Source organism: Melospiza melodia, chromosome 27 (genome assembly GCF_035770615.1).
Source record: "Melospiza melodia melodia isolate bMelMel2 chromosome 27, bMelMel2.pri, whole genome shotgun sequence".
Taxonomy (NCBI): Eukaryota; Metazoa; Chordata; class Aves; order Passeriformes; family Passerellidae; genus Melospiza; species Melospiza melodia.
The window spans coordinates 10680406-10818412 of NC_086220.1; the positions used below are offsets into that span (position 1 = coordinate 10680406).

Below are 138007 nucleotides of genomic sequence, written 5' to 3' on the forward strand. Positions count from 1 at the left end.
AACACAGAGGGTTTAGCACCCAAGTCTGGGTACAAATGCCACGGCCTGTGAAAAAATTCACACCTCAGGCCAAGATTTAAAAATTAATGATCGGTTAATTAACAGCTTCACTGTCCTTCTCTGCTCTCACACTCTGGCTCACACAAGCATGGGAGCAGCACCCTCCACGACCCTGAGGCTCAAGCTGGAGAGCTATAAACTCGAGACAGACATTCCAAACCAATATTAAGAAACAGTCAATGCTGCAGAGATAGTTCACACCTTTATTACTCTGGCTGGAAGGGTTCTTCCTTGCTCCTCTCCCTGCCATCCTTCCTTCTTTCCTGGGCCATGGTGCCTTCAAGCCAGGATGGATGGTCCATTTGTCAAAGAGCAGAGGGGCACAGTGGCATCCCAACAGCATCTGGACATGCTGCACCCACCCTGTCCCCTCCATGTCTCTCCCCTCCCTCTGTGTGCACTTAGGTGAGGAAGAAGGTGTTTGGGTTATGACCTGGCCCTCTGCCACCCTCAGCTCCCAGGCACAGCCCCATGTCCACGGAACAATGTCTCTCCTGCCCCCAAACCAGGAATGAGTCTGTTTCCAGTGGGATCCCAGCACACGCCAATCAAAGGGCAGGAATTTGCAGGGAAGAACCATTGAATTCACAGGGACCTTCTTGAGTGAACTTGACATTGCCGGAGGCCAGGTTCCCCAGGATGTTTGAAGGAGCCCAGTGCAAGGGTACAAAGAGCTGGTGCTTAGGGACTGGGGTCACCCTGATCCCTCCTCCCTAACCCAGCTGCCCAATGTGGTGTCACAGCATCTTGTCTTGCACCATGTTCCCTCCAGCCCAATCGCCAGCCACATCAGCAGAACTGCAGGAGAAGCAGAGCCCAGGACAGGTGATAAGCCCTCAGCCAGCACCCAAAGCACCCCTTCAGGGGGCTCTGCTACCCCTGAAGGCTAGGAAAGGGGTGGGTTACCCAGAGCCTCTCCCCAGATGGTCACAGACCTTCCAGCGGTTCCCACACTCGTTGCACAGCACAAACGTTGTCATGGGCTCATCGGCGCTGCGCGTCTGTACCTGGGGTGGAGCAGCACTGCCTCAGTGAGACCCTTACAGCCCCCCCGAGGCAAGCTCCCCTGCAGACCAGGCCTGACCTGGTTGTACGTGCAGTTCTTCTTCTTGCATTTGCCACACTGGAAGAGGTCGGTGACGGTGCCGCCTGTCTTGGCCATCTGGTGCTCCCGGATGGCCTCCTGGGTCATGGCACTCCGCAGCTTCTTCAGCTCATCACTGGCCATCTCCTGCCACCAGCATTGGCCCACATGGGTCAGTGTGGCCATGGCTCTGCTCACATCCAAGTACCACAGTCCAACACCTTCCCCATCCTCTCCCAAAACAGGATTAATCCTGCTGTCTGTGCATGCTGGAGGGCTTAAACCCATACTGATGAAAAAATCATCCCATCTTCAAACTAAAACTGCTGTCTGCAGGGATCTGTCTCCCCACAGGGGAAACTGGGCATCCGAGGAGCCTGATTTGTGGACTGTGGCTGAAGAGGACAAATGGGGACACTCCAGCCTGATTCCTGCCAGTGAGACATCCCACAGCCAGATCTGTGTTAGGCTGGAGGTCTGCAGGGCTTTAAGGGGACCTAGCAGTGCCAGCTTTCTCCTAATGCTCCCCATGTCTCATTCAGCACTGGAGTGGGACAGGGATGTGCTGGGACATCCCCACTGTGGACAGCAGCAAGCCAAGACCCAGCACTTGGGCACCACAGAGGAAGAGATCCAGGGGCATCAGCCCCATGCACCCCAGTGCCCACCTCAGCAGTCATGCGGGCGATGAGGCTGGGCTCGATGGCCCCGCACAGCACATTCCTGCGCAGCCCAGGGTTCTTGGGGTCCTTCAGGTTGCTGATCCTGCTCCGCACCCGGTTGCGATACTTCATGTCTGTGCTCTTCAGCTCCTGGAAGATATGTGGGGTCCGTCAAAGAATCAACACAGGGAGATGGGGAATGCCAGCTTGGTGCTGCTGTCACCAGGGCCAATGGTCACGTGGAGGTGGCTGATCTCAGTGGGGCTTTCCTCCCTGCGGGAAGTGTCCCATCCTTGGCTTTAAGAGGACGAAGCACAGCTTCAGATGTGGGGAGGAAAATGACTTTCCACTACCTTGGAATGTCTAACATCCAGGCAAGGCTATGGGGTACAGGGACTATCACCAAGCCCTGTGCTGGGACAAAAGCTCATGGTGCAGAGGACTCTGTCTACTCCCTCCTCCCAAAGAATATGAGTATGGACGGGTTGGTGTAGCAGCTTTGGGCACAGAGTCTGGGAGGCACCAAAAAGGGCACCCAGGAGGTGAACCACCCTGGAGTTGGTCCTGGTCTCAGTGGGCTGCCAAGAGAACCCCAAGCCTTGAGTTGGCAGTGGGCAGAGGTGGCTCCATCCCTTCCAGCATGGCACAGCCTGGACACTGTGACAGACTGGTTCTAGCAGGAGACACAGGCACCTACAGCAGGCTCATGGGAAAAGCTTTGGCTGGGTTTGGATTTATTTCCCCAGGGATGAAGGCAGGCCCCTGACCAGAGGGGACTGGGGAGGACACACAGACCCCTGGACAAAGGCATGTGCTCAGAAGCTTTGCTCAGCATCAGCTTCAGCCTTAGCCTCAGCGTCCTCTCACTGAGGTCTGGGCTCCCTCTGCAGGCAACGAGCAAGGCAGAGTCTGTCACCCTCTGTCCTTGTCCCTGTCACCCTCTGTCCTGTCTCCAGCAGCACTCTTGAGCCCACGTACACCCCCCCCCCCAGCAGGTGAAGCCTGGGGACCCCTAGGCTCCCAAAGGATATGGTCTTCAATCTCCGATGCCATCTTCTCGCAGTTAACACCGAACTCCTTGTAGTCGTCTAAAGGGTAGAGAGGTTAAGGGGTGACTTTCAGGTGTGAAACCAGCCACAGGTCTCACTGTACCTCCCCCAGAAAATCTCACCTCTCCCCCAGTACTTGCCCCAGACCCTCTATCTCTAAAATACCTAGTTTTACCCATCTTGAACCTTACCAAGATGCATCCTCACATCCAACCCCCTTATCAGAGACCCTACCAACCTTTTCTTTCCTTTGGGGCTGAATGCTCCTATTTGGACTGTCCCATAGGAGAAATAGCCCAGTGTAGGGTCCAGCACCCCCAGAACTTCTCACCGTCCATGTGCAGTGCAGCCGTCAACATCTCAATGCACTTGTCCCGCACCGAGTCCCCTGTGAGGTAGCAGGGGGCCAGGAAGCAGGGGCTGGCAGAGAAGGAGGGGCTGCTGGGCATTCGCGGCACCTCAGGCTTGGCCTTGCTGCTGTTGGCTCTGCAGGGGCACATGGAGGGGCACGGGCAGGTGGCAGGGTCCTGGTACAGCTGCAGGGACCTGCCAGGGTCCTTGGAAGTGGAGTGGGTCTCTCTTACCTTTCCTCCTTGCTGTCACTGGAGTTTCTCTGGGAGCTGGTGGGAGCTGGAGAGAGGCTGGTGCCCACAGAGGCTCTCCTGGGAGTGGCATGAAACAGGACAGTGGGGATGACACCAGAGATGGGGCAGGCAGGACAGGGGCAGGGACTGGTGGCAGGACCTCAGGCATCAGTACATCGATGAGAGCGCTCGCTCGGAAGCCAACAGGAATCTCCATTTGCTCCTCCCAGGAAATGTCTCAGTGCTGTGGCAGGATCAGGGCTCCCAGCCACTTCTCACCCCCTCCATGTTCTCCATGTTCATGGAGACCCTAAAAGCATCCCCAGGCTGCCCAGGGACACCCTCTCCTTACCTCTCCCCTGACAGTCTCTTCTGTGTGGAGGAAGAGGAGGAGACAGTTGAGGACCTGGAGTCAGCAGAGGCTCTCCTGGCAGGACAAGCCCCATGTCAGAGGGCAGTAGCTGGGACAAGTGATGGGTCCACACCCCAAGCACAACCCAGTGAGGGGCCAGGGTCTTGCCTCTCCCATCCTCATGCAGCCCCAGGACCCACCTCTCTTTCTTGCCATCCAGAGGTGATTTCTTGGAGGATGCAGTGGGGCTCCTGCCATCACTGGACTCTCTTCACCACGGCCCAAAGGAAGGGAGAGAAGCTCTCAGCAAACCCAGCATACTCTGGCAACCTGTGAGCTGGATCCTGTCCATCTGCATCCCCCATCCCTGAACCCCCCCCGCCCCCCCCCCAGGCTGCCAGCAAAGCCTCCTCTGGGTTGGCAGTGCCTGGCAGAGCCTGGCGTGAGGGTCGGGGCATCCTTCAGCAGGTACCTCTCTGGGCTGGAATCAGCAGAGTGGCCCTGGGTGGTGGCGGCAAGGGAGTCACACTTGCTGGGCTTCCTAGAGATAAGAGAGAGCACGGGTCAGATAAGCACTGTCCAAAATGACCTAGTTATAGAGAAGGGAAAATAGAAAATATCCACTTCTCCCTCCTCCAAAATCACCCCTGGTGCTGTCTCAGAGGCAGTTTGGTCTCCAGAGGTGCTGCCAGCATCCATGGGTAGGCAGAGATGGATAAACTCCTAAAGACCAAGCAGAGGGTGGTCTTATATTGGCCCTGGTGTCCCCCAACAGCAGGCAGGAGTCCTAACCTCTCCTTGTACTTCTCCCTGTGCTTCTCAGCTGTATTCTTGCTGTGCTTCACCCCTTCACTGGGGCAGCTGGAAACATCCAGCTCCTTCTTCTTCTCCTTGTCTCCATCTGTGTCCTTCTCCTTCTTCTTATCTGCATACTTCTCTTTTTTTGTGGTGGTGGACTCTGTGGGAAGGATTTGGGCGTCACAGTCACAGCCCAAACCAGCATAGGGCACCTGCAGAGTTGCATCCTGAGGTGGGGAATGATTGTGGAGATGCTCAGCCCTTGGTGGGGCACGCATTGATTTACACCACTCTATCCCAGAGTGAAAACAAGCCTTTGGAAAATCTGAGTTACAGGTTATAGGAGCCTGCATGTCCTGGCTCTGGACTGATTCCACTCCATCCCCCCAGAAAGCATTGGGGCTTGAGGTGCAGGGATGGCTCAGGGAGGATTGAGATTTGGGGGGTTCTCGTCTCCCTCCAGCATCGCTCACCCAGAAGCCGCTTCCAGTTTTTGATGAGGATTTTGGCTGAGGCCACCACCTCTTCATCTGAGCAGTGTTTCCGCACTGAGTTCACAGCCACTCCAATCCGTGTGGTCTGGGGACACACACCGGGAACACATCCTTAGGGATGCGGTGGCTGGCACAAGGCACAGGACAAGCTACCCCATGGGGTGTCCCCCCACCCAAACCCCCTCACCTGGAGTAGTTGGATGGTCATGGTGTAGCCAGTAAGAGACTTGAGCAGATCCAGTGCCCCTTCCTACAGCAGGGAGAAGCCACAGGAGCCCTTGAGGAGGCACCAGGCAGCACCAGAAAGGGCATGACAGGACAACCCAAAGCAGCCCTGGGCAGCTCCCTGGGATTGCCTGACCTCTCACACCGATAGAAAAGTCCCACACCCAAATCCTCCTGGATCATCCCAGCCCCAGGTCACATCTCCAGCTGGATAGCATGAGCTTTTCTTAAAACTTGGGAAAACCCCCATCTGCAAGAAAAATCTGGGCTGGTGGGACTTAGGGACAGCTGGGGGATTTCCCAATGTCCCCTGCTCAGGGGTGTGAAGGTCCATGGGACACATCCTGGTACCCTGCAGTGGCAGCTGAGATAACGATAGTCCAGAACAGAGCCTTCCTCCTCCTCACTGTCTTTCTCCTCCTCCTCATCCTTGGTATTTTTGGAGCCCCAGCAGCAGACACCAGCTCCCAGGTATCCCCCTCCAGGGACACTGTTCCCTGGAGTCCCACCAGGAGGGGCTGGATCAGATCCCCCCAGTTTGAGGGGTGCAGGGACATTCCTGTGTTGTAGGTGGACCCTGGCTCTGTCCCATCCCAAAGTGTAGCAAGAGAAGTATGGAACACCCCTGTCCCTTGACCCCTGGGTAATTCCTGGCACCAAGCAGAGCCACGGGATGTGGTTTGATACCAAGCGTTGGCATCCCAAAAAGCCACCAGATCCATGGAGACGGCAGTGCTGCCCCCCCAGCCAGGAGCCTGCACCTTGTCAGGGCAAAGGCCAGTGGAAACAGTCAAATATTAACTCTGAGAGCTGGGCTTGGCACATGTAACAGGCTCACCAGGATCCTCACTTGGCACAAGGGTGGCAGGGCTGGATCGTGGCTTCCCCAGAGCACAACCACCCAGGAAACAGCGTCTGACCCCTTCCCCTCTCTTTGCATACTTGTGCAACAGGCAGGGCTGTACCCGAGGGTGTTATATCCCCCAGCCCAGAGCTTTTCCTTGCCTGTACACGAGCCTCTGGCCCTGGCACTGATCAGGTGTTGGTGCACAGGCTGGGGGCCAAACACCTGTCGCCCACAGTCCGGCACTGCCAAGCAGTGTCAAGAGCTGCCACCCATGGGACAAACACCCCTTTCCCCCAAATCCCAGTGTCTGGGAGCAATGGGGCACAGGAGAGCGCCAAATTAGAGGCAAAATTAAATCCCATGGGTGTTGACTATGATGTCCTGAGGCTGGGCTTGGGTGACACAGGCAGCACCCCTTAAACTCACTCAGCACCTCCAGGGAAAATGTGAGGGCTGTAAAAAGCAACGCCCCCCCTCCCTGTCCTTTCCCAAGCCACACAACATTTAAACATGCATGTAAACAAGCACGTGTGTAAATAAGCATGTGTGTAAATATGTACACGTGTAAATTTGTATGTTTAAATATGCGCACATGCCCCGAGGAGCTCAGCCACCTTACCGTGCTTTTCCTGGCCACCATCTTATCCAATTTTTTGGCAATCCGGACCAGCTCCTCAGCGGGCCCCATGGCGGGGGCTCCAGCGGAGCAGGACACTGGCTGTGGACACAGCTGGGCACTGCTGACATGGGGTCCTGGGCAGCGGGGTGGGAGGGAGCAGAGAGGAGGGGAAAAGGGGGAAAGGGACAGGAAGGGAAGAGAAGGGAAGGGAGAGAAAGCAGAAAGGAGGTGGGGCTGTCCCGGCCAGTTATAAACTCCTGCCAGGAAAGCAAAATAGCACGGGGGAGGGCTAAATATAGTCGAGAGCCACGGCTGCAGGAGCGGAGGAGGCGCGCCCTGGGGCGCTCGCGGCCGTGGGGAGCCCGGGCAGGCACAGGGCCCGGGATGGGGCTTGGCCATCGGCATGGCTGAGGTAGGGAATCCTCAGGGGCACGGGTACAGTGTGCCGCAGGCGCTGTTTTTCCCAAAGCTGATCCAGCAGCAAGAGCCCTGGGGGAATAATCTTTATACTCCATGCATTGGAATGTTCCAATATATGTGGAATTCCACTATACAGGAATAGTTCTTATACTGGAGTACTCCACATATTGGAGTATTTTGGTACTGAGAATACCCCATCCCTGGAAATGTCCAAGGTCAGGATGGACAGGCTTGGAGCAACCTGCCTGGTCTAGAGGAAGGTGTCCCCCCTACACTGGGGTGGACGGAACGATCTTTAAGGCCCCTTCCAACATTCCGTGATTGTGCGACGACAAATGACATGCTGCAGTCTTTGAAGCACAGCATAGGTGGTGCGCCAGCAGAGCCAGTTGATAGTGTTCCAGCCTGGGGCAGGAGCAGGAGCCCCTCAGGCCTGGCTGGACAGGCAGCAATACGGGGCACAAGCCACTGGGATTTGTAGGTGGCAACAACCTTGCCATCCTTGCTTGTCCCTGCTCCAGCACGCACATGGGGGGCTGTAGTATGAGCATCCTGCTCTGGATCCATGTCCCAGCTAGCCCCACATGGCTGCCCCCAAGGGTGATCACACATGCCAGGGACTGGGAGCCCTGGGAACACATCAGCAGCATCACCATGCTGGGGATGGCAGGGCAGGGGTTGTACCCCCCAACACACTCCCAGGTGCTTAAAAAATGATGGTTTATTAGAAATCAGACAGAAAAGACTTTAAAAAAGACTTTTTTTTGAGATGAAGCATCTGACACAGAAATGAGAAGGGTAAAGCGAGGGGGTATGGAGGCAGGTGGCTCCCAGGGGACACTGCTACAGGGGTTTGCAGGTCCTAGAAAAAGTTGCAAAACCCCCTCTGAGACCCCCCCCCCCCCCCCCCCAGGGAAGGGGCAGTGATTGAGGGACATGGGGCAGGGGCTCTGTGGTAGCACCTGAAACATCCCCTGCCCTCCAAATCAAGGAATGGCATTTTGCTACCAGTTTTGGAGAAGCTTTGCAGCATCCCTGAACTCCACCAGTCCAGGCAGCTCCCAGAACCTGGGGTGGGGGATGGACACAAAAAAAAAACCCCTCTCCTATTTCTTGCCCATCCCAAAGGCTTCACAGTTGGGGTACAGGAGGAGGCTGGTGGTCCATGGCTGCCCCAGGATGAGGAGGAGGCTTCATGACTACCTGGCAGAGGGTAGGGGATACCAAATACAGCTCCCCCATCCCAAATTCCTTGCAGACAAGGAAGAAGAAAACCCAAGTGATGGGCAGAGACCACAGGAATGACAGAAGAGCAGCGGGAGCAGGGGCTGGCACAGAAACTTCAGCCCACCAGTGCAGCAAGCATGCCCATTCTCTGCTCCTCAGCCCCCCACTGCTGCCATCCATGGTCGGTTTTCCCAGTGCAGGGGATCTCAGGGCCCCCTTGGAGGGCAGTGGTCTCATGCCAGGATCCTGGGCACATGTCCCTTTGGCCTGGCTCTACCAAGCCCCTAGCAGGGAGCTGGCTCTACTCCCAGTCAATGGGACAGTGACAAATGGGCCACCCCCAAACGGTCAGTCTTGCAAGAGGTGGACGAAGCTGGCAGGGAAGACTCCAGTACGGGAGCCATCACCCTCGATGAAGCCAACCTGGGGGTGCAGAAAGAGGGTTCAGGGGAGTGCAAGTCTTATCTTGAGATATCAGCCCCAGAACTTCTTCCCTGCTCAATTCCAACAGGCATTTAGAGAGGCAAAGCTGTGGTGACACATCAGCGGAGCCCTCCTAGCCCTCCTTCATGCATACATGGGGCAGAAATTTCCCATCTGTGCCCCCCCAGAAAAACCCAGCCTCCTTCAGAAAAGAACTGGAGGGGGGAAAGGACCAGGACCAGCAGCTGCCCATGCCATGCTGACTCACCCAGATCTGCTCGTCCTCCTCCCGTGTCACCACGATGACCTCCCCCTTGGAGAAGGTCAGCTCTCGTGCCTTGTCTCCCTTGCAGTCAGCCACTGCCTTTACTCGCTTCTGCCTCCTCTTGGCCTGAAATGGGATCAAAAGGGGGTGAGATACCCCCCGAAGCCATCCAAAAGGTGGCAACAGGGATAGGACCCCCTGATCACTCCATCTGCCACCCCAGGATAAGAGGAGCCAGGACACTTGGGGATGCAGAGGAGGATTTGCACCTACCGGAGCAAATCTTCTGGGCATGGGCACAGGGGGCAGCTTGCTGACAGCAGGGTCCTCAGGGCCACCAGGGCTCTGGGGGGACCCAGCTGATCCCATTTTGCCCACCATGCCACCAATGCGCCGGTACGAGCGGGTGCTCTCTGAGCTGTGGGTGACAGTGGGAACAGTGTCATCCCCCTGTCTGCTGTTGCTTTCCCCCACCCTGTTCTCCATCCTGTGAGGTCTCAGGGAGGTTAGGGCTTCCCCCATGGGACCTGGATCTCACCCACAGCCCCCTTGCTGCTGATGAAAAGGGTCCCCAGCACCCAAACTCCCTCAAATGAGCCCATCCCACCACATTTTCCCAAAGGAGAGAAAAAATACGTATGATAACTGGCAGAGGATCTTGGTGTCCTCCCAGATAATCTGCATCATTGTCTCCAAGGACAACCCAGCATCCCCATAGCTGCCCTTGTCTCCTCCTGCATCCCAGGGTCACCATCAGCTTCTTTGGAGATCCCAGAGGGTGGGGACCCTTTTGCTTCACAGCGATTCTCCATGCCCATGGGGGTGGCAGAGGTTGAAGTTCACCCACCAGCACCATACAATGATCTCCCAAAACCAAGTGCAACCCCAGTCTGGAGCAGGGTCCCTACCCAAACTTGACAGGGGGGATGTCAGGGACTGCGCTGCCTGGCAGGGGCTGTGTGGGTGGGGGACTCAGCTCTGGCCCCCGCCGACTGCTGCTCGTGTCCGTCTCGGAGCGGGTTTCCCAGTAGGCTGCCCACTGGCTCTCGGTGGGGCTGCGGGTGCTGGGAGTGCCATCCAGGGCACCTGTGCTGCTGGCACAGGGCAGGCTGTGTGGTGCTGCTGCCTCCGCTGGCCCAGAGCAGTGGGGATCCGATGCCTGCCGGGGCAGTTCAGGGCGCTCTGGGGGGACACACGCAATGGGGAGAACAAACTTGGTCTCTGGGGGAAGGCACAGCCCCACCGTGATGACCTCCTCCTCCAACTCACCGGTGGGGCTGTGGCTGGGTTTGGGGCGAGAGCTGCCCCGCGTAGGGTTTTTGAGGGGCAGTGGCGGGGGGATCTCCTCGCTGTGAGCCCGGCGGGGCGCCGTGCGCGAGGGCACCAGGATGCTCTCGTAGGTCTTGTTGGTGATGTCCATTCCCATGCAGCTCCAGCGGGTCTGGGGGCAGGCAGGCAGCGAGCTGGCGGCCAGTGGTGATGTGCCCTTGAAGGAGCGCTGGAGGGGGCTCACCTGGGGGTACACACACAGCTCCAGGGATGTCCCGCGGCCACCAGCCCCCCAAAAGGGTGTGCACTCCCACAGCTCCCTTACTGGGGATGTGGAGGCCCCACCGTCCCACAGTACCTTCTCCTCCAGCTCATCCTCACTGTCATAGGGCAACTCTGATAGGGGCTCCCAGTCATAGTCCACATGGATCTGCAGAGATAGCTTCCCTGCCTGCGCCTGCTCCAGCTGTCAGAGGGATAGGCCAGGTCAGGAGGATCTCAGCATGGGGCAGCCCACAGGGGTCTTGGCACTGGAGGGACACGTTCCAAAAGCCCCCCACCTTCATGCCAGTCCTCCTCAGGCACTTGATCCCTTCTCCCCACTCTGAGCTTCTCCCCCATTCCTCCATCCCACCTACCAGCTCCTCACACTCGCTGTACTTCAGCCTCCTCGCCACATCCAGAGCTGTCTCGCCTGCCGCATTCACTGCCCAAGGGACAAAAGGGGGACAAATCCAATTTGCAGCCTTACCACTCCCACCAAAGAACCCCAAAACCTCTGTCCCAAGCTTATACCTGTGGTGAAGGTGGCTTTCCCTTTCAGAAGCAGCTTGAGGCAGTTGGGCTGGTTATAGAGTGCACCGTAGTGCAAGGCCGTGTTCCCATTCTGTGTCACTCGGTCCAGCGTTCCCCTGTGCAGGGCCAACAGCAGGAAAGTCAAGGCTTTGATGCAAGCACTCTGTACATTCCTCCCATGAGAGAGAGGGGCAGGGAACACTGGGAGCCCTTGGGGACACACCCATTCTGAATGATGAAGTCCACCAAGGGAAGGGATGATCTGTCGGCATGGCGTACGGCCACGTGCAGCGGCAGCTCGCCTGCATCCTGCCAAGAGATGGGAGGGAGAGATGACCCTGAGAGTGCTCATCTTTCCTCAGGAAAAAGTGAAAAGAAGTACTGGATCCAAGAATGCTCATCTTCCCCCCTGAATGAAGGGAAAAGGAGTGCTGGATACATGTATGCTCATCTCCCAAGATATGGAAGGGAGAGGAGAGCTAGCCTCAACAATACTTCATCTCCTGTGTGTAGGAGAAAAGAAAGCTGGACCTAAGGATGCTCACCTTCCAACCAGCATATCCCTTCCCAAAGCCCAAGGCACCCCAGAGAACAGCCACCCAGAGAGGGAAAATCCATTCCCTGTTGGGTGCAGGCCTCACCTGACCCTCAGGGCTGGCCAGGGGCTTGGTCAGGTCATGCCCCTCGGCAAAGGCCTTGAGCAGGGCCAGGAGGTCACGGGCTTGAATGGCTTCCCACAGGCCGTGGGGGTTGTCCTGGCTGCTTTTCTGCACGTAGCGTCGCTCCATGTACTTGGCCATGATGTATTCCTTGCGCGCAGCCCTGCCAGAAGGGGGGCTTAGATGGGCATGGAGACGGGCTGTGGAGCCCTGTGCTCCTGCCTCCTCCTGAAGCCTCAGGATCAAGGGTAAGTCTCCAAAGAGGTGCAGATCCCCAACCACAATCCAGCAATGACACCAGGATGCCTCATCCCAGGGCTGTCTTAGATGGGCAAAGGCAGCAAGGGGACAAGAACAGGGCACACACCAAGCACTCCTTTTCCTTCTCCTCCTCTTCTTCCCAGCACACCCAAGTCCCTGACTCACATATCACTGCTGGCTGAAGGCTTGGGACAGTCCTGTGTGGGTAGTGCAGCCTCCATGATCTCATTGAAACGAGTGTTCCCAATGCTAACAGCCAGCTAGGGAGAGAGGAGAAAAGAGGGACATAAACCCTCCTGGTCACACTCACCCTGTTCCAGCCAGATCCCATCCCAGAAGGAAGGAATCCATTGGATCCATCCAGGGCTTTCCCAGAGCAGCATCTTTGCCAGGATGATGCTCTTTTACGGCAGTGGAAATCTATTTTAGGAGGGAGAAAATCCTGGGGAGCTGCCAGCAGCCCCCTGCTTAGCAAACAGCTTTGCAGAGCCCCCCTTGCCCACACCACTGCACTGGGGAAACTGAGGCAAGTTTGCAAGCCCTGGAGCAAACTGGGGACAGATGGGATGGAGAAGAAGAAATTAACCCTGTGTCACAGGAGGTTTGGGACACACAGAGGGTGGTTCCCAGGGTGCCAGGAGATCTCTGGGGTCAGAAAGCAGCTTACCAGCAGCTCAGAGGTGCTGAGAACATCCAGAGTGAGGGACTGGATGCGGGAATAATGCACACCCAGCTCCCGATGGATGCCAGAGCACTCGATGCACGTCAGGATGCCAAGGTTGGTAGAGAGCCACGTGGGATCTGCAGTGGGAGCGGCGCGGGGCTCAGCGGCATGCCCAGCCCCCAAAGACGCTGCGACCCCCATGAACCCTGACTCACACCCAGGGCGGGGGGACACTCCAGGCCCTGACATACCTGGGGCACCGCAGTCACAACACTGCTTGTTTCCTGGCATGTTCTTCACCTCACTGATAACCAGCCTGGTGAGCTCCTGCATGCCGCCGTCCACCCCAGTGCCTGCTGCCACCCCGCCACTGCCCCCATCCCCCTTGAAGGCATTGCTCAGGGCTTCATCCTTGCTGTTCTGCAGCACTGAGACCCACCTGGGCAGGAGGGAGGAAGAAGAGGAGGATGAGGAAGGCAGAGCAGGATCTGGCATGTCAAGGAGGAGGGATGGGCTGTGGCACTTACACAACACACTCTTGCTCATCCTCTGCTTGGAAGTGATATGTCCTGTTGTCTGTAGGGATGGGGAGAGAAGAGAGAAGGTGAAAGGAGAGAAGCTGTGTCTGCCACATCCCTTGAATTGTTTAAGCTTGGACAGGGCTTGGAGCAATCTGGTCTAGTGGAAGATATCCCTGCCCACAGTGCAGGGATGGAACAAAACAGTCTTTAAGGCTACTTCCAACCTAAACTATTCTAGGATTCTGTGGTCTAGGGATGCTGAGGAATAAACTGAAATCTCTTCAAAGGAGCTGCTTAATTACAAATTAAATCACTGCACATCACTCTCCCATCACCTGAGCCCTGATCACAATCTCTTTTTGTCTCAGCTTTCTAGCACTCACTGGATTGGTCCTTCATCTGTAAAGACAGCCAGGAAGACACCCAGAGCCAGATTAAAGAGGGTGACACTGTGTTTCAGAGGGAAAACCCACTCCAAAAAGGGAAAGGTCCCACCAAAGCCTCCACCTCCAGGTCAAACACCTCACACCCCAGTCACTGCACCTCATCCCAGGTACTCACGTGTCACCAGGTCAAAGCATTTTTTCTCCTCGGCATGGGGCCGCACCTGGCAGGTGAGGAGGTTCACCTTCACAGGGGGACGGTTTATCTGCAGGGTGAGAGAACCGAGGTGGGTTAAAGGACCCACCTGGGCATCACCATCTCCAGGGGCAACTGTGGTGGTACAACCACCACCACAGACGGTTTCTCTCGGGATAACCATGCCAATTAGACCCTGTCTGACTCATTTCAGAAGAACAGGAACCCTTTGCAGAAGAACACGGCACCAAGAGGGGCCTCTGCCCCTCCTGCAGTTTCCAGCCTCCACCGCCAGGGGGCAGCCCTTCCCTCCCAACCAGCCCGTCCCCTTTGGGTTCGTCTGGACCCGCATTGTCCGCCTGTCTGTCCCCACCAGGATCACCTCCTCTCCCATGGACAGACACGGGGCACCACCCTGGGACCCCTGTCAGATACAGGGGACTTTCTTTGAACAGTCCAGTCTCATCCTGCATTGATTTTTAAGCCAGGCAGATTTGTGATCAGTTTTGGCAAAATTAAACCTGAAATCCAATGGACATTAAGCCCCAAAGGGTGCACAAAAAAGGGTCAGGTCTGCAGCCCCCACGCTCCCCACCGTGCTGTGGGAGATGGTCAGGCAGCCATACTTCACACCACACTTCCTCTTCTGCCACACTTTGCGGATCCTGAGAAGAAGGAAGAGGAGGAGTGAGGATTGCACAGCTGCAATCACCCACATCCACATCCCAAACCAGCCATGCAGAGGCCTGATGGGAGTTCTGGACATGGGGTTATGCTTTCTCTAACTCATAGAATACTAAATGTCCTGTGAGCTGGATTTCAGCTCTAGACCTCCCACGAGCACTGACAATATCAGGACGAAGGCAAGAGCTCTCCGGGATAACACTCATCCTCACCCATCACTCTTCTTGTACAGGAATCCTGACTTCTCTGTCCCATACTGCTTGTTGCCTTGGTGCTGATGGATACTGTAGCCGCTGCCAGAGTTCTTCCTGTTCAAGTTTTCCTGAAAAAAAGACAATAAAAAAGCAAAGTGAGAGGCACAGAGGCGGCTGCTGCCCCAGGTGACCTTGTCCTTACAGGGGTGCAGTGTGTCCAGAAGATGCCAGACAGCCCCATGCCCTCCTAGCATCCAAATGTCTCCAGGTCCCTGGAGAAGTTAACCCAGCTCCCCTCTCCCAAACTAACCCCAGCGTACCCAGCACCTCCCAATGCTCCTTCCCAGCTCTTCCCTGCCCATCCTGCAGTCTCACCTCCTTGTTCTCCAGCTGCAGGATGTTGCGGAGGGAATCACGGGTCTGCGTGAGCTGCTTCACCTCCTCCTCCTGTGCTTGGCGCAGCTGCGGAGGGAGCAGCTGCCCTCAGGGCTGCCCTCAGCACAGGTGCTGGCCGGGGCTGGCACGGGGATGGGGGCATCCCGGGGGACAGGCTGAGGGCACTGCACGGCAGCGTGAAGGCCTTACCGCATGCAGGGACACGGCGAGCTTCTCAATGAAGGGGTAGAGATTCTGGGCAGCCTTCCAGCCATCTTGGAAGAAACTGGGTGTTTGTTGAGGGTGATTAAGATGCAGATGGGGAAGATGGAGGAAAAAAGAGGGTTTTTAGAGAAATTGTGGCAGGAGATCATGGCGATCCCCTCCCTGGTACTTGCTTTGTGGCTCCCTGGCTACGGGGATCTGGAGAGAGCCCAGCAAAGGCCAAGCCTAGCCCATGGGGTTTGGATACCCCAAATATCTGGGAGGTCTGGCATGCAGGATTGGCCTCTTGCTTAATCCCAGCTCAACTCACTGGGGAGCAGTGCTGCCAAAAGCCACATTCTGGGGGGTCCCTGGGTCACAGTCCCGGTCAAAGACATGCTTTTGACCACCACGACAGTCTCAAACTGCCTCAGTTTCCCCACTTGAGAGCTGGAGGAGATGATGACTCCCACACACTGCTATTCCAGCCCCACGGAGCAACGGGAAAGGCAAGGGGATGTGGATCCTCACTCCAAACACTCTTGTTACAAGCCCCATGGCTAAAGCCAGAGCTGCTCAGCTGAGCTCATCCCTGGAAATCTATCCAGAAACCAAATAATCAGATACATCTCAAGCCAATGCCCCTCCCACTGCCCCATGGACACGTTTACAGCTTCTCAAGACAACAAAGCACATTTCAACTCCCCAGAGAAAACTGAGAAGTGATGGGCTCTGCCCAGTATCTCCACTAACAGTTTTATGGCTCTGGGATGAGAGCAGAAGACCCCAGACCCTCAGGGGACCACCCAAGGGTGACAATCAGCCCCATCTTGACCCAGGTGGCACCTACTTGTGCTGAGCATGGAAAAACTTGATGAGGCTCTGCAGGAAATCTGGTCCCTGCTTCATCTGAGACTCTCTGGCTTTTAGCAGGTACTGGAGGGGGAGAAAACACCTGGTTAGGTGACAGAGACAAGGACCAGCTGAGAATAACCCAGAGGAAAGAGCAAGAGCCTGCCTAGCCCTTGATTCCCTTCCCAGCACAGGGAGGAAGGTTAAAACACTGGCTGGGTTTCAAGAAGTCAAGTCATGATGTTGGATTTGAAGGCAGCTCGCTGGGGACCACCCTCAAAAACCTGGCTCTGGAAGTCCTCCAAGACATGGAAAGTTCAAGGACTGAGGCAGGCCTCCAGGCTTTCCAGCCAAGCATGCTTCTCCCACTGCTCATTACTTCTGGAGTTAATAAATAACCAAAACTCAAGGCTGCTTGTGAAGGAAAGAAAAAACACAACAAAAAAGGCCAAATGTTTTTGAAGGTATGGCCCTTTTATTCCCAAAAAATCAGATTCCAAGAAGTGAGCACCTGCAGCACACCAGCACTGGAGGTCTGCTGGAGTGCCTCGTGGGATGGGGAATTTCAGCTTTATGCATCAAACCCATCCATCAGCTGCAAGCAGGGAAGGAAACACACTGACTCTAGCTCACTCTAAGTAAAAGAAGGAGGGGAAGAGATTTTCCCCCTGCAAGCTCCTCTCCAGCTGCTGGAATGGTTTTGAATGGGGAGTGAGGGGAGGGGGAGGCAGCCCTGAGCTGTGGGGGTTTTCCAGGGTGAGACAGAGCTCCTGGAATGGAGCCTCCCCATGCCCCAGGCACTACAGACACCCTGAGGGGTTGAAGTGCTCCATGACAGCTGGAGAGGCCAAGTCAACGTCAGGGAGCACGTCCCACACAGAAAAGGCCACGTGTGCCCAGCTCCTGTGGGATGTCCCTGCCCTGCCACCCACATCCCACGGTGACAGTGGCAGCAGAGCATCCCAGGCAGCAGTGGCTGGGACCTGTGAACAAAGGGATGCTCCCAGCAGCCCTGGGCCCATGTCCAACTGCTCCCACAGCCCTGAGGGTGTGAAATGGCCCACAATGAGGAGACACCACCACTCCATGGAGTGAAACAGCACCCTGGAAGTAGCAAAACCAACTTTCCAATAAACCTGTGTGCATCATATGGGCCCCCAGCCCCCCAGAAGAACTGCCCTCCCATTTCCAGGGCCAATGCTGGCAGCTCTCATGCATGCAGAAACACGGATGCACATGCCCTGCTCCAGCTCCCACCTCTCCATGTGCTGTTATTTATCCCACAGTGGAGCTATTCAAGGGAGTGACTCATCTGGCCGCGTCCCAGCTCCGAGGCAGGCACAGCCTCCTACCCACAACCCCTGTTCTTTGCTGGGCAGGCATGGGGCGGCACCTCAGGAACATGGGAGACCTCTGGGACAACCCATGGCAGACTTGTTTCCTGCTCTGCCACCCTGCGAGTCTATGGGGCTGCTGAGTGTCTGGAGCCAGGACACTTGGGTTCCTCATTGCTGCAGGGCTTTGAAATTGAGTCTTCTTCATTTATTCCAATCTGACCTCTTGAGCATGGACTGCAAGGACCCAGAATTGACAAGGATCTGGGGTGACTTGTGACCTCCTTCATCAAAGCCAGGAGCAGTTTTGAGAATAGGCAAAAACCACAAAGGCAACCTCACGGACGTTAGCCAAAAAGCTTACTTTTTACCCAAATGCCACCCAAGGAAGGGTAGGAGTGGAGCTGGGGGGACATGGAAGGAACCCCGAGGCCACCCTTGTGGGGCACCATGGGTGCCATTTGGAGCTGCATCCCACAGGGACCTCAGTAGGGGGATGGGATGGCATGGCATGGCATGGCATGGAGATTCCCGAGCTGGGACTATGCTGGGGCACAGGGAGCAGGGGACAGACAAGGGTCCCCCACAGCACACAGGTGGGGCTGCTTTGGTGTCAGATACTGGGAGAGGCTCTGATGTCCCTGCACAGCTTCTAGCAGAGAGGTCCCCTGTGCCCCCTGGGACTCTGTTCCTGGTGGGACAAGTCCCCAGTCCCCTTGGCACAGCCCCCACCTCAGACATGTGGAGCTGCAAGAGCCGCCGCTCCTTCTGCATGTCCTCGGCCACCTCCGCTGCTGCTGGCTCGGCCTGGATGACCCCGGCCACGCGGGCTCGTTCCTTCTCCTTCTCCATCTTTCCCCTGTGGAATGGGATGAAGGTGGGCTGGGGACATCCCTGCTCTGAGGGGTGTCCCATGCAGGAGGCTACAGTGGGGATGGGAGAAGGAGAAACATCTCCAGGCCCTCTCCAGCCCCTCTCCCTTTCCCCTTTGGGAAAAGCTGGACCAGAACCCTCTCCATGACAGACTGGCACCATTGGTGCCTGGCTCCAGTCCAGGGACAAAACACCTTTGTGCAGAGTGGGATTAGGTAGATTTTGCCAGAGGCAGCATGCTACTTACACTTTGGTCTCATAATCCTTCCAGGCCTTTTCAATCTGCTTCTTGGAATCCTGTGGCAAAGGAAAAAGGGGGTGGCAGCAGTCATGGAAAGCAAAAGAGCCAGTGGCACTAAATGGGCCAAGAGGTCTCACTGCAGAATGTCACCAAATGAGTGACCCTGGGGACAGGACTTACCAGGCGGCCATCCTTCAGCTGCCCCTTCAACAGGCTGTCCAGGGGGAAGGACACGATGTTATTCAGGTTCTGCACCTGCAGAAGGTAGACATAGGGCCATCCCACGGTGAGGGAAGTCAGGGAGCTGGAGCCCCAGGTCTTCCCCAGTGCCAGGGACCTCCCCCCCAACTCTGTCACTGCCCCAGGAAGGGTTAAAGAGGCTGGAAGGGTGGCTGAATCCAGGATCCTGGCAGAGGGCACGCCGGGGCTTGTTGGAACTGGCTGCAAGATGTCTGACGAATGTGGCCCTTCCCACAAACCACACCAGCAGCACAGCTGCCGAAAACAAAGCTGTCTTCCCCCACTGACACCTCATCCCTGTCCCGCTCCTGTCTCCAGCAACCAGCAGCACGACCAGCCCCTCCACGGTCCTGTGATACAAAGAGCTCACCCATGTCAAAGGGTCTTCCCAAAATGCCTACATTTTTTGGGATCTGGGGGTAGCAGTGCAGCCACTACTACCCCTACCAGTGCTGTGCAGGGGTCTGTGGTGGGGACATGGGAGCCCTCCGCTGTCCTGGCCTCCCTCCATGCAGCCCATGGAGCAGCACCCCATTTGAGAGCTGTGAGAGAAGCTCCAGCACCCACATGGGACTTCCCCAGTGTACCCAGATTTCTTGTAAAGGGTTTTGGTCCTCTGCAGCACCTGAGGAGAAAGCCAGCCCCAGGGCACAGGACCACCCCCAAACCAGGGGTAATGGGGTACTCCAGGGAGACTCTAGGAGGGGAAACAGCTTTTTAGATCTGGTTTTGGCACAGAACTCACTCAGCATCATTTGGGGCAGGAGGTGGAGACCCTCAGAACTGGTCCAACTCCTCCATCAGGACAGTTCTGCAGAGCTCTACTGGAGCATGGGAGTCCAGCAGGCTATGACAGCCGGGATGGGGAAGGGGAGGAGGAGGGAGGCCCAGATTGGGGTAACTGGGAGAGGAACACACGAAAAATCTGAAATTCTTGCTGGGGGAAGGGCAGCAGAAATCAATTTCCTCTTTAAGCAGAGCCAGGGGCCAAAAACACCCTTTGGAGAGGGGGATTTGAAAGTGAACAGAGAGGGGGTGACATGGGACCCCCCCAGGGATTTGCTGCTGGGCATACACGAAGCCAGCTCCATTCAGGACCTGAGTTTTCCATCAGAGCCATTCCTGGCCCGGCTCACAGCCGCCTCTGCCTGCTCCCCATGGCCCCACTGTGCAGCCCAGCGTGGCTTTGATTTACTCTTGGCAAGCAAGATCAGAGATGCAATTGATGTGAGAAAAAAACAGAAAGCAAGAAAAAAGGGAAAAATGAAAATAGCAGCCCCAGCTTCCCATTAGATCCCAGTGTCAATGGCCCCAGGGGGCTGGGAGTGAGCTATAAATCCAGTAATGAGGGTATCAGATGGTCTGAGAGCACTGGGAATATGTCCCTGAGCCCAAGGTAGGAGGTAGGGATTGCTGCATGTGGTGGAGGGCAGCTAAATTGGAAGGAGGGGAGCTGCACTGGTTGGTGGGGGATTCCAAATCCAAGTGGATGTGGGACAGCTCACCAGGTTCTTGAAGAGTGCAGTGACCTCACGGGTGAAGACCGCCAGGTTTAGGAAGCCGGTAGAGAGCTCATGGTTGTTCTGGGAGAGGTGGTTGTTGCCAAAGTTCTCCAGGGCCTCACTGTACTGTTCTTCATTCTCCACGTGGGCTGTATGGAGAGACATCAAAAAGGGACATGCAGTGACCCTGCAGCACCCAACACATTAGGGGCACACCATCTCTCCAACCCCTTCTAACAGAGCTGGCCCAATCCTAATGCAGGACAGCAGCAGTGCCACAAAAAACCTCCTTAAGGTTCTCAATTTTTCCTTTTCATATATATTTCAGACAGTTTTTTGCATCTAAGCAAATTATCAGGTCATATCGTGTGGTTCCACCAGCAGCTAGCATCCACCTCCTTACTTTTTTTGGGTTTGCCCGGTTGTGACCATTGCTGGTGGAGGATGGGGCTATCACACAACCACAGCCCCATGCTCTGGGAATGCCCATCATCTCCCTAAGCCCAACTCACTGAGCCCGGAGATGTGAATAGCTTTCACATATTTCCTGATCCTCTGGAGCACAGCTTGGTCCCCATCCAGGCTCTGCAATAGCAAAGAGAGAAAACAAATGGAGCTCATTAGCCAAGCATGGCTGCCACTCCCCCAGCCCAGCTGGCCTTTGGAAAGGCTGCAACTCTACTGTGCAGATGTGTGGGGTGCAATCCAAGCTCCCAGGGCTGGGAAAGGAGCTGGAGGCATCCTGGGATGCTGGAACCACAGCGTCCAGCCGGTCTCCTGCCAGGGCTGTAATCCCAATAGCTTTGCTGCCAAGCAGGGCTTTGGCTGGCTACAGAGAGGAGGGTTTGAGCAAGACAGTAGGAGGAGGTAAGAGGCTCTTTGGATCCCAGCAGCTTCTATTAAGCATAGAAAGCTTAATAGAAAGCCAGCCTTGCTGGCTCTTGCAGGGACTGTTTCAACCAAGGAGGAGTTGAAGCATCATGTATCACATAAGCCCATCCCCATGGCTCAGAACCAGGCGAGATGTGTGAGGGTGCTCAGCTCTCACAGGACTCACATCCTGCTGATGGGGACCTAAGTCCCATAAACCCTTGCGCTGATTGTGTGCTAAACCACAACAATCCCACAACGAGCAATGTGTCTTTCCAAACCCCCCCAGCTCATGCATGATCTTGCCCCATAGTCCCCAGCACCATGAGTCTCCCTGCAGCGCCATCACTCAGATCCTGCTCTAGTTTGCAGCTCTCCCCATCCTCCCATCTCTTCCTATCTGTATAGCTCTGATTTGCCCCCTAAGCACCACAACAAATTCAACCCCACCAAGCCCTGTGACAAACTCACCCCACGCAACCCAAGGGCAAAGGGCTGTGGTGCTGCCAGCACAAGCATCTGAGCACACGCTGGCCCCAGCATCAGGAAAGGGTTAAGGGTGGTTTGGCTGCAGGTACCAGAGCCATGATAACAGGCTGGAAATATTTAGAGGGCGTGAACAGCAGAAAGGGCAGGGATGAAACCTCGGAGGAATTACAATAAAGAGGCTCTCTCTCTGCTTGAGCTCTGTTGAAGGTTTTCGGGCTGATGTCAAGGCTGATTTCCTGACAGCAGGGTCAGCCCAACTTCAGCACTGCTCTGTCAGATGGGATGCTGCCAGGATGAACTGGCTTGGAGCAGACTGGGGTTGAGGTGGGAGCCAAAGCCCCTGCTCAGGAGTCTTGCAATGCATCTACAGAGGGGAGAATGTTGGGGTGCACCAAAGCCCCTCATGGCCCATCTCTGTGTCACATCCAGATGCACCAAACTCTCCAGAGCAGAGATATTCCCTGCCTCTGGGGGAACTTGGGGCTGGATGCCTGGATGCTCCAGGCTTGCAAACCTGGCAGAGTCTTAGGAAGGGGAAACGGAGGTAGCAGTAGCATGAGATGCTTTGGAAGCATCACTGGGAAAATGCGGGAAGACACTCCTTTCAAGTGTCCAGGATGGAGCAGCTCATCCTGGTGCCAGCTCACAGGTACTGGATGCAGAATGCAGAGCTGGTGCAGAGCAGGGATTATCCAGGGAAGGACACAAGAGCTTTCAGGAAGGGATCTGTGCATCTACCAATGGGCACAGGGCAAGCAGAGACAAGTATTTGGGTGGTTAACACAGAGGGAATCACTGTACAGTGCTGCTGGCACCTGCAGGCAGCACTGGCATCCCCAATGTACCAGACTGGCTGCTGGGAACACAGTCCTTGGCTGCTCAGGAGTGGAGGAGCAGAGATGTCTGGAGCCCCCGATGGCATCCATCATCCCCCAGGCCCAGCTCGAGTGCTTCTGGTCAGGGGGCAGCTGAGGACATCGGCATAACAGGGATGTCAGCAGGAGGAATTCCCCATGGGATGGAGGAAGGGATGAATGCACACCTGCACCACAGCTAGCTGGGCTCGCAGCTGAGGGACCTCAGGCAGGATGCTCAATGGAGGCCATTCTTCTCCCTCCTCCGCTGCTGCCGGCTCGTGCTACCCAGCGAAGGAGCCGCCGCGGGTGCCAGAGCCAGGGTGCCAAGCTGTCAGGCCAGGAGCAGTATGTGGCACTGCCCTGGGGGACAGGGCGAGCTGGGAGCTCATCTGCCAGCAATCTCTGCCATGTCACCCTGCCCTAGCCCAGAGGTACCCAGTCCCCTCTGATGTGCACACAGCACCAACCACCAAGGGCTGGATTCAGCCTTCCAAGCCCACACCAGAGACCTCAGGCTCTGTCTCTGCAGCAGCCCCAGGGATCCTGAAGTCCCACAAACCCCAGGGAGAGGACCCTCTTTAATCCCAGCAGGTAAACTGAGGCACAAAGTAGCTCTGGGCAATATCAGGATGTCTCCTTAGTGTTGAGCAGCAATCTCCAGTCCTCTCCCTGCTCACTCCTGCCCCTGATTTGAGAACAGTTCCTATCTTGGGTGCAGGTGGCCATGCTTTGTCCCAGGGTCCTGGTGGGATGTAGCCATCCCCTCCCATTCAGCAGTCACTGGAGTTCGACCAGCATCCTTCACTCCCTCCTGCTCACCAAGCCTCCTGCCAGTATTTGGGGTGGTGACAGGGTGGGTTATGGCTCGGTTTGGTCACAGAGCGTCTCTCCCCTCCTGCAGTGATCCCCAAATCCGCCACTGATTATCCCCCTTGCCTCATGCTATCACCATGTTGCAGCTCCAAAGATAGCAGGAAGCTGGTTTGCTCAGATTTCCCTTCTCCCCTCGTGCTAGGACCAGGGGCATGCCAAAGGTCTAGCAGGAGGTTGGCCTCCTCTCCAGACCCTCCAGTGGCATGGAGGGTTCAGCCCTGTGCCCTCCATGGCACATATGACACAGCAGTCACAATTCCCAACTATCTCTCATGCTTGCTGGAGCTTTACTAAGCCAATCCCAGAGATTCCCTGTCATTCCCGAGGGACGCATCTCTCCCCATCCCTGCATCCTTAACCACAGCCTCTCCAAGCAGCCAAACAAAAATCCTGCTGCTCCCTCCTCCTTCCCCACTGGGAAGAGGATCCATGACAGTGACCAGCATGTGCTGATGGAGACCAAGGTGCTACATGGTGTGTTCCCAGATCGCCAGGCATGGGACACCCATCCCATTGCCCCCAGGTATTCCAGCAGCCCTGACACTGGGGGCCCCCCACTCCCTGCCAGCTCTGGCTCTCCTTCAAAGTCATTCCTTAGCTAAGAGGAGTTGGCAAAAGCCACAGGACCAGCTGGAAAGTGCCTTTATTCCAGGCGGGAGGAGGATGAAGGCAACCCACTACCTTCACCCTTCCCAAAAAGGCTGCCGATGACTTTGGGGGAGGTTGAAAATACTCCCCAAGGAAGAGACCCCCCAGCGACACCACATCCCATCGGGGCTGGTTCCAGTACAAGAGCTCGATAGTGGATAGAAATGTGGGGCTGATTCTCTGAGGGCATGTCCTGGTCCCCGGGAGGGGCAGGTGGGGATGCTCTGGCCCTACAAATAAGGAAATAGGCCGCCCTGGCCTCGGGGTGATGGGGGATATGTCCTGGCCTCGTGGGGGGGGGGGGGGGGGGGGCACTTGAAGCTTTGAAGAAGCCTTTGCTCATTTCGACAGGCTTAGCTCCCCATAAAAGTACGACGGGTCTGCTCGGGAGATACAAACGGCCCCCCATCTGAGGGTCCCAAACCACGCATTCAGGATGACCAGCGTAGTCTCGGGATGAAAGGGTGGGCTCTAAAAAACAGAAGACCGAGGGAGGCGCAAGCATCAAGGGACTAGCACCTATTGGTGCGGAGGTGTTCCCAGGCGGGATGCGCAGTCTGACCCCCCGATCACACCCCCCGGCCTCGCTCACCTCCTCCAGAGCCCCCACGGCCCCCCGGCACTTCTGCATCTTGGAGGCAAAGGCGGCGGCCGGGGAACCGAGGTCCTCGCTGGCAACGGCCAAGAAGTCGGCCACGCTGAGCTGCTCGGGCATGGTGCGGAGGGCACCGGGGGCTCCGCTCCTCCCCTGCGGAGCGCCCCAGGGTGCCGGCTCAGCCCGGCTCCGCGCACCGCGCCGCGCCGGCAGCCCCGCGCCGCGAGCCCCGCACCGCGCCTCCCTCCGCCCGCTCCCGCCCTCCGCCGTCACGCGGCGGCCCCGCCCGTCCGCACGTTAAAGGCGAAGAGCAGCGGTGCTCCCCAGGAACTGCTCCAGTGACCCCCGTTCTGGGACGCAGGGAGTGCGGGGTTCCCCCGTGCTCTGGTGGCACGAAGAGAAAACCCTGCGGTTTTTCTTCTGGATCTGCACCGCCAGCCTTGCCTCGGCACCCGCCTTTCCCAGGCACCAGCGTCCCCCTAACGCCAACACCCCCCCTTTCCGAAGCACTCAGCAGCCACCTAACCCAAGCACCCATTTCCGCCCGGAACCCACCTCACCCCAGCACTCACCTCTCCCAGGCACCCCAGCAACCACCTCTGCCCATCTTGGTAGGAGATGGAGACCACACACAGTGATGGTTTAGGATTATGCCCAGTCCGCTCCAAATACCGGTTTAACTGGAGGTCACTCCCACCCTGCCCTTCCTAGGACCGTGAGGGTACAAACCTTGGACAGGGGATAACCACTGGAGCCTTTGGCTTTTTGTCCCGCTGGAGGCAACTTCTTTGTTCCCTCTCCCGTCCCCTCATTTGTCCCACCTCTCAATTGAAGTTGGTGTCCCATTCCTATTTATTTGCTCTTCATGGAGGATGGGGAAGCCAGGGCACCTCAGGTGCAGGCAATTAGGTGGAACAGACACTGAGCAAATCCCACTGCAGGACTGGGGTTGTGGACAAACTGGAACAGAAAGGGGCAAAAAGCCTCACTGTGACTGGTTTGCCATTAGAGAGGCCAGCATGAGTGCAATGGGGCTTTGCAGACCCCTCCCCATGCCCCTTGCACTGCTCTCCCATGGTGAATCAGACCCTCGACCCTTTTACTGAGCTAGGAGTGGGGCTCAGTAAAATAGGTATGTGCCTACCCAGGACCAGCCCAAGTCCTCCTCTAACACACTGTTACTGAGGTGCTGAGAGGGACTGGGGTACAGGAATAGCCATCACAAGCCTTGGGTGAACAGCTACGCTTGAAAGATTCCAGCTCTCTGGCACCGGCAGGTAGGCGAGCCCACAGTTTGGGGTATCCTCCCCCCGTTTGGGAGCAGCCAACATCTGCCGAGCTCCCAGGACAGCCCTCGGCAGGGCTCTGGCAGGCAGAGGGTTAAAAGGCTGCAGCCCAGGCAGGACTGGAGCAGCAGGGATTTGGGGTAAGAGCCTCGGAGCAGACAGGCAGCCCCCGATCCCCCCGATCCCCCGGGGTACCTGCGGTCCCTTGGCCGGTGTGGCCCTGCCACCTCCTGGCTGGCCTGGGGACTGCGCGGGCGGGGACAAACCGTCCAGGGGGATCCCCTTTGGCGCGGTGGGACACTCATCCCCACGGGGGATGTGGCCTCTGTGCCCCTCGGCCTGCTCACCTGGCCCGGGGCTCTCCTCCTCCACACCACCAGACTATGCAACGCCAACACGTGCCACGATCCCGGGTACGAGACATCACCAGGTACCATCAGCCATCACTGGGTACCGCCAGAAATCACCCGGGTACTGTTGTTGTATTGTTGTTATTATATTCTTAAAGAGTCCATAGCTTCTGTTCTCTGTAGTGCAATTCCTCGTAGCTTCCAAAGGGGCTCATCCGGGACTCTCGACCCTACCCCTTTTATCCCAGCTATCTTTACAAGCCACAGTTGCTGCCCAACTAAGGACTTCGCAGCTGTGACTCATTTAGAATAGCTGGGACCCACTTATCCAATAATCCAATACATAGGACTCTCACTACATTTCCCCCTTTTTCTATTAGTAACAGATATATATTCAAATACAATATAGATATTCATTAGGACAATATATACTTTTCCCCATGACTCAAAGATCCTCGCAGGGTACCACCACATGCCACAGGACATCATCTGCTACCACTGACCATCACTTTGCCACCAGCACTGGTGGCATCCCCAGGTCACAGGAGACACATGGGGAAGGACCTTACATGGACACAGCTCCCCCAGGATCTTGCTTTGCAGACCTCAAATTGGGGTGCACAAGCCCACCCAGCCCCAAGATCCATAGGGAGCTGAACCCCAGCCTTGGTGGGACTTTTCCTACACTCCTGGTTGGAGGGGCTCTAGCTCAGGCAAAAGCTCAATCCAGCCAGATTTGAGCTGGAAATCACCAATCTGAGCAGGTCAGACTCATTCTCCTCACTCCAGTCAAAGCTTCATCTCCAACCCCTTCTCCACAAGTGCCTACAGAGCAGACTGGCCAGCTAAAAAGCCCCAAACACGGCCATTGAAACAGGAGCAAAACCAGCTCAGCTCCCCTCTCCAGCCAAACCATTCCAACATTTTGCTGCTTAGAGGAAAACAGCCCTTTATAAAACCAAAATTTTATTTTATTTCAACCCCTCCTGGGCAGAAAACATCAAGTGCCACAAGTTTATCCAGGCCAAAACATTCTCACCCACACCATCTCTTGAGCCAACCTAGAGGAGCACCAGCAACCCAAGGAAGGACAACTTAAATAGACCCACTGGCAAATCCAACCCCTCCCAGCCCTGCCAGCCCCACACCAAAGGGGGAACCCGGATAAATACAGTGCAATAATTACAGATATTTAGCAAAGAATGCTACAGTTAAAAGCCCTATCCTACCCCATGTCCCAGGGCTTGTCCCAAGCTGTTTCCCAAGCCCCTCTCTGCCTCCCCCAGGCATACCTGTTCCCAGTACATTCCAGTTTTGATACTGCCAGCACCAGCAACTCCAAGAGGCTGGAGGGAGCTGGTGTGCACTGGGGCAGAGGGGCTGCAGCCCCTCAGGGAATATGGCTCCAAATGAGGCTAGAGATTTGCCAGAGCTTCATCCTTCCCTCATCCAAAGATGACTTCAGCTTTGCTGCCTCAATGGTTTTTTAAGGCTATTCCAGCCGTGGTGGGGAAAATGCCACTGGAAATGACCTGTTGTGACTGTGAAGAAGCAGTTTAACTGAGGAGCAACTGGAATGACCCCAAACCATGACACAGCCCATTCTGGGACGAAGTTTCTCTGCCACCCAAGGGCACCCCTAACCCATGTGGGGCACCCAAAGGCACTCCCAGTCTACCAGCATGCCCAGGGTGGTGGGAGCTTATGGTGGGAATCGGTGCCCCATGGATTTATTGGGGGATGCTGGAATGGGTCCTGGATGGATCACAAGGCACTCTCAGAGCCCAGTGAGGTGACAACCAACCCAGGAAAGTGCAGAGAAGCCACACTGGGTGAGCAACACAAGGCCCCTCTCCCCCCAATCCTCAGAAAACCCAGTACTCCCCAACATACCCCAATCTCTCCAGTCACCCCACAGATTCCACATGCTCAGGACACAAGTGGCCGGAGGGAACAAAGGCAATGGGGACTGGAGGACACTCAGTGCTTCAGCAGGTCTCCCAGGTCATATGTCTCAAAGAGGTCTGTTACACCCTCGCCCTCAAGCCCCCAGAGATAGTCATCCTCTTCCAGGGGGGGCGAGAAAGCAATGAAGGGTCCCAGCTCCAGGTGGGAGGGGGTGTACGGCAGCTGATCCTCTGTCTGCTGCAGAAGGTGGGCAGGGGAGCCCAGGAGCCCAGGCTCCATCTCCAGCAGTGAGCTGGGTCCCCCCTGGATTGGGAGAGGCAGAGATGGGGGTGAGAGAGGAGTTCCTGTGCTGCCCCAGCTCTGGGAGATGGGGTGGAGTGGCTGTGTGGCTGATGGGGAGCTGTTTGTCAGGCAAAGGGGTACAGAGTGGTCCTGTGGGGAAGTGACAGCAGAGGGTACAGGGTGGTCCTTGTTGGGGCTTTCCTCCATGATCTCCTCTGGGCAGAGGTACACCTCGATGGGGCCGTTGGTGCTCTTCAAGTAGAGCTGAAAGTTCTCCTGGGAGGGCAGAATAAGGTTCAGGGGGGACACCCAGAAGGTCACCCATATCCAACTCCACTAGCCCCAACCCATGAGGGATCCAACTGGGGCATTGCAACCCTTGAAGGACCAGCTCAGAGTCAAACAGTCCCATGGAGACACCCCAAAACCACCCAGGGTCATGCTAGGCTGTGTCCTTGGGATACCCTAGAGGGACCCATCAAGCGTGTCACGGATCCAGCAGCACCCACACACACCTTGCTGAAGTCTGGCACCTCCAGCTGCGTCTCAGGGGGAGCCTTCACGGCAATCACCGTCTGCTCCTGGAAGCTGCTGATGGCACGGAGATCCTGGTAGGTGACATATGCCAGCGTGAACAGGGACTAGGTATAGGAAAAGGAGGGGCTGCAAGCAGGACATAACCATTGCATCCCTCCAAGCACCCCCCAAGCCCAGGGGAATACAGCTGGAGGAGAAGGGGCTCAGAGAGATGCCCAAGACACTGCCCTCCCTCCCATCTCCCTCAGCAAGGATATCTCTGGTTGGACTCATTGTCAGCCAGCTGCTGGATCTGCAGGGCACAGTCCTGCACGAGCTGGTCCAGCATCCTCTCTGTCCTAGTCAGTTCGGCCAGTTCCTCATGCAGCACTTGTTGCTTCGCCACCATTGCTGCATCCTCAAAGATCCCTGTCCCCCTGCCAACGGAGATGGCATCTGAGTGATGGCACAGCACACCCTACATGTGTCCCCAAGCTACGTGTCCCCCACCCTGCCCCATCCCTGTGTCCCATCACTTACATCCACTGGATGTGGTTCTTGGATTTCTTGCGGATGAGCTGGATGCCCTCCAGTACATTGGTGATGTCGTAGATGCGACGCTTCTGGACCTCCAGCACCTCGGCAGCTCGGTTCAGATCCACAACACCGTCGGGAGACTCGTTCAGCAAATGGATGAATTTTTTGGTGAGCAGCCCCAGTGAGGTGTCGTAGCGAGTCTTCTCCCCAGGAGACTTGGGGGCTGTGGGGAAAAAAGAGACCGCCCATCCTCTCCTTAATTTGGATGTGGGATGGAGGTAACATGGGGCTAGACATCAGAGGCCACGTTTTCCTTTCTTTAGTGTCAGATTTGGGACAGAGATTATATAGGGTTGGAGAGAAGAGATCTCCCCATCCTCTCCTTAGCCAGGCCCGTGGGATGGAGGTATCACTGGGCTGGACTTGAGAGACCCCCCCCATCCTCTCCTTCATGTGGGATATGGGCAGGAGGTGACATGAGGTAGCGCTAGAGGGGACATGGTTCTAAGAGGGAAGAGAAGTGGGGTCTGCTCCCCCCAGCTTCCCCTGCCCCATCTCACCCCACATCACTTACTCCTGGGGCTGGGGACCTGTGCCAGTGTCCAGCCCTTCCCCTTGGGCGTCCGAAATTCAGGGCCCTCCAGGTCCAGCTTCCTCTTGGCCTGGAGCATGAGAGAAAACCCTGCATTGTGGCCAAGCCAGACACCCATCTCATTTCCCCACACTGCCCCAGGGCCATCAGCCAAGCCCCAGGTGCCATATCCTGGGTGAGGGAATCCTGCAAGAGGCTCATCCAGTTGCAATACTCCTTTTGGGAAGGGGCACAGCAGCACCCAGCAGTGAGGTGAGAGGCCACTGGGAGAACTGGACAGAGAGGAGATAAGGGGTCCTGTCACCTTCCATGACTTCCTGCACACCCTGGCAAGTCACAGGGAACCCACCGGGATTCCCCCTCACCCCCAGCTCCTGGCAGGGCTCCATGTGCTGACCCCTGGGAATGCAGCAGCTCCAAAGCCAGATTCTCACCCTCCCACCCTGCCCACTGGGGGGCAGGATTTCACTTCCCCCCTCCCACCAGGTCATGGTTGAGGCAGCCGAGGGCACCCAGCTGCCACCAGCACACCTGGGACCAGCTGGGTTCAGCCCCCCCGGGACCCCTGGACACGTGTACGCAGCTGGAGGGAAACTGGGGTGAGGGAAATATGCTGGGTTCTGGGAGGGGAGACAAACATCCCTACACCTGCTGTCCCCTCACCATGGCAAGCAGCTCCTTGAAACCCCTCAAGGAACCCTGAGCAGCACTTGGGCAAAGGGCCCCAGGGAAAAATACAGCAGAGTAAATCCACAGGAGAACTGGAAGCTGTCACCAATCCCCCCGCCCCCCCCACCAATACAAACAAATCCCCCAAGACCCCTTCACACGCACAAACACGCGCAGGGTGATTTGTGGAGGAATGCTTTGGCTCAGCAGCAAAAAGAAGCCCCCCAGCCCCATCCCAAGCCCCCAGCAGTACCTGCTCCCAGGCCGGGCTGTCCCACAGGGTCCCTCCCAGTACGTCCCGCATGGCACCCAGGTCCCTGTGCCGGCTCCGACGGCGGCTCCCTTGGGAGCACAATGCACTGTGCAGGGAAGGGTTGGGCACCTCGGCCTCGTTCCCACCCGAGGGGGCTGGTGGGAGAGGCGCCAGGGGCTGTTTTCCTCCCCCCAGGGAGCCAGGTTGGTCCCGAGCTCCTGTGGGAATCTGTTCCCTCCCACCCTTCCCCTAGCAGGTTTTTCCCAGTGAACTTGCCTCCAACCCCAGCCTCGTGGCCCCAGATCTGCCCCGCAGCTGCCGGCACTACAACAGTTAATGCTGAGCGCATGGGAAACACCTGCCTCAGATAAGACCCCATCCATCTGCCAGCACCCTGCCCCCCGCCGGTATCCCTTGCTTCTCCAGCATGGATGGCCATGGCCAATGTATGTTGCCATCACTGTTGGAGAGATCAGCTGCACCCCACCTATCCCAAGTCATGGGGAAACTGAGGCACAGAGCAACCCACAGCAGGTCCTGGTGTTTCCAGAGACCTCCAAAGCCCCCGAATCCCCCATCCCCATGGGTAGGAGGGGATAAAGGGGACTCCTCCTTCCCCAGGTGCAGTTTTGGGGGTTTAGTGGGCTCAGACAGCGGCAGGACCCTGAGTTCTGAGGCCCACCAGCAAGGGACAATGGACAAGGGGCTCCCTCTTGTGACCCAGCTGCCATCCCCTGAGCTGGGCAGGACTAGGCACACAACAGCTGAGTGGGGCACAGCGAGAGGCTCCCAGCACCCTACCGGCACTGGGGGAAGGGTTGGGGGGGGAAGATGAACCAGAGTAGGTAGGGGAACAGGGACCACACCCAAAGACCCCTTCCAAGACGTGGCAGGACCACCCCACACCACTTGCCAGCCCCCATCCATGGCTCTCCAGGATGTGGGAATATACCATCTACACGCAATATGGTGGTGGGAAATCAGGCTTGACCCCAAAATTTCGGGTGTATATAAGGCAGTGAGGGGGCAGGCTGGGCCCCCTGCCAGCTCTGCCTGCCAAGCAGCCCTGAGCCCAGCCCTGGCGCCAGGGGCTACACCCTGAGCCCAGCCCAAGCATCAGAGCATCCCTCAGCCCGCCCGCGGAGGGCTTCTCCTGCCAACCTTCCTTTCAGCAGCATCCGCTGCCTTCTCCGGGCTTGCCCGGGCTCTGCCCGGCCCTTCACAGGGCTCCCCCTGTTCCCTCTTTCACCGGGGGCGTGGGAACGCAGCGCTTGGGGCTGGGTGCCAAGGGCCACTCCAGGATCCTGCTGCTTGTGCTGAGGGGCTGCTGGGTCACACCCCCACAGGTGGGTCCCCCACTGCCTTGAGGTGGCTGAGGGCTAGTAGTGCACGAGAGGCAGACAGGGGAATGGAGGCTGATCCCAGATCTGGGAGACAGTGAGACCACCGTGCACTGGGGAAGCAGACAGTACCCTCAGCCCAGGCGCTGCTCCCTTACTCTAGGGTGCAGCCAACATCTGCATCCCCTCCAACAGCCCCATCCTGGGAGATGTTTCCCGGTAGTGAGGAGTTTTAAAAGCCATAGCCAAAGAAGCCTCTCCAAGGGCAGCAGCACAATCACCACTTGCCCACCCATCCCTCCCCCAAAAATCCCCCCTTTTGCCTATGCAGAAAACCCTTTGATGGGATCAAGGCGGGATGGGACTATGTCACCCCTGTAGAATCTGAGGTGCTGCTGAGCAGGTTCTCCCACAACCCACAGGTGCTGCCCATCTTGGGTGCTCTTTGCACAGATGGCTCAGGCCTGCCAGTTTGTTCAGAACCACAGAGGACTCTTGTCCCTGTTCAGGGTGAGGAGCTGGGATCCCATGGCAGAAACACCCCTCTCTCCAGTGCTCTCGCATAGCCCTAAGCCCCTGTAGAGACCAAACATGGGCAAACACTGATGATGGGATTGGCATGGGCTAAAACCACTCCAAAATACACATTTTTCCCTGAAGGAAAACACATTTAATTACTCCAGAACCCTCAAATTGGAGACTATGGTAAACATAAGGCTTTTTTGGACGGTGAGAGACAACCCATCCTGCTTTCCCGTGGGGTGATAGGCTCCTCCATGTGATCCCAGATCACTCATGTGGCACATAGCCGTTAGGAGCGGCTGCAATTGCCCTGCTTGGGAACTGGGAGGAAAGGCTGGTATCTGATTGCCTGCACACAAAGGCTGTGCCATAAACAGGGTGTGTGCGGCAGGAACCCCAGCTGTCAGGGCTTTGAGCGCCATACTGGGGCTGGAAACAGTATCTTCAGCACCACAAACGGGATAATGGCAGCAGGAAGTGGGGAGAGGGGGGAATGCCTCTCCAAAGCCACCAAGGGGGAGAGAGGAGCGTGTCGTGTCCCCAGTTGTCACATGAGCCCCCAGACCCTGCTCAAGGGATGGTTGTGGGCAACAGCACACGGAACATCTCCTTGTGTGGGTGATGATGGTGGTGATGACAAAGAGGCAGGTAGCCCAAAACGTCTTCATCCCAGATGTCACTTAAGGACAAGCACCTCATGTCCCAAGTGTAACACAAGACCCCCAGGCCACTCCCCAGCCACATTTAGGGGACGGTGGCAGGAAGGAGTACCCTGAGCACTGGAGTGGGTGATGATGATGATGACAAAGGGGCCACTAGCCCAAAACCAGCTCTGCACACCCACAGAAATGGTACTGGGAGTCTGTGGGGTGTTTTTAAGGGAGGGGGCAGAAATGATGGTGTCTTCTTAAACAACAGACCTTGGCAATGCAGGATGTCTCACACAGTTTGGAGACAAAGAGGCCGGAGAGGAGACAGGTGGTCCCAAAGTCCCCCGGGATGGAACTCGAAACAGCCGCATCCAGCCCCCCAGCCATGGTACAAACGGGACGCAAAGACACTCCCTCTCCCTCCGCTGCAGCAATGTCCCCAGCTGGCACCAAGCATCAGGGATTGGGAAAAGGGGAGGGGGCGGGAGAGGAATAAATAAATAAATCAAGCTTTGGGAACACTAAATCAGTGTTAGTGGGGTCTGGGATCTCTCCCAGGACTGAGGAAAACAGAGGCTCACAGTGAGGGCTGGATGTGTGCCCAGGCTGGAGCAGGCAGGAATTAAATGCCAGCTGCTGGCGGGGCCGACGACTCGGAGGGGGCCCTCCGGGAGCAGGGACAGGCTGGGCAGAGCCTCCTATGTGCCCTGACAATGGGCACGGGGCCAGCCTCACTTGTGCCTCACTTTCTCTGTTTAGGGGTAGCTTTGTAGCTTACTGTTGAGCTTTATAAACACAACCGTGACCCCGTGGCTTGGCGGCAGGGATATGGGACAGCAACCCCCTACCCAACTCCCAGCACCAGGGTCTGAGCTATAAAGCCTTGGGGTGATCCATGGAGGATGAGACCCCTCCCAAAAATCTGACATTGCCAGCCCCACTGTAGCCACAGAAAGAAACCAAGCTTAGAAAGCAACCCCTGTTCTGTGTCCCCCCACCTGCCCGGGTCACCTCTGGGGGTCACAGCTCCAAAGTGGGGAGAGCCAGTGGGCACGGCTGGTGCCCCCTGCCCACAGCAGGCAGGGTCTCTGCCTGTACCCATTCCTCATTTCCCCACCATAAAAAGGGCTTCTCAAAGCGCCTGGGATTGCTGACCGGGTGTTGAGGCACAACCCGGACTTTTTGCAAGCTGGAGAAGGGCAATGAGGCCGAAAAAGGCCAAGAAGCGGAAGCTGGAGCCCCGGGCACGCAGGGGCGAGGGGAAGTTGAGAAACATCTGAGCCATTTCTCTGCGACTTCTGATTTCAGACCTCACCCTCCCCCACCCCCAGAAAGACACATTAGAGGGTGCAAACTCCAATATAAGCTGCAAAATTTGAGAGGGGGGCTGTACATGCTGAGGCCACCTACCCCTTGCTCCCCACCCAGCACCATCCCTAGCCTCCCGTGTCCCTGAAGCAGCACCCGAGAAAGAGACGGGATGCAGACATCTTACCGGCAGCCGTCCCGCCGAGGCCGAACAGAGGGTCCTGAGCTCGAGACCTTGGGGGGTGTCACAGAGGCACCCGCCCCGCAAAGCGGGGGCGCTGACAGCCGCTGGCGTGTAGACCTGGGTGAAACAGCCTGCGGATAACGGGGGGCTGCCCAGGCTGGGAGCCCCCGGATCACAGGAGACCATCACTGACATGACCTTCTTCGGGTGGCGGTGGGGAGGCGGGAGGGCGGTACCCCCCCTCCCCGGGGAGGGGGACACTCCCCTGGGGACCCGCAGCATTGCAAAGTCCTTTCTGAGAAGCCCGGCCCGGGGAAGGGGGCAGGAGCACCCCGCGATTCTGTAGCCGGGAGCGGGGGGTCACAATCTCAGCCGGGGCATTTTGGGGGAGCGAGAAGGCGTTCCGGCGGGCGATGTCACCGGCCGGTCCCCAAATTGCCCCCAAAAAAACCCGCAGAGACGAATGCGGCGGCGATGCCGCCGAAACCGGCGGAAAATTCGCTTTTGGCCCCAAAAATCCGTCGCACTGGGGCCATATGGGGCCGGGGTGGCCGGAGAGCGGCCCCGCCTGGGCCGGGACCCCCGTGCCCGGCTCCACTCCCGCCCGATCGCGCCCGGCCCCGAGCGCTTCTTTTCTTTTTCTTTTTTTTTTTTTTTTTCCGTTTTTTTTTTTTTTAAGCGCCAAAACCCGTGCCGCGAAATTCGGAATTCCCGCGGAAAACGCCGCGTGCTGATTGGCTGTCGCCGCCGTGGCCCCGCCTCTCTGCTGCGGCCGGGAGGGACCTTAAAGTGGCCGCGCGGCGGGTGGGGTCATCGATGCAAATAAGGGGATGGACCTTCTTGAGACCACCTGCTGGGGATAGGGGCGCCTGTTTTGGGGGCGGAGGGCTTTTGCGTTGGGCATCAGGACTAGGATACATTTTCTGTTACTTATTTTTTCGAAGATACTCCCCCCCATCAATCTGGTGGGGTCCACCCCGGGGGCTGCGACCCTCCAACCCCATCATCCCGCATTGCTCACTATCTCTTATCTCCATCAAGCCCCAGTCCTCATCTTCTCATCCTTATCCCACCCTTGCCATCGCTCCCCCATCCCTATCCCCAGTTACAGCAACCCAGGGTAGGGGAGAGGGAGCCACCTCTATTTAAAACAAAAATTTTGGCCTCCACCAGCCAGAGGCTGTCAGGTACCTCCCCACCCTGCAGACAGGTGACAGTGCTGTTGGTGGAGGGCAGGGATCTCAGAGGGGCTCAGCATGAGGAGATTTGGCCCCTGGTTCACTCATAGTTCATTCAACCTGCCATCCATTGCTCCACATGCACCCCACCCATGTCCTTAGAATGAATGCACCAGGTCTTCCTGGATAAGTGGAGAGAGAAAAAGGGGATGAAGGGCACCCAAGCCGGCCTACAGGGTATTTCAGAGTGCAGCAGTAACAGGAATCACCGAGGCAATGGCAAACTCCCGAGCAAGGGCAACTCTGACCCTTACTGGCACCAGTAAAAGGCCACCGCAGCTACTGAGAACAGGCCGGGGTTTAATTCTGCTGAAGCAACCAAGCCACAGCAGTTGGTTTCCCTTCGTCCCTCTCTATCACCTTGTTTGTCTCTGTCCCCTGGTTCCTTTCCATTCCCTGATTTGTCTCCATTACCTGGTTGGTAATGGAGACAAATGCCTCCACCCATTCATTCCTCTCCATTTTTCTTCTCTCCATCATTCTCCTCTCCAGGAAGAGCCAACTTCATGCTCAGGTTGGGATAAGGATAATAATGTGCAGAGATGGACTTTTGTGTGAAGAAGCCTCCTGGAATACAGACAGATGGATACACATGCTGGGCATGGCCTCTGCTATGGACAAGGAAGGACACTCAGCTGGGAGAGGCACCTAAAAATGTGCCAGGAGCCTTGGATCAAGGATAGTCATTTGCCTCCCACCGTGCGAGACTTTGAGGCAGAACAAAAGGCCTGGCAGCAGCGACGCTACCCCAGCTGGGCAGTGCAACCCCTGTGCCAGGAGTGTGGCTGAGCTTGGCAAATCAATCCACCCAGACCTTCTTCTCCCTCTCTGTGGGAAGAAGGCAAACCTGTCCTGATCCCAGTGCACAAAGACAAGGCCATGACCAGCAGCGTGGATAAATTTGTGTCAATTGCCTGCCTTGGGCTCGCTCCAGTGGATGACTCTTGGGATAAGGACATTGGGGTATGGGGTGGGCCTGGCAGCTTGTGTCCTCAAATCCTCCAGTTTGGGCAAAGCAGAGGTGACATCCACACATGTTGATAGTGTGACCTCACTGGGGCAAGGGCTGACCCAGAAGGTGCGAAAACTTGTTGGCCCTCATCCCCTCAGCTGTGCTGTGCTGTGAGTCAAGGGCATGTTTCCCACTACCCAATATTTGCTCAATAAGCCTTTTACAGCCATGGCTTTCCATCAGCAAAGTCCTCTCCCATACTGGAAGACACAGATTTGTATCTTCCTGTGACACCAAGGTGTCCAGAAGGGCAGGCCCTGCACCAGCTTCTGGAAAGGACCTTGGAGACTATTTATTTCACTCTGTCATGTTACAGAGGTCTGGAATGACCTCGTGGATGGCCTGAAGCACCCCTAATCAGCCCCTTGAACAGCCTCCTCACCCTGGAGCAAGGTGAAAGATCCCATCACTGTTCTGGCCATAGTGAGAGGAGGAGCCAGGAGACCTCTCCTAGCTTCTCCCCTGAGGGTCTTGGGAGGGTCTGAACTGCACCCCAAAAGCAGGGTGAAGAGCCGATGGCGAAGAACAAGTAATTATGTTGCTTTTTCCAGTGCAGATTCAGCACATGCAATAGTGGCGCTACACCTGGGCTGCTGCATCTCTGCACAGACCAAGAGAGCACCACCAGAGGCTTAGGGATACAGCCCCCACACCATCGCTCACCTCAGGATCTGGAATTTCTTTTGCATATTCAGCTTGGAGGTGAGGGACCTCATCAGGATGCAGAGCACAAGGAGGAGGTTGACTATATCCCAAAAGCAGGGGGCTGAAGCTGGGCTGTGGACCCCAAATGAGATCCCATTCCCTAATTTTCCTCCCCAAGGAACATTCCCAGGAGAGAGAGGGTATAAGGGGTGATGCTGCCCTATGGCTCTGCCCAGACTGGGGGGAACAACTATCCAAAGAGCATGTTATGGGCCACTAGGCAAGCACACGTGGTCAGCAGCCCCCACAGCCCAATGCCACACATCCCTGTGCCTGGAATGGGGGCAACAGAGAAGGTCCCAGTCCTTTCTGAAAGGGCATCAGAGAAGGTCCTGATCCTTCACAAGGAGAACAGCAGAAGAGATCCCAAATCTTGCCGGGATAGGCATCGGGGCAAATCCTGGTCGTTTCCAAGGGTACACCAGAGGAAATCTGAAATCCCAGATCTTCCCGAGGGGAGAACCTTCCCGGTGACCCGGGCTCTTCTTCCTCTGCCCTGGAGACGGCAGCAGCGAGTCACGGCTGCGGGGCCCGCGCCGTTGCGGATCCACCCTCCCTCGTCCCCGACAGATTTTGGGACATGCGTGAAGCCTCAGTCCCACCGTGGGACAAAGCCCTGATGTCACCTGTGGGAGAGGGAAGACCAGGGTTGACAGGAATAAGCGGGTTGGCTACCACGACGGAGGATGGTCTCCATCGGGGTGGGGAGGGAGCAGGAACAGCTTCCTCTAATTCCACAGCATCACTGGGAGGTCCAACCAAGGGGGTGCTGAGCCCCTACGCAGGTTGGTTTGCAGGATGAGCCCTCCTGTGCATACATGCACACGTGTGTAGGCACGTGTGTAAGTGCACTCACGTATGCATACATGCACCACGTAAGTGTGCCTGTATTTTAAGTGTGCACAGACGTCAGTGCCCGTAGGCATTTTGTATGTATTTATGGGCATGGATGTAAATGCATGCATGCGTGTGAGTGTGCCTGGACACGTGTCAGCATCTGAATACACATGTGTGAGTGCACATAGCTGTGTGTAACTGAACACAGTCACGTATGCACATCTGCCCGTGTGACGTGCACTTACACATGCGGGTCAGTGTTCGTAAACACGTGTGTAAGTGCACACAGGTGTGTGCAAATGCACAGTCATGTGTGCATACATGGACACACATGTGAATATGCTCATGCCACACGTGTCAGTGAGTGTATGTGAGTAGACACGCGCGTGTGCACACCCGCGCTCAGCGGCCAGAACCCCCCTCCCCGCGTGAGCGCGCCTGGCCAAGGTCACGCGTGTGCGCGCAGCATCTGTGTCAGCGCGGCTGGCGCGGAGCCGGGCGGGGGGGCCGCGGGGCCAGGCCTTGGCCGGGGCAGCAGCGGGAGGAGGAGGAGAAGGAGGAGGAGGGAAGTGCGGCTCAGACAGCGCGGCGCCAGCAAACACCTGCAAACAGCTCCGGGCACACAATGGCAAATACAGGTGGGAACCGCCGCCTCCGTCAGCGCAGCGATTGCATCAGACTCCGTCGCTTGCCAAGAGGCGAACGAGCCGGATCACGGGCCACCGGCACCGCGGCGGGGCCGCGCTCGACCTTCACCACTCACACCCCCCGGTATTAGTTTTTGCCCTCTTCACCCTCTTTTCTCCACCCCTGCAGTGTAGTTGGGGTGGTAAAAGTAACGCCGGGCTTACTCGGCCAGGAGCATTTTTCTCGTTCCAGCTGTTCTCCCCGAGGTGAATCTCGGCCCTTGCGGCTATTTTTAGCTGCGTGTTTTTCCCGTTTTCTTTACTTAATTTTTTTTTTTTTTAATCAGGGTTTTCCAGGAAAGCATCGGCATCCCACAACAGCCAAGATAAATCTGCTCCATGGGGTAAATCTTCTCCCCGAGGTAAATCCCATCTGCCCCACGGGGTAAATCATCCCATCAAACCCCCTGAGGTAAATCCCAGTCCCAGCAGTTATTTTAGTTATGGGGGGGGGGGGGGGGGATCCTATTTTTTTTTTTTTTTTTTTTTTTTTTTTAAGAGGCGTTTCAAAGAAAGCACTGGACACTGACAGCCCAGTCCAGGGAACTAGTGAGGTCTGAACACGGCTTGTGCCAGAGTCTGGGAATGCCGGGGTAGCTGTTCCGGGCAAAGCGCCGGGATCCATCCACCACGGGGGAGGAGGTAGCGGCCCTGGGAGGCTTCTTGGGAGCTAGAGCCGAACCGCCCACCCTCCCCTGGCCTCGGGAATCCCCTGCACCTGATGCCTGAGAGGGGATAGGGGCAGGGGCCACCTCCAGTCGCCAAGGGCTGCAGTCCCCCTCCACCTCCCCAGTGTCATTTCCATCCAAAAGGCCCCAGCAGGACTGGTTTCTCCCACCCTATCCTAGCCCCACTTCTCCAAGTAACTTCTGCCCCAAAATAGGCTCACTAATGCTCCCACAAGTCCAGGATTTCCACCACCATGTCCAGGATTTCCACCACCATCATCTCTGATGAGGGACCCATTAGGACCTGGGATGGAGTGCTCAGGCTGCAAGAAGCTCCACCTTCCAGGTACCAAGACTCATCCCTGTCCCCTGGCTCATGCTCAGGATGCTTTTCCCACCCATCCCACTTAAATCTCTTTGGCACATCAGCACTGGCACAGCTGGATGACCATGACATCCAGGTGAATGTGGAGACACTCACCCCTAACCCACCCCTTGCCTTTTCCTCCAGAGCCAAAAACCAGTGGAGATAGCAAAAGCTAATTTTTTCACTGTGAGCATAACAGCAGTTCTGTTCCCAGATGCAGTGGTTTCTGGATGGACACCTTCACCTGCCTCTCACCATGCCCGGACAGCCCATGTCACCGCATCCTACCCCATCCAGAGGTGCAGGAGGATACCGTCCCTGGGGAGCCTGGGGACATCAAGCTGGGAGGAGGGAGGAAAGTTCCCAGGGGCTGGTGATCCAGTTGGACCAGGTGGTGCTTTTTGGAAGCTCCACGTGCTGTTTTTCTCTGTGGAAATGCCCATGGACAAGGAGCATTTGGCAGGTGCCTGCTGCACCCCAAGCTCCTGTTCTTCCATTGGGTAGAGTCTGAAGCCAGTGTGTTAGGGCAAAGCTTTGTATCACTCTGTGCTCCGAGACCCTTGTGTCTTCTCCCTTCTCCTCTTCCCATGATGTACCCCTGGACGCTGGAGCACCCTGGGGACACCCCAATGCCAGGGGGCAGGATCCACATCATGCCTGGCTAAGCCCACAGCAGCAAAACCAGAGCCCAGCATAGGGAATAAAGATGATGGTGCTACAGGTGGGGGTGAAGTCAATTTAACTTCATCCTGGGCAGGCCAACACCTTCCCCAGGGAGCATGATCCAGCTCCACAGCTGAGCCAGCCCGGGGTCACATCTGTTCTGCTCCCGGGCCAAAGGGAAACCACAGCATTACCCAAGGAGAGGGAAAAGCATTTTTGCTCCCAACACCTCTTCCTGTAGTGTTGACACAAGAAGATCGGGCCAGGCAGGGGCTGCTCTCTCAATACTACCTGGGGCAGCAAAAGCAGTCCAAAAACTCCTCTACCCATATGTGGTATATCCTGGGGGAGCAACATCACCCCTTCCAGCCCAATAGAAGCTCAAATCCAGTATCATAGCACCTATCAGCCTATTTTCACATGGCTAAAAGTGGAAAAAAGCGTATTTTTCCCTCCTTCCCAGGGCTCCAGCTACACTTCTAGATGGTCCCCGGGGCTGCAGCACCATCTTCACTCTTTCAGTATCAGGTAAGCACAACGGCACACAAACTAGCTGGCAGCCACCTCGGCCAGGAACGAGCAGCCCAGGGTTAATTCCTCCCATACCTGAGCTGACATTTCAATGCTATTACACAATTATGGAGATTCCTACTGTAACCCTAGAAGTTCCCATCAAAGTTTGGTAGGCTCCCACCCCCCAGGGGGTTTTCCCACCCAGAGGTACACCCCAGCTCCTTCCATCCCAGCGATGAAGGAGAAAAACCAATCAAAATTATCTGGTTTTTATTATGCAAAAATGATAACTTTTATAAAAAGTTTATAAAGCAAGTACAAGGCATATTCGCAGAAAATCACCTTCCTGCACAAAAGGTAGAAAAAGTTATACTCTAGTATAGAGCTCCACAATACACGAGGCCACAGCCCCAGACAGTTTAGTTCATACTCAAGAATGTTTGTTCCCCCCTCCCCAAAGCCCCCTAATCCCCACCCCGCCATCCCATTAAACACCTTTAAAAAAAAGGACTCGCTGCTATAATCCAAAAATATACAGACAACCTCCGCTTCATCATCAGTCCATCATTAAAAATATCTCATGGGAATTCGGGTCCCAAACTGGGATGCTGAGCTCCGTGGGTGGGATGCTGGCGGTGGAAGGCTGGGGGGGGTCGGAACCAGCCGCTCCCCACTCGCGGTGCCCGGGCCCGGGGGAGGCGATGCCGGGGCCGGTAGGTCGCAGACAGCCCGGCGCCACGGAGGAAGCTGCTATTTACCTCCGGCTGATAACGAACCAGGAACCGACACTCGCTGCCTGTTTGCTAATTGGCACAGGGAGGTGAGAGAACAGAGGGGGAGGGAGGAGAAAAAAATAATAGTGGTAATTAGTGCGGTGGTAAGTGGAGTTGGGGATGGAAATTTGGGAAGAGAGGGTGGGAGCCAGGAAACCAAGTTCCTCGGGGACTGTATCTGGCTCCCGGCTGGGAATGCTGGGGGTGGGTTGGTGCTGGAGTTCAGGTGGCAGACTTGGGGGGAGTGCAGAAAAGGGGAGCACTGGTCTGCATTATTTGGATCGGTATCGGTGGTGGGGTGCGCGTGGTGAAAAACTGGGGCGAGGGAAATTAGAGAGAGGGGAGCATGGGTTGCTGCGGTTTGGCCGGCTGGGGATTTTGATGCTGGGGGCGGGAGGAGGCCCCAGGACGCCACCTGGGCTGTGGGCACATGGGGAGGGGGGGACTGGGCTGCGGATGATGGTGGCGGTGGTGATCGGAGGCGACACTCACCTGGTGGAGGTGGCGTTAGTGACACAAACTTCTCTCGTCTTTGGTGCGGAGTTCTGAGGCGAGTTCAGCCGCCTGGAGAGAAAAGGGACGGGCTTAAGATTACCCCGGCAGCGGGTGGTCCCCACTCCTCCCCACCCACTCCTCCCCATTCCCCACCAACACACTCGGGGACCCAGCAGCACCCCTGTCCCGACTTGTTATCACCTCCGACCTAACAGATCCTCTCTCCCCAAATCGACATACCTAGCCCCTAGTCCGAAGCGACCCTTACCTTAAGGGAAAATAGGGTGGCCTCGGAGGAGGGGTCGCGGCCCTTGGACCCCTCCTCCAGCACAATTTGGAGGTCGAAGATGTAGTCTATGACGTGCTGCAGGATCTCCACCTGGCTCACCTTGGTGCCTTGAGGGATGCCCGGCACCAGCTCCCGCAATTTGGAATAGCAGTCGTTCATATCGTAGAGCAAGTTCATGGGCTCTTCCAAGGCCGGGCTCTTGTTGTGGCTGCCCCGGGCGATGGCTAAACTCTGCTCCGAGAGGCAGCAAACAGCCTCGTAGCAGCTCCGGACGGATCGCACCGGGCTGATGGCTTTCATGGTGGGCTCAGAGCAGGTCTGGAGATGCAGGACGGGAGGATGCCTAGGAGCCTCAGGGGCTGTCGCGGCAGCGGAGGTTTTGCTGGGACCTTCGAGCACCAGACCGCCAAAGAGGGGAGGCTCTGAGAGCTTTGACTCTCACCCCCTGGACCCCCAACTTTCGTACTTCGCTGGTGATCGGAGAGGGTCGGGGAAAACGGGACGCGCGCGCGCCGTCATTATATAGGCAGCGCCGCTTGACCGCGCCCACCACATGCAAATTTTGATCAACGCAACCCCCTTTTATGTAAAATAACCATTAATCTCTTCCCTTTTATGTTAACGATGCCCTAAACCCCGCCTCCGAGGGTCAATGAAGCATCAAACTCCACCCCTACACATAAATGAAGTCTTAAACCCCTCTACCTCACCCCCCCGGTCCCCCCCCAGCCCCCCAGATTGACCCTTGGTGGCCCGACGGGGGATGACACGACCACGCAGGTCCCCCTCCCCATGGCCAGACCCGCCAAACCTCTTGGGGATTATCCCTCCCTAACCCCTTCAAAACCCTAGCACCCCGAAACTGTCCCACTCCCCTTCCCAGTGAATTGCCCCTATTTTTAGACAGGACGATGGGGTTTCCCACCTCCCAACCTCCCTGTTTTAAGGAAATTAGTGCCGCCCTTTTCCTCAATCCGCTTCTCATCTGACCTCCAGACTTTCTGGCGTCAGGAATTATCTTGTGACCAGCAGAAAAAAATTAATTGCGGTAAAACTGAGGTTACGATGGAGAAACCAGATTTAGGTCAGCGCCTGCGAGAAGCCTGGAAGGTTTTTTATTTTGGAGGTGGGAGACGAGATTTATAGGCAAAGGGTTATCCCTAGCAGAAGTGATTGGCGGCGGGGGGGGGGGGGGGGGGGGGGGCGGGCGGGCAGGATATGAAGGAAACTACCCTTCTACCATAGCTGCCTTAAAACTTACAGAATCAGAGAATGTTCACAGAAAAAGCCCAAAGCTGGAGCGATCTGGGGTCCCGGGTGGGTGTCACTGCAGCGGGTGGCACGTGGAGGGGTCCCGCAGTAGCGACAGCCCTGCAACACCCCGACGGCGAGTCAGGATGAGCCTAAGGGAAAAATCCTCTCTCCCCCAAATATTGACTTTGGTGGGATTTAGTTATGGGGTTGTTGTGGGGGCTTGGTTATGAAAGTGCAGGAAGGGAATGTTACAGCCAAGAGGGTTGGAGGGAGGCGCTCTGGGAGCCTGCTTGGCCCAGGGGTCCCTGATAATGACGGGGGCAGGGGGCTGAGGGTACAGAGACCTGGACCAAATTACTCCTGCCCACGGCAGCGATTTATTCTAGATCTGCCCAGATCCCAGTTTGGTAGTGCTGGGGTTTATTTCCACCCCCAAAGGGGTCTGGGGACTGCAGGCTGGAGGGCACCCCTCCTCCCACATCTCCCCCAAGCCATGAGCTGCTCAACAAAAAAACCTTGAAAGCCGCATCCAACACTCTTTGTGCTTGGATTATTTTTGTACCTTTTATTTTTCTCTCCACTCCCCCCCCCCATCTCCCCGAACCCCCCACCTCACTCGTTATGACTTTCCTGGGAAATCACCTCTGTGTAAAGGATAGCAGCTTGGGAAGATGCATAATTACCCTCATTAACCAACTCCCCCCCTCCCCCCAAAAAAACCCGAACAAAATAAAGTTAAAAAAGAATTAAACATCTTTTAAAAATAAATTATTACTGTAAAACTTCATGAAATTAACACAGATCTTTAAAACGTTTACAAAACATTTAGAAACTCTTTTCAGACCACCACCTGAATCCTTCTTATGACTTCCCCTCAATACAAAACAGCAGCGTACAGCCTCTGCTTATTCCCATACACCCCCTCTCATTTCCCAAGGGATGGCGGGGGGGGGGGGGGGGGGGCGCTGAAAGGCTTCAGAGGGACTGGGAGGGGAGCTTTTGTTTGCAGGGGGGTTTTGTTGGCGGCGGTTCCCACAGGCCCTGCCTGGGCGGCGGGACCCGCTGCCTTTGCCCAGCTGTGGCCCGGGCCCTCCAGCTGTGTTGATCTAACTCCCGGCCCCAGACAGCCTGGCGCCAGCCCTGCGCACGTCATGCATTCACAGAGGGATGCGTGGCCAAGGCAACCTCCCCCCGCGCCTCCCCCCGCACCGCCACCGCCACGGCCACGCTGCCGCCGTATTCCAGGGGGAGTCATTCCAATCCTGGGATACCCCAAGTGTGCGAGAGGGCTGGGAGCACAAGAATGCTTTTATCTGATCACCCCAAGTTTGTGTCACAACCCCTCATTCGCCCGGATGGGTCACTTCACTTTTGACTGGGACAAAGCGGCGCTTTTAGGGTGCCCTTGCGGTGTCAGCTCCGGGTTTGGGGTGTCCTTATGCAGTGGCTGCAGGAGGAGTGGATTTCTTGGTGTGGAGAACAGAAAATGGGGGAGGAAGGGAGTGGGCATGCTCTGGAGCATGATGATTTCGTGGTGAAAGGGCCCACACTGGGTGTTTTGTTAAAATGAAAAGGAAAAGAAGCAGCAGAAGAAGCAGGAGCTGGGATTTTTCACCTCAGCAAGCACCCCAAAATGATACCAAAAAGCCCCTTGTGGGACGGGTGACCATGTACATCACTACAGCTCAGCTATTGCTCCCTACCCACCTTTCTCCTTTTCCTGGGAACAGATTTTTAATTCCAGGGGATTTGCTCATGCTGCAAATATCTGCAAAGGTCCTCAAAACTTGGGGAGCCTCACAAGTAGCTGCTTCCCCCCACCCCAAAATAATCTGCCCCTTGGGTTTGGGTTTGGTTTGATTTTTTTTCCCCTCTGAAATAAGTCACTGTAGGTGACAGGATGTGAGGGATGTAACATGGAGTGCAAATGGCCAGATTTGGCCTGGCTGCTGCAGGGCGGGGAGGGCGAGTGTGGGGGTCCCTGTGTCCTGGGGGAACACCACCAGCATTTTGGGAGGAATTTCTTGTGTTTTGGAAGCTGGGGGCTGTCTGGAAGCCCTGGTTGCAGGGCAGGGATTTGACGGGAGAGGAGAGGAATGGAGATGTGGCAGGCTGCCCAAGGCAGCTACAAAGGGAAGAAGGGCTCTTCCCCAGGGGTCATCTGGATTCTTTTTCAGATGGGGCTGAGGTATAAATCCCATTTACCAGGGATCTTCAGAGACCTTCAGGATCTTTCAAGAGCAAGGGAAGCTGAGGGACCTGGCTGGCTTGCTCTGGCTCAGCCCAAATGGGAACAAAAACTCAGAGATTAATTTACAGATTTTTGGAGATGCTTCAAGCCACCCCCCCCCCCCCCCCATCCCCATCTTGGGCACCCACATGGCACACCACAGCAGCACTTTGAGGGAGTTGTGGTACTGGAGAAGAAATCTAGATGGAAACTCAAGGGAAAAAAGGGATTCTGGCTTCTTAAAGGGCTCTGGGATCTCTTTCCCACATTATCCCAAAGGCCATGGGGAGGCAGTCCAGTACCATTTGGTGATCCTGCTGAACACTGTGTGGCAGCTCTCTTGACATTTCAATTTGTGCTGGGGCCAAGTGCTCCTGGATGGACAGCGAGTCCAAGATAGGCAAGGACAGGCAGTGACAGGCATTGTGGCCCTGCTCTGGCCATTAGTCATGCAGAGAATGCGCTGACAGGTTCCTGTGTAGTTTGACAAACCATCCCTGGGGTCCCCATAGCCACAGTGACTCCCCTATATTGAGCTGCGATGTCCCAGATTTGGGGTGTTTCAGGATCAATGGAGATTATAAATTGGAGCTGGGAGATTGGATGGATGGATGGATGGATGGATGGATGGATGGATGGATGGATGGATGGATGGATGGATGGATGTTAGTCCACAGCCCATGCAGAAAGGAGCCTGGCTCCTTTTTGAGGATCTGTGCCTCAGTTTACCGCCTTCACCCACCACAGGGACCCTCTGACAGAGCCAGACAATGCCAGAGGCTCAGTAATGGGTCATGAATGGGGCTGGATGAGCAGACAAATGGCAGAGAATTAGGGGGGGAAAAGGAGTGGCATCTACACCCAAAAAGCAGCATTGAGGTGCCCTGCCCCCCCAAGCCATGTCACTAGGAGACCTGATCCAGCCCTGGGGAATGTGCAGCTGTTTGTGCACGCGATTAGCCCCAGGACCCTCCCCTCAGCCTGAGCCCAACCTAGCCTGGAGGCAGCACCAAGGACAGTCCCTGCTGGTGATCATTGGGGACCAAGTGAACACCATGAGGCATTACCTTGTTCCAGAGTACTCAAGGGAGGGAGAGGAACACTCTCATCTCTCTGGAAGGGAACCAGGAACTGTGACATGAACTGTGGCCAAGCTGCTCAGTCACTGTCCATGCCTCAGTTTCCCCACACTTCCTCTCATCCAAAGCCCTGTGAAGAGCAGAGCCATGTCTCCCTCACCCTCAGAGCCAGAGGGAACCATATATTCCCATGAGGAGTCACAGCTGCTTCTTCAGGGCAAACCCTGGACATCTCTGTTCCCTGCAGAGGAGAGGCTGGGACATTTGGAACATCCCTGGGTAGTACCCAGAGTGGGGAGAGACAGTGAGGTTGGGCCTAGGCGGTGTTGGGCAGGCAGCAGTGGCTGTTCCCAGCACCAGGATTCTCCTCAGCTGCTTCCTGCTGCCCTATCTCACGGGCGCATCTGGGGAGCTGGGAGCAGTGCTTCCACTGCCACTGCTTCCTGTGCCAACCCCCCTGCCCCAGCCACCGTCCTCATCATCTCCCCCCATGGCTGGACAGACCCCACTCTTCCCCTCCCCACCCCTGACACGGTAGCAGCCCCTCTGAGTCCATCTGCACCCTGAGGGGTCTTTTCCCTCCTGGGACCCTTTTGGGGCACCCCCAATGTTACCCTAATGAGCATCACATCCTCATGTTACCCTAAGGGGGCCAAGACTGATCAGCTCATGCCATGTGACCCCCATAACCCAGGCCTTGTTGAGGGGGTCCATGAGGGTGTCCCCAGCAGGGTAAGTGCTGAGGTGCTGCTGTGCCACTGCTGGAGATACACTCACAATTTGGTGCTCAACCCACCCCTTGCTCTGCTCCCTTCTCTCTCCAAAATCTTTTTGATTTCTCCCTTCCCAAATTGCATCCCTGCAAAAGGAGGAGGAGGATGGGGCTGGGGGTGCAAAGGCTGCAAGCGTGAACAACCCTGGCTGCTGCGGGTGTGGAGACACTGGGCCCAGAGGAGCCTGGGCCCTGCTGCCACTGCCAGGGTGACAGTGAAGCAACTCCCACAATATCCTCAGGGGGCTGGGGTGCAGCAGCAGGGGGGCAATGGGCACCCAAACCTGGCACTGTCTGCCACAGCCTCCCCGCAAACATGGGGTGCTGCAACCCTGGCATGGTCCAAAGCGGGGAAACAGGCTTGGGGACGAGGAGCCCAGCCTGTGTTATGTTGGGGTCCCAGGAGGAGTTCTGCTGCTCCCTGTAATCCCAGCCCCCAATCCCTCCCTTTCTCAGCACCCCAAATTGCTCCTCCCTGTTCCTGCTGTGCTGCAGGATGTGGCATTGCCAGGCTGCCCTTACTATAATCAGAGGCTGTTACAACTCATCACACCCCCCACCCTACATTGCCTAGCCCTAAATCACACCAACCCTAGCAACCCTCCTCCAGAAAACCTGACACACATCCCCAAAACCCTTAAACCTCCCAGATCCTCTCCAAAACCCAACACAAGCCTCTGGCCAAGCCATCCATCCCCACTACCCCCAGAAAGCCACATCACCCAGCATCACACAAAAGAGCCCCTCCATGGAAAAACATGGTGGGGAGTGGGGGGAGAGATGTTTTATCTTGGCCTCCATCTGCCCCTAATAAGGCAGGTTTATTTTTAGTGGAGGTGAAAGTCAGAGCCACCAGCTCAAGAGCTTTTTCCACTCACATCTGCATTTGTACAATTTGGGTTTCCTGTTGTGGTTTCGGTGCTTTTCAAACCTGCCCAAATTGTTATTTTCTTTGCTCGGCAACGAGCGACACAGATCGCTCCCTCTGTATCCTCAGTATAAATATCTTGCCAGCATCCCCTGCCCCTCTCTAATCTCTCCATTCATCTGGCCCCTGACATGCTGATATCTTGGAATGGGGTCCAAGCCTCCTCATGGGGCTGGGATGCAGGTGAAAGTTCAGACTGGACCAAATAATTCCTGCCCTATATTGTGCCTTTCCAGCCCCAGTGTGTGATGAGATGCCACTCTTCAGACTCTGAGTAGGCAAACTGAGATAGGCACGGTGTCAGTGCTGTAGTTTGTGGATGGTGGACCAACAAGCCTTTGTTATCATTCTTTCTTTTCCTATTCTTAGCTAGCCTTCTGATGAAATCCTTTCTTCTATTCTTTCAGCATAGTTTTAATATAATATATATCATAAAATAATAAATCAAGCCTTCTGAAACATGGAGTCAAATCCTCATCTCTTCCCGCATCCTAAGAGTCCTGTGAACACTGTCACACCAGGCTGTGATGGAGGAGCAGATGAGTGGGGAATGAGGGGGGGTCATGCTGGGTTACTCTCCCCCAGAGAGACCAAAAGCTGTCAGAAAATTCACACGGAGGGGTGGGTGTAGAACACCAAAACCTGTCAAGTTTTTCGTTTTTATAGGTATTGGCAAAGATTTGGAATTTATCTCTAAAACCATTTGGAAAGAATGATTTGGAAAGAATCTATCCGTTCTGTTGTACACAGGAATGTAGGAAACTCTGATTAGAGATGCGTAGTCGTTTTGAAACCAATGTTATAACGTTTTTACCTAGGAATGAACCAATCAAATGCCCTTAAACTGTAGGAACAGCTGCTGGGCCCGAAGGGAATAAATACAAAAGGTTCTCCGGCAGCTTCAGCCTCCGTTCCCTGCCTGCCCCAAGGCGCGTCCAGCCCGGCCCGGGCAGGGGGGCGCTGCTGCCGCCTTGTGGGCACAGGGCGGTACTGTGCACAGAGGGGAGCTGTGAAGCACAGTTAGGAGAGCAAAGGGGCGTGGCCGGGCTTGAGCCGCCGCCGTGCGGGGCGGTGGCTGGGAAGAACGACATCGGCGGGGCCGGTTTCGGCGGGCGGCGGAGGCGCGGACGGTACAGAGCTGCTGCCATTTCAAGATGGCGAAGCGCCCGCGTAGCAGGACCCTGCATGAACCGGGCCGGGCTCCGGCCACACACAAGATGGCGGCCGCGGCAGGACTCCGGAAGAGACGTCGCCGCCGCTCCCTGCCGCTGTTCGCGGGGCTCCGGTGCCGCTGACCCCGCCAACCGTTTTTCTCCCGCCGGGAAAAGCAGCAGAAAATGGCGCTGAGAGCGCGGGATCGGCGTCGGGACCGGGTTGAGGCAGCCGGCAAGAGAAACGCCTGTGTGAGGAATGGGGATGCTTAAGGGTACCACAACAAAGATGGCGGCTCGGCCGGGGGTGGCTTCTGCCAGTACCAAAGATTGCGGAGAGGAAATCCAGGAGAAATGGGTGCTGGGATCCTGGGCTTGCCAGACACGTTTTGTACTTGATTGCAAGGCAGTTTTCCTGCCTCTGCAGGGGTGAAAACTGGAAAGGGGAGAGAAAAAACCCTTACTTTTTACGCCACACCCAAGATGGCGTCTCGGGACGGCACTCACTTGCCCCTCCAATAATGGCGGCAGTGTGCTCATGCGCCTTGGGTAGGGAGAAAAGGGCGGTACAGAAAGTATAAAATATAAACTATATATGAGAAGGAGTAAAAGCTCTGTGTCACGTGCAGCAGTAGAAAATTTCAGGCTCCCAGGGAATAAATAGTTTTCTTTAAATCATTATAGTTTTGGGTTTACTCCCAGGTAGCCTGAAAGTTACTACTGCTGCTTTTTTATTCTAAAGCTAGAAAGGAAAACCAAGATCAGTAATACACGGAAAGAAAGAAAGAAACGCACTGAGCGGCTCCAAGTTCGGCCGAAGCGAGCCGAGCCGCGCCGAAGAGGCGAATGCAGCCGACAAAAGCCGAGTTTAGCCGATAATAGCCGAATTTAGCCGAGCAGCTGTGAGCCTTGTGGTGAGCGTGCATCATTGCTAGCTTGGGATTGAGTGAAATGCGCTAAGGAAACCAGCTCTGGGGAGGAGGGGGGAAGGGAGAGGGCGAGGAGGAAGGGAGAGGGGGAGGGAAATCCTCTCTTAACATTTACCAATTCTGTCAAACTCATCACGACAGGACAACGCGAAGACTGAAAGTGTAAGAAGATGTGGAGGGAAACAGAGAATCTGACACGAGCATCGAATGCACGAGTGCACGAATTTTGCTTTTTGCTTGGATTTAAACTCAGAAGTTGAAAGGAATTTGGGAATGAGAAGGGATATTTCAGAAGGAGAAGAAGTTGTTGTAACAGTCCTGGCAAAATCTTTTGTTCTAGCTAATAAAAGAAGTTAGTTTAAATAAATAAATAAAAAAGTGTGGTTTTTTTTTTCTTCACTACTATATTCATTACTGGTATATGGCATCTTGTTTTATTTCTTGGTATAATTAACTCTGTGTAAATTGTTTTTTGAGTGAAGCTAATTTTCTGGATGGGTTGGTTTGTATTTGAGGTAGGATTGATTTCAATAGGTTTCTTTCACAGACTTCTGATAGGTATTACTGGGATTTTGGTTTTGTTTACTGTATGTATAAAGATACAGATTTGGTAGGGCCAGCTCAGCTGCTGGAGTTTTGGGTGTTAATTTATTAAATGGCTTTTGTTAAATACAGAGTAATTATGTAAGTTAACAGCAAATTACACAATTACCCAATTTATCTAGCTATGCTAATTAATCACAAAGTTTTATATCTTACCATTTTTCTGTCCTTCTGCTCTGAGTAGTTGTTGCAAAAAAGAAAGTGCTGTTATTTTTCTGAGAGTTTTCTTCTATAACAAGCCCTTTACTCCTCTTAAATTCAGGTCAGATGAGTCAAACAGCTGCAGCTGCTCTGAGGGCTTGGTGGGATTCGCCCCCTCCCTTTTCCTGGGTGCCATGGGAATGAGAGGTGGGCACCATCAGGGGTATATTAACCCCAGCCGTGGCTGAGGGGCTTCATACCCTCTCTGGGATGTGCTGGGGTAAGAGCTCTCCTCTCATTTCAGTGAAGAGGCTTTTTCAGCTCATCTCAGCTTGTTTCCAGCAGGTGTTTCTGGGCATCTAAAGCACAGAGGCTTGGAAGAGACTGTGAGAAAAACAGCATGGAATACAGGGAGTGTTTATGTTCGTTATTTTGGGGTTTGTGTTTAGGGGTGGTGAAATGCATTTACAATTTCTGGTGTTGTGCTTCTTTTGTTTTTGTAGGTTTTTGGTTGTTTTCTTTTTTTTTTTTTTTTTTTTTTTTTTTTTGGTGGGGGGGGTTAGGAGGAATACAGCTTCCAGAGATTCCATTTCCACAGAATCCTGAGATTGTTAAGCACAACACTTTTTTCAGCAGATTCATCATGTCACAAGAGGGATCTGCCCAGTGTCAAAAATGCAAAAATGATGTTGGAGATTGAGGCTTCAGATGAATTGTGGGTTGTGACTGGGAGAGGGAGGGCGAACAGGTATCCAGGTAGGAGTTATTGGGAGGGTGCTTGCAGGCAGCAGGGTGAGAAAGGGTGTTTATTTGAGGCCCCCCCTACAAGGCTTCTCAGAAGCCTAGCAGAGGTTTTCACATGTCTTACAGCACACAAGGTAATCCACTGCACTCACAGGAATGCCATTTAACTTTGCCTTTCTCTAACCCAGGTGCCACTCCTAATAAAGGCCACAGCCTTGGAATCAGGATGAAGCTGGAGGCTGAGGGAGCTAGGCACACTCCAGGAGAGGGCAAGTAGCTGACTTGCAGGGATTTGGCCCACATAACTCTGGACTCATACTTTGGATTTGGTTTTCTTCATTGTAGCTGACCAAGAGGCTAACAGGCCATCACAAGGCCCTCCGAGGCAGACTCGTTTCAGGTGCAGCGTGGATTCACATCACTCATCATCAAAAAAGATAAGTTGGGGGCCATGGTCTGAAGATGGGAGAGTAGCAGGTTGGGAGTTCTTGGGGCAGATTTAAAAATGAGCAGAGGGAAAAGCATTCTTCTCCCAGGGCCTCTTAGGAGAGCTAAAGGGAGAGGCTCTGCTTTTGATGGCAGCTTTCAGGCAGGCAGTGCAGAACAGCTCTGGTCTGTGTCGTGTTGTCTGGTGTGCCGTGTTACCTGGTGTGTCTTTGGGGTCCCTTTTGCCTTCTTCCCTCGAGGCCCTCACCACAAGCATGATGTGTCGTGTTTCGTGTCCCCCTGTTTGTCACGTTCTGTGTCACGGGTGTCTGCATGTATTTGTGCTGGAGCTGTTCTGCCCTGCCGCATGGCCTGCTGCAATAGGACAAGCCCTGGGGAGTTGAAATTTGTAATGTGGGGTGTATTTGGGCTCTAGATGCTATTCCTAGATTGACATAAGGCGTTTGCAGCTTTTGAGTTATCCTGCAGGCGTTTGACGTATTGTTCTAACTTTCTCTCAGGTGCAGATGCATTGCATCCATGGCAGAGGGTCAGGGTTTGGAGGTGCCGGGCCTTCTTAGGAGCACGGTGAGTAGCAGACTGGTGGGGTTTTGGCTGATGTGGTACCAAGGTCAGGCCCTGATGTTTGGTTTTCTTTAATAGAGACACCAGCCCGGTGCCAGCAGGACCTTCCCAGCTGACGAGGTGGCCTTTCTTTGCACCTGACACAGACTGGCATCCCCAGATGTCTGAGAGATAAGTAGAGGGCTGTGACCCACAGAGGGGATGAAAGCAGGGTGCTGGTTTGGGAATTACTGGGAGGGGTTTTGGAGTCCACTTTGGAGGTGGGGGGTGTTCATGAAGTGGCCCTTTAGGCCCTGTTGTGGTGTGCTGTAATGTCCCATTTTGGCCTTCCAGGTCACTTTCCCAGGTGTGCCTATGTCTCTCTCCCTTCCCCCTTGCCCCCATGCTGAGTGAGTCCTGTCAATCAGGCTAAACGTTCCAGCAAGGCGTCGTGTGGTTGGTCAAGTTTAAAGGATGCCCCTATGCCCAGAGGTCATTGGCCTGTCTGGGTGTCATCTTCCCCTGAGACCCTGCCCCTCTCACCTGGTTGGTGGCTCACCTGTACCTCCCCTCCCCCTGTCCCTGAGCTTAAAAAGGTCATCAGACCATGCGGTCTCGGTTCTGTTGGAGCAGGTCCTCACGTTCAGACCTCTGTAACCATGGAATAAACCTCTGGACATTAAACCCTCCAGCAGAATCCTCTCCTTTTTCTCTTCACCATCGCCTGAAGCTATCCTCCTGAGGTAACGGGGTCCCTTACAAGCCTGGACTTGTTCGGTGCCCAGCTGCAACCACCAGCAAGCTAAGGTATCTCTGCAGTGACACACCGCAGTTGCTGCCTTTGGCCCAGCAGCGAGGGTCAGACTGGCCCAGGCACAATCTAACTGGTAATATTGGGAGCCACTTTTTCTCCAATATTTGGCGTCCCTGAGGCGGGCAAAGCGACTCTGCAGCCGAAGACCTGCAGTGCCTTGGAGAAGCTTCTGGCAGCCGTGCATCCAGCTGAAAGGGGCTTTGGTTTATTCGCCCTCGGCTAGAGACTTAGGGAATATTCCCAGAAGAAGTTTCGTGGACTGTTCGGCGCCTCTGGAAAGCCCAGCTCCTTTCTGGTGAGCAGATTTTCCAGAGGGAGGACAGGGTAGCCTCTCTCGCCCAAGAGAGGTCCTGTTCCGGTGAAGAGACCTGCCTGTACCCAGCCAGCTACAGCTTCCATTTTGGGTGAGTATCTCTGCTCTCGGTAGGGCAGGATCTCAAAAACAGACTCTGCCGTGAGTTCTGTTCCTTTTTGCATTTGCATTTTTGGCTGCGCAGCCCCACAGACGGGAATTCATTGATTTCTAGCTATTAGCTTTCTGCCGCGTGTTTTGCTGTCTTTTCGAATTCGCGCGGGAGCTCTCTCTCTCTTCCTTTTGGCTCTGCAAGCTCGGCTCTCTCCACGTGGTCGGGAGATCTTTCTCTCTCTCTCTGTGCGGGGGAGGGGGGTGTTCTCTGCACACGCGGCGCGGGGGGCCCCGGTTTCGGCTTGCCACGTGGCGTGGCTGCTCTCTCTGCTCCGCGGGGGGGTGCATTCCACGGCGGGGGAGGCTTTGTTTCTGCCTCTGCTCGGCAGGGCGTGCCCTGCTGCTGCTGCCCGGGAATTTGAAAAGCAGTATATACAGCTGCATTGTGAAGCTTTTGTCGGCTCGTTATCCCTTTCCATCTGTGGTTTTTTTTTTTTTGAAATCGGTAGCTGATTTTGGCTTTGTTTTTGGTCAGGCGGGATTTAGTACTTTGCTTTTTACATCTAACATGGGTTTGAAACTCAGCATTGTACAAAAAGGAGTGTATTATAATATTGTTAGCATTTTAAATAGTAGTAATGTGAAGTTCTCAAAGGGAAAATTGAAACAGTTTATAAGATGGCTTTTCCTCCACTTCCCACAAATCTCCCCTGAAGAAATCCACAATATTCAATTGTGGGATAAAGTTGCAAATGAATTGATAACCTTAGGACAATCTGGCAATGCCCCCTCGGCTAAATTTGTGTTTTGGAGTTTACAAATTCGTACAGCATTGCTCAAACAAAAGGAAATGGAGAAAAAGCCAAATGTAAAGCCATGTACCTCTACTCTCCCTGTTTCTCCCTCTCCTAGTTCTAAAACCCCTAAACCTCTTTCCCCAAAACTTAGTATTTTAAACAGATCAAACTCATTGGGAAGTCGACGCCCAAATTCTGTTGAAATGCCTGAGTTGCCCTCTCCACAAGGCCCTGGCCAGCCTGCGTGGAATCTTTCCCAATCCCTTGTGTCCCCTCCTCTGAAACCCACAGCACGTGTTAGCTTTGCAGAGAGTAGTGTTACCCAAAATGGCCCCCAGTCCCTAGGGGGTCCACAAGATGGTGGATGCCACGTGGCATCTTCCCAAACCTGGTCTTCTTCTTCCCAAAATCCCCTTAAGCATCCCAAAACTCCAGCCCCATCCCCCTCTCCTCCTGTTCCTCGTGACACCTTTCCCCCTCCCCCTCCCTTTCCTGCAATACCCTCAGCTCCGCCCCTCTACTCCTCCCAGGGGGCGTCTGCTGACGTGATGTCACCAGGTGTCCCCGCCCCCTGCCTGCCCCTTGACCCCGCCCCCTGTTCCCACGGTTTCCCCGCCCCTTGCCGGCCCCCTGTCCCCGCCCCCTGTCCCCGTTGCGTCTCCGCCCCCTCCCCGGGTTCCCACGGTGGGGACACACCCACTGCCATCCCCCAAACCTGTGTCTGTGATCCCAATGCTTCTGTTTCAAGGGATACAGAGCAGGGAACAGCAGACCCAATGCATAGTCCCATGTTGTCACTGGCTCCTGTTACCTTTCAGCCTGCTGCTCAGGGGGGAGCAGTTCCAACTGCTAATTGGAGTTCTTTTGGACGACAGTTGATTAAAGAGATCTGTAAGTCTCATAAAGAATATGGTCCACACAGTCCATATTTCCGTGGCCTTTTAAATTCTGAATTGAGTAGGACTGTAGTGATTCCACATGATTTAAAACAGCTTTTTTCCTGTCTAATGACCTCCACGGAATTTAAATTATGGGAAATAGCATGGAAACAAATGCTAAAAGATGCTCTCCCAGGCTTGCATGCTGATCCAAACACAGCCAAAGACAACAGTGGTAACCCTATCACCATTGAGCTCCTCTGTGGTGAGGGCCAATGGTCTTCTCCCTCGATCCAAGCTACTGCAATTCCTGCAGAAACACTCGAAAAAGTAAAGGAAGCAGCTGAAAAAGCATTCTTTTCCCTACAACCTGAGGGGCCTTTTGAGCCCTATAGTAAAATTAAACAGCTACCATCAGAGCCTTTTTTGAAATTTGTAGAAAGGTTAACTAGAGCTATTGAAATACAAGTTAAAAAAGAGAATGCTAGGGAAGCAATTTTAGAGGAATTGGCGTTTACAAATGCAAATGAACAGTGTCAAGCGGCAATCCTGAGCCTTCCTCTCGAACCTACCCCTACGTTAAAGGACATGCTTCTAGTGTGTAACAGGAGAGTGCCTCTGATGACTGTGGCTGAAGACACCAGACCAAGGCTGCTGCCAAGACCACCTCAGCGTGTCGCCGTTGCCAGCCCTGCGCCTTTCCCCTCAGCACATCAGTACCCTGGGCAGCAGCGGAGACCAGCAATGGTTGAGCCCACAAAACCATGCCTGCTTTGTAACAACCTAGGGCACTGGAGTAACCAGTGCCCCCTGAAAAGGGAATTTGATGAATTTAGAAATGGCAGGGGAGGAGAACTACAAGCCCTCCCTGGGGGTCAACAACAACAAAAAAACTGAAGAGCCAGCGCCGGCCTGCCAGGCGCATAGACACAAAAAGAGCAGGCCAAGGGAATAAGGGTAGCAAAACAAATCAAGCGCGCGATAATATTAATGATTGTGTAAGTGAAGCAGGTGCTTCAAAGACTGTGTATGATTTAAGTGATCCTGTGTTAACCACATCTTCTGTCAATGAGCCTTACAGGTTGCAGCTGACTGAGTCACTCCATCTGGAGGACACTGATTGGCATTTTGTGTCTGTAAATCCTGAACAGAAAGGTACTTGGAGCCGGATTCGTTGTAAGTACATCGTCATTGGGGACACCAAACACACACCACAAGAGATCGAAATTGCTCCGGGAATGACAACATCAGATCCTGAGCAATTCGTTCTCGGCCTGCATTGTTTCCACCCACCCCTGTTTCTTCCCAAGGGACAAATTGTTGCACAAGCTATCCCTGTGCCATCTTTACCTGAAAATATCAAAAAACAAGGGCCCACAGTCGCCCGGGTCCAAGTTATTGGAAAAGACAAACCCGAATTATGGTGTAATGTCAGTGGGGGTGGGGAGTCTAAACGCATTGAGATGCTTGTAGACACAGGTGCAGACTGCACAGTAATTCCAGTACAAGACTGGCCAGCACATTGGCCTTTGCAAAATGTTGCCAGTCACCTTCAAGGAGTAGGAGATCTGCAATTGGCAAGACAATCCAAAAGCATTACTCAATTTGAGGGACCAAACGGACAATTGGCTAATATCCGTCCATTTGTGTTGGATTATTCAGAACCTTTGTTAGGGAGAGATTTAATGGCCCAGTGGGGTGTCACAATTGATATTCCAGACTCTCCACAGCATATTTGTACAGCAGTCACTGAACAACAGCGCCCCACCCCAAAACTGAAGTGGATAACAGACAAACCAGTTCAGGTGAAACAGTGGCCGCTAAGTAAACAAAAAATAAAGGTGCTTGAAGAACTAGTGGAAGAGCAACTAAAAAAGGGCCACATTGTGGAGACCATGTCCCCATGGAACTCTCCAGTGTTTGTCATCCAAAAAGCTGACAAAAAGAGATGGCGGCTCCTCTGCGACCTCCGACAAATTAATAATGTAATTGAAGATATGGGTTCTCCCCAGCCTGGTATGCCATCCCCAACAATGCTTCCCCAAGATTGGAAATTAGCTGTTATTGATATTAAGGATTGTTTTTTCCAAATCCCCTTGCACCCTGACGATGCACCGCATCTCAGTTCCTTCTATTAATATGGAATCCCCTATGAAAAGGTACCATTGGACCGTTCTTCCTCAGGGATTAAAGGTCTCTCCAGCTATTTGCCGGTGGTATGTGTCTTCCCTGCTTTCCCCAGTACGTGCAGCCGCAGAGAAGGCCATCATCTATCATTATATGGATGATATCCTTGTGTGTGCCCCCAATGATGATTTACTCACGCATGCGCTTGACCTAACGATCGATGCATTGATTGTTGCAGGGTTCGAGCTCCAGGAAAAGAAAATTCAAAAGATGCCACCTTGGAAGTATTTGGGCTTAGAAATTGGAAATAGGCCCATTGTTCCTCAAAAATTAGAAATCAATCCAAAGATCAAGACCCTTGCGGATGTCCACAAGTTGTGTGGGTCTTTGAATTGGGTAAGACCATGGCTCGGTCTGACTAATGAAGACCTTGCCCCTCTTTTCAATTTATTGAAAGGGGGAGAGGACCCAGGTGCTCCTAGGTCTATTACCCCAGAGGCACAGAAAGCTCTAGAAAAGGTTCAGATTGCAATGTCCACAAGACAGGCCAACCGATGCCGGCCTGACCTGCCATTCAAATTTATCATTCTAGGTAAGTTGCCACACCTCCATGGAATTATTTTCCAGTGGGAGGAAAAACAAACACCTAAGGCAAAGAACACACCAAAAAAGGACCGGGACCAGAGGGACCCTCTCTTGATCATAGAATGGGTTTTCCTCAGTCACAAAAGGTCCAACAGAAGCACCCCAGGTTGCTCATGCTGCCTGGAGAAGAAAACGCCGCACGCGTTCTCTGGAGGAAATTCCATTTAAGCCTCCTATCTGGAATAGTTTATAATATATATTTGTTTCAAGTTTTTGTGGCAGTTTAGATCCCACTGTTCGTGTGTAGCCTCGAGACACCATGAGACCGAGCCTGCTTCTCGTCCTACTCGTGATCATCCCACCTGTGACCTCCTGCATAGTGCCTCAGCCCAAACCACATATGGACTACCTTGACAAAGGCTCTCAGACATCAACAGAGAAACTGACAACAGGCTTAGTGGACTGTTCAAGGGCTAGGGACTCTCGGGCTGGTTGGGATCTATTCTGAAAACTGTGTTTTTAGTGCTGTTTATTTTAGTTATAGTTATTGTAGTTTTTAGCATTGTTTTTGGACTAATCAAACGCATGGTTCTCAAGTTAGTTTCAAGCTCATCTCCCCCTCCTGAGGTCTACCATTTGGAAGCCCTCCGTGCTCCAATGGATGACCTAGAAGCCTCAGTGGAAAACACTGACCCTCCTGTAGAGGAAGAACTGATTTACCAACCATGGTTTGACAATCATTCTGCACCACAAACACAGTCCTCTTCTTTTTAAACAAAACTAGGGGGAGATGTTGTGGTGTGCTGTAATGTCCCATTTTGGCCTTCCAGGTCACTTTCCCAGGTGTGCCTATGTCTCTCTCCCTTCCCCCTTGCCCCCATGCTGAGTGAGTCCTGTCAATCAGGCTAAACGTTCCAGCAAGGCGTCGTGTGGTTGGTCAAGTTTAAAGGATGCCCCTATGCCCAGAGGTCATTGGCCTGTCTGGGTGTCATCTTCCCCTGAGACCCTGCCCCTCTCACCTGGTTGGTGGCTCACCTGTACCTCCCCTCCCCCTGTCCCTGAGCTTAAAAAGGTCATCAGACCATGCGGTCTCGGTTCTGTTGGAGCAGGTCCTCACGTTCAGACCTCTGTAACCATGGAATAAACCTCTGGACATTAAACCCTCCAGCAGAATCCTCTCCTTTTTCTCTTCACCATCGCCTGAAGCTATCCTCCTGAGGTAACGGGGTCCCTTACAAGCCTGGACTTGTTCAGTGCCCAGCTGCAACCACCAGCAAGCCAAGGTATCTCTGGGGTGACACGCCGCAGTTGCTGCCTTTGGCCCAGCAGCGAGGGTCAGACTGGCCCAGGCACAATCTAACTGGTAATATTGGGAGCCACTTTTTTTCCAATAAGGCCCCATAAAAGCAAAGTCTCACTTTTGATGACAGTGCTGAGGTGTGCAGCAGGGCAGAGCGGTCCCGGTGTGTCTCGTGTCACTTGTCTATTGTGCATTATGCGTTGTTTGTGTATCTCATGTCTTTTACCTTAGGCCTTTGAGGGGCCTGTCAGAAACCCTGGCATCCTTCTTAGCATCTGTGATCTCTGCATTCTGTGGCCTGGCACCCAGGCCATAGAACTTTTGACTCGGGAGCTCATGCAGGCATCAGACTCTCTTCTCTCTTTGGAAGCATCCAGTCAGATATCTTTTCACGTCTTGTTCTGAGCTGTATGGACAGCTGTGCCCCACCTGGATCCATTATGGTGGATTAGGACTTGTAAGAATGTGAGTGCAGGTAGAGGCTTCTGACTGTAGGATTCCTGGGCATCCACCTTTGCTGTTCTTGGAAGAAAACATTCAGTTTAGCATCTTCTGCCTCCGGGGTTCTCTGAGCCTCATCAGCTCGCCATCAGCTTCAACTCTTCTTCTTTTGCATTCTCTCAGTCCTTGCAGCCATTTTCCTTGCTAAGAGGTTTCTGTTCCTGTTGTGTCCCCAGTGTTTGTCACGTCCTGTCTTCCTGTGTCACGGGTGTCTGCACACATTTGTGTTCAAGCTGCTGCTCTGCCCTGCCGCACAGCCTGGTGCAATAGGAAAAGTCCTAGGGACTTGGAATTTGTAATGTGGGGTGTAGTTGGATTCTAGATGGGATTTGTAGATGGACACAGGATACCTGGAGCCCATAAGTTATCCTGCAGCCCTTTCACTTTCATCCTAACTTTCTTTTAGTTGCAGAAGGATAAATCCAGGGCAGAGCCCCCCATCCCGGGTGAGGGGATTCCCCCGTGAAGATCAGTCACTGTTTGTCTCTGCAGAGGAAGCATAAATTGTGGCTGCTGCAGCTCTGCTCTTTGTCTTTATTTTTAGGAAGTCAAGGCAGAGAGCAGCTGTCAAGGCTGAGTGGGCAAGGTGAGCATTGAGTAGGGTACCGAAGCAGTTGTTATTGCTGATGTCTCAGTTTCTGGTGCAGCTCTAAGTATGTATTATTCCTCTTTTTACTTTAGATGGACTGCTTGCCATCTATCCTAGCCCAGCATGCCCATGCCAGGTGGGTTCAAGCTTAAGGTATCAGTGTGGCATACTTGTCACGGTAGGGAGGTTGTGTTTTCACAGTATCTCAGCATGCTTTTCAGCTTTGTTTCTTTGCAGGTGCTGTCGCTGCCCTAGGCATGCCAGGGAAGAGAGGAGGGCAGGTGACTCGGTGTTTAGGCAGGCTGATTCCTAGGTGAGCATTATGCAGCAGCATGCTAAGTGTGTACATTTTCTTTTTGCAGGTATCTTCTGGGCGGCCTCTGGAGTCAAATCAAGACTTGAGGTGAGTTGGGGCAGGGGTGCGGATGAGTCCTGGGGATTACTGTTTTTGAGGGCAATGGTCACCTTTTCTGTTTTGCCTTAGGTACCCTGGGGAGGCTTGTAGCCACAGCTTGGAAGCGGCAGCACCGAAGCACACACATTGAGAACATCTCAGCGTCCACGTCCGACCGAGGATGGATTTTGTCCGCTCGTCTTCCAAAAGCTAAGTGTCGGGGCCAGTGGTTGGGAGAAGGGGAAAAGCCTTTACTATCACAGGAGGCAATCTGATGTCAGCTTAGCGGAGAGGTCTGTAGTGGGACGGGCTCCCTGGAAGTAAAGGGAGAGGGTTTCTCCTCAGCCTCACCAGAGCCTTTGCCAGGCAGAGCAGTTCCGACCCATCTCCACATTCTCGCGAACTTTGCGTCATCTGCCTTCCTCAACTTGACGTTGTCACGGCTCTTTCCCCCGTGGAGCTTGCCTTCAGGTCCGGAGCTGTAGCCGCAGTTACCTGGCAGTCCGCTTCCTTCTCTGGGCTTGCTGAGCCTCTCGAGCATCCTCCTAACTGCTTTGGCCCTAACTTCCTGTAATGAGTTGCATTTCATCATCACGTGCTGTTGTCATAGGGCTTCCTTTCCCTTGGCCTCATCGGCCTATGGCTCGTCTTGTGCTAGGACTCTCGGGTCCCTAAAGGGAAAGTGCCAAGCAGTTGCAACTTGTCTCTGTGTTATGTCATCTGTGTCTATGTTATGGTGTCTGTGTTATGCAGTGTGTGTCCATTGTCTTCCACGTCATAGGCCTTTGTTACATCTCGATGCTTTATCGGCTCTCTTCTGTGCCATATAGGCTGTGTTCTACTCACATTCCTTTCCGGATATCCCTTATTCCAGCATCTTTACATTTTTATTCTTTGAGACAGGAATGTCTCACAGCGACAAGATGTTCTCATCCATCTTCCTTCTCACTATCAGCTTTGGTAGTGCTTTTTTTTCCATTTTCTTGGACTTCTAGAGGGAGCATCTTACACCCTCCTCATGTGACTGCAGTAGTTCTATAGATTCCATCTTCTCAAAGAGTACAGGGCTCAATAAGTAATCTTCCAGAGAGTTAAGTCGTGGTTTATACTGTATGTACCTATCAACATAGGTACTGTATGTACTTACATTGCATGTACCTATGCTGGCTTATACTGTATGTACTTATACTGTATGTAAGTGCATCGCCTTATATTGTCTGTACTTACACTGTATGTAAGCATGTCGCCTTATATTGTGTGTACTTACACTCTATGTACACTTGCACTGTATGCGTCAGCTTATATTGTCTGTACTTACACTGTACCACTTATGATCGGAGCTGCCCTGCCCTGGCACGTAGTTACAGTTAGGTAGAACAGTTATAACAACTTTACTGTTCATCTGTCTTTTGTGGGATTTTGGGTAGAAAATTTGTCAGTCCAGAGTGGGGACAAGTCCTAGCTGTCAGATAGCCACTTGTTGACTCTTCCTGTTGTCTCACAGGTCCCCGAGGCTGCTGATTTCCCCAGGATCTGCCATTTACCTCAAGGAGCGGTAGCCAGAAGATGTGTCAAAGCGCCTTCTTCAGCATCTCAGGGAAGAGCCACAGTGAGCATGTAAGTGGAAGGAGTGTGTGTGAGAGCACGTGGCTGTATCTGTCTGCTCGTCTCTGCGTGTGTGAGCGCATGCTGACTGGATTTAACCTTGTGTATATGACTTTTGCTTTTCAGGTTTTGCAACTCATTGTTAAATTGAGAATAAGAAATTCCCAGCTGCCTTCCACCCTGGCTTTTTTTTTTTTTTTTGGTGCCGGCCAAGTAAAAACCCAGAAAAATACCCCAAGATAGGCTAGAAAAGACCAAAAAAACCAAGAAAATAAACCCAACATGGCCGAGAATACCCAGAAAAAAAACCCCAAGATGGGCAAGAAAAAATGCAGAAAACACCCACAGAAAACCAAGAAAAAAACCTCAAGATGGGCGAGAAAAATCCCAGGAAAAAAATGCAAGATGGAGCAGAAAAAACCCAGGAAAAAAAAAAAAACAGGGAAAAAAACCGGAAAAAAATCCCAAGATGGGCAAGGAAAAACCCAGAAAACACCCACAGGAAACCAAGGAAAAAACCCCAAGATGGGCGAGAAAAATCCCAGGAAAAAAAACCAAGATGGAGCAGAAAAAAACCTGAAAAAACCAAGAAAAAAAAAAAAACATGAAAAAACAAAAACGGAAAAAACCCAATGATGGGCAAGAAAAAACCCAGAAAAAAACACAGAAAAAAACCCCAAGACGGGCAAGAAAAAACTCAGAAAACACCCACAGAAAACCAAGGAAAAAACCCCAAGATGGGCGAGAAAAATCCCAGGAAAAAAACCCAAGATGGAGCAGAAAGAAACCTGAAAAAAAAAAAAAAAAAACAGGGGAAAAAAAAAAACCGGAAAAAACCCAATGATGGGCAAGAAAAAACCTAGAAAAAAACACAGAAAAAAAACCCAAGATGGGAAAGAATAAACCCGGAAAAAACCCCCCAAGACTAGCAAGGAAAAAAAAAAAAAAAACTTCAACATGGGCAAAAAAAACCTGTCGTAAAACCGGCCGTAAAGCGCGACTGTCGTAAAAGGTGCCGTAAAGCGCGACTGTCGTAAAAGGTGCCGTAAAGCGCGACTGTCGTAAAAGGTGCCGTAAAGCGCGACTGCCGCAAAGCGCGACTGTCGTAAAGACTGCCGTAAAGCGCGACTGTCGTAAAAGGTGCCGTAAAGCAGCACTGTCATAAAAGGTGCCGTAAAGCGCGACTGTCGTAAAGACTGCCGTAAAGCGCGACTGTCGTAAAAGATGGCCGTAAAGCGCGACTGTCGTAAAGACTGCCGTAAAGCGCGACTGTCGTAAAAGATGCCATAAAGCGCGACTGTCGTAAAAGGTGCCGTAAAGCGCGACTGTCGTAAATACGGCCGTAAAGCGCGACTGTCGTAAATACGGCCGTAAAGCGCGACTGTCGTAAAAGGTGCCGTAAAGCGCGACTGTCGTAAATACGGCCGTAAAGCGCGACTGTCGTAAAAGGTGCCGTAAAGCGCGACTGTCGTACATACGGCCGTAAAGCGCGACTGTCGTAAATGCGGCCGTAAAGCGCGGCTGTCGTAAAAGGTGCCGTAAAGCGCGACTGTCGTAAATACGGCCGTAAAGCGCGACTGTCGTAAAAGGTGCCGTAAAGCGCGACTGTCGTAAAAGGTGCCGTAAAGCGCGACTGTCGTAAATACGGCCGTAAAGCGCGACTGTCGTAAAAGGTGCCGTAAAGCGCGACTGTCGTAAATACGGCCGTAAAGCGCGACTGTCGTAAATACGGCCGTAAAGCGCGAGTGTCGTAAATACGGCCGTAAAGCGCGACTGTCGTAAAAGGTGCCGTAAAGCGCAAGTGTCGTAAATACGGCCGTAAAGCGCGACTGTCGTAAATACGGCCGTAAAGCGCGACTGTCGTAAAAGGTGCCGTAAAGCGCGACTGTCGTAAATACGGCCGTAAAGCGCGACTGTCGTAAAAGGTGCCGTAAAGCGCGACTGTCGTAAATACGGCCGTAAAGCGCGACTGTCGTAAATACGGCCGTAAAGCGCGACTGTCGTAAAAGGTGCCGTAAAGCGCGACTGTCGTAAAAGGTGCCGTAAAGCGCGACTGTCGTAAAACGTGCCGTAAAGCGCGACTGTCGTAAATACGGCCGTAAAGCGCGACTGTCGTAAATACGGCCGTAAAGCGCGACTGTCGTAAAAGGTGCCGTAAAGCGCGACTGTCGTAAAAGGTGCCGTAAAGCGCGACTGTCGTAAATACGGCCGTAAAGCGCGACTGTCGTAAAAGGTGCCGTAAAGCGCGACTGTCGTAAAAGGTGCCGTAAAGCGCGACTGTCGTAAATACGGCCGTAAAGCGCGACTGTCGTAAAAGGTGCCGTAAAGCGCGACTGTCGTAAATACGGCCGTAAAGCGCGACTGTCGTAAATACGGCCGTAAAGCGCGACTGTCGTAAAAGGTGCCGTAAAGCGCGACTGTCGTAAATACGGCCGTAAAGCGCGACTGTCGTAAATACGGCTGTAAAGCGCGACTGTCTGTCGTAAATACGGCCGTAAAGCGCGACTGTCGTAAAAGGTGCCGTAAAGCGCGACTGCCGTAAAAGGTGCCGTAAAGCGCGACTGTCGTAAAAGGTGCCGTAAAGCGCGACTGTCGTAAATACGGCCGTAAAGCGCGACTGTCGTAAATACGGCCGTAAAGCGCGACTGTCGTAAAAGGTGCCGTAAAGCGCGACTGTCGTAAATACGGCCGTAAAGCGCGACTGTCGTAAAAGGTGCCGTAAAGCGCGACTGTCGTAAAAGGTGCCGTAAAGCGCGACTGTCGTAAATACGGCCGTAAAGCGCGACTGTCGTAAATACGGCCGTAAAGCGCGACTGTCGTAAAAGGTGCCGTAAAGCGCGACTGTCATAAAAGGTGCCGTAAAGCGCGACTGTCGTAAATACGGCCGTAAAGCGCGACTGTCGTAAATACGGCCGTAAAGCGCGACTGTCGTAAAAGGTGCCGTAAAGCGCGACTGTCGTAAATACGGCCGTAAAGCGCGACTGTCGTAAATACGGCCGTAAAGCGCGACTGTCGTAAATACGGCCGTAAAGCGCGACTGTCGTAAAAGGTGCCGTAAAGCGCGACTGTCGTAAAAGGTGCCGTAAAGCGCGACTGTCGTAAATACGGCCGTAAAGCGCGACTGTCGTAAATACGGCCGTAAAGCGCGACTGTCGTAAAAGGTGCCGTAAAGCGCGACTGTCGTAAATACGGCCGTAAAGCGCGACTGTCGTAAATACGGCCGTAAAGCGCGACTGTCGTAAATACGGCCGTAAAGCGCGACTGTCGTAAAAGGTGCCGTAAAGCGCGACTGTCGTAAAAGGTGCCGTAAAGCGCGACTGTCGTAAATACGGCCGTAAAGCGCGACTGTCGTAAATACGGCCGTAAAGCGCGACTGTCGTAAAAGGTGCCGTAAAGCGCGACTGTCGTAAAAGGTGCCGTAAAGCGCGACTGTCGTAAATACGGCCGTAAAGCGCGACTGTCGTAAATACGGCCGTAAAGCGCGACTGTCGTAAATACGGCCGTAAAGCGCGACTGTCGTAAAAGGTGCCGTAAAGCGCGACTGTCGTAAATACGGCCGTAAAGCGCGACTGTCGTAAAAGGTGCCGTAAAGCGCGACTGTCGTAAATGCGGCCGTAAAGCGCGACTGTCGTAAATACGGCCGTAAAGCGCGACTGTCGTAAAAGGTGCCGTAAAGCGCGACTGTCGTAAAAGGTGCCGTAAAGCGCGACTGTCGTAAATACGGCCGTAAAGCGCGACTGTCGTAAAAGGTGCCGTAAAGCGCGACTGTCGTAAATACGGCCGTAAAGCGCGACTGTCGTAAAAGGTGCCGTAAAGCGCGACTGTCGTGAAAGGTGCCGTAAAGCGCGACTGTCGTAAATACGGCCGTAAAGCGCGACTGTCGTAAAAGGTGCCGTAAAGCGCGACTGTCGTAAATGCGGCCGTAAAGCGCGACTGTCGTAAATACGGCCGTAAAGCGCGACTGTCGTAAATACGGCCGTAAAGCGCGACTCTCGTAAATACGGCCGTAAAGCGCGACTGTCGTAAAAGGTGCCGTAAAGCGCGACTGTCGTAAATACGGCCGTAAATCGCGACTGTCGTAAATACGGCCGTAAAGCGCGACTGTCGTAAATACGGCCGTTAAGCGCGACAGTCGTAAAAGGTGCCGTAAAGCGCGACTGTCGTAAATACGGCCGTAAAGCGCGACTGTCGTAAAAGGTGCCGTAAAGCGCGACTGTCGTAAATACGGCCGTAAAGCGCGACTGTCGTAAAAGGTGCCGTAAAGCGCGACTGTCGTAAATACGGCCGTAAAGCGCGACTGTCGTAAAAGGTGCCGTAAAGCGCGACTGTCGTAAAAGGTGCCGTAAAGCGCGACTGTCGTAAATACGGCCGTAAAGCGCGACTGTCGTAAAAGGTGCCGTAAAGCGCGACTGTCGTAAATACGGCCGTAAAGCGCGACTGTCGTAAAAGGTGCCGTAAAGCGCGACTGTCGTAAATACGGCCGTAAAGCGCGACTGTCGTAAAAGGTGCCGTAAAGCGCGACTGTCGTAAAAGGTGCCGTAAAGCGCGACTGTCGTAAATACGGCCGTAAAGCGCGACTGTCGTAAATACGGCCGTAAAGCGCGACTGTCGTAAAAGGTGCCGTAAAGCGCGACTGTCGTAAATACGGCCGTAAAGCGCGACTGTCGTAAATACGGCCGTAAAGCGCGACTGTCGTAAAAGGTGCCGTAAAGCGCGACTGTCGTAAATACGGCCGTAAAGCGCGACTGTCGTAAATACGGCCGTAAAGCGCGACTGTCGTAAATACGGCCGTAAAGCGCGACTGTCGTAAATACGGCCGTAAAGCGCGACTGTCGTAAATACGGCCGTAAAGCGCGACTGTCGTAAATACGGCCGTAAAGCGCGACTGTCGTAAAAGGTGCCGTAAAGCGCGACTGTCGTAAATACGGCCGTAAAGCGCGACTGTCGTAAAAGGTGCCGTAAAGCGCGACTGTCGTAAAAGGTGCCGTAAAGCGCGACTGTCGTAAAAGGTGCCGTAAAGCGCGACTGTCGTAAATACGGCCGTAAAGCGCGACTGTCGTAAATACGGCCGTAAAGCGCGACTGTCGTAAATACGGCCGTAAAGCGCGACTGTCGTAAATACGGCCGTAAAGCGCGACTGTCGTAAATACGGCCGTAAAGCGCGACTGTCGTAAAAGGTGCCGTAAAGCGCGACTGTCGTAAATACGGCCGTAAAGCGCGACTGTCGTAAAAGGTGCCGTAAAGCGCGACTGTCGTAAATACGGCCGTAAAGCGCGACTGTCGTAAATACGGCCGTAAAGCGCGACTGTCGTAAAAGGTGCCGTAAAGCGCGACTGTCGTAAATACGGCCGTAAAGCGCGACTGTCGTAAAAGGTGCCGTAAAGCGCGACTGTCGTAAAAGGTGCCGTAAAGCGCGACTGTCGTAAATACGGCCGTAAAGCGCGACTGTCGTAAATACGGCCGTAAAGCGCGACTGTCGTAAAAGGTGCCGTAAAGCGCGACTGTCGTAAATACGGCCGTAAAGCGCGACTGTCGTAAAAGGTGCCGTAAAGCGCGACTGTCGTAAATGCGGCCGTAAAGCGCGACTGTCGTAAATACGGCCGTAAAGCGCGACTGTCGTAAAAGGTGCCGTAAAGCGCGACTGTCGTAAATGCGGCCGTAAAGCGCGACTGTCGTAAATACGGCCGTAAAGCGCGACTGTCGTAAATACGGCCGTAAAGCGCGACTGTCGTAAAAGGTGCCGTAAAGCGCGACTGTCGTAAATACGGCCGTAAAGCGCGACTGTCGTAAAAGGTGCCGTAAAGCGCGACTGTCGTAAATACGGCCGTAAAGCGCGACTGTCGTAAATACGGCCGTAAAGCGCGACTGTCGTAAAAGGTGCCGAAAAGCGCGACTGTCGTAAATGCGGCCGTAAAGCGCGACTGTCGTAAATACGGCCGTAAAGCGCGACTGTCGTAAATACGGCCGTAAAGCGCGACTGTCGTAAAAGGTGCCGTAAAGCGCGACTGTCGTAAATACGGCCGTAAAGCGCGACTGTCGTAAAAGGTGCCGTAAAGCGCGACTGTCGTAAAAGGTGCCGTAAAGCGCAACTGTCGTAAATACGGCCGTAAAGCGCGACTGTCGTAAAAGGTGCCGTAAAGCGCGACTGTCGTAAAAGGTGCCGTAAAGCGCGACTGTCGTAAATACGGCCGTAAAGCGCGACTGTCGTAAAAGGTGCCGTAAAGCGCGACTGTCGTAAATGCGGCCGTAAAGCGCGACTGTCGTAAAAGGTGCCGTAAAGCGCGACTGTCGTAAAAGGTGCCGTAAAGCGCGACTGTCGTAAATACGGCCGTAAAGCGCGACTGTCGTAAAAGGTGCCGTAAAGCGCGACTGTCGTAAAAGGTGCCGTAAAGCGCGACTGTCGTAAAAGGTGTCGTAAAGCGCGACTGTCGTAAATACGGCCGTAAAGCGCGACTGTCGTAAATACGGCCGTAAAGCGCGACTGTCGTAAATACGGCCGTAAAGCGCGACTGTCGTAAAAGGTGCCGTAAAGCGCGACTGTCGTAAATACGGCCGTAAAGCGCGACTGTCGTAAAAGGTGCCGTAAAGCGCGACTGTCGTAAAAGGTGCCGTAAAGCGCGACTGTCGTAAATACGGCCGTAAAGCGCGACTGTCGTAAAAGGTGCCGTAAAGCGCGACTGTCGTAAATACGGCCGTAAAGCGCGACTGTCGTAAATACGGCCGTAAAGCGCGACTGTCGTAAATACGGCCGTAAAGCGCGACTGTCGTAAATACGGCCGTAAAGCGCGACTGTCGTAAATACGGCTGTAAAGCGCGACTGTCTGTCGTAAATACGGCCGTAAAGCGCGACTGTCGTAAAAGGTGCCGTAAAGCGCGACTGCCGTAAAAGGTGCCGTAAAGCGCGACTGTCGTAAAAGGTGCCGTAAAGCGCGACTGTCGTAAATACGGCCGTAAAGCGCGACTGTCGTAAATACGGCCGTAAAGCGCGACTGTCGTAAATACGGCCGTAAAGCGCGACTGTCGTAAAAGGTGCCGTAAAGCGCGACTGTCGTAAAAGGTGCCGTAAAGCGCGACTGTCGTAAATACGGCCGTAAAGCGCGACTGTCGTAAATACGGCCGTAAAGCGCGACTGTCGTAAAAGGTGCCGTAAAGCGCGACTGTCATAAAAGGTGCCGTAAAGCGCGACTGTCGTAAATACGGCCGTAAAGCGCGACTGTCGTAAATACGGCCGTAAAGCGCGACTGTCGTAAAAGGTGCCGTAAAGCGCGACTGTCGTAAAAGGTGCCGTAAAGCGCGACTGTCGTAAATACGGCCGTAAAGCGCGACTGTCGTAAATACGGCCGTAAAGCGCGACTGTCGTAAATACGGCCGTAAAGCGCGACTGTCGTAAAAGGTGTCGTAAAGCGCGACTGTCGTAAATACGGCCGTAAAGCGCGACTGTCGTAAATACGGCCGTAAAGCGCGACTGTCGTAAAAGGTGCCGTAAAGCGCGACTGTCGTAAATACGGCCGTAAAGCGCGACTGTCGTAAATACGGCCGTAAAGCGCGACTGTCGTAAATACGGCCGTAAAGCGCGACTGTCGTAAATACGGCCGTAAAGCGCGACTGTCGTAAAAGGTGCCGTAAAGCGCGACTGTCGTAAATACGGCCGTAAAGCGCGACTGTCGTAAATACGGCCGTAAAGCGCGACTGTCGTAAAAGGTGCCGTAAAGCGCGACTGTCGTAAAAGGTGCCGTAAAGCGCGACTGTCGTAAATACGGCCGTAAAGCGCGACTGTCGTAAATACGGCTGTAAAGCGCGACTGTCGTAAATACGGCCGTAAAGCGCGACTGTCGTAAAAGGTGCCGTAAAGCGCGACTGTCGTAAATACGGCCGTAAAGCGCGACTGTCGTAAAAGGTGCCGTAAAGCGCGACTGTCGTAAATGCGGCCGTAAAGCGCGACTGTCGTAAATACGGCCGTAAAGCGCGACTGTCGTAAAAGGTGCCGTAAAGCGCGACTGTCGTAAAAGGTGCCGTAAAGCGCGACTGTCGTAAAAGGTGCCGTAAAGCGCGACTGTCGTAAATACGGCCGTAAAGCGCGACTGTCGTAAATACGGCCGTAAAGCGCGACTGTCGTAAATACGGCCGTAAAGCGCGACTGTCGTAAAAGGTGCCGTAAAGCGCGACTGTCGTAAATACGGCCGTAAATCGCGACTGTCGTAAATACGGCCGTAAAGCGCGACTGTCGTAAATACGGCCGTTAAGCGCGACAGTCGTAAAAGGTGCCGTAAAGCGCGACTGTCGTAAAAGGTGCCGTAAAGCGCGACTGTCGTAAAAGGTGCCGTAAAGCGCGACTGTCGTAAATACGGCCGTAAAGCGCGACTGTCGTAAAAGGTGCCGTAAAGCGCGACTGTCGTAAATACGGCCGTAAAGCGCGACTGTCGTAAAAGGTGCCGTAAAGCGCGACTGTCGTAAAAGGTGCCGTAAAGCGCGACTGTCGTAAATACGGCCGTAAAGCGCGACTGTCGTAAATACGGCCGTAAAGCGCGACTGTCGTAAATACGGCCGTAAAGCGCGACTGTCGTAAATACGGCCGTAAAGCGCGACTGTCGTAAAAGGTGCCGTAAAGCGCGACTGTCGTAAAAGGTGCCGTAAAGCGCGACTGTCGTAAAAGGTGTCGTAAAGCGCGACTGTCGTAAATACGGCCGTAAAGCGCGACTGTCGTAAAAGGTGCCGTAAAGCGCGACTGTCGTAAATACGGCCGTAAAGCGCGACTGTCGTAAATACGGCCGTAAAGCGCGACTGTCGTAAAAGGTGCCGTAAAGCGCGACTGTCGTAAATACGGCCGTAAAGCGCGACTGTCGTAAATACGGCCGTAAAGCGCGACTGTCGTAAAAGGTGCCGTAAAGCGCGACTGTCGTAAATACGGCCGTAAAGCGCGACTGTCGTAAATACGGCCGTAAAGCGCGACTGTCGTAAATACGGCCGTAAAGCGCGACTGTCGTAAATACGGCCGTAAAGCGCGACTGTCGTAAATGCGGCCGTAAAGCGCGACTGTCGTAAATACGGCCGTAAAGCGCGACTGTCGTAAAAGGTGCCGTAAAGCGCGACTGTCGTAAAAGGTGCCGTAAAGCGCGACTGTCGTAAAAGGTGCCGTAAAGCGCGACTGTCGTAAATACGGCCGTAAAGCGCGACTGTCGTAAAAGGTGCCGTAAAGCGCGACTGTCGTAAATACGGCCGTAAAGCGCGACTGTCGTAAAAGGTGCCGTAAAGCGCGACTGTCGTAAATACGGCCGTAAAGCGCGACTGTCGTAAAAGGTGCCGTAAAGCGCGACTGTCGTAAATACGGCCGTAAAGCGCGACTGTCGTAAATACGGCCGTAAAGCGCGACTGTCGTAAAAGGTGCCGTAAAGCGCGACTGTCGTAAATACGGCCGTAAAGCGCGACTGTCGTAAAAGGTGCCGTAAAGCGCGACTGTCGTAAATACGGCCGTAAAGCGCGACTGTCGTAAAAGGTGCCGTAAAGCGCGACTGTCGTAAAAGGTGCCGTAAAGCGCGACTGTCGTAAATACGGCCGTAAAGCGCGACTGTCGTAAATACGGCCGTAAAGCGCGACTGTCGTAAATACGGCCGTAAAGCGCGACTGTCGTAAATACGGCCGTAAAGCGCGACTGTCGTAAAAGGTGCCGTAAAGCGCGACTGTCGTAAATGCGGCCGTAAAGCGCGACTGTCGTAAATACGGCCGTAAAGCGCGACTGTCGTAAAAGGTGCCGTAAAGCGCGACTGTCGTAAATGCGGCCGTAAAGCGCGACTGTCGTAAATACGGCCGTAAAGCGCGACTGTCGTAAATACGGCCGTAAAGCGCGACTGTCGTAAATACGGCCGTAAAGCGCGACTGTCGTAAATACGGCCGTAAAGCGCGACTGTCGTAAATACGGCCGTAAAGCGCGACTGTCGTAAAAGGTGCCGTAAAGCGCGACTGTCGTAAATACGGCCGTAAAGCGCGACTGTCGTAAAAGGTGCCGTAAAGCGCGACTGTCGTAAATACGGCCGTAAAGCGCGACTGTCGTAAAAGGTGCCGTAAAGCGCGACTGTCGTAAATGCGGCCGTAAAGCGCGACTGTCGTAAATACGGCCGTAAAGCGCGACTGTCGTAAAAGGTGCCGTAAAGCGCGACTGTCGTAAATGCGGCCGTAAAGCGCGACTGTCGTAAATACGGCCGTAAAGCGCGACTGTCGTAAATACGGCCGTAAAGCGCGACTGTCGTAAAAGGTGCCGTAAAGCGCGACTGTCGTAAATACGGCCGTAAAGCGCGACTGTCGTAAAAGGTGCCGTAAAGCGCGACTGTCGTAAAAGGTGCCGTAAAGCGCAACTGTCGTAAATACGGCCGTAAAGCGCGACTGTCGTAAAAGGTGCCGTAAAGCGCGACTGTCGTAAAAGGTGCCGTAAAGCGCGACTGTCGTAAATACGGCCGTAAAGCGCGACTGTCGTAAAAGGTGCCGTAAAGCGCGACTGTCGTAAATGCGGCCGTAAAGCGCGACTGTCGTAAAAGGTGCCGTAAAGCGCGACTGTCGTAAATACGGCCGTAAAGCGCGACTGTCGTAAATACGGCCGTAAAGCGCGACTGTCGTAAATACGGCCGTAAAGCGCGACTGTCGTAAAAGGTGCCGTAAAGCGCGACTGTCGTAAATACGGCCGTAAAGCGCGACTGTCGTAAAAGGTGCCGTAAAGCGCGACTGTCGTAAAAGGTGCCGTAAAGCGCGACTGTCGTAAAAGGTGCCGTAAAGCGCGACTGTCGTAAATGCGGCCGTAAAGCGCGACTGTCGTAAATACGGCCGTAAAGCGCGACTGTCGTAAATGCGGCCGTAAAGCGCGACTGTCGTAAAAGGTGCCGTAAAGCGCGACTGTCGTAAATACGGCCGTAAAGCGCGACTGTCGTAAAAGGTGCCGTAAAGCGCGACTGTCGTAAATGCGGCCGTAAAGCGCGACTGTCGTAAAAGGTGCCGTAAAGCGCGACTGTCGTAAAAGGTGCCGTAAAGCGCGACTGTCGTAAATACGGCCGTAAAGCGCGACTGTCGTAAAAGGTGCCGTAAAGCGCGACTGTCGTAAATGCGGCCGTAAAGCGCGACTGTCGTAAAAGGTGCCGTAAAGCGCGACTGTCGTAAAAGGTGCCGTAAAGCGCGACTGTCGTAAATACGGCCGTAAAGCGCGACTGTCGTAAAAGGTGCCGTAAAGCGCGAGTGTCGTAAATACGGCCGTAAAGCGCGACTGTCGTAAAAGGTGCCGTAAAGCGCGACTGTCGTAAAAGGTGCCGTAAAGCGCGACTGTCGTAAAAGGTGTCGTAAAGCGCGACTGTCGTAAATACGGCCGTAAAGCGCGACTGTCGTAAATACGGCCGTAAAGCGCGACTGTCGTAAATACGGCCGTAAAGCGCGACTGTCGTAAATACGGCCGTAAAGCGCGACTGTCGTAAAAGGTGCCGTAAAGCGCGACTGTCGTAAATACGGCCGTAAAGCGCGACTGTCGTAAATACGGCCGTAAAGCGCGACTGTCGTAAAAGGTGCCGTAAAGCGCGACTGTCGTAAATACGGCCGTAAAGCGCGACTGTCGTAAATACGGCCGTAAAGCGCGACTGTCGTAAAAGGTGCCGTAAAGCGCGACTGTCGTAAATACGGCCGTAAAGCGCGACTGTCGTAAAAGGTGCCGTAAAGCGCGACTGTCGTAAAAGGTGCCGTAAAGCGCGACTGTCGTAAATGCGGCCGTAAAGCGCGACTGTCGTAAATACGGCCGTAAAGCGCGACTGTCGTAAATACGGCCGTAAAGCGCGACTGTCGTAAATACGGCCGTAAAGCGCGACTGTCGTCAATACGGCCGTAAAGCGCGACTGTCGTAAATACGGCCGTAAAGCGCGACTGTCGTAAATGCGGCCGTAAAGCGCGACTGTCGTAAAAGGTGCCGTAAAGCGCGACTGTCGTAAATACGGCCGTAAAGCGCGACTGTCGTAAATACGGCCGTAAAGCGCGACTGTCGTAAAAGGTGCCGTAAAGCGCGACTGTCGTAAATGCGGCCGTAAAGCGCGACTGTCGTAAATACGGCCGTAAAGCGCGACTGTCGTAAAAGGTGCCGTAAAGCGCGACTGTCGTAAATACGGCCGTAAAGCGCGACTGTCGTAAAAGGTGCCGTAAAGCGCGACTGTCGTAAATGCGGCCGTAAAGCGCGACTGTCGTAAATACGGCCGTAAAGCGCGACTGTCGTAAATACGGCCGTAAAGCGCGACTGTCGTAAATACGGCCGTAAAGCGCGACTGTCGTAAATACGGCCGTAAAGCGCGACTGTCGTAAATACGGCCGTAAAGCGCGACTGTCGTAAATACGGCCGTAAAGCGCGACTGTCGTAAATACGGCCGTAAAGCGCGACTGTCGTAAAAGGTGCCGTAAAGCGCGACTGTCGTAAATACGGCCGTAAAGCGCGACTGTCGTAAATACGGCCGTAAAGCGCGACTGTCGTAAATACGGCCGTAAAGCGCGACTGTCGTAAATGCGGCCGTAAAGCGCGACTGTCATAAAAGGTGCCGTAAAGCGCGACTGTCGTAAATACGGCCGTAAAGCGCGACTGTCGTAAAAGGTGCCGTAAAGCGCGACTGTCGTAAATGCGGCCGTAAAGCGCGACTGTCGTAAAAGGTGCCGTAAAGCGCGACTGTCGTAAAAGGTGCCGTAAAGCGCGACTGTCGTAAATACGGCCGTAAAGCGCGACTGTCGTAAAAGGTGCCGTAAAGCGCGACTGTCGTAAATACGGCCGTAAAGCGCGACTGTCGTAAAAGGTGCCGTAAAGCGCGACTGTCGTAAATGCGGCCGTAAAGCGCGACTGTCGTAAATACGGCCGTAAAGCGCGACTGTCGTAAATACGGCCGTAAAGCGCGACTGTCGTAAAAGGTGCCGTAAAGCGCGACTGTCGTAAATACGGCCGTAAAGCGCGACTGTCGTAAATACGGCCGTAAAGCGCGACTGTCGTAAATACGGCCGTAAAGCGCGACTGTCGTAAAAGGTGCCGTAAAGCGCGACTGTCGTAAATACGGCCGTAAAGCGCGACTGTCGTAAAAGGTGCCGTAAAGCGCGACTGTCGTAAAAGGTGCCGTAAAGCGCGACTGTCGTAAATACGGCCGTAAAGCGCGACTGTCGTAAAAGGTGCCGTAAAGCGCGACTGTCGTAAATACGGCCGTAAAGCGCGACTGTCGTAAATACGGCCGTAAAGCGCGACTGTCGTAAAAGGTGCCGTAAAGCGCGACTGTCGTAAATGCGGCCGTAAAGCGCGACTGTCGTAAATACGGCCGTAAAGCGCGACTGTCGTAAATACGGCCGTAAAGCGCGACTGTCGTAAAAGGTGCCGTAAAGCGCGACTGTCGTAAATGCGGCCGTAAAGCGCGACTGTCGTAAAAGGTGCCGTAAAGCGCAACTGTCGTAAAAGGTGCCGTAAAGCGCGACTGTCGTAAATACGGCCGTAAAGCGCGACTGTCGTAAATACGGCCGTAAAGCGCGACTGTCGTAAATACGGCCGTAAAGCGCGACTGTCGTAAAAGGTGCCGTAAAGCGCGACTGTCGTAAATACGGCCGTAAAGCGCGACTGTCGTGAAAGGTGCCGTAAAGCGCGACTGTCGTAAATACGGCCGTAAAGCGCGACTGTCGTAAATACGGCCGTAAAGCGCGACTGTCGTAAAAGGTGCCGTAAAGCGCGACTGTCGTAAATGCGGCCGTAAAGTGCGACTGTCGTAAATACGGCCGTAAAGCGCGACTGTCGTAAATACGGCCGTAAAGCGCGACTGTCGTAAAAGGTGCCGTAAAGCGCGACTGTCGTAAATACGGCCGTAAAGCGCGACTGTCGTAAAAGGTGCCGTAAAGCGCGACTGTCGTAAAAGGTGCCGTAAAGCGCAACTGTCGTAAATACGGCCGTAAAGCGCGACTGTCGTAAATACGGCCGTAAAGCGCGACTGTCGTAAAAGGTGCCGTAAAGCGCGACTGTCGTAAATACGGCCGTAAAGCGCGACTGTCGTAAAAGGTGCCGTAAAGCGCGACTGTCGTAAATGCGGCCGTAAAGCGCGACTGTCGTAAAAGGTGCCGTAAAGCGCGACTGTCGTAAAAGGTGCCGTAAAGCGCGACTGTCGTAAATACGGCCGTAAAGCGCGACTGTCGTAAAAGGTGCCGTAAAGCGCGACTGTCGTAAAAGGTGCCGTAAAGCGCGACTGTCGTAAAAGGTGCCGTAAAGCGCGACTGTCGTAAATACGGCCGTAAAGCGCGACTGTCGTAAAAGGTGCCGTAAAGCGCGACTGTCGTAAAAGGTGCCGTAAAGCGCGACTGTCGTAAATACGGCCGTAAAGCGCGACTGTCGTAAATGCGGCCGTAAAGCGCGACTGTCGTAAATACGGCCGTAAAGCGCGACTGTCGTAAATACGGCCGTAAAGCGCGACTGTCGTAAATGCGGCCGTAAAGCGCGACTGTCGTAAATGCGGCCGTAAAGCGCGACTGTCGTAAAAGGTGCCGTAAAGCGCGACTGTCGTAAATACGGCCGTAAAGCGCGACTGTCGTAAATACGGCCGTAAAGCGCGACTGTCGTAAATACGGCCGTAAAGCGCGACTGTCGTAAATACGGCCGTAAAGCGCGACTGTCGTAAAAGGTGCCGTAAAGCGCGACTGTCGTAAATACGGCCGTAAAGCGCGACTGTCGTAAATACGGCCGTAAAGCGCGACTGTCGTAAATGCGGCCGTAAAGCGCGACTGTCGTAAAAGGTGCCGTAAAGCGCGACTGTCGTAAATACGGCCGTAAAGCGCGACTGTCGTAAAAGGTGCCGTAAAGCGCGACTGTCGTAAATGCGGCCGTAAAGCGCGACTGTCGTAAATGCGGCCGTAAAGCGCGACTGTCGTAAAAGGTGCCGTAAAGCGCGACTGTCGTAAATACGGCCGTAAAGCGCGACTGTCGTAAAAGGTTCCGTAAAGCGCGACTGTCGTAAATACGGCCGTAAAGCGCGACTGTCGTAAATACGGCCGTAAAGCGCGACTGTCGTAAATACGGCCGTAAAGCGCGACTGTCGTAAAAGGTGCCGTAAAGCGCGACTGTCGTAAATACGGCCGTAAAGCGCGACTGTCGTAAAAGGTGCCGTAAAGCGCGACTGTCGTAAAAGGTGCCGTAAAGCGCGACTGTCGTAAATACGGCCGTAAAGCGCGACTGTCGTAAAAGGTGCCGTAAAGCGCAACTGTCGTAAAAGGTGCCGTAAAGCGCGACTGTCGTAAATGCGGCCGTAAAGCGCGACTGTCGTAAATACGGCCGTAAAGCGCGACTGTCGTAAATACGGCCGTAAAGCGCGACTGTCGTAAATACGGCCGTAAAGCGCGACTGTCGTAAAAGGTGCCGTAAAGCGCGACTGTCGTAAATACGGCCGTAAAGCGCGACTGTCGTGAAAGGTGCCGTAAAGCGCGACTGTCGTAAATACGGCCGTAAAGCGCGACTGTCGTAAATACGGCCGTAAAGCGCGACTGTCGTAAAAGGTGCCGTAAAGCGCGACTGTCGTAAATGCGGCCGTAAAGTGCGACTGTCGTAAATACGGCCGTAAAGCGCGACTGTCGTAAATACGGCCGTAAAGCGCGACTGTCGTAAAAGGTGCCGTAAAGCGCGACTGTCGTAAATACGGCCGTAAAGCGCGACTGTCGTAAAAGGTGCCGTAAAGCGCGACTGTCGTAAAAGGTGCCGTAAAGCGCGACTGTCGTAAATACGGCCGTAAAGCGCGACTGTCGTAAATACGGCCGTAAAGCGCGACTGTCGTAAAAGGTGCCGTAAAGCGCGACTGTCGTAAATACGGCCGTAAAGCGCGACTGTCGTAAAAGGTGCCGTAAAGCGCGACTGTCGTAAATGCGGCCGTAAAGCGCGACTGTCGTAAAAGGTGCCGTAAAGCGCGACTGTCGTAAATACGGCCGTAAAGCGCGACTGTCGTAAAAGGTGCCGTAAAGCGCGACTGTCGTAAAAGGTGCCGTAAAGCGCGACTGTCGTAAAAGGTGCCGTAAAGCGCGACTGTCGTAAATACGGCCGTAAAGCGCGACTGTCGTAAAAGGTGCCGTAAAGCGCGACTGTCGTAAAAGGTGCCGTAAAGCGCGACTGTCGTAAATACGGCCGTAAAGCGCGACTGTCGTAAATGCGGCCGTAAAGCGCGACTGTCGTAAATACGGCCGTAAAGCGCGACTGTCGTAAATACGGCCGTAAAGCGCGACTGTCGTAAATACGGCCGTAAAGCGCGACTGTCGTAAATACGGCCGTAAAGCGCGACTGTCGTAAATGCGGCCGTAAAGCGCGACTGTCGTAAAAGGTGCCGTAAAGCGCGACTGTCGTAAATACGGCCGTAAAGCGCGACTGTCGTAAATACGGCCGTAAAGCGCGACTGTCGTAAATACGGCCGTAAAGCGCGACTGTCGTAAAAGGTGCCGTAAAGCGCGACTGTCGTAAATACGGCCGTAAAGCGCGACTGTCGTAAATACGGCCGTAAAGCGCGACTGTCGTAAATGCGGCCGTAAAGCGCGACTGTCGTAAAAGGTGCCGTAAAGCGCGACTGTCGTAAATACGGCCGTAAAGCGCGACTGTCGTAAAAGGTGCCGTAAAGCGCGACTGTCGTAAATGCGGCCGTAAAGCGCGACTGTCGTAAATGCGGCCGTAAAGCGCGACTGTCGTAAAAGGTGCCGTAAAGCGCGACTGTCGTAAATACGGCCGTAAAGCGCGACTGTCGTAAAAGGTTCCGTAAAGCGCGACTGTCGTAAATACGGCCGTAAAGCGCGACTGTCGTAAATACGGCCGTAAAGCGCGACTGTCGTAAATACGGCCGTAAAGCGCGACTGTCGTAAAAGGTGCCGTAAAGCGCGACTGTCGTAAATACGGCCGTAAAGCGCGACTGTCGTAAAAGGTGCCGTAAAGCGCGACTGTCGTAAAAGGTGCCGTAAAGCGCGACTGTCGTAAATACGGCCGTAAAGCGCGACTGTCATAAAAGGTGCCGTAAAGCGCGACTGTCGTAAAAGGTGCCGTAAAGCGCGACTGTCGTAAATACGGCCGTAAAGCGCGACTGTCGTAAAAGGTTCCGTAAAGCGCGACTGTCGTAAATACGGCCGTAAAGCGCGACTGTCGTAAATACGGCCGTAAAGCGCGACTGTCGTAAATACGGCCGTAAAGCGCGACTGTCGTAAAAGGTGCCGTAAAGCGCGACTGTCGTAAATACGGCCGTAAAGCGCGACTGTCGTAAAAGGTGCCGTAAAGCGCGACTGTCGTAAAAGGTGCCGTAAAGCGCGACTGTCGTAAATACGGCCGTAAAGCGCGACTGTCGTAAAAGGTGCCGTAAAGCGCAACTGTCGTAAAAGGTGCCGTAAAGCGCGACTGTCGTAAATGCGGCCGTAAAGCGCGACTGTCGTAAATACGGCCGTAAAGCGCGACTGTCGTAAATACGGCCGTAAAGCGCGACTGTCGTAAATACGGCCGTAAAGCGCGACTGTCGTAAAAGGTGCCGTAAAGCGCGACTGTCGTAAATACGGCCGTAAAGCGCGACTGTCGTGAAAGGTGCCGTAAAGCGCGACTGTCGTAAATACGGCCGTAAAGCGCGACTGTCGTAAATACGGCCGTAAAGCGCGACTGTCGTAAAAGGTGCCGTAAAGCGCGACTGTCGTAAATGCGGCCGTAAAGTGCGACTGTCGTAAATACGGCCGTAAAGCGCGACTGTCGTAAATACGGCCGTAAAGCGCGACTGTCGTAAAAGGTGCCGTAAAGCGCGACTGTCGTAAATACGGCCGTAAAGCGCGACTGTCGTAAAAGGTGCCGTAAAGCGCGACTGTCGTAAAAGGTGCCGTAAAGCGCGACTGTCGTAAATACGGCCGTAAAGCGCGACTGTCGTAAATACGGCCGTAAAGCGCGACTGTCGTAAAAGGTGCCGTAAAGCGCGACTGTCGTAAATACGGCCGTAAAGCGCGACTGTCGTAAAAGGTGCCGTAAAGCGCGACTGTCGTAAATGCGGCCGTAAAGCGCGACTGTCGTAAAAGGTGCCGTAAAGCGCGACTGTCGTAAATACGGCCGTAAAGCGCGACTGTCGTAAAAGGTGCCGTAAAGCGCGACTGTCGTAAAAGGTGCCGTAAAGCGCGACTGTCGTAAAAGGTGCCGTAAAGCGCGACTGTCGTAAATACGGCCGTAAAGCGCGACTGTCGTAAAAGGTGCCGTAAAGCGCGACTGTCGTAAAAGGTGCCGTAAAGCGCGACTGTCGTAAATACGGCCGTAAAGCGCGACTGTCGTAAATGCGGCCGTAAAGCGCGACTGTCGTAAATACGGCCGTAAAGCGCGACTGTCGTAAATACGGCCGTAAAGCGCGACTGTCGTAAATACGGCCGTAAAGCGCGACTGTCGTAAATACGGCCGTAAAGCGCGACTGTCGTAAATGCGGCCGTAAAGCGCGACTGTCGTAAAAGGTGCCGTAAAGCGCGACTGTCGTAAATACGGCCGTAAAGCGCGACTGTCGTAAATACGGCCGTAAAGCGCGACTGTCGTAAATACGGCCGTAAAGCGCGACTGTCGTAAAAGGTGCCGTAAAGCGCGACTGTCGTAAATACGGCCGTAAAGCGCGACTGTCGTAAATACGGCCGTAAAGCGCGACTGTCGTAAATGCGGCCGTAAAGCGCGACTGTCGTAAAAGGTGCCGTAAAGCGCGACTGTCGTAAATACGGCCGTAAAGCGCGACTGTCGTAAAAGGTGCCGTAAAGCGCGACTGTCGTAAATGCGGCCGTAAAGCGCGACTGTCGTAAATGCGGCCGTAAAGCGCGACTGTCGTAAAAGGTGCCGTAAAGCGCGACTGTCGTAAATACGGCCGTAAAGCGCGACTGTCGTAAAAGGTTCCGTAAAGCGCGACTGTCGTAAATACGGCCGTAAAGCGCGACTGTCGTAAATACGGCCGTAAAGCGCGACTGTCGTAAATACGGCCGTAAAGCGCGACTGTCGTAAAAGGTGCCGTAAAGCGCGACTGTCGTAAATACGGCCGTAAAGCGCGACTGTCGTAAAAGGTGCCGTAAAGCGCGACTGTCGTAAAAGGTGCCGTAAAGCGCGACTGTCGTAAATACGGCCGTAAAGCGCGACTGTCGTAAAAGGTGCCGTAAAGCGCGACTGTCGTAAAAGGTGCCGTAAAGCGCGACTGTCGTAAATACGGCCGTAAAGCGCGACTGTCGTAAATACGGCCGTAAAGCGCGACTGTCGTAAAAGGTGCCGTAAAGCGCGACTGTCGTAAATGCGGCCGTAAAGCGCGACTGTCGTAAATACGGCCGTAAAGCGCGACTGTCGTAAAAGGTGCCGTAAAGCGCGACTGTCGTAAAAGGTGCCGTAAAGCGCGACTGTCGTAAATACGGCCGTAAAGCGCGACTGTCGTGAAAGGTGCCGTAAAGCGCGACTGTCGTAAAAGGTGCCGTAAAGCGCGACTGTCGTAAATACGGCCGTAAAGCGCGACTGTCGTAAATACCGCCGTAAAGCGCGACTGTCGTAAAAGGTGCCGTAAAGCGCGACTGTCGTAAATACGGCCGTAAAGCGCGACTGTCGTAAAAGGTGCCGTAAAGCGCGACTGTCGTAAAAGGTGCCGTAAAGCGCGACTGTCGTAAATACGGCCGTAAAGCGCGACTGTCGTAAATACGGCCGTAAAGCGCGACTGTCGTAAAAGGTGCCGTAAAGCGCGACTGTCGTAAAAGGTGCCGTAAAGCGCGACTGTCGTAAATACGGCCGTAAAGCGCGACTGTCGTAAATACGGCCGTAAAGCGCGACTGTCGTAAATACGGCCGTAAAGCGCGACTGTCGTAAAAGGTGCCGTAAAGCAAAACTGTCGTAAAAGGTGCCGTAAAGCGTGACTGTCGTAAAAGGTGTCGTAAAGCGTGACTGTCGTGAAAGGTGCCATGAAGCGCTACTGTCGTAAACGGTGCCGTAAAGCAAGACTGTCGTAAAAGGTGTCGTAAATCGCGACTGTCGTAAAAGGTGCCGTAAAGCAGAACTGTCGCAAAAGGTGCCGTAAAGCAGACCTGTCGTAAAAGGTTCCGTAAAGCGCGACTGTCGTAAAAGGTGCCGTAAAGCGCGACTCGACTGTCGTAAAGCGCGACTGTCGTAAAAGGTGCCGTTAAGCAAAACTGTCGTAAAAGGTGCCGTAAAGAAGCGCTGTCGTACAAGGTGCCATAAAGCGCGACTGTCGTAAAGCGCGACTGCTGTAAAGCACGACTGTCGTAAAAGGCGACGCCGCAGCGCTGTGCCTGCAGTGCGCCTGTGCAGACGGCAGGGATCGCTGTGCCTGCAGTGCGCCGGTGCACACGGCAGGGGGCGCTGTATAAAGTATAAAATATCAACTATCTATAAGAAGGAATAAAAGCTCTATATCATGTGCAGCATTAGAAAATTTCAGGCTCCCAGGGAATAAATCGTTTTCTTTAAATCATTTTCGTTTTGGAGTTTTTTTTACTCCCAGGTAGCCTGAAAATTACTACTGCTGCTTTTTTATTCTAAAGCTAGAAAGGAAAACCAAGATTAGAAATGCAGGGAAAGAAAGAAAGAAAAAGAAAAAAAAAATAAGGAAAGGAAATGAAAGGAAGAAAGAAGGAAGGACAGCAAGGAAGGAAGGAAGACAGACAAAAAACCCAAAAACCAGGAGGGCAAGGGGAAACCTACGGAAAAAAAAAATAAAAACAAAAAAAACCAAACCCACATAAAAAAAAAAAAAAACCTCGAGATGGGTGAGAAACCTCCCTCCCTGAAAAATCTAAGATGAGCAAGAAAAATCCCAGAAATACCACAGAAATAAAAACAGGAATAAAACAAAATAAAGACAAAAAAAAAAAAAAAAAAAAAAAAAAGAAAAAAAACCCCGAAAAACAAGAACAAGATGGGCAAGAAAAAAACGCAGAAGAAAACCCCAAGATGGGCATGAAAAAGCCCAGAATAAACCCCCAAGATGGGCGAGAAAAATCCCACTAAAAAAAATAAACCAGAAAAAAACGTAAGAAAGGCAGAGGAAAAAAAAAAAAAAAAACCAAAACAAAACAGAAAAGTACCCAAGATGGGCAAGAAAAATCCCTGAGAACAGACCAGAGAAAAACCCCAAAATGGGCAAGAAATAAAATCAGAACTAAAAACCAAGATGGGGAAGAAAAAATCCAGAAAAGAAAAAAAAAGAAGGCCAAGAAAATCCAAGGAAAAAAAACCAAAAAACAAAACACCTGAAAAAAAAAAACCCAAGGGGGGCAAGGAAAAACAGGAAAAACTAAAAAAACCCAACAAGATGGGCAAGAAGAAACGAAGAAAAAACCCCAAGAAGTGCCAGAAAAAAATCAAGGAAAAAGGGAGTAAAAGCCCCAAGAAACAAGGCAAGAAAGAGAGGCAATAAAGGTCACAAAAACTCAAGACAAAAAAACCCAAAAACAAGGCATGCCAGAAAAAGGTACGAAAATGGTTCTGCCAGGTGTGATCAAGGTGAGCGGGTTCAGTTTCAGGTCCAGGAGATGAACAAGTGTCAGATTAGTTTGGAGCACTGCTGTGCAATGCAGCTGTGACAGGATTTATGTTTAAATATAGTTTAAATAAATTGGGGATTGTTTGGCTTTTATTGGGGTATGGGCTGGAGTTTTCATAAAAAATATAAAACTAGAAATGCAAATATATCATATATATATCAATATCAATAAATATTTAATACATATAAATATAAGTAAAAGAAATCTATTGTGTCAAAAGAATGTATCTATTATTATATAAAAAGGTATTCTCTCCAATATATATAATATCTATAAATATAACAAATGAAAATTACAAATATAGATGTGAATAGAATTATGACAAACAAAATTATTTTTAAACTTTTAAATGTGTTTTAAAGAAAGGGGTGTCTTTGCTTTTTATTTCGTTAGAGGCAGGGGTTTTATTTTAAATAATATAAGTACTTTAGAAATGTAAATCGACATACAGAAATATATAATAAATATATAGAGATATAAAGATATAATACCAAACTATGAATAGAAATAGAAATCTATGCAAGTAACATGAAGAGATGCAATATATAATATAATTTTTATTATAGAGTAATATAAATTCTAAATATAAATGCGAATATAAATGTGAAAAATATATGATTGGGGCTCGGAGCAGCCCAGGTGTGAGCTGTAATGATGATGGGGGCTCGGAGCAGCCCAGGTGTGAGTGTGAGGATGATGGGGGCTCGGAGCAGCCCAGGTGTGAGTGTGAGGATGATCGGGGCTCGGAGCAGCCCAGGTGTGAGCTGTTAGAATGATGGGGGCTCGGAGCAGCCCAGGTGTGAGTGTGAGGATGATGAGGGGCCGGCTCCTGCCGGGGCGAGGCTGTTTTAGGGGGAGGCTTTGCCTCAGCTCCCTTTTGCATGGAGCTGCTGAGTGGAGGGGTATTGGAGAAAAAGTGGCTCCCAATATTACCAGTTAGATTGTGCCTGGGCCAGTCTGACCCTCGCTGCTGGGCCAAAGGCAGCAACTGCGGTGTGTCACTGCAGAGATACCTTAGCTTGCTGGTGGTTGCAGCTGGGCACCGAACAAGTCCAGGCTTGTAAGGGACCCCGTTACCTCAGGAGGATAGCTTCAGGCGATGGTGAAGAGAAAAAGGAGAGGATTCTGCTGGAGGGTTTCATGTCCAGAGGTTTATTCCATGGTTACAGAGGTCTGAACGTGAGGACCTGCTCCAACAGAACCAAGACCGCATGGTCTGATCACCTTTTTAAGCTCAGGGACAGGGGGAGGGGAGGTACAGGTGAGCCACCAACCAGGTGAGAGGGGCAGGGTCTCAGGGGAAGATGACACCCAGACAGGCCAATGACCTCTGGGCATAGGGGCATCCTTTAAACTTGACCAACCACACGACGCCTTGCTGGAACGTTAGGTCTGAGTGACAGGACTCACTCAGCATGGGGGTAAGGGGGAAGGGAGAGAGACATAGGCACACCTGGGAAAGTGACCTGGAAGGCCAAAATGGGACATTACAGCACACCACAACATCTCCCCCTAGTTTTGTTTAAAAAGAAGAGGACTATGTTTGTGGTGCAGAATGATTGCCAAACCATGGTTGGTAAATCAGTTCTTCCTCTACAGGAGGGTCAGTGTTTTCCACTGAGGCTTCTAGGTCATCCATTGGAGCACGGAGGGCTTCCAAATGGTAGACCTCAGGAGGGGGAGATGAGCTTGAAACTAACTTGAGAACCATGCGTTTGATTAGTCCAAAAACAATGCTAAAAACTACAATAACTATAACTAAAATAAACAGCACTAAAAACACAGTTTTCAGAATAGATCCCAACCAGCCCGAGAGTCCCCAGCCCTTGAACAGTCCACTCAGCCTGTTGTCAGTTTCTCTGTTGATGTCTGAGAGCCTTTGTCAAGGTAGTCCATATGTGGTTTGGGCTGAGGCACTATGCAGGAGGTCACAGGTGGGATGATCACGAGTAGGACGAGAAGCAGGCTCGGTCTCATGGTGTCTCGAGGCTACACACGAACAGTGGGATCTAAACTGCCACAAAAACTTGAAACAAATATATATTATAAACTATTCCAGATAGGAGGCTTAAATGGAATTTCCTCCAGAGAACGCATGCGGCGTTTTCTTCTCCAGGCAGCATGAGCAACCTGGGGTGCTTCTGTAGATTTCTCTGATACCTTGGGAACATAGGGCTTTACCCATTTGGAAGGAACCCACCTTAAACCAGAGGGGGTGGACACACAGGCATATCCACGTCCCCAAGTAACCAATTTGTAAGGTCCCACCATTTTCCAAGTCTCAGGGTCCTTTCCTAAAACTGGAGGTTTTTCCTTAATTAACCTATGATTGCTCCCCCCAAAGTGGCGTAGGATGGGTGGGTTCAGGCTGTCAAAAGAACAATTCAGAAAATTTATTGTGAATAGCGCCCTGGATAACCGGATGTGGGGAGGTTCTACCTTCAGAACCTGTTGTTGCTGGTCCAGGACCCTTTTAATATCACGGTGAGTTCTTTCTACAATGGCTTGACCTGTAGGGGAGTAGGGGATGCCAGTTTTGTGCTCTACTCCCCATTGCTGCAGGAAGCTCCCAAATTCCTTGGATTTGTAAGCAGGCCCATTATCAGTTTTCAGCTCCTTGGGGATGCCCATGAAAGAAAAAGCCTGCAAGAGGTGCTTAGTAGCATCAATAGATGATTCTCCTGTGTGGGCAGAAGCATAGACCGCTCCAGAAAAGGTATCTACACTAACATGAACATATTTCTGCCGTCCAAAAGACTGTATGTGTGTTACATCTGTTTGCCACAGTTCACAATTGTTCAGTCCCCTTGGGTTTGCTCCCGTACTCACTGTAGGGAGTGCATGTTGTTGGCAATTTGGGCATGTGGCCACAATCGCTTTGGCCTGTTCTCGAGTGATGTTAAACTGACGAACCAGGCCAGGTGCATTTTGGTGGAAAAGCTGGTGGCTGATTTTTGCCTGTTCAAAAACATTTGGGAGAGTGGCCATCACTGCAGGTGCAGCAAGAGCATCTGCCCTTCTGTTGCCTTCAGCGATAAACCCCGGCAAGTCAGTGTGTGATCTGACATGCATCACATAAAATGGTTGCTCTCGGTGAGTGACTAACTTTACCAGCTTTGAGAGCAATTCGAAAAGTGCGATGTTAGACACATCTTGCAGTATTGCTTGATCTGCCCTGGATACTACTCCTGCCACATATGCAGAGTCTGTAATCAGATTAAATGGTTCTGAGAACCTTTCAAAGGCCCTAACAACCGCAGCCAATTCAGCAACCTGAGGTGAACCTTCCACCTCAGCAATGTCTGTCTGGGTTTGAGGATCCTTCCAAGTCATAACAGACTTGTGGGACCTCCCGGATGCATCTGTGAAGACAGTTAGAGCCCTTTTTAAAGGTCTCCTACTTAGAGCACTTCTCAGTTTTAAGGTAAATTGAACATCTTGTTCGAACAATTTGTGAGCGGGCCGCGCTACCGAAATTTGTCCTGAGTAGGAATCCAGAGCAAACTGCAACACTTCATTTTCTTGAAACAATTGTTCCAGTATTTTCATAGTATTTTGACCTGATTTTAACTCAACTGGAATGTGAATGCACTTAAAATCACATCCTGCTAACTCCCTGATCCGGGTCCTTGCTTTCCGGATCAGTTCTGCTACCAGCTCCTGAGGCTTTGTCAGTCTCTTGGACCTTTTGTGACTGAGGAAAACCCATTCTATGATCAAGAGAGGGTCCCTCTGGTCCCGGTCCTTTTTTGGTGTGTTCTTTGCCTTAGGTGTTTGTTTTTCCTCCCACTGGAAAATAATTCCATGGAGGTGTGGCAACTTACCTAGAATGATAAATTTGAATGGCAGGTCAGGCCGGCATCGGTTGGCCTGTCTTGTGGACATTGCAATCTGAACCTTTTCTAGAGCTTTCTGTGCCTCTGGGGTAATAGACCTAGGAGCACCTGGGTCCTCTCCCCCTTTCAATAAATTGAAAAGAGGGGCAAGGTCTTCATTAGTCAGACCGAGCCATGGTCTTACCCAATTCAAAGACCCACACAACTTGTGGACATCCGCAAGGGTCTTGATCTTTGGATTGATTTCTAATTTTTGAGGAACAATGGTCCTATTTCCAATTTCTAAGCCCAAATACTTCCAAGGTGGCATCTTTTGAATTTTCTTTTCCTGGAGCTCGAACCCTGCAACAATCAATGCATCGATCGTTAGGTCAAGCGCATGCGTGAGTAAATCATCATTGGGGGCACACACAAGGATATCATCCATATAATGATAGATGATGGCCTTCTCTGCGGCTGCACGTACTGGGGAAAGCAGGGAAGACACATACCACTGGCAAATAGCTGGAGATACCTTTAATCCCTGAGGAAGAACGGTCCAATGGTACCTTTTCATAGGGGATTCCATATTAATAGAAGGGACTGAGAATGCAAAACGCGGTGCATCGTCAGGGTGCAAGGGGATTTGGAAAAAACAATCCTTAATATCAATAACAGCTAATTTCCAATCTTGGGGAAGCATTGTTGGGGATGGCATACCAGGCTGGGGAGAACCCATATCTTCAATTACATTATTAATTTGTCGGAGGTCGCAGAGGAGCCGCCATCTCTTTTTGTCAGCTTTTTGGATGACAAACACTGGAGAGTTCCATGGGGACATGGTCTCCACAATGTGGCCCTTTTTTAGTTGCTCTTCCACTAGTTCTTCAAGCACCTTTATTTTTTGTTTACTTAGCGGCCACTGTTTCACCTGAACTGGTTTGTCTGTTATCCACTTCAGTTTTGGGGTGGGGCGCTGTTGTTCAGTGACTGCTGTACAAATATGCTGTGGAGAGTCTGGAATATCAATTGTGACACCCCACTGGGCCATTAAATCTCTCCCTAACAAAGGTTCTGAATAATCCAACACAAATGGACGGATATTAGCCAATTGTCCGTTTGGTCCCTCAAATTGAATAATGCTTTTGGATTGTCTTGCCAATTGCAGATCTCCTACTCCTTGAAGGTGACCGGCAACATTTTGCAAAGGCCAATGTGCTGGCCAGTCTTGTACCGGAATTACTGTGCAGTCTGCACCTGTGTCTACAAGCATCTCAATGCGTTTAGACTCCCCACCCCCACTGACATTACACCATAATTTGGGTTTGTCTTTTCCAATAACTTGGACCCGGGCGACTGTGGGCCCTTGTTTTTTGATATTTTCAGGTAAAGATGGCACAGGGATAGCTTGTGCAACAATTTGTCCCTTGGGAAGAAACAGGGGTGGGTGGAAACAATGCAGGCCGAGAACGAATTGCTCAGGATCTGATGTTGTCATTCCCGGAGCAATTTCGATCTCTTGTGGTGTGTGTTTGGTGTCCCCAATGACGATGTACTTACAACGAATCCGGCTCCAAGTACCTTTCTGTTCAGGATTTACAGACACAAAATGCCAATCAGTGTCCTCCAGATGGAGTGACTCAGTCAGCTGCAACCTGTAAGGCTCATTGACAGAAGATGTGGTTAACACAGGATCACTTAAATCATACACAGTCTTTGAAGCACCTGCTTCACTTACACAATCATTAATATTATCGCGCGCTTGATTTGTTTTGCTACCCTTATTCCCTTGGCCTGCTCTTTTTGTGTCTATGCGCCTGGCAGGCCGGCGCTGGCTCTTCAGTTTTTTTGTTGTTGTTGACCCCCAGGGAGGGCTTGTAGTTCTCCTCCCCTGCCATTTCTAAATTCATCAAATTCCCTTTTCAGGGGGCACTGGTTACTCCAGTGCCCTAGGTTGTTACAAAGCAGGCATGGTTTTGTGGGCTCAACCATTGCTGGTCTCCGCTGCTGCCCAGGGTACTGATGTGCTGAGGGAAAAGGCGCAGGGCTGGCAACGGCGACACGCTGAGGTGGTCTTGGCAGCAGCCTTGGTCTGGTGTCTTCAGCCACAGTCATCAGAGGCACTTTCCTGTTACACACTAGAAGCATGTCCTTTAACGTAGGGGTAGGTTCGAGGAAGGCTCAGGATTGCCGCTTGACACTGTTCATTTGCATTTGTAAACGCCAATTCCTCTAAAATTGCTTCCCTAGCATTCTCTTTTTTAACTTGTATTTCAATAGCTCTAGTTAACCTTTCTACAAATTTCAAAAAAGGCTCTGATGGTAGCTGTTTAATTTTACTATAGGGCTCAAAAGGCCCCTCAGGTTGTAGGGAAAAGAATGCTTTTTCAGCTGCTTCCTTTACTTTTTCGAGTGTTTCTGCAGGAATTGCAGTAGCTTGGATCGAGGGAGAAGACCATTGGCCCTCACCACAGAGGAGCTCAATGGTGATAGGGTTACCACTGTTGTCTTTGGCTGTGTTTGGATCAGCATGCAAGCCTGGGAGAGCATCTTTTAGCATTTGTTTCCATGCTATTTCCCATAATTTAAATTCCGTGGAGGTCATTAGACAGGAAAAAAGCTGTTTTAAATCATGTGGAATCACTACAGTCCTACTCAATTCAGAATTTAAAAGGCCACGGAAATATGGACTGTGTGGACCATATTCTTTATGAGACTTACAGATCTCTTTAATCAATTGCCGTCCAAAAGAACTCCAATTAGCAGTTGGAACTGCTCCCCCCTGAGCAGCAGTCTGAAAGGTAACAGGAGCCAGTGACAACATGGGACTATGCATTGGGTCTGCTGTTCCCTGCTCTGTATCCCTTGAAACAGAAGCATTGGGATCACAGACACAGGTTTGGGGGATGGCAGTGGGTGTGTCCCCACCGTGGGAACCCGGGGAGGGGGCGGAGACGCAACGGGGACAGGGGGCGGGGACAGGGGGCCGGCAAGGGGCGGGGAAACCGTGGGAACAGGGGGCGGGGTCAAGGGGCAGGCAGGGGGCGGGGACACCTGGTGACATCACGTCAGCAGACGCCCCCTGGGAGGAGTAGAGGGGCGGAGCTGAGGGTATTGCAGGAAAGGGAGGGGGAGGGGGAAAGGTGTCACGAGGAACAGGAGGAGAGGGGGATGGGGCTGGAGTTTTGGGATGCTTAAGGGGATTTTGGGAAGAAGAAGACCAGGTTTGGGAAGATGCCACGTGGCATCCACCATCTTGTGGACCCCCTAGGGACTGGGGGCCATTTTGGGTAACACTACTCTCTGCAAAGCTACCACGTGCTGTGGGTTTCAGAGGAGGGGACACAAGGGATTGGGAAAGATTCCACGCAGGCTGGCCAGGGCCTTGTGGAGAGGGCAACTCAGGCATTTCAACAGAATTTGGGCGTCGACTTCCCAATGAGTTTGATCTGTTTAAAATACTAAGTTTTGGGGAAAGAGGTTTAGGGGTTTTAGAACTAGGAGAGGGAGAAACAGGGAGAGTAGAGGTACATGGCTTTACATTTGGCTTTTTCTCCATTTCCTTTTGTTTGAGCAATGCTGTACGAATTTGTAAACTCCAAAACACAAATTTAGCCGAGGGGGCATTGCCAGATTGTCCTAAGGTTATCAATTCATTTGCAACTTTATCCCAGAATTGAATGTTGTGGATTTTTTCAGGGGAGATTTGTGGGAAGTGGAGGAAAAGCCATCTTATAAACTGTTTCAATTTTCCCTTTGAGAACTTCACATTACTACTATTTAAAATGCTAACAATATTATAATACACTCCTTTTTGTACAATGCTGAGTTTCAAACCCATGTTAGATGTAAAAAGCAAAGTACTAAATCCCGCCTGACCAAAAACAAAGCCAAAATCAGCTACCGATTTCAAAAAAAAAAAAACCACAGATGGAAAGGGATAACGAGCCGACAAAAGCTTCACAATGCAGCTGTATATACTGCTTTTCAAATTCCCGGGCAGCAGCAGCAGGGCACGCCCTGCCGAGCAGAGGCAGAAACAAAGCCTCCCCCGCCGTGGAATGCACCCCCCCGCGGAGCAGAGAGAGCAGCCACGCCACGTGGCAAGCCGAAACCGGGGCCCCCCGCGCCGCGTGTGCAGAGAACACCCCCCTCCCCCGCACAGAGAGAGAGAGAAAGATCTCCCGACCACGTGGAGAGAGCCGAGCTTGCAGAGCCAAAAGGAAGAGAGAGAGAGCTCCCGCGCGAATTCGAAAAGACAGCAAAACACGCGGCAGAAAGCTAATAGCTAGAAATCAATGAATTCCCGTCTGTGGGGCTGCGCAGCCAAAAATGCAAATGCAAAAAGGAACAGAACTCACGGCAGAGTCTGTTTTTGAGATCCTGCCCTACCGAGAGCAGAGATACTCACCCAAAATGGAAGCTGTAGCTGGCTGGGTACAGGCAGGTCTCTTCACCGGAACAGGACCTCTCTTGGGCGAGAGAGGCTACCCTGTCCTCCCTCTGGAAAATCTGCTCACCAGAAAGGAGCTGGGCTTTCCAGAGGCGCCGAACAGTCCACGAAACTTCTTCTGGGAATATTCCCTAAGTCTCTAGCCGAGGGCGAATAAACCAAAGCCCCTTTCAGCTGGATGCACGGCTGCCAGAAGCTTCTCCAAGGCACTGCAGGTCTGTCTTCGGCTGCAGAGTCGCTTTGCCCGCCTCAGGGACGCCAAATATTGGAGAAAAAGTGGCTCCCAATATTACCAGTTAGATTGTGCCTGGGCCAGTCTGACCCTCGCTGCTGGGCCAAAGGCAGCAACTGCGGTGTGTCACTGCAGAGATACCTTAGCTTGCTGGTGGTTGCAGCTGGGCACCGAACAAGTCCAGGCTTGTAAGGGACCCCGTTACCTCAGGAGGATAGCTTCAGGCGATGGTGAAGAGAAAAAGGAGAGGATTCTGCTGGAGGGTTTCATGTCCAGAGGTTTATTCCATGGTTACAGAGGTCTGAACGTGAGGACCTGCTCCAACAGAACCAAGACCGCATGGTCTGATCACCTTTTTAAGCTCAGGGACAGGGGGAGGGGAGGTACAGGTGAGCCACCAACCAGGTGAGAGGGGCAGGGTCTCAGGGGAAGATGACACCCAGACAGGCCAATGACCTCTGGGCATAGGGGCATCCTTTGAACTTGACCAACCACACGACGCCTTGCTGGAACGTTAGGTCTGAGTGACAGGACTCACTCAGCATGGGGGTAAGGGGGAAGGGAGAGAGACATAGGCACACCTGGGAAAGTGACCTGGAAGGCCAAAATGGGACATTACAGCACACCACAACAGAGGGGTTTATGGGGCGCTCCCGGCGCTGTCTCATGGAAGGACTGCGGGAGCTTCCCACAGGGTCGGGGGCACCACCTGGATCCGCGCTTGGGTACGTGGAGCATCGCTTAAAGGAGGCGCCGAGGGACGAATCTTTGTGCCGGGGAGCAGCAGCCGAACAGGTGAGCCCGTGTGGGTTCGGAGCGGGGAATTTTCTCCTTCCCCTTTGCAATTTCATCTTGCCAGTCCCTCCCCGGTTCCCCAGGAACACAAATGGAGCTTATGAAGACAAAAGGGATTAAGGAGAAGGAAGCAGCTCCTCTTCTTTTATTGTCTGCGTTTGACCTGAGGGGATCCCTCTTGACTTGTGGTTTTAAGGGTGTTGATTGCAGGAAAAGCTGCCTTTTCCAGGCTGTTAGGGGTATCCAGGGGGTTCTATTCTAAGGGGAATGGGAAAAGTATTCTTGTGGTATTATGGGTTTGATTTGAAGGCAGCCACCCCATTTGCACCACCCTCGGGTTTAAATGGCGGGGGCAGCCCTGGTGTCCCTCCTTTTCAAGGGTTTGAATGGAGGTCGAAATCGCCCTTTCCCATCAGTCGAAGGCTTTCATTTGGGGAGCGCCCCTACTTTTCTGCTCTCCTAGGAGGTGAAATTGGAGGGGAGAACACATTTCTTTGCCCTTGTTGAAGTGAGGTGCGCCCCGTCTGCGGTATCGGGGTTGGCTTGCGGGAAGCCGCAGCTCCGGCAGCGTTTGCAGGGCTGCAATGGGGCTGTACCGCTGCATTGGAGGGCGCTGCCCGTGCCCGCGGCCCGGCCCGGAACGTTCCCGCTCGGGAGCGCTGCTGGCACGGCCCGGACAGCTGCCGGGGCGCACGGGGGATTCGGCGCGGCCGGGCCGGCCGAGGGCGGCAGTGGCGGAGCCGCGCCGGTGCGAGCCGTGCGGAGCCGAGTGGAGCCGGGCCGGGCCGGCCAAGGGCGGCAGAGGCGGCGCGGGCGCTGCCGCGCCGGCCCGGGCGGTGCCGGCCGCTCCGTCCACTCCGGGCGCGGGGCTCGGGCGCCGCCGGTAGCCCCGGGCCCGGTGCCGGCCCCGCCGGGCAGGGGCAGCGGGCGGGGCTCCCCGGGGCGGCGCCGGCCCCGCGTGCCGGAGCAGCCGCCACAGGAGCCGCTTTCCTGCCGGGAGCCGCGCTCCGTCCGGGGCCGGCAGCGAGCGCGGGGTTCGGCCGCTCCAAGTTCGGCGGTGCCGTGGCTCGGAGGCGCTTTGGAGGCGTTGATGGCATCGCTGGGTTCGGTTTGCAGCGGCTGTCCGCTAAGGGATACGGTGTTCTTCCTGAGCGGGCACGGTTCTCGGTGCCGGTAGGGATGATAATGGTTTGTTTCGGATTGAGTTTTGTAGTCGGATATATATTTTTTTGCCGGGGTATTATGTTTAGAAGGGCGCGCAATGTTTTTTACGGGTCGTAGCGCGAAGCAGCGGTTCGCATTTTAATTCTGTTGCGGTGGCTTTTATTAGCGTGAGTGTATAGTGTTTGTTTTGGGCGGCTTGGGGTAGCGTCGTGTCGTTCATAGCAGCGGGTTTTTAATCTCGATAATTGCATGTGTGTTTATCGTCTTCCAGGGCTTTTATTTGTTTGGTTTGTTTGATTGTAGTGTATGTTTTATGGTTACGGGTAATTTGGGGGACATTGTTTATGGTTACGTTTGTCTTTAGTCTTTGTGTTTGTTTCTAGGTGGTATTTTTATTTTGATAGCTTGAGGCACTATGGGTTTATTCAGTTGGGAATAAGTTTTTTGTTTCAGATTTCAGTTTATCTGTGTTTTTTGGTATTATTCTTGTTGTTGCTTTCTTTATTTTCTTTTTTTGTTGTTGTTGTTGTTGTCTTTTAATGTATTTGCGTATTGTTTATCATGGTTTATTTTGGGAACGTGGGTTTTTATATGGTGGGTTTTTAAAGTATTTATTTATTTGAGTAGTCAATTTCTTAGTTTTTCGTGGTTGAGATGTTTTTCCATTTTGTTAATTAGTTCAGGTTTTAAAGTTATTTTTACAGAGGATTGTTTATTCTTTGAGTTAGTGTAGAGGTAGAATTTTGTTGTTTTTTATTTTTTTTAGTAACGTCGTTCAGGGTGAGTGGCACTGTCTTGAGTTTAGTAGATGGGATCGACTTTTTTTTAGTACTTTTTGTAATTTGCTGTGTGTGTTTCTATAGGATTTTCTTTTATTTTGGTTCCATTTTTCTGTCGTGATGAGAATTATTATTGAAAAGAGTGTTCTTTGTTTTTTTGCTGACACTTGTTTGGCTGTTGGAGGTATCTTGATGTTTTTGGAAGATATTGGTGGAAATTTGATGCTGTTTGTTCTGTCATTTCATTTAGGAATTGGATTTTAAATATGCAATTATGACTCTAACTATATTGAAACAAAAGAAATAGATGTGTAGCAATGGGAATGGGCCAATTTTATTTTTATATATTCGGTCAATTTTTAAAATTTAACATGTAACATGAGTCATTATATGTTACAATAAGTTATTCTAATTTTAATAGAGTATTGTGTATGTTTATAGATATATGAATAGAGAATATAAATGTAAATACAACCCAAACAAAAATACAAATATATAAATGTATTGCAACTATATGCAGATATATAAAAAATTAATAATAAATTGTAAATGTAAAATAACATAAATTGATACAATATATAGTACAAGTAATACTGTGTATATTTTTTTAAAATAATATAGGAAATGGATATAAAATAGATATAAATATGGATGTGATCTATCTATATATATCTATCATTTGTTGTATATTATGATAAATATAAATATAAAAAAAAAAAATAGGTAGTTTAAAATAATGGATGGTTTTGTTTTTTCTTTGCCCAAGCAGGGGTTTTAGTGTAAAAATTACAAATACAAATAATATAAAGGTAGAAATATAAGTATAGAAATATATCATAAACACATTAAAGATTTATATAAAAATTAGAAATATAAGGAAAAATAAGTTGTAGCAGTAGATATGGTAAATAATAAAAAAAAATTCCCGTATATTTTTGAATAAGGTGCATATTAAATATAGTTATTAATATAATGCATCAATATAAACTATAAATATATGTAAAATATAACTATCTATAAGAAGGAATAAAAGCTCTGTGTCACGTGCAGCAGTAGAAAATTTCAGGCTCCCAGGGAATAAATAGTTTTCTTTAAATCATTTTCGTTTTGCAGATTTTTTTTTTTACTCTCGGGTAGCCTGAAAGTTTCTACTGCTGCTTTTTTATTCTAAAGGTGGAAAGGTAAACCAAGATTAGAAATACAAGAAAGGGGAAAGGAAAGGGAAGGGAAAGGGAAAAGGAAAAGGAAAAGGGAAGGGAAGTGGTGAAAAACAGAGTGAAAAAAGTAAAAAGAGTTGGAGGGAAAAAGAGAGGGCATTGGGGAGGAGCGGTGCTGCCTCAGGTCCTTCCCCGCCGTGGGGCGAAGGAGCCGTTTGATGCCCGGGAGGGAGTGCAGGTCCCGGTGGCTCCCGGGGGACGGAGCGGTGGCTGTCAGCCCGAGACTCCAACTCCCGGCAGGCCGTGCTGCCGGCGCGGCGTGTGACGCAACGGCTATCGCGGCACATGAGTGGCTGTCAGCCCGAGACTCCAACTCCCGGCAGGCCCTGCTGCTGGCGCGGCGTGTGACGCAACGGGCGACGCGGCCCGGCATTTTTCTCTAAATCGGCAGTAAATACAGCTGAGTAAAATTAGCTTGGTTTTCTTCCTTCTTTTGTAACGGAACTGTTTTTATTAAAAATCCTATTTGAATATGTGGAAAAAGTGGGGATGTCCTGTAATATATCGTCGCTTTTCTTGTTTACAGGGTGCTCAGAAAGCATGCGTCCCTTAGAGTCCCACGGAAAGGTTCTCAGTGCGATCTCTATCAAGGTATGTATTTACAAATAAGTGATCCCTTTAGATATTTGCCTGTGTACCTTTTCCTGTAATTCAGAGCTTGCGTTCTGTGGGTTTTATGATAAACCTGTAAAACATGTAAAAATGGTTTTGCAAGTCTTAAACCTTGAAGGTAGCAATAAGTGGATTTAGAGCCTGTTCTTGACCAGACAAAGGGAAAAAGTGTGACTTTGATGCTGAACTTGTCATTTTTCATTTGACTTGTCTTGAATGATTTAGGAATAGAGAGAACTAGAAAAAGAGAGAAATAGAATTGATTATTGAGCACTCCTCAACTGCTCACCATGGTTCAGTGTAGAGCCAAAGGGAAGGGTGATGGAACAGAGCTCTGTGCTTTGCAAGGAAATAAATTTAAACCTGACCTCCTCACAGAGTCTCACTAACTTCTTTTGTTTTAAAATACAAAATACGATTAGGAAGTGTTGGAAGTTAGTGTTTTCGGAAAGAAACGGCAGTTCCACAGAACATTCCATTTCACAGAGGCTCTGGGAACGATTCATGTTGTAAGTGCTGTCACTGCAATCAGTTGGTGGTTCAGCCTTGAAACGTGCACTTGGCCTTCTATAAAGCACTGTTTTGTTTGCCTTTCAGTGCTATGAGTCTTGATAAATTGGAGAAGAGCCCAAGAGAAATTTTTCATCCCTTGATATAAAAGGTAGGAAGTGACTTTTTTTGGTTTGGTTCTTTTTCTTTATTATTTTCTGGAAATAAAAGTAATTAAGTATAGGTACTACTGGTTTGTTTCTTCCAGTAGCAGGTGATAACAATAGCAGTAGTACTAGTAAAAATAACAATAGAAATAATAATAACAGTAATGTAATACTACGTAAACTGTCTTTATCCATTGAACTGGCCATTTCAAATCAAAACTTCTAAACACAAATCAAACCATCATCCTTGTAGAATCTTTCACAGCAGCGGGCTAAAGATCCTGGTTTTGTTGACAGGATTTATTGGTTCTGGAAGAACAAGAGGGAAGTACAAGCCTAACTACTTCTAGCTCACAGACCCGTCCAGTGAACCCAGCTTTGTGTTTTGGTGGGCTTGTGATGACTTTGAAATCAATTGCTCATTCCAGTAAAAAAAATTCATGTTTTTTTGAACGTGACACCAGAAATAACTTTAGGCACCAACTGAATAATAATAGATCACCAGTTTAAGTTAAAAATTCATGCTATACTATCAAAATTTAAAGGTAAATTATTATGTATTAGGTGATGGTATAAAGTGTATGTTCTAATGTGTAATGCAAAGATACATACGTACCTGAAAGTGCTTAGAGGAAACAAATTTTTATGTCTGCTGTTTGATTTTTTACCATACGATATTTGGCTTTATTTCCCAGGGATCGGTGAATTTTAACTTTGGAGTCCACTATGCTAAGGATGCTCAGCTTACAGGTGATGAAATGTTCAGTAATGGTGAGTTTTTCACCTTCTCTTTAATTGCTATGCTGATCTGAATAAGAAAAAAAAACAAAAGCAAGAGAAAAAAAAGGATGGTTTATTATTTTTTACGCTGTTATGTTTGTTTCCTCAGTATTTGCTGCAGCTCTGCTTACCCAAGCTTTGGGTTCCTTCTGTCCCACTGGGAGTTGCCCAGTTTGGTTGCATCTGGTGAAATTCACCCTGAGACCTTACAGAACTAGCTCCAACTACGTGAGAGCCATTTGCAGTTCTCTCCAGACACCTGGAGAATGGGTGACGTTTCTGAGGATCCGGCGAGCGTGCTTCTATCAAAACTCAGTCTGTGAAATTTCTGGGGAAAACCCTTCTGTGTCCTGAAGGGTTCAAACTCTGGCGAGGATCCCGTTATCAGGTGCTCACCTGGATGGTTCCAGCTGCCAAAGGTAACACTTGTACTCTTGCCCTGTAGTTTACATCTATTGTATTTTTGTTATTTTGCAAGATTTTTTGTCTTTGCAAAATATTGTGCATTTCACTCTTTGGAACCTCTCAGATGGTTCTTTGGTGCAGCACCACCCCATGGGACACTTGGCTGCTGTCCTGAAGGGGTTGGTGGCTGGAATTGTGAATCCTGGAGAGTTTATGAGTCTTCTGTCCCCAGGGAGGTATCATGCTTTGTTTACTCTTGTTCTGTTGGTTAGGCGCTGCTTCTCGTTGCAAGTACGAATTTCAAACTGCCCTGTTCTTTTTTTAACTGTTTTCCTGGTTCTCTCCGCCCGGCAGGGAAAGACTCTCGTATCCTTGTCGTCGGGCTCGGTGCTGTCCAAGAAGATACGGGGACTAAAAAAATCATAAGAAGCAAAATATGACTGCAGGGAAAAGAAGCTGGAGAGAACAGAAGGTGATGTTGTTATCCTTACCCTGTATTAGAAACATCCGCTGTGCTTTGATGCTGGCAGCTGCCAGGGGCTTGTTAGCTCTTTGTAGGCAGGTGTAGGTGTTCACTTGTAGGTTTTATCTCTGGACAAGTCAATTCAAACTTTGCTAAGCTGATATTTGCAGATTACTCTCTAGCACAGTCCAGCATGACATTTTTGAATGTTGTAAAAATACCATGTTACTTGGAAATTGCTAATGAAGAGAAGCTTTAGGGGAAAATAAGATTTCAGGGTTGGAAGATGTGAGAAGAATTTTGTGGGGACGTTAGACTGAAGTAAAGCACACTTGAAGCTGGACTGGCACGCTGGCAGGTCCCCTATTAAACAGTAGTGCTGAGATTAGCCTGGGGGTTGCCCATTGTTTCTGTAGAAATCAATGTTTCCTGGTCTTCAGAGGTAAGCTGCTTTGAAAAGCTGGAAGGTGCAGCACGCTGACAATCCCCGTGCTTTGGAATAAAAGTAGATTTCAGAAGGGTCCTAAGCTTTTGTCTTTTCCTAGAAGTCGATGTAATCCTGTCGAGGAGTTTTTAATTCTCTGTTGCCATGTCATCCATCAGAGCCCTGTTGTACTAATCTTATACAAGTACAAAACAAAAAATCAGACCCTGTCCCAAGCACTTAGAGGCCAGAACACGATTTCCTCAGGCTGCCATTTGTGTGCCATCGGTACTCACCACGAATTGAGCCCTCTGGCTCTGACAGAGCCCCTGGATGCTGACGGAAGGGGGCTGGTCACAGACCCTGGAGGTGCCTGTCCCCCAGGGTGGGAGAGGACGAGGCAGTGTGGCCTGCAGGGAGGGTCTGGTCCCCAGAGAGCAGCCGGCGACTCCATGCCTGCCCGGGGCTGCGGGTGCACCCTCGGGGTGGACGCCTGCCCTCAGGTTTCCCTCTGGGCACCCGGGGAGGGAACCAGGTCCATCCGTGTGGCAGCTGCAGGGCCTGCAGGCTCTGGGCCCTGGAGCCGAGTGAGCCTGAGCTGCTGCATGCTTGCTGTGAGCTTTGGGGTGAGCGTGCATCACTGCAGGCCTGGGATGGATTGAAATGCGCTGAGGAAAGCGGAGGGAGGGAGGGAGGGAGAGAGGGAGGGAGGGAGGGAAATGCTCTGTTAACATGTGCCAATTCTTCTGTCAGACTCATCACGGCGGGACAGCGTGAGGACTGAAAGTGTAAGAAGATGTGGAGGGAAAGAGAGAATCTGACAGGAGCAGCGAACGCATGAGTGCACGAATTTTGCTTTTTGCTTGGATGTAAACTCAGGAGTTGAGAGGAATTTGGGAGTGAGAAGGGACATTTCAGAAGGAGAAGAAGAAAAAGAAGTTGTTGCTACAGTCCTGGCAAAAGCTTTTGTTCTAGCTAATAAAAGAAGTTAGTTTAAAAAACAAAAAGGAAAAAATGTAGTGTTTTTTTTTTCCTTCACTATGATATTCATTGGTGGTATATGGTGTGTTGTTTTATTTCTTGGTATTATTAACTCTGTGTAAATTGTTTTTTGAGTGAAGCTGACTTTCTGGATGGGTTGGTTTGTATTTGAGGCAGGATTAATTTCAGTAGGGTTCTTTCATAGATTTCTGATGGGTATTACTGGGATTTTGGTTTTGTTTACTGTATGTATGAACCTAGAGCTTTGGTAGGGCCAGCTGGGCTGCTGGAGTTTTGGGTGTGAATTTATTAGATGGCTTTTGTTAGAGGCAGTTTTTAATTTTTGAAATGTTTTTCAATGTAGTGGTTTTAAGGTGGTTTTTAAGAATTCATTGTATTGCTTTATCTTGTTTGTAGTTGGTGTATGATAAGGGATGTGGTGTGAGTTCTTGAACATTATGGTTTTGGTGTTCCTAAGTTCTGATTTCTTTGTGGTTCAATATTTTTTTTTATTTTTATTTTTTGGGACAGGGGCATTTATATGGTGGGTTTTTATAGGCAATATGTTTTTTAATTTAGGTAGTGATATTTTTTAATATTTTAATAGTTTAGGTTTTTTATTTTCATGGTTTTAATTATTTTTTTTAATTTTTTGAAATAACTTTTATAGATTACATGTTATTATTTGTGCATTAACATAAAGGTAGAGCTTTGGGGACTTTTTTTAGTAATGTTTAGGGTCAGTTGTGCAGTTTTGAGTCTAGTGCGTTGGTTTGATTTAATTTTTAATGGGTGTTTGTTTTTATTAGCAGTTGTGTCATTTTCAAGGTGTGTTTGAGTTTTTTGGGGTTTTTGAGATACTGGTTTAGGAGGAAGTTTATGATGAGAATGTGCGGAGGTTTTGGGCTACTTTATAGTGAGATTTAAAATTTATTTACAGTTAGGTTTATTTGAGTTTTTATTAGGGTTCAGTGACGTTGTGGGATGTTTGTTCTGTTAGTAACAGAAATAGGTTTTGTTTTGCTGTGCTGCGATGGGATGGGCGTGTGCTGCGTGCCGGTGCTGACAAAGGTACAGTATTGTTGTGGCTCTGGTGCGTCGGGTTAATGAACTGACATGGTTTAATATAGAGATGAAAATAGAAATAAATATACATTTAAAAATAAATATAACATTAGAGTGGTAAACATAAATATAGATAACAGATACATACATAAAACTATAATATATGGTATATAATTGTAACATGTTATCATATAGATAAATGATAGTCTATTTTATATATATATACACAAAGATATATAAATATAGATTGTAAATATAAAAATATTTAAATAGAGTTAAAGTAAATTGGGGGGTTTTATTAGGGTATAGGCTGGGGTTTTTAAATGATAGCAATAAAATATAAATTCAGATATACAAATATATATAGAAATACAAATATCTATACATATTTAATTTAAACAAATATAAGTAAGAAAATATGTATAATACAGAAAATATATTTCTATGATTATATTAGAAGGTATTCCCTCTAATATAGATAAAATCTATGCATAAAATAAATAAAAATATCCATATAAATATCATTATAATTTTGAAAAATAAATTTACTTCGTAAATTTTAAATCTGGTTCAAATAAAGGGGTGTCCTTGGTTTTTATTTGGTTAGAGGCAGGAGTTTTATTTTAAATAATATAAGCAATATAGAAATGTGGATCTTAAGATAGAAATATATAATAAATATATAAAGAGAAATTGCTAAACTATGAATATAAATTTAAATATAAATATATGTAAGTAATATGAGGAGTTGTGGCATGGAATATAAATAACATTAAATGGCAATATAAATTATAAATGGGAATATAAATATAAAAATATGTAAATATCGTTTAAAAGAAATGGAATGTTTTGGCTTTTATTTAAGTAGAGGCAGGGTTTTTATTTTGAATATTATAAGTGTTCCAGAAGTAAAAATCTTGACGCAGAAATATTTAATCCATATAAAAATATGAATAAAAAAATATAAAAAATATAAATACCTACTCGCATCGGATGTAATATAGAATATAAATTTATTTATAAATTGACATTGGTAAAGATAAATATATAAGTAAGCAATATACATTAATATACATTATAAATACAAATATGAATATAACAATTGAACATTAGGATAAAATCTATTTAAATATTGTTTAAAAGAAAGGGTTCGGTTTTTTTTTATTGTTGTGTTAGAGGCAGGGTTTTTATTTTAAATAGTATGAATGTAGATATTGTTATATATTTCTAAATATTGAGATATACAATCAAGATATAAATATATATATAAACACAAAATATAAATAAATACAAATAATAGGAAGTGATGTAATGAAGAATACAAATAACAGTATACATAAGTATACATTTTAAATGTAAATGTGAATATGAACCTGAAAAATAGAATTTTATAAAATATTTAAGTACAGTTTGGAAGAAAGGGGTTCTTTTTGGCTTTAATGTGGATGGAGGCAAAGGTTTTATTTTAAATAATCCAAGTGTTACCGAAGTAAAAATCGTAACAGAAATGTATACTTACTATGTGAAAATATTTATAAAAATATACAAATAAATTTAAGTTTTAGGGATATATGCAATATGGAATAGAAATGTATTTATAAAAAGAAATGTATAAATGGACAGTGTACATCAATATACGTTGTAAATAGAAATGTGAATATTAATATGAAAAAATATTTTTAAAAATATTTAAATATTTTTTTTAATAATTTTTTTTGTGTTGTGTTTTGTTTTGTTTTGTCTTTTATCCTATTAGATTAGAGGCAGACGGTTTTTTTCCCTCTTCCCGGTTGTTTTGGGGCATTTATTTCAGAGCAGTTTTCGGCGGGGGTCGCCCCTGTTCTTTTTTGCCGCCTTCGCTGCCGCAGCCCCGAGGCGCGCTGCGCCCCCGGCTGGGGCGGGCGGCAGTGCTGCCGCCTTGTGGGCAGAGCGCGGTACTGCAGCCGTGCAGCTAGAGGCGGCCAGCTTGGGAGTGGCGCGTGGGCGATGTCGCGGAGTTTTGTTTGACCTTCTCAGCATGGCGGCGAAAAGGGCGGGGAAGTGGAGGACCGTGTGGGTGTTTAACTGCACTGCCTGCGCGGAATACCGACGTCATGGCGGCCCCGACGGATTTTTCTGTGGCGTTTCATGTGTACCCGAGACATGCTGTGGGCTCAGGGGCTCCGCGGGCGGGCGTATTTTGGCGGGTTTGTGAGAGGCATCTGGGTAAACGCCTCGCTGTGCCGGGGTCCTCTCACGTCCGCTTTCCCGCCCTGAGGGAGCCGAGCCGGGCCGAATAGTTCCGAAGAGCCGAAGAGTCGAGTGTGGCCGGAAAGAGCCGAGTTTCCCCGAAGAGCCGAGTGTGGCCGGAAAGAGCCGAGTTTCCCCGAAGAGCCGAGTGTGGCCGGAAAGAGCCGAGTTTCCCCGAAGAGCCGAGTGTGGCCGGAAAAAGCCGAGTTTACACCAAGAGCCGATCATAGCCGACTGGAACCGATAGCCGTGTGTAGCCGACTTGAGCCGCATTTACACAATGTGCCGAATATGACCAAGTTTAGCCAACCGTGCCAAGTTCGGCCGAAGAGCCGAACTTAAACGAGTTTAGACCAAGAGCCGAACCAAGCCGAATTCAGCCGAGTTTCATTAAACAGAACCGAACGACGCCGCAGCGCTGTGCCTGCAGTGCACTGGTGCAGACGGCAGGGAGCGCTGTATAGAGTAAGTATAAAATATCAACTATCTATAAGAAGAAATAAAAGCTCTATATCACGTGCAGCAGTAGAAAATTTCAGGCTCCCAGGGAATAAACAGTTTTCTTTAAATCATTTTTGTTTTGGAGTTTTTTTAATCCCAGGTAGCCTGAAAGTTACTATTGCTGCTTTTTTCTTCTAAAGCTAGAAAGGAAAACTAAGATTAGAAATACAGGGAAAGAAAGAAAGAAGGGAGGAAGGAAAGGAGAAAGGAAGGGAGGAAGGAAAGGAAGGGAGGGAAGGAAGGGAAGGAAGGGAAGGAAAGGAAGGAAGGGAGGGAAGGAAGGGAAGGAAGGAAGGGAAGGAAGGAAGAAAGAAAGAAAGAAAGAAAGAAAGACAGACAAAGAAAGAAAGAAAGAAAACAAACCAGGAGGGCAAGGAGAAACCTAGGGGGAAAAAAAAGAAAAGAAAAAAAACCCAACAAAAAACAAACCCACAGAAAAAAACCTCGAGATGGGCAGGAAAACCACCCCCCTTCCGCAAAAAAAACCCCAAGATGGGCAAGAAAAAGCCCAGAATATAACCTCAAGATGGGCAAGAAAAATCCCTGAAAACAGACCAGGGAAAAAACCCAAGATGGGCAAGAAAAAAAAATCAGAACAAAAAACCAAGATGGCAAAGAAAAACCCAGAAGGAAAAGAAAAAAAAAAAAAAAACAAAACAGAAAAAAAAAACCCAAGGGGTGCAAGGAAAAACCAGAAAAAACACCAAAATGGGCAAGAAGAAACAAAGAAAAAACCCAAGAAATGCCAGAAAAAAATCAAGGAAAAAGGGAGTAAAGGCCCCAAGAAACAAGGCAAGAAAGAGAGGCAATAAAGGCCACAAAAACTCAAGACAAAAAAAACCAAAAACAAGGCATGCCAGAAAAAGGTACGAAAATGGTTCTGCCAGGTGCGATCAAGGTGAGCGGGTTCAGTTTCAGGTCCAGGAGATGAACAAGTGTCAGATTAGCTTGGGGCACTGCTGTGCAATGCAGCTGTGACAGGATTTATGTTTAAATATAGTTTAAATAAATTGGGGATTGTTTGGCTTTTATTGGGGTATGGGCTGGAGATTTCATAAAAAATATAAAACTAGAAATGCAAATATATCATATATATGTCGATATCAATAAATATTTAATACATAAAAATATAAGTAAAAGAAATATATTGTGTCAAAAGAATGTATCTATTATTATATAAAAAGGTATTCTCTCCAATATATATAATATCTATAAATATAACAAATGAAAATTACAAATATAGATGTGAATAGAATTATGACAAACAAAATTATTTTTAAACTTTTAAATGTGTTTTAAAGAAAGGGGTGTCTTTGCTTTTTATTTCGTTAGAGGCAGGGGTTTTATTTTAAATAATATAAGTACTATAGAAATGTAAATCGACATACGGAAATATATAATAAATATATAGAGATATAAAGATATAATACCAAACTATGAAGAGAAATAGAAATAGAAATCTATGTAAAGTAACATGAAGAGAGGTATATATAATATAATTTTTATTATACAGTAATATAAATTCTAAATATAAATGCGAATATAAATATGAAAAATATATGATGGGGGCTCGGAGCAGCCCAGGTGTGAGTGTGAGGATGATGGGGTCTCGGAGCAGCCCAGGTATGAGCTGTGAGGATGATGGGGGCTCGGAGCAGCCCAGGTGTGAGTGTGAGGATGATGAGGGGCCGGCTCCTGCCGGGGCGAGGCTGTTTTAGGGGGAGGCTTTGCCTCAGCTCCGTTTTGCATGGAGCTGCTGAGTGGAGGGGTTTATGGGGCGCTCCCGGCGCTGTCTCATGGAAGGACTGCGGGAGCTTCCCACAGGGTCGGGGGCACCACCTGGATCCGCGCTTGGGTACGTGGAGCATCGCTTAAAGGAGGCGCCGAGGGACGAATCTTTGTGCCGGGGAGCAGCAGCCGAACAGGTGAGCACGTGTGGGTTTGGAGCGGGGACTTTTCTCCTTCCCCTTTGCAATTTCATCTTGCCAGTCCCTCCCCGGTTCCCCAGGAACAAAAATGGAGCTTGCGAGGACAAAAGGGATTAAGGAGAAGGAAGCAGCTCCTCTTCTCTTATTGTCTGCATTTGACCTGAGGGGATCCCTCTTGACTTGTGGTTTTAAGGGTGTTGATTGCAGGAAAAGCTGCCTTTTCCAGGCTGTTCGGGGTATCCCGGGGGTGACAGGGAATCCCTGCGTTCTATTCTAAGGGGAATGGGAAAAGTATTCTTGTGGCATTATGGGTTTGATTTGAAGGCAGCCACCCCATTTGCACCACCCTCGGGTTTAAATGGCGGGGGCAGCCCTGGTGTCCCTCCTTTTCAAGGGTTTGAATGGAGGTCGAAATCGCCCTTTCCCATCAGTCGAAGGCTTTCATTTGGGGAGCGCCCCTACTTTTCTGCTCTCCTAGGGGGTGAAATTTTAGGGGAGAACACATTTCTTTGCCCTTGTTGAAGTGAGGTGCGCTCCGTCTGCGGTTTCGGGGCTGGCTTGCGGGAAGCCGCAGCTCCGGCAGCGTTTGCAGGGCTGCAATGGGGCTGTGCCGCTGCATTGGAGGGCGCTGCCCGTGCCCGCGGCCCGGCCCGGAACGTTCCCGCTCGGGAGCGCTGCTGGCACGGCCCGGACAGCTGCCGGGGCGCACGGGGGATTCGGCGCGGCCGGGCCGGCCGAGGGCGGCAGTGGCGGAGCCGCGCCGGTGCGAGCCGAGCGGAGCCGGGCCGGGCCGGCCAAGGGCGGCAGAGGCGGCGCGGGCGCTGCTGCGCCGGCCCGGGCGGTGCCGGCCGCTCCGTCCGCTCCGGGCGCGGGGCTCGGGCGCCGCCGGTAGCCCCGGGCCCGGTGCCGGCCCCGCCGGGCAGGGGCAGCGGGCGGGGCTCCCCGGGACGGCGCCGGCCCCGCGTGCCGGAGCAGCCGCCGCAGGAGCCGCTTTCCTGCCGGGAGCCGCGCTCCGTCCGGGGCCGGCAGCGAGCGCGGGGTTCGGCCGCTCCACGTTCGGCGGTGCCGTGGCTCGGAGGCGCTTTGGAGGCGTTGATGGCATCGCTGGGTTCGGTTTGCAGCGGCTGTCCGCTAAGGGATACGGTGTTCTTCCTGAGTGGGCACGGTTCTCGGTGCCGGTAGGGATGATAATGGTTTGTTTTGGATTGAGTTTTGTAGTCGGATATATATTTTTTTGCCGGGGTATTATGTTTAGAAGGGCGCGCAATGTTTTTTACGGGTCGTAGCGCGAAGCAGCGGTTCGCATTTTAATTCTGTTGCGGTGGCTTTTATTAGCGTGAGTGTGTAGTGTTTGTTTTGGGGGGCTTGGGGAAGCGTCCTGTCCTTCATAGCAGCGGGTTTTTAATCTCGATAATTGCATGTGTGTTTATCGTCTTCCAGGGCTTTTATTTGTTTGGTTTGTTTGATTGTAGTGTATGTTTTATGGTTACGGGTAATTTGGGGGACATTGTTTATGGTTACGTTTGTCTTTAGTCTTTGTGTTTGTTTCTAGGTGGTATTTTTATTTTGATAGCTTGAGGCACTATGGGTTTATTCAGTTGGGAATAAGTTTTTTGTTGCAGATTTCAGTTTATTTGGTTTTTTGTATTATTCTTGTTGTTGCTTTCTTTATTTTCTTTTTTTGTTGTTGTTGTTGTTGTCTTTTAATGTATTTGCGTATTGTTTATCAGGGTTTTTTTTGGGTATTTATATGGTGGGTTTTTAAAGTATTTATTTATTTGGGTAGTTAATTTCTTAGTTTTTAGTGGTTGAGATGTTTTTCCATTTTGTTAATTAGTTCAGGTTTTAAAGTTATTTTTACAGAGGATTGTTTATTCCTTGAGTTAGTGTAGAGGTAGAATTTTGTTGTTTTTTATTTTTTTTTAGTAACGTCGTTCAGGGTGAGTGGCACTGTCTTGAGTTTAGTAGATTGGTTTGACTTTTTTTTAGTACTTTTTGTAATTTGCTGTGTGTGTTTCTATAGGATTTTATTTTATTTTGGTTCCATTTTTCTGTCGTGATGAGAATTGTTATTGAAAAGAGTGTTCTTTGTTTTTTCGCTGACACTTGTTTGGCTGTTGGAGGTATCTTGATGTTTTTGGAAGATATTGGTGGGAATTTGATGCTGTTTGTTCTGTCATTTCATTTAGGAATTGGATTTTAAATATACAATTATGACTCTAACTGTATTGAAACAAAAGAAATAGATGTGTAGCAATGGGAATGAGCCAATTTTATTTTTATATATTCGGTCAATTTCTAAAATTTAACATGTAACATGAGTCATTATATGTTACAATAAGTTATTCTAATTTTAATAGAGTATTGTGTATGTTTTTAGATATATGAATAGAGAATATAAATGTAAATACAACCCAAACAAAAATACAAATATATAAATGTATTGCAACTATATGCAGATATATAAAAAATTAATAATAAATTGTAAATATAAAATAACATAAATTGATACAATATATAATACAAGTGATACTGCATATATTTTATGAAAAATATTATAGGAAATGGATATAAAATAGATATAAATACGGATGTGATATATCTATCTATCAATCTCTATCTATCATTTGTTGTATATTATGATAAATACAAATATAAAAAAACATTTAGGTAGTTTAAAATAATGGATGGTTTTGTTTTTTCTTTGCCAAAGCAGGGGTTTTCGTGTAAAAATTACAAATACAAATAATATAAAGGTAGAAATATGAGTATAGAAATATATCATAAACACGTTAAAGATTTATATAAAAATTAGAAATATAAGGAAAAATAAGTTGTAGCAGTAGATATGGTAAATAATTTAAAAAATATTTCCCGTATATTTTTTGAATAAGGTGCATATTATATATAGTTATTAATATAATACATCAATATAAACGATAAATATATATAAAATGTCAACTATCTATAAGAAGGAATAAAAGCTCTGTGTCACGTGCAGCAGTAGAAAATTTCAGGCTCCCAGGGAATAAATAGTTTTCTTTAAATCATTTTCGTTTTGGATTTTTTTTTTTACTCCCGGGTAGCCTGAAAGTTTCTACTGCTGCTTTTTTATTCTAAAGGTGGAAAGGAAAACCAAGATCAGAAATACAAGAAAGGGGAAGGGGAAGGGAAGGAAGGGAAGCAGGAGAGGAAGAGGGAAGGGAAGTGGTGAAAAACAGGGTGAAAAAAGTAAAAAGAGTTGGAGGGAAAAAGAGAGGGCATCCGGGAAGAGCGGTGCTGCCTCAGGTCCTTCCCCGCCCTGGGGCGAAGGAGCCGTTTGATGCCCGGGAGGGAGTGCAGGTCCCGGTGGCTCCCGGGGGACGGAGCGGTGGCTGTCAGCCCGAGACTCCAACTCCCGGCAGGCCGTGCTGCCGGCGCGGCGTGTGACGCAACGGCTATCGCGGCACATGAGTGGCTGTCAGCCCGAGACTCCAACTCCCGGCAGGCCCTGCTGCTGGCGCGGCGTGTGACGCAACGGGCGACGCGGCCCGGCATTTTTCTCTAAATCGGCAGTAAATACAGCTGAGTAAAATTAGCTTGGTTTTCTTCCTTCTTTTGTAACGGAACTGTTTTTATTAAAAATCCTATTTGAATATGTAGAAAAAGTGGGGATGTCCTGTAATATATCGTAGCTTTTCTTGTTTACAGGGTACTGAGAAAATACGTCTCCCTTAGAGTACCGCGGAAAGGTTCTCAGTGCGCTCTCTATCAAGGTATGTATTTACAAATAAGTGATCCCTTTAGATATTTGCCTGTGTACCTTTTCCTGTAATTCAGAGCTTGCGTTCTGTGGGTTTTATGATAAACCTGTAAAACATGTAAAAATGGTTTTGCAAGTCTTAAACCTTGAAGGCAGCAATAAGTGGATTTAGAGCCTGTTCTTGACCAGACAAAGGGAAAAAGTGTGACTTTGATGCTGAACTTGTCATTTTTCATTTGACTTGTCTTGAATGATTTAGGAATAGAGAGAACTAGAAAAAGAGAGAAATAGAATTGGTTCTTGAGCACTCCTCAACTGCTCACCATGATCCAGTGTAGAGCCAAAGGGAAGGGTGATGGAACAGAGCTCTGAGCTTTGGAAGGAAATAAATTTAAACCTGACCTCCTCACAGAGTCTCACTAACTTCTTTTGTTTTAAAATACAAAATACGATTAGGAAGTGTTGGAAGTTAGTGTTTTGGGAAAGAAACAGAACATTCCATTTCACAGAGGCTCTGGGAACGATTCATGTTGTAAGTGCTGTCACTGCAATCAGTTAGTGGTTCAGCCTTGAAACGTGCACTTGGCCTTCTATAAAGCACTGTTTTGTTTGCCTTTCAGTGCTATGAGTCTTGATAAATTGGAGAAGAGCCCAAGAGAAATTTTTCATCCCTTGATATAAAAGGTAGGAAGTGACTTTTTTTGGTTTGGTTCTTTTTCTTTATTATTTTCTGGAAATAAAAGTAATTAAGTATAGGTACTACTGGTTTGTTTCTTCCAGTAGCAGGTGATAACAATAGCAGTAGTACTAGTAAAAATAATAATAGAAATAATAATAATAGTAATGTAATACTACGTAAACTGTCTTTATCCATTGAACTGGCCATTTCAAATCAAAACTTCTAAACACAAATCAAACCATCATCCTTGTAGAATCTTTCACAGCAGCGGGCTAAAGATCCTGGTTTTGTTGACAGGATTTATTGGTTCTGGAAGAACAAGAGGGAAGTACAAGCCTAACTACTTCTAGCTCACAGGCCCGTCCAGTGAACCCAGGTTTGTGTTTTGGTGGGCTTGTGATGACTTTGAAATCAATTGCTCATTCCAGTAAAAAAAATTCATGTTTTTTTGAACGTGACAGCAGAAATAACTTTAGGCACCAACTGAATAATAATAGATCACCAGTTTAAGTTAAAAATTCATGCTATACTATCAAAATTTAAAGGTAAATTATTATGTATTAGGTGATGGTATAAAGTGTATGTTCTAATGTGTAATGCAAAGATACATACGTACCTGAAAGTCCTTAGCGGAAACAAATTTTTATGTCTGCTGTTTGATTGTTTACCATACGATATTTGGTTTCATTTCCCAGGGACCGGTGAATTTTAACTTTGGAGTCCCCTATGCTAAGGATGCTCAGCTTACAGGTGATGAAATGTTCAGTAATGGTGAGTTTTTCACCTTCTCTTTAATTGCTATGCTGATCTGAATAAGAAAAAAAAACAAAAGCAAGAGGAAACAAAAAGGATGGTTTATTATTTTTTACGCTGTTATGTTTGTTTCCTCAGTATTTGCTGCAGCTCTGCTTACCCAAGCTTTGGGTTCCTTCTGTCCCACTGGGAGTTGCCCAGTTTGGTTGCATCTGGTGAAATTCACCCTGAGACCTTACAGAACTAGCTCCAACTACGTGAGAGCCATTTGCAGTTCTCTCCAGACACCTGGAGAATGGGTGACGTTTCTGAGGATCCGGCGAGCGTGCTTCTATCAAAACTCAGTCTGTGAAATTCCTGGGGAAAACCCTTCTGTGTCCTGAAGGGTTCAAACTCTGGTGAGGATCCAGTTATCAGGGGCTCACCTGGATGGTTCCAGCTCCCAAAGTTAACACTTCTACTCTTGCCCTGTAGTTTACATCTATTGTATTTTTGTTATTTTGCAACATTTTTTGTCTTTGCAAAATATTGTGCATTTCACTCTTTGGAACCTCTCAGATGGTTCTTTGGTGCAGCACCACCCCAGGGGACACTTGGCTGCTGTCCTGAAGGGTTTGGTCGCTAGAATTGTGAATCCTGGAGAGTTTGTGAGTCTTCTGTCCCCAGGGAGGTGTCGTGCTTTGTTTACTTTTGTTCTGTTGGTTAGGCGCTGCTTCTCGTTGCAAGTATGAATTTCAAACTGCCCTGTTCTTATTTTAACTGTTTTCCTGGTTCTCTCTGTCCGGCAGGGAAAGACTCTCGTATCCTTGTCGTCGGGCTCGGTGCTGTCCAAGAAGATACAGAGACTAAAAAAATCATAAGAAGCAAAATATGACTGCAGGGAAAAGAAGCTGGAGAGAACAGAAGGTGATGTTGTTATCCTTACCCTGTATTAGAAACATCCGCTGTGCTTTGATGCTGGCAGCTGCCAGGGGCTTGTTAGCTCTTTGTAGGCAGGTGTAGGTGTTCACTTGTAGGTTTTTTCTCTGGACAAGGCAATTCAAACTTTGCTAAGCTTATATTTGCAGATTGCTCTCTAGCACAGTCCAGCATGACATTTTTGAATGTTGTAAAAATACCATGTTACTTGGAAATTGCTAATGAAGAGAAGCTTTAGGGGAAAATAAGATTTCAGGGTTGGAAGATGTGAGAAGAATTTTGTGGGGACGTTAGACTGAAGTAAAGCACACTTGAAGCTGGACTGGCACGCTGGCAGGTCCCATATTAAACAGTAGTGCTGAGATTAGCCTGGGGGTTGCCCATTGTTTCTGTAGAAATCAATGTTTCCTGGTCTTGAGAGGGAAGCTGCTTTGAAAAGCTGGAAGGTGCAGCATGCTGACAATCCCCGTGCTTTGGATTAAAAGTAGATTTCAGAAGGGTCCTAAGCTTTTGTCTTTTCCTTGAAGTTGATGTAATCCTATCGAGGAGTTTTTAGTTCTGTGTTGCCATGTCATCCATCAGAGCCCTGTTGTACTAATCTTCATACAAGTACAAAACAAAAAATCAGACCCTGTCCCAAGCACTTAGAGGCCAGAACACGATTTCCTCGGGCTGCCATTTGTGTGCCATCGGTACTCACCACGAATTGAGCCCTCTGGCTCTGACAGAGCCCCTGGATGCTGACGGAAGGGGGCTGGTCACAGACCCTGGAGGTGCCTGTCCCCCAGGGTGGGAGAGGACGAGGCAGTGTGGCCTGCAGGGAGGGTCTGGTCCCCAGAGAGCAGCCGGCGACTGCCCGGGGCTGCGGGTGCACCCTCGGGGTGGACGCCTGCCCTCAGGTTTCCCTCTGGGCACCCGGGGAGGGAACCAGGTCCATCCGTGTGGCAGCTGCAGGGCCTGCAGGCTCTGGGCCCTGGAGCCGAGTGAGCCTGAGCTGCTGCATGCTTGCTGTGAGCTTTGGGGTGAGCGTGCATCACTGCAGGCCTGGGATGGATTGAAATGCGCTGAGGAAAGCAGAGGGAGGGAGGGAGGGAGGGAAATGCTCTGTTAACATGTGCCAATTCTTCTGTCAGACTCATCACGGCGGGACAGCGTGAGGACTGAAAGTGTAAGAAGATGTGGAGGGAAACAGAGAATCTGACAGGAGCAGCGAACGCACGAGTGCAGGAATTTTGCTTTTTGCTTGGATGTAAACTCAGGAGTTGAGAGGAATTTGGGAGTGAGAAGGGACATTTCAGAAGGAGAAGAAGAAAAAGAGGTTGTTGTTGTTGTTACAGTCCTGGCAAAATCTTTTGTTCTAGCTAATAAAAGAAGTTAGTTTAAAAAACAAAAAGGAAAAAATGTAGTGTTTTTTTTTTCCTTCACTATGATATTCATTGGTGGTATATGGTGTGTTGTTTTATTTCTTGGTATTATTAACTCTGTGTAAATTGTTTTTTGAGTGAAGCTGACTTTCTGGATGGGTTGGTTTGTATTTGAGGCAGGATTAATTTCAGTAGGGTTCTTTCATAGATTTCTGATGGGTATTACTGGGATTTTGGTTTTGTTTACTGTATGTATAAACCTAGAGCTTTGGTAGGGCCAGCTGGGCTGCTGGAGTTTTGGGTGTGAATTTATTAGATGGCTTTTGTTAGATGCAGTTTTTAATTTTTGAAATGTTTTTCAATGTAGTGGTTTTAAGGTGGTTTTTAAGAATTCATTGTATTGCTTTATCTTGTTTGTAGTTGGTGTATGATAAGGGATGTGGTGTGACTTTTTGAACATTATGGTTTTGGTGTTCCTAAGTTCTGATTTCTTTGTGGTTCAATATTTTTTTTTATTTTTATTTTTTGGGACAGGGGCATTTATATGGTGGGTTTTTATAGGCAATATGTTTTTTAATTTAGGTAGTGATATTTTTTAATATTTTAATAGTTTAGGTTTTTTATTTTCATGGTTTTAATTATTTTTTTTAATTTTTTGAAATAACTTTTATAGATTACATGTTATTATTTGTGCATTAACATAAAGGTAGAGCTTTGGGGACTTTTTTTAGTAATGTTTAGGGTCAGTTGTGCAGTTTTGAGTCTAGTGCGTTGGTTTGATTTAATTTTTAATGGGTGTTTGTTTTTATTAGCAGTTGTGTCATTTTCAAGGTGTGTTTGAGTTTTTTGGGGTTTTTGAGATACTGGTTTAGGAGGAAGTTTATGATGAGCATGTGCGGAGGTTTTGGGCTACTTTATAGTGGGATCTAAAATTTATTTACAGTTAGGTTTATTTGAGTTTTTATTAGGGTTCAGTGACGTTGTGGGATATTTGTTCCGTTAGTAACAGAAATAGGTTTTGTTTTGCTGTGCTGCGATGGGATGGGCGTGTGCTGCGTGCCGGTGCTGACAAAGGTACAGTATTGTTGTGGCTCTGGTGCGTCGGGTTAATGAACTGACATGGTTTAATGTAGAGATGAAAATAGAAATAAATATACATTTAAAAATAAATATAACATTAGAGTGGTAAACATAAATATAGATAACAGATACATACATAAAACTATAATACATGGTATATAATTGTAACATATTATCATATAGGTAAATGATAGTCTATTTTATATATATATATATATACACAAAGATATATAAATATAGATTGTAAATATAAAAATATTTAAATAGAGTTAAAGTAAATTGGGTGGTTTTATTAGGTTATAAGCTGGGGTTTTTAAATGATAGCAATAAAATATAAATTCAGATATACAAATATATATAGAAATACAAATATCTATACATATTTAATTTAAAGAAATAAAAGTAAGAAAATATATATAATACAGAAAATATATATCTATGATTATATTAGAAGGTATTCTCTCTAATATATATAATATCTATTAATAAAAGTAAATAAAAATATTCATATCAATATCATTATAATTTTGAAAAATAAATTTACTTCCTAAATTTTAAATCTGGTTCAAATAAAGGGGTGTCCTTGGTTTTTATTTGGTTAGAGACAGGAGTTTTATTTTAAATAATATAAGCAATATAGAAATGTGGATCTTAAGATAGAAATATATAATAAATATATAAAGAGAAATTGCTAAACTATGAATAGAAATTTAAATATAAATATATGTAAGTAATATGAAGAGTTGTAGCATAGAATATAAATAACATTATATGGCATTATAAATTATAAATGGGAATATAAATATAAAAATATGGAAATATAGTTTAAGAGAAAGGGAATGTTTTGACTTCTATTTAAGTAGAGGCAGGGTTTTTATTTTGAATATTGCAAGTGTTCCAGAAGTAAAAATCTTGACGCAGAAATATTTAATCAATATAAAAAATATGAATATAAATATATAAAAAATATAAATACCTACTCACATCGCAGGTAATATAGAATATAAATTTATTTATAACTTGACATTGGTAAAGATAAGTTTATAAGTAAGCAATATACATTAATATACATTATAAATGCAAATATGAATATAAAAATTGAACATGAGGATAAAATCTATTTAAATATTGTTTAAAACAAAGGGTTGGGTTTTTTTTATTCTTGTGTTAGAGGCAGGGTTTTTATTTTAAATAATATGAATGTAGATATTATTGTTATATATTTCTAAATATTGAGATATACAATTAAGATATAAATATATATATAAACACAAAATATAAATAAATACAAATAATAGGAAGAGATGTAATGAAGAATACAAATAACAGTATACATAAGTATACATTTTAAATGTAAATGTGAATATGAACCTGAAAAATAGAATTTTATAAAATATTTAAGTACAGTTTGGAAGAAAGGGGTTCTTTTTGGCTTTAATGTGGATGGAGGCAAAGGTTTTATTTTAAATAATCCAAGTGTTACCGAAGTAAAAATCGTAACAGAAATGTATACTTACTATGTGAAAATATTTATAAAAATATACAAATAAATTTAAGTTTTAGGGATATATGCAATATGGAATAGAAATGTATTTATAAAAAGAAATGTATAAATGGACAGTGTACATCAATATACGTTGTAAATAGAAATGTGAATATTAATATGAAAAAATATTTTTAAAAATATTTAAATATTTTTTTTAATAATTTTTTTTGTGTTGTGTTTTGTTTTGTTTTGTCTTTTATCCTATTAGATTAGAGGCAGACGGTTTTTTTCCCTCTTCCCGGTTGTTTTGGGGCATTTATTTCAGAGCAGTTTTCGGCGGGGGTCGCCCCTGTTCTTTTTTGCCGCCTTCGCTGCCGCAGCCCCGAGGCGCGCTGCGCCCCCGGCTGGGGCGGGCGGCAGTGCTGCCGCCTTGTGGGCAGAGCGCGGTACTGCAGCCGTGCAGCTAGAGGCGGCCAGCTTGGGAGTGGCGCGTGGGCGATGTCGCGGAGTTTTGTTTGACCTTCTCAGCATGGCGGCGAAAAGGGCGGGGAAGTGGAGGACCGTGTGGGTGTTTAACTGCACTGCCTGCGCGGAATACCGACGTCATGGCGGCCCCGACGGATTTTTCTGTGGCGTTTCATGTGTACCCGAGACATGCTGTGGGCTCAGGGGCTCCGCGGGCGGGCGTATTTTGGCGGGTTTGTGAGAGGCATCTGGGTAAACGCCTCGCTGTGCCGGGGTCCTCTCACGTCCGCTTTCCCGCCCTGAGGGAGCCGAGCCGGGCCGAATAGTTCCGAAGAGCCGAAGAGTCGAGTGTGGCCGGAAAGAGCCGAGTTTCCCCGAAGAGCCGAGTGTGGCCGGAAAGAGCCGAGTTTCCCCGAAGAGCCGAGTGTGGCCGGAAAGAGCCGAGTTTCCCCGAAGAGCCGAGTGTGGCCGGAAAAAGCCGAGTTTACACCAAGAGCCGATCATAGCCGACTGGAACCGATAGCCGTGTGTAGCCGACTTGAGCCGCATTTACACAATGTGCCGAATATGACCAAGTTTAGCCAACCGTGCCAAGTTCGGCCGAAGAGCCGAACTTAAACGAGTTTAGACCAAGAGCCGAACCAAGCCGAATTCAGCCGAGTTTCATTAAACAGAACCGAACGACGCCGCAGCGCTGTGCCTGCAGTGCACTGGTGCAGACGGCAGGGAGCGCTGTATAGAGTAAGTATAAAATATCAACTATCTATAAGAAGAAATAAAAGCTCTATATCACGTGCAGCAGTAGAAAATTTCAGGCTCCCAGGGAATAAACAGTTTTCTTTAAATCATTTTTGTTTTGGAGTTTTTTTAATCCCAGGTAGCCTGAAAGTTACTATTGCTGCTTTTTTCTTCTAAAGCTAGAAAGGAAAACTAAGATTAGAAATACAGGGAAAGAAAGAAAGAAGGGAGGAAGGAAAGGAGAAAGGAAGGGAGGAAGGAAAGGAAGGGAGGGAAGGAAGGGAAGGAAAGGAAGGAAGGGAGGGAAGGAAGGGAAGGAAGGAAGGGAAGGAAGGAAGAAAGAAAGAAAGAAAGAAAGACAGACAAAGAAAGAAAGAAAGAAAACAAACCAGGAGGGCAAGGAGAAACCTAGGGGGAAAAAAAAGAAAAGAAAAAAAACCCAACAAAAAACAAACCCACAGAAAAAAACCTCGAGATGGGCAGGAAAACCACCCCCCTTCCGCAAAAAAAACCCCAAGATGGGCAAGAAAAAGCCCAGAATATAACCTCAAGATGGGCAAGAAAAATCCCTGAAAACAGACCAGGGAAAAAACCCAAGATGGGCAAGAAAAAAAAATCAGAACAAAAAACCAAGATGGCAAAGAAAAACCCAGAAGGAAAAGAAAAAAAAAAAAAAAACAAAACAGAAAAAAAAAACCCAAGGGGTGCAAGGAAAAACCAGAAAAAACACCAAAATGGGCAAGAAGAAACAAAGAAAAAACCCAAGAAATGCCAGAAAAAAATCAAGGAAAAAGGGAGTAAAGGCCCCAAGAAACAAGGCAAGAAAGAGAGGCAATAAAGGCCACAAAAACTCAAGACAAAAAAAACCAAAAACAAGGCATGCCAGAAAAAGGTACGAAAATGGTTCTGCCAGGTGCGATCAAGGTGAGCGGGTTCAGTTTCAGGTCCAGGAGATGAACAAGTGTCAGATTAGCTTGGGGCACTGCTGTGCAATGCAGCTGTGACAGGATTTATGTTTAAATATAGTTTAAATAAATTGGGGATTGTTTGGCTTTTATTGGGGTATGGGCTGGAGATTTCATAAAAAATATAAAACTAGAAATGCAAATATATCATATATATGTCGATATCAATAAATATTTAATACATAAAAATATAAGTAAAAGAAATATATTGTGTCAAAAGAACGTATCTATTATTATATAAAAAGGTATTCTCTCCAATATATATAATATCTATAAATATAACAAATGAAAATTACAAATATAGATGTGAATAGAATTATGACAAACAAAATTATTTTTAAACTTTTAAATGTGTTTTAAAGAAAGGGGTGTCTTTGCTTTTTATTTCGTTAGAGGCAGGGGTTTTATTTTAAATAATATAAGTACTATAGAAATGTAAATCGACATACGGAAATATATAATAAATATATAGAGATATAAAGATATAATACCAAACTATGAAGAGAAATAGAAATAGAAATCTATGTAAAGTAACATGAAGAGAGGTATATATAATATAATTTTTATTATACAGTAATATAAATTCTAAATATACATGCGACTATAAATATGAAAAATATATGATGGGGGCTCGGAGCACCCCAGGTGTGAGTGTGAGGATGATGAGGGCTCGGAGCAGCCCAGGTGTGAGCTGTGACGATGATGAGGGCTCGGAGCAGCCCAGGTGTGAGCTGTGACGATGATGGGGGCTCGGAGCAGCCCAGGTGTGAGTGTGAGGATGATGGGGGCTTGGAGCAGCCCAGGTGTGAGTGTGAGGATGATGAGGGGCCGGCTCCTGCCAGGGCGAGGCTGTTTTAGGTGGAGGCTTTGCCTCAGCTCCCTTTTGCACGGAGCTGCTGAGTGGAGGGGTTTATGGGCCGCTCCCGGCGCTGTCTCATGGAAGGACTGCGGGAGCTTCCCACAGGGTCGGGGGCACCACCTGGATCCGCGCTTGGGTACGTGGAGCATCGCTTAAAGGAGGCGCCGAGGGACGAATCTTTGTGCCGGGGAGCAGCAGCCGAACAGGTGAGCCCGTGTGGGTTTGGAGCGGGGACTTTTCTCCTTCCCCTTTCCAATTTCATCTTGCCAGTCCCTCCCCGGATCCCCAGGAACAAAAGTGGAGCTTATGAGGACAAAAGGGATTAAGGAGAAGGAAGCAGCTCCTCTTCTCTTATTGTCTGTGTTTGAACTGAGGGGATCCCTCTTCACTTGTGGTTTTAAGGGTGTTGATTGCAGGAAAAGCTGCCTTTTCCAGGCTGTTCGGGGTATCCCGGGGGTGACAGGGAATCCCTGCGTTCTATTCTAAGGGGAATGGGAAAAGTATTCTTGTGGTATTATGGGTTTGATTTGAAGGCAGCCACCCCATTTTCAACACCCTCGGGTTTAAATGGAGGGGGCAGCCCTGGTGTCCCTCCTTTTCAAGGGTTTGAATGGAGGTCGAAATTGTCCTTTCCCATCAGTCGAAGGCTTTCATTTGGGGAGCGCCCCTTCTTTTCTGCTCTCCTACGGGTTTTTTTAAGAATTGTTTTTGCTTGTTCTTTGTTGTGCTTCTGTGCTTAGAAAACCTCCCTTTAAAATCAGTTCAGTTCATCAGTTGAACCTTTGTTTGCAGACCCTCACTGAGCAGAATTCATTGCAGACTCAGTGCACGCTGTGCCGGCCTCCCGGGAGTGTGAGGAGCTCATGTGTGTTACTTTTTGCTTTAGGACGCTCTGAGGTATTTATTCCTTTTGGGATACATGATGAGAATTCCCAAGAGAGGTAGTTATAAGGTATGACATCGGGAAAAAGCCTGTGTATTTGGAATGTTGTTGCTGTCAAAAGTTAATTTTTTCTTAGCCAGTAGTTAGCTTTTTGCTTTATTTTTGTGGTATCAGTATTTTGTTGTTTAAAAAATTGCTTCAAAATAAGTTCAGTGGCTGGCCATCAGTACCTTGTTCAGATTTGCCTATTTGCTTGTAGCTGAAATGTTCACATCTTGTTTATCATTCTATTTAAGAAACTGCTGCCCAGCCAACTAATAACTGAATATCTATCTGTCTGGGACACGGGGAGAGGATTTAGGTAATGTCTTTGTTTCCAGAAAGAAGTTCCAGTGTAGTTTCTAAATAGAGGAGAAGGGGGTGAAGACTCGGGGCTCTGATGCCGTTGGGGCGCCCCAAGGTCCCCAGGAGAAGGAGCCCCACTGGGGTGCAGGAGCAGGTGTGTTCTCATCTAATATTGAACAAATTTTAAATATAAATATGACAATTATAAGCATGAAAATATTTTAAAAATACTTAAATAAAGCGGGTTTTCTTTATTGGTCCATAGGCAGGGTTTTGATTGTAAGAATTATAAATACAAATAAAGGTAGAAATCTAAGTTTAGAAATATATAATAAATACATACAGATAAATATAAAAATTAAAAATATAAGAAAAAATTAATTGTAGCAGTAGATATTATACATAATTTAAATCTATTTTAAAATTTTATATATATAATAGATATCATTATTAATGTAATACATCCAAAGAAACGATAAATTAAAATATGAATGTATAATTATACAAAGTATAAATAAAAAATATTTCAATATCCTTTAAAAGAAGGGGTTTTTTTATTTATTTGGTTAGGGACGGGGTTTTTATTTGGAATAATGGAAGTATTATAGAAGTACAAAACTAAAGATAGAAATATACAGTCAATATAGAAAGATATTTGTAAAAACACGAGCGAACGACGCCGCCTTCGGCCGAATGGAACGAGCTCAGCCGAACCAAGGCGAGACCGGCCGAACCTGACGGCCTCGAGCGAACCGAGGCCAGGCTTGCGAGGCTGCCTGAACGGAGCCGAGCTCAGCCGAACCGAGCCCGCTGCTCTCGTGCGCGCTAATTAGCGCGAGTGCGGTCACAGCCTAATAAGCTCCTGTGCCACGCCGCGCTCCCGATCGTGTCCGTGCGATGGCCGGGCCGCCCGCGGGACGCGGCAGCAGGAGAGCCCCGAACCGGGCGAGTTTAACGTGAGGCGCCGCCGCTTGCCCGCCCTCAGGGAGCCGAGCGGAGTCGTGTCGAGCGCACTGAGCGGCTCCGAGTTCGGCCGAAGCGAGGCGAGCCGAGCCGCGCCGAACGTACAGAGCGGCTCCGAGTTCTGCCGAAGCGAGGCGAGCCGCGCCGCGCGCACTGAGCGGCTCCGAGTTCGGCCGAAGCGAGGCGAGGCGAGCCGCGCCGAGCGCACAGAGCGGCTCCGAGTTCGGCCGAAGCGAGGCGAGCCGCGCCGCGCGCACTGAGCGGCTCCGAGTTCGGCCGAAGCGAGGCGAGCCGAGCCGCGCCGATTGTACAGAGCGGCTCCGAGTTCGGCCGAAGCGAGGCGAGCCGCGCCGAGCGCACAGAGCGGCTCCGAGTTGGGCCGAAGTGAGCCGAGGCGCCCCGAGCGCAGAGAGCGGCTCCGAGTTCGGCCGAAGCGAGGCGAGCCGAGCCGCGCCGAGCGCACAGAGCGGCTCCGAGTTCGGCCGAAGCGAGGCGAGCCGCGCCGCGCGCACTGAGCGGCTCCGAGTTCGGCCGAAGCGAGGCGAGCCGAGCCGCGCCGATTGTACAGAGCGGCTCCGAGTTCGGCCGAAGCGAGGCGAGCCGCGCCGAGCGCACAGAGCGGCTCCGAGTTGGGCCGAAGTGAGCCGAGGCGCCCCGAGCGCAGAGAGCGGCTCCGAGTTCGGCCGAAGCGAGGCGAGCCGCGCCGAGCGCACTGATCGGCTCCGAGTTGGGCCGAAGCGAGCCGAGGCGCGCCGAGCGCAGAGAGCGGCTCCGAGTTCGGCCGAAGCGAGGCGAGCCGCGCCGAGCGCACTGATCGGCTCCGAGTTCGGCCGAAGCGAGCCGAGGCGCGCCGAGCGCACTGATCGGCTCCGAGTTGGGCCGAAGCGAGCCGAGGCGCGCCGAGCGCACTGATCGGCTCCGAGTTCGGCCGAAGCGAGCCGAGGCGCGCCGAGCGCACAGAGCGGCTCCGAGTTGGGCCGAAGCGAGCCGAGGCGCGCCGAGCGCAGAGAGCGGCTCCGAGTTCGGCCGAAGCGAGGCGAGCCGTGCCGAGCGCACAGAGCGGCTCCGAGTTGGGCCGAAGCGAGCCGAGCCGTGCCGAAGGGTAGAGTCCAGCCGAATGCAGATGACAGTGGCCGAGTTTAGCCGATTACAGCCGAATTTAGCCGAGCAGCTGTGAGCCTTGAGGTGAGCGTGCATCATTGCCGGCTTGGGATTGAGTGAAATGCACTAAGGAAACCAGCTCTGGGGAGGGAGGCAGGGAAATCCTCTCCTAACGTTTACCAATTCGTCCGTCAAACTCATCACGGCAGGACAGCGTGAAGACTGAAAGTGTAAGAAGATGTGGAGAGAAACAGAGAATCTGACAGGAGCATCGAATGCACAAGTGCACCAATTTTGCTTTTTGCTTGGATGTAAATTCAGAAGTTGTAAGGAATTTGGGAATGAGAAGGGACATTTTAGAAGAAGAAGAAGGAGAAGAAGTTGTTACAGTCCTGGGAAAAGCTTTTGTTCTAGATAATAAAAGAAGTTAGTTTAAATTAAAAAAAAAAAAAAAAAAGTGGTTTCTTTTTTCTTCACTATTATATTCATTGGTGGTATATCGTGTGTTGTTTTATTTCTTGGTGTTATTAACTCTGTGTAAATTGTTTTTTGAGTGAAGCTAACTTTGGATGGGTTGTTTTGTATTTGAGGTAGGATCAATTTCAATAGGTTTCTTTCACAGACTTCTGATCGGTATTACTGGGATTTTGGTTTTGTTTACTGTATGCATAAACATAGAGATTTGGTAGGGCCAGTTGGGCTGCTGGAGTTTTGGGTGTGAATTTATTAGATGGCTTTTGTTAAACACAGAATAATTATATAAGGTAACAGCAAATTACCCAATTACCCAATTTATCCAGCTATGTAACCTTACCACAAAGTTTTATATCTTGCCAGTTTTCTGTTCTTCTGCTCCAAGTAGTTGTTGTAAAAAAGAAAGCACTGTTACTTTTCTGAAGAGTTTTCTTCTATAACAAGCCCTTTACTGCCCTTGAATGTGAGTCAGAGCTAAACAGCTGCAGCTGCTCTGAGGGCTTGGTGGGATTAGCCCCCTCCCTTTTCCTGGGTGCCATGGGAACGAGAGGCGGGGCACAAGCAGGGGTATATTAACCCCAGCCGTGGCTGAAGGGCTTCATTCCCTCTCGGGGATGTGCTGGGGTAAGAGCTCTCCTCCCATTTCAGCGAAGAGGCTTTTTCAGCTCGTCTCAGCTTCTTTTCAGCAGGTGTTTCTGGGCATCTAAAGCACAGAGGCTTGGAAGATTCTGTGAAGAAACCAGCATAGAACACAGGGGATATTTAGGTTTGTGATTCTGGGTTTTGTGTTTAGGGGTGGTAAAGTGCCTTTGTAATTTTTGGTTTTGCTCTGTTTTTTTTTTTGTTGTTGGATTTTTTTTTTGGTGGAAATTTTGGTTTCTTAGGTTTTCTTTTTGGGGTTTTTGGTTGGTTTTCGTTGCTTTCTTTGATTTTTTGGTGGTTTCTGTATTTTTTTTTTTGGGGGGGGGATTTAGGTGTTTTGGGTTTTTTTATTTTTGTTTTCTGGTTTAGTTATTTTTTTGTTGTTGTTGTTGTTATTGTTTTTTTTTTTTGTTTTTTTTTTTTTCCTTTAATGGAGGAGTGAGACTCCCTGAAATTCCAAGCTGTGTCAAGCACAACAGATTCTCAGCAGATTCATCATGTCTTCAGAGGGATCTGCCCAGTGTCAAGGATGATGTTTGAGACTCAGGCTTCTGATGAGCTGAGGATTGTGACTGGGAGAGGGAGGGTGAGCAGGTATCCAGTTAGGAGTTCTTGGGAGGGGGTTTGCAGGCAGCAGGGTGAGAAAGGGTGTTTATTTGTTTATTTGAGGCCCCCCCCCCCCCCCCCCAAGGCTGTTCAGAAGCCTAGCAGAGGCATTGCCATGTCTTACAGCACACAAGGTCATCCACTGCACTCACAGCAATGCCATTTAACTTTGCCTTTCTCTTACCCAGGTACCACCCCTAATGAAGGCCACAGCCTTGGAATCAGGATGAAGCTGGAGCCTGAGGGAGCCAGGCACGCTCAGGAAAGGGCAAGTAGCTGCCTTGCAGGGATTTGGCCCACATAACTCTGGACTCACACTTTGGTTTTGGTTTTCTTTATTGTAGCTGACTGAGAGGCTCATAGGCGCTAACGAGGCCCTCCGAGGCAGACGCATTTCAGGTGCAGCGTGGATTCCCATCACCCATCATCCAAAAGATAAGTTTGGGGCCACGGCCTGGAGATGGTGGAGTAGCAGGTTGGGAATCCCTGGGACAGATTTAAAAATGAGCAGAGGAGAAAGCAATCTTCTCCAAGGGCCTATTAGGACAGCTAAAGGGCGAGGCTCTACTTTTGATGGCAGCTTTCAGGCGGGCAGTGCAGAACAGCTCTGGTCTGTCTGGTGTTGTCTCGTGTGCCCTGTTCCCTGGTGTGTCTTTGGGGTCCCTTTTCCCTTCTCCCCTCGAGGCCCTCACCACAAGCATGATGTGTTGTGTTTGGTGTCCCCCTGTTTGTCACGTTCTGTGTCACGGGTGTGTGCACCCGTTTGTGCCGGAGCTGTTCTGCCCTGCCCATGGCGTGCTTCAGTAGGACAAACCATAGGGAGTGGGAATTTGTAATGTGGGGTGTACTTGGGCTCTGGATGCTATTCCTAGGTTGGCATAAGGTGTTTGCAGCTTGTGAGTTACCCTGGTGGTGTTTGACATATGTTGTAACTTTCTTTCAGGTGCAGATGCATTCCACGTGTGGCAGAGGGTCAGGGTTAGGAGGTGCCGGGCCTTCTTAGGAGCGCGGTGAGTAGCAGAGTGGTGGGGTTTTGGCTGATGCGGTGCCAAGGTCAGGCCCTGATGTTTGGTTCTCTTTAATCTAGCTTTCTGAGAGACCCCAGCCCGGTGCCAGCAGGACCTTCCCAGCTGACGAGGTGGCCTTTCTTTGCACCTGACAGGGACCAGCATCCCCAGATGTCTGAGAGATAAGTAGAGGGCTGTGACCCACAGAGGGGATGAAGGCATGGTGCTGGTTTGGGAATGACTGGGAGGGGTTTTTGAGTCCAATTTGGAGGTGGGGGGTGTTCATGAAGTGGCCCCTTAGGCCCCATAAAAGCCAAGTCTCACTTTTGATCCCAGTGCTGAGGTGTGCAGGGCAGAGCAGTCCCGGTGTGTCTCGTGTCCTTTGTCTGTTGTGCATTATGTGTTGTTTGTGCATCCCATGTCTTTTACCTTAGGGGGGCCTTTCAGAAACCCTGGCATCATTGTTAGCATCTGTGATCTCTGCATTCCCTGGCCTGGCACCCGGGCCACAGAACTTTTGCCTGGGGAGCTCAGACAGGCATCAGACTCTCTTCTGTCTTTGGAAGCATCCAGTCAGGTGTCTTGTCAGGTCTTGTTCTGAGCTGTACGGACAGCTATGCCCCGCCTGGATCCATTATGGTGGATTAGGACTTGTAAAAAATGTGAGGGCAGGCAGAGGATTCTGACCATAGGATTCCTAGGCATCGATTTTTGCTGTTCTTGGAATAAATCCTTCAGTTCACATCTTCTTCCTCCAGGGTTCTCTGAGCCTCATCAGCTCACCATCGGTCTCAGCTCGGTCATCTCCTTTTGCATTCTCTCAGTCCTTGCAGCCATTTTCCTTGCCAAGAGATTTCTGTTCCTGTTGTGTCCCCGTTGCCTGTCCTGTGTTGTCTGTCCTGTGTCACGGGTGTCAGCACACATTTTTGCCGGGGCTGCTCTGCCCTGCCGCACAGCCTGGTGCAATAGGAGAAGTCCTGGGGACTTGGAATTTGTAATGTGGGGTGTAGTTGGACTCTAGGTGGGATTTGTAGATGGACACAGGATATCTGGAGCTCCTCAGTTATCCTGCAACAGTTTGATTCTTGTCCTAACTTTTTTTTCAGATTGAGATGGATTAAATCTGTGCCCGAGGGCCCCGTCCCGGGTGAGGGGATTGCCCCGAGCAGGTGAGGCCCCGTTTGTCTCTGCAGCAGAAGTGTGTATGGTGACTGTGTTACAGCTCTGTTCTTTGTCTTTCTTTTAGGAAGTCAATCTGGATGCCAGCAGTCAAGGTGGGCAGGGGAGAGAAGTGGTTGTTATTGCTCAGCTCTCAAGCACAACCATTTTTCAGGAGATTCATCATGTCACAAGAGGGATTTGCCCAGTGTCAAGGATGATGTTTGAGAATGAGGCTTCAGGTGATTGAGGATTGTGACTGGGAGAGGGAGGATGATCAGGTATCCAGTTAGGAGTTCTTGGGAGGGGGTTTGCAGGCAGCAGGGTGAGAAAGGGTGTTTATTTGAGGCCCCCCCCACACAAGGCTGTTCAGAAGCCTAGCAGAGGCATTGCCATGTCTTAGAGCACACAAGGTCCTCCACTGCACTCACAGGAATGCCATTTAACTTTGCCTTTCTCTTACCCAGGTGCCACCCCTAATGAAGGCCACAGCCTTGGAATCAGGATGAAGCTGGAGCCTGAGGGAGCCAGGCACGCTCAGGAAAGGGCAAGTAGCTGACTTGCAGGGATTTGGCCCACATAACTCTGGACTCACACATCTCTGGACTCACACTTTGGTTTTGGTTTTCTTTATTGCAGCTGACCGAGAGGCTCACAGGCCATCACAGAGCCTTCCGAGGCAGACTCATTTCAGGTGCAGCGTGGATTCACATCACCCATCATCCAAAAGATAAGTCGGGGGCCATGGCCTGGAGATGGGAGTGTATCAGGTTGGGAGTTCTTGTGCCAGAATTAAAATTTGGCTGTGGGAAAAGCAATCTTCTCCAAGGGCCTCTTAGGACAGCTAAAGGGCGAGGCTCTACTTTTGATGGCAGCTTTCAGGCGGGCAGTGCAGAACAGCTCCGGTGTCTGTCTGGTGTTATCTCGTGTGCCGTGTTCCCTAGTGTGTCTTTGGGGTCTCTTTGTCCCTTCTCCCCTCGAGGCCCTCACCACAAGCATGATGTGTCGTGTTTCTTGTCCCCCTGTTTGTCACGTTCTGTGTCACGGGTGTGTGCCCCCGTTTGTGCCGGAGCTGTTCTGCCCTGCCCATGGCCTGCTGCAGTAGGACAAACCATAGGGAGTGGAATTTGTGATGTGGGCTGTACTTGGGCTCTAGATGCTATTCCTAGGTTGGCGTAAGGTGTTTGCAGCTTGTGAGTTACCCTGGTGGTGTTTGACATATGTTGTAACTTTCTTTCAGGTGCAGATGCATTCCACGTGTGGCAGAGGGTCAGGGTTAGGAGGTGCCGGGCCTTCTTAGGAGCGCGGTGAGTAGCAGAGTGGTGGGGTTTTGGCTGATGCGGTGCCAAGGTCAGGCCCTGATGTTTGGTTCTCTTTAATCTAGCTGTCTGAGAGACACCAGCCCGGTGCCAGCAGGACCTTCCCAGGTGACGAGGTGGCCTTTCTTTGCACCTGACACAGACTGGCATCCCCAGATGTCTGAGAGATAAGTAGAGGGCTGTGACCCACAGAAGGGATGAAGGCATGGTGCTGGTTTGGGAATTACTGGGAGGGGTTTTTGAGTCCAATTTGGAGGTGGGGGGTGTTCATGAAGTGGCCCCTTAGGCCCCATAAAAGCCAAGTCTCACTTTTGATCCCAGTGCTGAGGTGTGCAGGGCAGAGCAGTCCCGGTGTGTCTCGTGTCCTTTGTCTGTTGTGCATTATGTGTTGTTTGTGTATCCCATGTCTTTTACCTTAGGGGAGCCTGTCAGAAACCTTGGCATCCTTGTTAGCATCTGTGATCTCTGCATTCCCTGGCCTGGCACCCGGGCCACAGAACTTTTGACTCGGGAGCTCAGACAGGCATCAGACTCTCTTCTGTCTTTGGAAGCATCCAGTCAGGTGTCTTGTCAGGTCTTGTTCTGAGCTGTACGGACAGCTATGCCCCACCTGGATCCATTATGGTGGATTAGGACTTGTAATATTACGAGGTTAGGTAGAGGGTTTTGACTGTAGGATTCCTAGGCATCCATCTTTGATTTATTCCAATAACTGCATTCAGTTAGCATCTTCTTCCTCCAGGGTTCTCTGAGCCTCATCAGCTCACCATCGGTCTCAGCTCGGTCATCTCCCTTTGCGTTCTCTCAGTCCTTGCAGCCATTTTCCTTGCCAAGAGATTTCTGTTCCTGTTGTGTCCCCGTTGTCTGTCCTGTCTGTCCTGTGTCACGGGTGTCATCACACATTTGGGACGGGGCTGCTCTGCCCTGCCGCACAGCCTGGTGCGATAGGAGAAGTCCTGGGGACTTGGAATTTGTAATTTGGGGTGTAGTTGGACTCTAGATGGGATTTGTAGATGGACACATCATATCTCGAGCTCATCAGTTATCCTGCAACAGTGTGACTCTTGTCCTACCTTTTTTTTCAGATTAAGATGGCTTAAATCTGTGCCAGAGGGCCCCGTCCCGGGTGAGGGGATTGCCCCGAGCAGGTGAGGCCCATTTGTCTCTGCAGCAGAAGTGTGTATGGTGACTGTTACAGCACTGTTCTTTGTCTTTCTTTTTAGGAAATCAATCTGGATGCCAGCAGTCAAGGTGGGCAGCGGGGAGAAGCGGTTGTTATTGATCAGCTCTCAAGCACAACAATTTTTCAGGAGATTCATCGTGTCGCAAGAGAGATCTGCCCAGTGTCAAGGATGATGTTTGAGATTGAGGCTTCAGGTGAGTTGAGGATTGTGACTGGGAGAGGGAGGGTGATCAGGTATCCAGTTAGGAGTTCTTGGGAGGGGGTTTGCAGGCAGCAGGGTGAGAAAGGGTGTTTGTTTGTTTATTTGAGGCCCCCCCCCCCGCAAGGCTGTTCAGAAGCCTAGCAGAGGCATTGCCATGTCTTGCAGCACACAAGGTCCTCCACTGCACTCACAGGAATGCCATTTAACTTTGCCTTTCTCTTACCCAGGTGCCACTCCTAAGGAAGGCCACAGCCTTGGAATCAGGATGAAGCTGGAGCCTGAAGGAGCCAGGCACACTCAGGAAAGGGCAAGTAGCTGCCTGTGTGGGATTTGGCCCACATAACTCTGGACTCACACTTTGGTTTTGGTTTTCTTTATTGTAGCTGACCGAGAGGCTCACAGGCCATCACAGAGCCTTCCGAGGCAGACGCATTTCAGGTGCAGCGTGGATTCCCATCACCCATCATCCAAAAGATAAGTTTGGGGCCACGGCCTGGAGATGGGAGTGTATCAGGTTGGGAGTTCTTGTGCCAGATTTAAAAATTGGCAGTGGGAAAAGCAATCTTCTCCAAGGGCCTCTTAGGACAGGTAAAGGGAGAGGCTCTACTTTTGATGGCAGATGTCAGGCGGGCAGTGCAGAACAGCTCTGGTCTGTCTGGTGTTGTCTCGTGTGCTGTGTTACCTGGTGTGTCTTTGGGTTCCCTTTTGCCTTCTCCCCTCACCACAAGCATGATGTGTCGTGTTTCATGTCCCCCTGTTTGTCACGTTCTGTGTCACGGGTGTCTGCAGGTATTTGTGCCGGAGCTGTTCTGCCCTGCTGCATGGCGTGCTTCAGTAGGACAAACCCTGGGGAGTTGGAATTTGTAATGTGGGCTGTACTTGGGCTCTAGATGCTCTTCCTAGATTGACATAAGGTGTTTGCAGCTTGTGAGTTATCCTGGTGGTGTTTGACATATGTTCTAACTTTCTTTCAGGTGCAGCTGCATTCCAGGCGTGGCAGAGGGTCAGGGTTAGGAGGTGCCGGGCCTTCTTAGGAGCGCGGTGAGTAGCAGAGTGGTGGGGTTGTGGCCGATGCGGTGCCAAGATCAGGCCCTGATGTTTGGTTCTCTTTAATCTAGCTGTCTGAGAGACACCAGCCTGGTGCCAGCAGGACCTTCCCAGGTGACGAGGTGGCCTTTCTATGCTCCTGACACAGACCGGCATTCCCAGATGTCTGAGAGATAAGTAGCGGGCTGTGACCCACCGAGGGGATGAAGGCATGGTGCTGGTTTGGGAATTACTGGGAGGGGTTTTTGAGTCCAATTTGGAGGTGGGGGGTGTTCATGAAGTGGCCCCTTAGGCCCCATAAAAGCCAAGTCTCACTTTTGATCCCAGTGCTGCGGTATGCAGGGCAGAGCAGTCCCGGTGTGTCTCGTGTCCTTTGTCTGTTGTGCATTATGTGTTGTTTGTGTATTCCATGTCTTTTACCTTAGGGGGGCCTGTCAGAAACCTTGGCATCCTTGTTAGCATCTGTGATCTCTGCATTCCCTGGCCTGGCACCCGGGCCACAGAACTTTTGACTGGGGAGCTCAGACAGGCATCCGACTCTCTTCTCTCTTTGGAAGCATCCACTCAGGTGTCTTGTCAGGTCTTGTTCTCAGCTGTAGGGACAGCTATGCCCCACCTGGATCCGTTATGGTGGATGAGGACTTGTAATATTACGAGGTTAGGTAGAGGGCTTTGACTGTAGGATTCCTAGGCATCCATCTTTGATTTATTCCAATAACTGCATTCAGTTAGCATCTTCTTCCTCCAGGGTTCTCTGAGCCTCATCAGCTGACCGTCAGTTTGAACTCAGTCATCTCCTGTTGCATTCTCTCAGTCCTTGCAGCCATTTTCCTTGCCAAGAGGTTTCTGTTCCTGTTGTGTCCCCGTTATCTGTCCTGTCCTGTCCTGTCTGTCCTGTGTCACGGGTGTCTGCACACATTTGTGCCGGGGCTGCTCTGCCCTGCCGCATAGCCTGGTGCAATAGGAGAAGTCTCGGAGACTTGGAATTTGTAATGTGGGGTGTAGTTGGACTCTAGATGGGATTTGTAGATGGGCACATCATATCTGGAGCTCATCAGTTATCCTGCAACAGTGTGACTCTTGTCCTAACTTTTTTTTCAGATTGAGATGGATTAAATCTGTGCCAGAGGGCCCCGTCCCGGGTGAGGGGATTGCTCCGAGCAGGTGAGGCCCATTTGTCTCTGCAGCAGAAGTGTGTATGGTGACTGTGTTACAGCTCTGTTCTTTGTCTTTCTTTTTAGGAAATCAATCTGGATGCCAGCAGTCAAGGTGGGCAGCGGGGAGGAGTGGTTGTTATTGCTCAGCTCTCAAGCACAACAATTTTTCAGCAGATTCATCATGTCACAAGAGGGATCTGCCCAGTGTCAAGGATGATGTTTGAGATTGAGGCTTCAGGTGAGTTGAGGATTGTGACTGGGAGAGGGAGGGTGAGTAGGTATCCTGTTTAGGAGTTATTGGGGGAGGGGGTTTGCAGGCAGCAGGGTGAGAAAGGGTGTTTATTTGTTTATTTGAGGGCCCCTCCCCCCAAGGCTGTTCAGAAGCCTAGCAGAGGCATTGCCATGTCTTACAGCACACAAGATCCTCCACTGCACTCACAGGAATGCCATTTAACTTTGCCTTTCTCTAACCCAGGTGCCACTCCTATGGAAGGCCACATCCTTGGAATCAGGATGAAGCTGGAGCCTGAGGGAGCCAGGCACGCTCAGGAAAGGGCAAGTAGCTGCCTTGGTGGGATTTGGCCTACGTAACTCTGGACTCACACTTTGGTTTTGGTTTTCTTTATTGTAGCTGACCAAGAGGCTCATAGGCGCTCACGAGGCCCTCTGAGGCAGACTCATTTCAGGTGCAACGTGGATCCACATCGCCGATCATCCAAAAGATAAGTTGGGGGCCACGGCCTGGAGATGAGAGAATAGTGGGTTGGTAGTTCTTGGGGCAGATTCAGAAATTAGCAAAGGGAAAAGCATTCTTCTCCAAGGGCGTCTTAGGACAGCTAAAGGGCGAGGCTCTACTTTTGATGGCAGCTTTCAGGCGGGCAGTGCAGAACAGCTCCGGTGTCTGTCTGGTGTTGTCTCGTGTGTCGTGTTCCCTGGTGTGTCTTTGGGGTCCCTTTTTCCCTCTTCCCTCGAGGCCCTCACCACAAACATGATGTGTCGTGTTTCATGTCCCCCTGTTTGTCACGTTCTGTGTCACGGGTATGTGCACACATTTGTGCCGGAGCTGTTCTGCCCTGCCGCATGGCCTGCTGCAGTAGGACAAGGCTTGGGGAGTTGGAATTTGTAATGTGGGGTGTACTTGGGCTCTGGATGCTATTCCTAGGTTGGCGTAAGGTGTTTGCAGCTTGTGAGTTATCCTGGTGGTGTTTGACATATGTTCTAACTTTCTTTCAGGTGCATTCCATGTGTGGCAGAGGGTCAGGGTTAGGCGGTGCCGGGCCTTCTTAGGAGCGCGGTGAGTAGCAGAGTGGTGGGGTTTTGGCCGATGTGGTGCCAAGATCAGGCACTGATGTTTGGTTCTCTTTAATCTAGCTGTCTGAGGGACACCAGCCCGGTGCCAGCAGGACCTTCCCAGGTGACGAGGCGGCCTTTCTTTGCACCTGACACAGACTGGCATCCCCAGATGCCTGAGAGATAAGTGGAGGGCTGTGACCCACAGAGGGGATGAATGTGGGTTGCTGGTTTGGGAATTACTGGGAGGGGTTTTTGAGTCCAATTTTGGGGGAGGGGGGTGTTCATGAAGTGGCCCCTTAGGCCCCATAAAAGCCACGTCTCACTTTTGATCACAGTGCTGAGGTGTGCAGGGCAGAGCAGTCCCGGTGTGTCTCGTGTCACTTGTCTGTTGTGCATTATGTGTTGTTTGTGTATGCCATGTCTTTATCTTAGGGGGGCCTGCCAGAAACCCTGGCATCATCGTTAGCATCTGTGACCTCTGAATTCTCTGGTCTGGCACCCAGGCCACAGAACTTTTTACTCAGAGCTCAGACAGGCATCAGACTCTCTTTTCTCTTTGGAAGCATCCAGTCAGGTGTCTTGTCAGGTCTTGTTCTGAGCTGTACGGACAGCTATGCCCCACCTGGATCCGTTATGGTGGATTAGGACTTGTAATATTACGAGGTTAAGTAGAGGGTTTTGACAGTAGGATTCCTAGGCATCGATCTTTGCAGGTATTGGAATAAATCCTTCAGTTAGCATCTTCTTCCTCCAGGGTTCTCTGAGCCTCATCAGCTCACCATCGGTCTCAGCTCGGTCATCTCCTTTTGCATTCTCTCAGTCCTTGCAGCCATTTTCCTTGCCAAGAGATTTCTGTTCCTGTTGTGTCCCCGTTGTCTGTCCTGTCCTGTCCTGTCTGTCCTGTGTCACGGGTGTCTGCACACATTTGTGCCGGGGCTGCTCTGCCCTGCCGCATAGCCTGGTGAAATAGGAGAAGTCTCGGAGACTTGGAATTTGTAATGTGGGGTGTAGTTGGACTCTAGATGGGATTTGTAGATGGACACATCATATCTGGAGCTCATCAGTTATCCTGCAACAGTGTGACTCTTGTCCTAACTTTTTTTTCAGATTGAGATGGATTAAATCTGTGCCAGAGGGCCCCGTCCCGGGTGAGGGGATTGCCCCGAGCAGGTGAGGCCCATTTGTCTCTGCAGCAGAAGTGTGTATGGTGACTGTGTTACAGCTCTGTTCTTTGTCTTTCTTTTTAGGAAATCAATCTGGATGCCAGCAGTCAAGGTGGGCAGCGGGGAGGAGTGGTTGTTATTGCTCAGCTCTCAAGCACAACAATTTTTCAGCAGATTCATCATGTCACAAGAGGGATCTGCCCAGTGTCAAGGATGATGTTTGAGATTGAGGCTTCAGGTGAGTTGAGGATGGTGACTGGGAGAGGGAGGGTGAGTAGGTATCCAGTTTAGGAGTTCTTGGGAGGGGGTTTGCAGGCAGCAGGGTGAGAAAGGGTTTTTATTTGTTTGTTTGAGGGCCCCCCCACAAGGCTGTTCAGCAGCCTAGCAGAGGCATTCCCATGTCTTGCAGCACACAAGGTCCTCCACTGCACTCACAGGAATGCCATTTAACTTTGCCTTTCTCTTACCCAGGTACCACTCCTAATGAAGGCCACAGCCTTGGAATCAGGATGAAGCTGGAGCCTGAGGGAGCCAGGCACACTCAGGAAAGGGCAAGTAGCTGACTTGCAGGGATTTGGCCCACATAACTCTGGACTCACACTTTGGTTTTGGTTTTCTTTATTGCAGCTGACCGAGAGGCTCACAGGCCGTCACAGAGCCTTCCGAGGCAGACTCATTTCAGGTGCAGCGTGGATTCACATCACCAATCATCCAAAAGATAAGTCGGGGGCCACGGCCTGGAGATGGGAGTGTATCAGGTTGGGGGTTCTTGTGCCAGATTTAAAAATTGGCTGTGGGAAAAGCAATCTTCTCCAAGGGCGTCTTAGGACAGCTAAAGGGCGAGGCTCTACTTTGGATGGCAGCTTTCAGGCGGGCAGTGCAGAACAGCTCTGGTGTCTGTCTGGTGTTGTCTCGTGTGCTGTGTTACCTGGTGTGTCTTTGGGGTCCCTTTTTCCCTCTTCCCTCGAGGCCCTCACCACAAGCATGATGTGTCGTGTTTCATGTCCCCCTGTTTGTCACGTTCTGTGTCACGGGTGTCTGCGGGTATTTGTGCCGGAGCTGTTCTGCCCTGCCCATGGCCTGCTGCAGTAGGACAAGCCTTGGGGAGTTGAAATTTGTAATGTGGGCTGTACTTGGGCTCTAGATGCTATTCCTAGGTTGGCATAAGGTGTTTGCAGCTTGTGAGTTACCCTGGTGGTGTTTGACATATGTTGTAAGTTTCTTTCAGGTGCAGATGCATTCCATGTGTGGCAGAGGGTCAGGGTTAGGAGGTGCCGGGCCTTCTTAGGAGCGCGGTGAGTAGCAGAGTGGTGGGGTTGTGGCCGATGCGGTGCCAAGGTCAGGCACTGATGTTTGGTTCTCTTTAATGTAGCTGTCTGAGAGACACCGGCCCGGTGCCAGCAGGACCTTCCCAGCTGACGAGGTGGCCTTTCTTTGCACCTGACAGGGACCAGCATCCCCAGATGTCTGAGAGATAAGTAGAGGGCTGTGACCCACAGAGGGGATGAAGGCATGGTGCTGGTTTGGGAATGACCGGGATGCGTTTTTGAGTCCAATTTGGAGGTGGGGGGTGTTCATGAAGTGGCCCCTTAGGCCCCATAAAAGCCAAGTCTCACTTTTGATCCCAGTGCTGAGGTGTGCAGGGCAGAGCAGTCCCGGGGTGTCTCGTGTCACTTGTCTGTTGTGCATTATGTGTTGTTTGTGTATCCCATGTCTTTTACCTTAGGGGGGCCTGTCAGAAACCTTGGCATCCTTGTTAGCATCTGTGATCACTGCATTCCTTGGCCTGGCACTCGGGCCACAGAACTTTTGACTGGGGAGCTCAGACAGGCATCAGACTCTCTTCTCTCTTTGGAAGCATCCAGTCAGGTGTCTTGTCAGGTCTTGTTCTGAGCTGTACGGACAGCTATGCCCCACCTGGATCCATTATGGTGGATTAGGACTTGTAAGAATGTGAGGGCAGGCAGAGGATTCCGACCATAGGATTCCTAGGCATCGATCTTTGCTGTTCTTGGAATAAATCCTTCAGTTAGCATCTTCTTCCTCCAGGGTTCTCTGAGCCTCATCAGCTGACCGTCAGTTTGAACTCAGTCATCTCCTTTTGCGTTCTCTAAGTCCTTGCTGCCATTTTCCTTGCCAAGAGATTTCTGTTCCTGTTGTGTCCCTGTTGTCTGTCCTGTCCTGTCTGTCCTGTGTCACGGGTGTCAGCACACATTTTTGCCGGGGCTGCTCTGCCCTGCCGCACAGCCTGG

At 50.6% G+C, this 138007-nt stretch overlaps 4 protein-coding genes and 5 long non-coding RNA genes across 18 annotated transcripts; 5 read left to right on the top strand and 4 right to left on the bottom strand.

Moving 5' to 3' along the window:
* Positions 1 to 243: 243 nt before the first annotated feature.
* On the bottom strand, positions 244 to 7036 carry TCEA3 (transcription elongation factor A3). Of its 2 annotated transcripts, XM_063177587.1 has the most exons (14): positions 6775 to 7034; positions 5271 to 5333; positions 5063 to 5168; positions 4584 to 4749; positions 4264 to 4332; positions 3992 to 4060; positions 3792 to 3866; positions 3440 to 3517; positions 3187 to 3341; positions 2833 to 2894; positions 1813 to 1962; positions 1145 to 1291; positions 996 to 1067; positions 244 to 858 (listed from the first exon to the last, which is right to left on the bottom strand). In XM_063177587.1, exons 1-14 carry the CDS (start codon positions 6841 to 6843, stop codon positions 850 to 852), a joined length of 1290 nt encoding a protein of 429 aa, XP_063033657.1. In that variant the 5' UTR covers positions 6844 to 7034; the 3' UTR covers positions 244 to 849. The 2 variants fall into 2 exon arrangements, with proteins under 2 accessions (XP_063033657.1, XP_063033656.1); XM_063177586.1 differs by lacking the exon at positions 244 to 858 and having other exon boundaries at positions 948 to 1067; positions 6775 to 7036.
* Positions 7037 to 7895: 859 nt separating this feature from the next.
* ASAP3 (ArfGAP with SH3 domain, ankyrin repeat and PH domain 3) lies at positions 7896 to 24855 on the bottom strand. 2 transcript variants are annotated; one of them, XM_063177585.1, is made up of 26 exons: positions 24686 to 24854; positions 20869 to 20941; positions 20360 to 20505; positions 18795 to 18869; positions 18621 to 18670; positions 18233 to 18359; positions 16165 to 16250; positions 15321 to 15396; positions 15111 to 15197; positions 14754 to 14863; positions 14453 to 14522; positions 13840 to 13927; positions 13285 to 13333; positions 13009 to 13196; positions 12761 to 12894; positions 12259 to 12353; positions 11815 to 11995; positions 11397 to 11482; positions 11174 to 11289; positions 11017 to 11084; positions 10737 to 10844; positions 10379 to 10622; positions 10018 to 10291; positions 9383 to 9527; positions 9113 to 9235; positions 7896 to 8844 (listed from the first exon to the last, which is right to left on the bottom strand). In XM_063177585.1, exons 1-26 carry the CDS (start codon positions 24806 to 24808, stop codon positions 8770 to 8772), a joined length of 2997 nt encoding a protein of 998 aa, XP_063033655.1. In that variant the 5' UTR covers positions 24809 to 24854; the 3' UTR covers positions 7896 to 8769. The 2 variants fall into 2 exon arrangements, with proteins under 2 accessions (XP_063033655.1, XP_063033654.1); XM_063177584.1 differs by having other exon boundaries at positions 10018 to 10622; positions 24686 to 24855.
* A 2692-nt stretch (positions 24856 to 27547) lies between these two features.
* Positions 27548 to 35367, bottom strand: E2F2 (E2F transcription factor 2). The gene is made up of 6 exons (XM_063177333.1): positions 35089 to 35367; positions 30142 to 30229; positions 29571 to 29790; positions 29309 to 29467; positions 29030 to 29144; positions 27548 to 28790 (listed from the first exon to the last, which is right to left on the bottom strand). The coding sequence occupies exons 1-6, from the start codon at positions 35365 to 35367 to the stop codon at positions 28305 to 28307; spliced, it is 1347 nt and encodes a 448-aa protein (XP_063033403.1). The 3' UTR covers positions 27548 to 28304.
* A 4077-nt stretch (positions 35368 to 39444) lies between these two features.
* LOC134429987 (uncharacterized) lies at positions 39445 to 42030 on the top strand. Of its 2 annotated transcripts, none has more exons than XR_010030701.1 (3): positions 39445 to 39515; positions 39851 to 39975; positions 40813 to 42030. It is a non-coding gene; the product is annotated as an uncharacterized LOC134429987 (long non-coding RNA). The 2 variants fall into 2 exon arrangements; XR_010030700.1 differs by lacking the exon at positions 39445 to 39515 and adding an exon at positions 39697 to 39770.
* ID3 (inhibitor of DNA binding 3) lies at positions 42028 to 43841 on the bottom strand. The gene is made up of 3 exons (XM_063177414.1): positions 43311 to 43841; positions 43040 to 43111; positions 42028 to 42577 (listed from the first exon to the last, which is right to left on the bottom strand). The coding sequence occupies exons 1-2, from the start codon at positions 43629 to 43631 to the stop codon at positions 43055 to 43057; spliced, it is 378 nt and encodes a 125-aa protein (XP_063033484.1). The 5' UTR covers positions 43632 to 43841; the 3' UTR covers positions 42028 to 42577; positions 43040 to 43054.
* A 6843-nt stretch (positions 43842 to 50684) lies between these two features.
* LOC134429869 (uncharacterized) lies at positions 50685 to 52063 on the top strand. 2 transcript variants are annotated; one of them, XR_010030664.1, is made up of 3 exons: positions 50685 to 50997; positions 51492 to 51659; positions 51816 to 52063. It is a non-coding gene; the product is annotated as an uncharacterized LOC134429869 (long non-coding RNA). The 2 variants fall into 2 exon arrangements; XR_010030663.1 differs by having other exon boundaries at positions 50687 to 50997; positions 51488 to 51659.
* A 3057-nt stretch (positions 52064 to 55120) lies between these two features.
* Positions 55121 to 64326, top strand: LOC134430070 (uncharacterized). The gene is made up of 6 exons (XR_010030722.1): positions 55121 to 55370; positions 62105 to 62146; positions 62242 to 62285; positions 62512 to 62552; positions 62634 to 64160; positions 64275 to 64326. It is a non-coding gene; the product is annotated as an uncharacterized LOC134430070 (long non-coding RNA).
* A 31640-nt stretch (positions 64327 to 95966) lies between these two features.
* On the top strand, positions 95967 to 116080 carry LOC134429875 (uncharacterized). Of its 5 annotated transcripts, none has more exons than XR_010030670.1 (7): positions 95967 to 96132; positions 111854 to 111918; positions 112526 to 112589; positions 112882 to 112960; positions 113280 to 113355; positions 113476 to 114243; positions 115389 to 116080. It is a non-coding gene; the product is annotated as an uncharacterized LOC134429875 (long non-coding RNA). The 5 variants fall into 5 exon arrangements; XR_010030669.1 differs by lacking the exon at positions 95967 to 96132 and adding an exon at positions 109239 to 109341; XR_010030672.1 differs by lacking the exon at positions 95967 to 96132 and adding an exon at positions 109340 to 109356.
* On the top strand, positions 98090 to 102711 carry LOC134429876 (uncharacterized). Of its 2 annotated transcripts, XR_010030674.1 has the most exons (7): positions 98090 to 98710; positions 99154 to 99240; positions 99329 to 99392; positions 100083 to 100158; positions 100277 to 100586; positions 100927 to 101044; positions 102213 to 102711. It is a non-coding gene; the product is annotated as an uncharacterized LOC134429876 (long non-coding RNA). The 2 variants fall into 2 exon arrangements; XR_010030673.1 differs by lacking the exon at positions 99154 to 99240 and having other exon boundaries at positions 98101 to 98710; positions 102213 to 102708.
* Positions 116081 to 138007: the final 21927 nt, after the last annotated feature.

Excerpts from the sequence above, each read along its gene's own strand:
- ASAP3 (XM_063177584.1), bottom strand. The coding sequence starts at position 24,808 with ATGCCCGAGCAGCTCAGCGTGGCCGACTTCTTGGCCGTTGCCAGCGAG. Across the intron at positions 18,360-18,620 it reads AAGGATTATGAGACCAAAGT|GGGAAAGATGGAGAAGGAGA; the intron begins GTAAGTAGCATG and ends CCCATTCCACAG. Across the intron at positions 12,354-12,760 it reads TCAGCACCTCTGAGCTGCTG|CTGGCTGTTAGCATTGGGAA; the intron begins GTAAGCTGCTTT and ends CTCTCTCCCTAG.
- TCEA3 (XM_063177586.1), bottom strand. The coding sequence starts at position 6,843 with ATGGGGCCCGCTGAGGAGCTGGTCCGGATTGCCAAAAAATTGGATAAG. Across the intron at positions 5,334-6,774 it reads TGGTGGCCAGGAAAAGCACG|GAAGGGGCACTGGATCTGCT; the intron begins GTAAGGTGGCTG and ends TCCCTGCTGTAG. Across the intron at positions 3,867-3,991 it reads CTGGATGGCAAGAAAGAGAG|GAGAGCCTCTGCTGACTCCA; the intron begins GTGGGTCCTGGG and ends TTGTCCTGCCAG.
- ID3 (XM_063177414.1), bottom strand. The coding sequence starts at position 43,631 with ATGAAAGCCATCAGCCCGGTGCGATCCGTCCGGAGCTGCTACGAGGCT. Across the intron at positions 43,112-43,310 it reads CCACCCTATTTTCCCTTAAG|GCGGCTGAACTCGCCTCAGA; the intron begins GTAAGGGTCGCT and ends TTTTCTCTCCAG.
- E2F2 (XM_063177333.1), bottom strand. The coding sequence starts at position 35,367 with ATGCTGCGGGTCCCCAGGGGAGTGTCCCCCTCCCCGGGGAGGGGGGGT. Across the intron at positions 29,791-30,141 it reads ACAGGTCCCCAGCCCCAGGA|CCCCCAAGTCTCCTGGGGAG; the intron begins GTAAGTGATGTG and ends TTTTCCCCACAG. Across the intron at positions 29,145-29,308 it reads GACAATGAGTCCAACCAGAG|GCTGGCATATGTCACCTACC; the intron begins ATATCCTTGCTG and ends GTCCCTGTTCAC.